The sequence below is a fragment of the Salmo trutta genome, chromosome 19, assembly GCF_901001165.1.
Source record: "Salmo trutta chromosome 19, fSalTru1.1, whole genome shotgun sequence".
In the NCBI taxonomy this organism is placed as follows: Eukaryota; Metazoa; Chordata; class Actinopteri; order Salmoniformes; family Salmonidae; genus Salmo; species Salmo trutta.
In genome coordinates this window covers 41,600,970-41,745,148 of record NC_042975.1, presented here as the reverse complement: position 1 = coordinate 41,745,148, position 144,179 = coordinate 41,600,970, and the positions used below count along the sequence as shown (strand labels likewise).

The window sequence follows — 144,179 nt, the reverse complement described above, 5'->3', positions numbered from 1 at the left end:
TGCAGTGGTCTGCTGGGCCGGACAGGGCTTTTGGTCACCTGCAGGCTCTGTTTACCTTGGCTCCTGTGCTGGCTCATCCGGATCCCTCTTTGGCGTTCATAGTGGAGGTGGATGCATCCGAGGCTGGGATAGGTGTTGTGCTGTCTCAGCGCTCGGGTAAGCCACCCAAACTCCGCCCCTGCGCTTTCTTTTCAAAGAAGTTCAGCTCGGCGGAGTGTAACTATGACGTGGGGGACCGGGAGTTACTGGCTGTCGTAAAGGCTCTGAAAGTGTGGAGGCATTGGCTTGAGGGGGCTAAACACTCTTTCCTCATCTGGACCTACCACCGAAATCTGGAATATATATGGGCAGCGAGGAGATAGAACCCTAGCCAGGCAAGGTGGGCCATGTTTTTCACCCGTTTTGTTTTCACCCTATGCTACAGACCAGGTTCCCAGAACGCGAAGGCAGATGCACTGTCCCTGCTGTATGACACAGAGGAGCGGTCCACGGATCCCACTCCCATACTTCCGGCTTCTTGTATGGTGGCACCGGTGGTATTGGAGGTGGACGCGGACATCGTGCGGGTGTTACGTACAGAGCCCACTTCCACCCAGTGTCCAGTTGGGCGTCCGTACGTTCCATCTGATATCCACGATCGTTTGATCTGTTGGGCTCACACGTCACCCTCCTCTGGTCATCCTGGCATCGGTCGGACAGTGCGCTGTCTTAGTGGGAAGTACATGTGGCCCACTTTAGCTAAGGACGTGAGGGTTTATGTCTCCTCCTGCTCGGTGTGCGCCCAGTTCAAGGCACCTAGACACCTGCCCAGAGGGAAATTACAACCCCTACCCATTCCACAGCAGCCGTGGTCACACCTATCGGTGGATTTCGTGTTGGATCTTCCTCCGTCACAGGGAAACACCACGATCCTGGTCGTTGGGGATCGGTTTTCTAAGTCCTGCAGTCTCCTTCCTTTGCCCGGTCTCCCTACGGCCCTACAGACTGCGGAGGCCCTGTTCACCCACGTCTTCCGGCACTACGGGGTGCCTGAGGATATAGTTTCTGATCGGGGTCCCCAGTTCACGTCTAGGGAACGCCTGGGGGTCTCGGTCAGCCTTACCTCAGGTTTTCACCCCGAGAGTAACAGGCAGGTGGAGAGAGTTAACCAGGATGTGGGTAGGTTTCTGCGGTCCTATTGCCAGGACCGGCCGGGGGAGTGGGCGGCTTTCATCCCCTGGGTGGAGATGGCCCAAAACTCCCTCCGCCACTCCTCCACTAACCTATCTCCTTTTCCGTGTGTACTAGGTTATCAGCCGGTCCTGGCAACGTGGCATCAGAGCCAGATCGAGGCACCTGCGGTGGATGAATGGTTTCGGCGCTCGGAGGAGAAATGGGACGTTGCCCATGTGCGCCTGCAACGGCCCTCAGGTGGCAGAAGGCGAGCGCCGACCGCCACCGCAGGGAGGCATACACCGGGGGACCGGGTCTGGCTCTCGACCTGAAACCTACCCCTTCGCCTGTCCTGCCGGAAGCTGGGTCCGCGGTTTGTGGGGCCATTTAAAGTCCTGAGGAGACTGAACGAGGTTTGTTATAGGTTACAGCTCCCCCCTGATTACCGTATTAATCCCTCGTTCCATGTGTCTCTCCTCAGGCCGGTGATGGCTGGTCCGCTCCAGCATTCTGAGGTGCGGGAGGTTCCTCCGCCCCCTCTGGACATCGAGGGGGCCCCGGCGTATACTGTGCGAGCCATCATGGACTCAAGGCGTCGGGAGAGGGGCCTTCAGTACCTCGTGGAGTGGGAGGGGTACGGTCCGGAGGAGAGATGCTGGGTGCCGGTGGAGGACATCCTGGACCCGTCGTTACTGCAGGAATTTCCCCGTCTTCACCCGGGTCGTCCTGCGCCTCGTCCTCCGGGTCGTCCCCGAGGCCGGTGTCGGCGCACTGCTGGAGCCGCGCGTCAAGTGGGGGGTACTGTCACGACTTCCGCCGAAGTCGGTCCCTCTCCTTGCTCGGACGGCATTCAGCGGTCAACGTCACCGGCCTTCTAGCCATTGCCGATCCACTTTTCATTTTCCTTTTGTTTTGTTTTTGTTTTACACACCTGGTTTCAATTCCCCAATTACATTTTCATATTTAACCCTCTGTTTTTCCCCATGGTTTTTGTGTGTGTTTGCTTGTTAAGTGGTCAGTATTTCTGTGAGCTGGTGTTTTTCCCAGCGTGGAATATATTGTTGGTTTATTTTCGAGTAAAGTTACGTTTTTACTCAGTTCTGTGTCCTGCGCCTGACTTCGTCCGACCCTTTACACACTGACACTTGACAATTCCATGTGTAACTCTGTGTTGTTGTATGTGTCGAACTGCTTTGCTTTATCTTGGCCAGGTCGCAGTTGCAAATGAGAACTTGTTCTCAACTAGCCTACCTGGTTAAATAAAGGTGAAATAAAATAAAAAATAAAACACTATGTTTAGTAACTGGAGAAGAACATTTCATTTACAGGACAACTCAAACTTGATCTATGAGGAAGCGCACAGTGTTAATATTGGACACTAGCCTGGTCTTAGATGTATATGTACTTAAGCCAAGTCCTCTGGCTAATGCCAAAGAGGATAGTTGGCTAGTCATTGTCAGAAGAGTTGGCTAAAGCACTTACAGGTCTAAAACAAGGCTGATTTGACAGACGCAGACTCCTCTCAGTGTTGTCTATTCTATTCTACTAGTAAATATCAACTATTTTCTCCATAATTTATCTGCTTTTATGCTCTTACAATTGTCTTGGATATTGTGGCCAGATAACAGGACTGGGATAAATTAACACTAATGCTGGCTTCTTCACTCTGTTTTGTTCAGGCTTGTTTCAATTCATCAAAAGGCCAATAAGAAGCCAACTATATTAACAGCAACAGTAACCATAATTTCAATTGCACAATGCTATTCTGCGACATTTGAAAAATAATTTAGCTGTTGAGAATACAGAACTGTGCAACAAAGGAAAAGGTAATTGGATGCACAGCAACCCTTCCATAGCTTTAATGCTCTTAGTACACCAACATCAATGAAGACCTGGATTTCTGAGAGAAATACTGCTAATATCCCCTTGCTGCAGAGGCGAGAGCTGAGCTGCAGTTGGCCAGGCAGTGGCTTACTTGGGCTCCACCCAGAAAGTCACAGGAAGATAAAGGCTCAGTGTTCTGCCTGAGTGGAATCATCTCCTCTAGGCCTCCACATCTGCCCCCCAGGCTCACAGTTTCTCATTAAAGGCAGACATAGAGGAAATGTTTTTCAGTGTTTGATGGGTGCCAGACGGCCAACATGAGAGCGGAAACAGACTCTCATTCCATCAGCAGCCAGCACACAAAGGACAATGTGGCTGAACATAAAATCAGAGAGAGAGGCAATATAAAAACATAAATAATCTGGGGTTTATCACTGATGCTCTGAATGTAAAGACTGAAATCAGGCCGTAATAGGTAATAATAGACATAGGCTACGGAACACACATACAAATTCCCACAGACACACACACACACGATGCCAATTTATCAAAGGGGTACCCGTCTGACATGGATTTGTGATTTACAGTGTCCTTCACACCTTTGTTGTGAAAAACAGCAAGATTTCATGTGTTCCTGTTGTTTTCTCACATTTTCAATTATTTTTTCATAGTGTTGCTTCAGAGTCACACAGAGAGAGACTGAAGCAACATGAGGGAGCGCTGCTCCATTGGAGTTTATGGACCATGACATAGAACATTAGCCTTTTATCTTTCCTACCAACACAACTGTGCTGTGCTGGCTCAGATATTTTATTTCCACATTGTCCTTTTTAGCACGGATCCAGTGACTATGGTGGATTCGTAACCAGTTCAACACCGTTTAGCACAGTTTGGCTTGGGTCAGTGGTGGGAACAGGGTATATGTATGTCCATCTTCAAATGAAAATGAATAGATTGGAATGTTTCACAAATATACACAGACAGGAAGTGACCCTAATCTGTATGTGTATTGCCTCTGTCTTCTTCAGCCCCACTGACTACAGAACCACTGTCAGACACTGTGTTTGTTCTTGTCTGGAATGAGTTTGGCCTCGGGCTAAACTAGAGCTAAAATCAGTTACATACTTCTTTAGTCTTTGAAAGGTTTAGAATGTGTGGTTTCCACTTCTTTGGGCACGGGGTACTTCAGGATTTGTATTCTGATTATACTGTGATCAAAAGTCTTTAAGATGAATGAAAGACACGAAAAAGAAAAAAGGAAGCATTTAGAGCGCTTGAGCCAATGACTTCTCCATATTATCAATACATTATAATTACATCATGGGTCCCTATCTGGGTCTACTGTTGAAAAGAGGGAAGATACCCATGTATCTAACTAACACCTGACTGTAGTTATAATGTAAAACACCTAGGTATAATACCCATCTATCTATTCTAGGTAGTCTCCATCATAGGGATATAAACAAATGTGGAAGCATGCTTGACACACAATGGGCCTTGATCTCAGTTCCCTCTCATCTGGAGCCAGTCAGGATAGCGTCAGGTGGTTATCAAGGCCAAGAAGTCCCAGACTAATGGCACATTTCCATAGAGGATTTTCCCTGGTGTTTTACCCAAAAGGCTCAGGCTTTTCGGTTTCCATCTAAGGTGGCCGGCACCTGTGTCTCACTGGGCCGCGGCTCCGGCGGACCTGCTCTCACTTGGGGCCAACTAAATGTGAACTTTAACACCTTCTCACAAAGAAACTGTTTTGATTATGCAGAGGTTGTTGATTCTGCTCTTCACAAGTCCTCGCTGTCAGCCCTAGCTATGGAAACACAATTTCCATAGTATATTTCCCTAGTGTAACACTGGTGTTCGAGTCGAAAAGCAGCATAACAGAACAAGCAAAACCCGCCTGTGAGCCAAGTCTAATTAAAAATGGGAGGCCAGATGTTTTGCCTCTACTGTGTCTTTTCCCAAATGCTTCCCCTTGGCAGCTAAAGCTTCCCTGCCAACCTGAGACATATTTTGAAGTTCATTAAAGCAATATTACATGCTTTTACTCTTGGGCAAGCAGAGATGCGGATGCTTCCAATTTTGTTGAGGACATAGTGTTCATGTTTCAAATAGAGCAGTTGATAAAACAGGTCTAGACTTAATCCCTTGATAAGATAATTCTGAAAGTTATTCACCATGGGAAAAGATGTGTTTCGTCCTCTTGGAATGTGTAGTGTCTGACAACAGGTGTGTTGTTCACCTGCTGACAAAAGTGGGAGAAAAGCCTAATATTATTCAACATAGTTCCGTTACCTTTACCTTTACTTGACGTCATAACCATGTCATAATATGTCATAACAGCTGATATATCTTGTCATAATATGGTCATAACCATGTCATAAAAGCTGATATATCTTGTCATAACCTGTCATAACATGGTCATAACACTGTCATGACCCATATATTTACACCTGTTGTGACATATATTGTGTTATTCTATGGCTGGTTATGACACCTACATAAGAGTGTCAAAACCCACATTTATTCAAATAATTTATTTCCCTGCCATTAAGTTCCCTTTCATTTGAAAGTTTGTTTCTTAAATCTTTGTTGTTGTAATTAATCATTTACAATCATGTTTTTTCATAATTTTAAATAACTTGTAGAAAATACACTTTATGACACTGTCAAGAAGTGTCATGACCATCATAATCAGACCTATCACATACAGTCCCTTATACCAGTCAAAGAAGGTGTCTTGTCCTGCTCCTGGGACCTGCTTCTGCATTCATCCCAGTCATCAGCAGCAGAGCATTGGGGTAGGTGCATGTCTGACATCCATGTGTGCACAATTACAATGCTAATTTAATATGACCAATATATTTTTTTATTATACTATGGTGTTTTATTAAGGCTATGGTGTAATGGAATGTTTTGCCTTGTGTGGTAGGTTTTGTGGGTTTTGACACTTTGATGTAGGTGTCATAACCAGCCATAAAATAACGCAATATACACTATATATACAAAAGTATGTGGACACTCCTTCAAATTAGTGGATTCGGCAATTTCAGCCACACCCGTTGCTGACAGGTGTATAAAATTGAGCACACCGCCATGCAATCTCCATAGACAAACATTGGCAATACAATGGCCTTACTGAAGAGCTCAGTGACTTTCAACGTGACACCGTCATAGGATGCCACCTTTAAAGCAAGTCAGTGTCTGTCTTGCTAGAGCTTCCCCGGTCAAAAGTAAGTGTGGTTATTGTGAAGTGGAAACGTCTAGGAGCAACAACGGCTCAGACATGAAGTGGTAGGCCACACGAGCTCACAGAATGGGACTGCCAAGTGCTGAAGCGTGTAGCAACACTCACTACCGAGTTCCAAACTGCCTCTGGAAGCAACGTCAGCACAAGAACTTAGCTTCATAAAATGGGTTCCCATGGCCAAGCAGCGGCACACAAGCCTAATATCACCATGCGCAATTCCAAGCGTCGGCTGGAGTGGTGTAAAGCTCGCCGCCATTGGACTCTTGAGCAGTGAAAACACGTCATCGGGAGTGATGAATTACACTTCACCATCTGGCAGTCTGACAGACTAATCTGGGTTTGGCGGATGCTAGGAGAACGCTACCTGCCTCAATACATAGTGTCAGCTGTAAAGTTTGGTGGAAGGGGAAAAATGGTCTGGGGCTGTTTTTCATGTTTCTGGCGAGGCCCCTTAGTTCCAGTGAAGGGAATCCTTAACCCTGCAACAATCAATGACATTCTAGATGATTCTGTGCTTCCAACTTTGTGGCAACAGTTTGGGGAAGGTCCTTTCCTGTTTCAGCATGACAATGCCCCACATGCACAAAGCGAGGTCCATACAGAAATGGTTTGTCCAGATTGGTGTGGTAGAACTTGACTGACCTGCACAGAGCCCTTACCTCAACACCATTGAACATCTTTGGGATGAATTTGAACGCTGACTGCGAACCAGGCCTAATCGGCCAACATCAGTGCCCGACCTCACTAATGCTCTTGTGGCTGAATGGAAGCAAGTCCCCGCAGCAATGTTCCAAGGAAAGCCTTCCCAAGAGAGTGGAGGATGTTATAGCAGCAAAAGGGGACAAACTCCATATTTATGGCCAGGATTTTGGAATGAGATTTTCGACGAGCAGGTGTCCACATACTTTTGGTCATGTAGTGTATATCACAACAGTTCTAAATATATGTGTCATGACAGTGTTATGACCATATTATAACAGATTATGACAAGTCCTTTCAGCTGTTGTGACGTATTAGGACATGGTTATGACCATGTCATAACGTGTTACGACGCTGGGTGTCAAGTAAAGTGTTACCCATGATTCTGTGTTAGATATCAATGTCACACATTTACCTTCATTCAGGCAACGAATACAGTAGCGTAGTGGGAGAGTTATGATTGGATATTGCAAGTGACGGTTGGACACATTGTCAGAAATCCACCTCTTGAACTGTGTTCCAAAACATTTCAGAATTTCAGAACATTACAAACACTAATACTAGGATAAAAGTGAAGAAGCATTATCCCGTTTCTTCTGCCCAATATGACAAATGAGCATGTTTGTGGTGGTGTGCTGTAAGTAACCCATGCCATCTGCCATCCCCACAGTCTCCTGTGGAGAGATCATTAATTACCCCCTCCTCTCAGTAGGGAGGTGGGAGGTAAACACTTACTTAAATAGTTTAAATGCTCGCCAAGATATCAAGAGTTATTTAATTAATTTACTCGTTAATCCATTAATTATTATCAAAAGTATTATTACAGTACTGAATTAAGTCCACATCCAAAGTAAGGCTATGCCCCATACTTAAACGTGTCATTTACATACTGAATGAGCCATTTACAATGTCTTGTCTTCTTTCATAATGCATTACAACTATTTGCATTACAAGGTACTGTCTGTCTCGCCCAAAAGGTAAAACTGCCATGACATTCTGTCTGGTGGATCCTCTGTGACCCTGTTCTCCTCAGTAATACAGTAGGCTATGCATACCATTAACTGGTTCATGTTGAACTGTGGAGACACAGTCCCAGTCAATGACAGCTACCAGTCTGTGGTTGAGTTCTACTCTGATCTGTTCCATGAGGATATTGAAATCTTAGTGCCTGGAACCCTGGCTGAGGCTGATGGGAGTGTAATACATCACATACCTCTGCACTCTGCAGTTCATTGTCTTAATTAGAGGCAGAGTTAATGTCTCTATAACACATCTCATCTTTCTTTCCAGCACTCTTTTTTTCTTCATCTTTCTCTCTTTTTCTCCCAGAGAGGGGGGCCAGGCTGTGATGTCAGAGCAGGGCTGTTTCCGTGGCAATGAGTTGTCAGGGATATGAAGCAGGGCGCTCTTTTTCCCCTCCACATATCCCTGCTTCCTAAATAAGGGCTGGAGACCAAGAGAGCTTCTCTGGCAGTAGTGTCTGTGGAGACAGTGCCCTGGGGACTCCGGTGTCACAGATCCAGTGTAAAACCCAGCGAGTGGAGAGGCTCTCCCTCACTGCAGGCTGGGGGACTGGCGTAATTAGCCCTTTAGATGTCGTCTGTTGAATAAGAATGGGGCTCCGATGCGCTCAGAAGGCACTGGTCTGAAGGGTTTATTTAATTTGCCAGGCACTAACGAGAAAAATAAATGCTCAACTCTCTGCTGTTTTGGGTGTGCCGATTTGTTTCCCTCTGATTGCTGTGTGCCGTTAATACCCTCTTTCATCATGCATTTCAGCAGGCCACAAAGCGGCTCTCTCTTTCTCCAGTAATGTGCAACGCTATTGAGCTTCTCCTACCACGATCTCCCAGTTGTTTTCCCTCTAATCAAATACATTTTCTAAAAACAAGAGTAGATATAAGTCATAATTTGCCTTCAGATGCTTTTATCTCTCTCTCTCTCTCTCTCTCTCTCTCTCTCTCTCTCTCTCTCTCTCCCTCTCTCTCTCACACACACACACATTCTTTCTGTCAGGCGTACACACCTCTTTGCTGCCCATGCTTTATGAACTGTATGAAGGTTTGTCTGCTGTTCTTTGTGCTGAATTGAAGAGTAGTTCAAAGTAGCTCTCCATGGTGCTGAACTAACTTCTTGTATTGACCAAGGAGCTCTTTTTAGTGTTCATTAAGTTATGGTTGCTACTTGTATGTAACAGAAACATCGCAATGCATCCATTGTGCATCAACAAAACATCCATAATCTAACTATGGTGAAAGAGACTTCTACTTCTGTATTTTTGCCTGAATTACAGTAATACCAATTAAATTAATTTAAATAGCTAATGTTATCTATTGTCCCTGAATTTGCACAAAGCACAAAGCTGAGATATTTGTCATTTTGTTCCCCTGCTGTTAATTATGAACTGAAAATGTCACATTTTCTTTCTATTGATTTACGAAGAGTTTAATTGGTTTCTGTTCTAATTATCTGGTTCCATGTTGTGTTATTTCAGAAGCTAATTTACAGATAAGCCTGGGTTTGGGTGGGGAAAGGAGAATGTACCTGACTTAAGGAAAGAGAAGCTAATTACCAGTATTGTGTTAAGACTCTAACCCTTCTCCCACACATAAGTCTTCCTAGCAGCCCTATCAGCCTGTCTCACAGCCCTTTCTCATTACCCCCAACCCCCCCCCTTTCCCCCACCCCTTACCTCCACCCCATCTCACCGCATTGTTTTCCCATTTAGACACCGAATCCGACTCATCAGACAGGTTTTTACTACCACAGTGCTGTGGTCCAGAGTCAGGACCCCAAATCAGCTTTTCACAAAGGAACCCAACACATTCCATTTCAGTTCTCTATCACTCTCAGCTAAAGAAAATAAAACGGCAATAGAATTATTTGGGGGGGCAGCTATATTGGTTTTACTCTTCACTGTTGACTGCATGATTTCCCCTTTGGAGCTCTGGAGATGCACCACTTGCCATTTCCTACATAATGGCTTTTTTTTATCCAAATGCAGCTTAAACAACGGATTCTGTCATTGTGTCATGATTTCATGCCTCCTCTGACAGGAGAAATGGCTCTTTGATGGTGTCTGTGCTCTCATGTGAGCATAATTGTTGGGATTATAGAGGCCTGTATATGTCACATGCAAAGTACACTCTACAGCCTGGGAGACGTGCAGCCTTTTTTCAGCTGGCAAGCAATATTGATTGTGCCAGATATCTGGGTAAAGAAAATTATATTCAACCCACCTATGAATTATATAAGAAATGTGGCTAATAAACGTGCATGTATGTTGACAGGCCTCATTTTGACATTCATGTGGAATGAAAACCAAAAGCTGAAAACCTTCATCCACAGACTCCGGAATACTATCAAAGACTTTAACATGTACACAACACAGGAATGAACTCGTACTTTTCTGTCTGTCTCCCTGTTAACACACACACACACACACACACACACACACACACACACACACACACACACACACACACACACACACACACCCACACACACACACACACACACACACACACACACACACACACACACACACACACACACACACACACACGATACAACAGCCCACTCACCCACAAATTGTCATGAATCTCCATAGACACCCACGTTTGCAGATATTATACATTTAATTAAATGGCTCTTTTGCAGCGGAGATTAATTTAATGATCTGTTCATGTTTATTATAGGCGACTAATGGACCCTCATCCCACACACTTTAAATTAGATTCAACTGTTGGTTATACTTTCAAATGAATTCTGTGGTCAGTGTGGCTCTAATGATGTGTTTTTACAGCTCTCCATAGTGCCACAGTGTTTTGACAAAACTGCACTAGATAAAGGCTGCATACTCTGTAAGTGGGACTGTTCATCCCTATGGATACAGTTAATCTTTCCCGTATTGGTTAACAGTGAGTGCTGACAAACAACCCCGAATTGGCAGTCCTACATCAAACCTTACGCAGGCAGCACAAACAGACAGATAAGGGAAGGTGTACCGTTTCATCCCAGAAATTGGCCAGTCCTGGCATTGCGATCATGAATATTGACAGAAAATACAGAAAATGTTCCTGCTGCTTATTTTACGATGTCCGGCTGCATTGGAAATCTAATTCATTCCTCCACGCTGGACGACCATCACCAGCCTGACCATCACCAGCCTGACAAGAGTGATGGATTGCGCTTGATATTAATTTTCCCTCATGTTATGCAATTTTCTATTCCTTTGAAAATATATTCTGCTTTGTTTTGGGCACATTCTGTCTACCTTATAGTGGCACCACAAGGGCAGAAACATATACTGAACAAAAATATAAATGCAACATCCAACCATTTCAACAGTTTTACTGAGTTACAATTCATACTGTATAAGGAAATCAGTCAATTGAAAAAAATTAATGAGGCTCTAATCTATGAATTTTACATGACTGGGCAGTGATGCAGGGTACATCCAACCGGCCTCACAACCACAGACCATGTGTAACCATGCCAGCCCAGGACCTCCACATCTGGCTTCTTTGCCTGGGGGATCAGAGCTGTTGCCAGAGAATTGTGTTCATTTCTCTACCACAAGACGCCTTCAACGTCGTTTAGAGAATGGGGAATGGGGAAAAACTAATTATGAATGGCTGGGCCTATGCCCTCCCAAGCCCACCCACTTGGGAGCCAGGCCCACCCACTGGGCCTGGCTAATTAGTTTTTCCCCAAAAATGGGCTTTATTACAAACAGAAATACCAGTCAGATTCATCAGCTGTCCGGGTGGCTGGTCTCAGACGATCCCCCAGGTGAAGAAGCCAGATATGGAGGTCCTGGGCTGGTATGGTTACACATGGTCTGCATTTGTGAGGCCGGTTGGATGTACTGCCAAATTCTCTAAACGACGTTGGAGGCATCTTATGGTAGAGAAAAGAACACTCAATTATCTGGCAACAGCTCTGGTGGACATTCCTGCTGTCAGCATGCCAATTGCACCCTCCCTCAAAACTTGAGACATCTGTTGTCATTGTGTTGTGTTACACAACTGCACATTTTAGAGTGGCCTTTTATTGTCCCCATTACAAGATGCACCTGTGTAACAATCATGCTCTTTAATCAGCTTCTTGATATGTCACACCTGTCAGGTGGATAGATTATCTTGGCAAAGGAGAAATGTTCACTAACAGGGATGTAAACAAATGTGTGCACAAAATTTGAGATAAACAAACGTTTTGTACATATGGAAAAATAATTGGATATTTTATTTCAGCTCATGAAACATGGGACCAACGCTTTACATGTTGCGTTTATATATTTTTTCAGTATAGTTATCATTATAGTCAGTATAACCATTCGCATTTACACGGAGACTGGATGTAGTACGTCATTCTTTATATTTTATTATTGTAATTTTTTTACCCTTTTTCTCTCCAATTTTGTGATATCCAATTGGTAGTTACAGTCTTGTCCCATCACTGCAACTCCCATACAGACTCGGGAGAGGCGAATGTCGAGAGCCATGCGTCGTCCGAAACACGACCCTGTCACGCCCTGATCTGTTTTACCTGTCCTTGTGCTTCTCTCCACCCCCTCCAGGTGTCGCCCATCTTCCCCACTCTGGGTATTTATACCTGTGTTTTCTGTCTGTCTGTTGCCAGTTCGTCTTGTTTGTCAAGCTTACCAGCGTTCGTCCTGTCAGCTCCTGTCTTTCACTGCCTCTCTTTTTCTCGTCCTCCTGGTTTTTGACCCTTGCCTGTCCTGACCCTGTATCCGCCCGCCTGACCACTCTGCCTGTCCCTGCCCCTGAGCCTGCCTGCCGTCTTGTACCTTTGCTCCTACTCTGGATTATCGACCCCTGCCTGCCTTGACCTGTCATTTGCCTGCCTCTGGTGTTACAATATACATTGTTACTTCATACAGTCTGCACTTGGGTCTTACCTTGATTCCTGATAGACCCTGCTCCTTGACACTCTGCTCGCTTAACCCGGAAGCCAGCCGCACCAATGTTTCGGAGGAAACAGCGTCCAACTGGCGACCGTGTCAGCGTGCATGAGCCTGGCCCACCACAGGAGTCACTAGAGCACGCTGGGACAAGGACATCCCGGCCGGCCAAACCCTCCTCTAACTCAGACGACGCTGGGCCAATTGCACGCCGCCTCATTGGTCTCCCGGTCGCGGCCAGCTGCGACACAGCCCAGGATCAATCCCCGGATCTGTAGTGATGCCTCTAGCACTGCGATGCAGTGCCACACTCGGGAGGCCCTAACATTTTTTAATGACTGGGAACCAAACTCATATATTTTATGTGGTCAGGTGAGTGATGATAAATGTCTCTACATATTTAATTGACATTGATTTTAGTTGGAAGGAGAGAGAGCGAGCACGAGAGAGGCAGACAGACAAAGAGACAGGCAGACAGACAGACAGGTAGACAGACCCACACACTCCTAGGTGGAGACGGGGTGTATTTTCTGCAGGTGGAGTTTAGCAGGGTCAGGGCTACATTAAGCTAGCTAATATACAGGCTGGCTGTTGGTGAATGCTGTGTTTATGCTGACCAAACAAATTTCACCCCAGCCTGGAGAGAGGCAATCAGCAGTGAGGTCGACAGCACTAATCGATTACTAGACCTGAGTGGTTTTGGGTGATTATATATAATTTGTATGTATTGTGTTTACTTACTTAAGTGTATGAGACTCTAATCAAAGCCATTCTACTGATACACATTGCAGATGCTGCTGAGCTGAATACTATGCCTTTTTTCCCGAGTCACTGATTTTATGATCACAGATAACACTTCATCATTATTCTGACAAAACACTGACAGAACCGAAATGACTGGAGTGGAAACTTGATTCAATCTTGATATCATTTAGGCTAGTTGTCATATCAATCAAATGAAAGGGGTAATTTCATTCACTGTGCTCAGCTAACCGTCAGAAACATTATGAGTTCTAAAGGAAACAAAAGCAAATTCATTTCAGTTTAACTCAAAGCAGAATCCAATTTCAAACCCTGCAACTTTTTATTGATTTATAAACAATGTGATATACAAAAACATATTTTCCTATTTCCCATTCTCAGAGAGCATGAAAGACACGCCCACGTGTCCAGACAACAGTCTCACTCTGTAGGAGCTTTGGAAAGAGCAGACTGTGTGTGGATGTTGGGGTCTGAGGTGTATCTGTATGTGGGTAAGATTGTTTGGATGTTGGGGTCTGAGGTGTATCTGTATGTGGGTAAGGGTGTGTGGATGTTGGGGTCTGAGGTGTATCTGTATGTGGGTAAGGGTGTGTGGATGTTGGGGTCTGAGGTGTATCTGTATGTGGGTAAGGGTGTGTGGATGTTGGGGTCTGAGGTGAGTCTGTATGTGGGTAAGATTGTTTGGATGTTGGGGTCTGAGGTGAGTCTGTATGTGGGTAAGATTGTTTGGATGTTGGGGTCTGAGGTGTATCTGTATGTGGGTAAGGGTGTGTGGATGTTGGGGTCTGAGGTGAGTCTGTATGTGGGTAAGGGTGTGTGGATGTTGGGGTCTGAGGTGTACCTGTAGTGGGTAAGATTGTTTGGATGTTGGGGTCTGAGGTGTATCTGTATGTGGGTAAGATTGTTTGGATGTTGGGGTCTGAGGTGTATCTGTATGTGGGTAAGATTGTTTGGATGTTGGGGTCTGAGGTGTATCTGTATGTGGGTAAGGGTGTGTGGATGTTGGGGTCTGAGGTGAGTGTGTATGTGGGTAAGGGTGTGTGGATGTTGGGGTCTGAGGTGAGTCTGTATGTGGGTAAGGGTGTGTGGATGTTGGGGTCTGAGGTGAGTGTGTATGTGGGTAAGATTGTTTGGATGTTGGGGTCTGAGGTGTATCTGTATGTGGGTAAGGGTGTGTGGATGTTGGGGTCTGAGGTGAGTGTGTATGTGGGTAAGATTGTTTGGATGTTGGGGTCTGAGGTGTATCTGTATGTGGGTAAGGGTGTGTGGATGTTGGGGTCTGAGGTGAGTGTGTATGTGGGTAAGGGTGTGTGGATGTTGGGGTCTGAGGTGAGTCTGTATGTGGGTAAGGGTGTGTGGATGTTGGGGTCTGAGGTGAGTCTGTATGTGGGTAAGATTGTTTGGATGTTGGGGTCTGAGGTGTATCTGTATGTGGGTAAGATTGTTTGGATGTTGGGGTCTGAGTTGTATCTGTATGTGGGTAAGGGTGTGTGGATGTTGGGGTCTGAGGTGAGTGTGTATGTGGGTAAGATTGTTTGGATGTTGGGGTCTGAGGTGTATCTGTATGTGGGTAAGGGTGTGTGGATGTTGGGGTCTGAGGTGTATCTGTATGTGGGTAAGGGTGTGTGGATGTTGGGGTCTGAGGTGTATCTGTATGTGGGTAAGGGTGTGTGGATGTTGGGGTCTGAGGTGAGTGTGTATGTGGGTAAGGGTGTGTGAGGGCATGGTGAAAAGATATGTTGTGATGGTGGTATATATACACTGAGTGCATAAAACATTAAGAACACCTGCTCTTTCCGTGACTGACCAGGTGAATCCAGGTGACATCTATGATCCCTTATTGATGTCACTTGTTAAATCCACTTCAATCAGTGTAGATGAAGGGGAGGAGACAGGTTAAAGTTTTTAAGCCTGGAGACAATTGAGACATGGATTGTGTATGTGTGCCCTTCAGAGGGTGAATGGGCAAGACAAAATATTTCAGTGCCTTTGAACGGGGTATGGTAGTAGGTGCCAGGCTCACTGGTTTGTGTCAAGAAATGCAACGCTGTTGGGTTTTTCACGCTCAACATTTTCCCGTGTGTATCAAGAATGGTCCACCACCCAAAGGACATCCAGACAACTTGACACAACTGTGGGAAGCATTGGAGTCAACATGTGGAACATGTTGTGGAACACTTTTGACACTTTGTAGAGTTCATGTCCTGACGAATTGAGGCTGTTCTGAGGGCTAAAAGTGTGGGGGTTGGGGGGGAGGGGGGGGGTCTTCCTAATGTTTGGTATCCTCAGTGTATATAGACATTCACACTTGTCTAACACTGTTTGAGGGTGTGAAGGATTAGTGCTACCCATGTACCAACTCCATTCTGGTGGTTTTTAGTTAAAGGATTGAACATTTATTTACTTGTCTTGCTCAGCTAGATGAGTGCCATCCATTGATTCAACCATTAAGTCTTGGGATATTCAAAGGCATATATGGCTAGCATGAGTTGATGCATAGTATAGGCTTATGTAGAGAAATGAGGTACTCTGAGTGTCAGTAGTGTTAAGGATGTTAACGGAAACTCCTTTCTGTGAATTCTATGTCTCTCTGTCGCTCATTGTTCCTGTGCCTTCATGCAGATTGATGTTAGGGTGAAATCAAAGTAAAAAAGACAGGAAGAAGTGCGCTGCAGGCAGGTACTTGACTGTTCAACACTTGAGTCCTTTTCCTCTAAAGTGGGGTTCCTGTTCATGGAGAGTCGCAGGGGGAATGGAGATGGTCTTGTTTAGGATTATGGCAAAACGTGTGAATGAATTAAACAGCTGCCTAATGCATCTCTCATCTCTCTCCCTAATGGAGATGTCTGGCATCTCAGCGGAGAGAATATCAGTGGGGCCAGGGCTCGGCGGTAGGAGACTGGGGTGTTTGGGCTGGTGTTGCTGTAAGGCATGTGGCTGTGAAGTGGGCAAGCAGAGCTGTCAGGTCAGCGGAGTTGGAATGTATGTACTGGGTGGAGGAAATGTCAGGGAAGTGGCATCTAATGGGTGTTTCAACCTTAAGGTTGTGAAGTTTTCTCATGACGTGTTGGTGTGGAGGTGTTATAGAGGTTTTGGATGATGTCCGTGTGTGAAGTGTTGCTGAAGGTCCATTAAGGGGTAAGAGATTGTGGCTGGTTGAGGCTACTGAAATGATTGGTATTCTTCACAGGGAAGATTAACTCAGAAATCCTGCAAATAACAACGACAGCACCACAGAAAAGGACACTGTGTGTTGACTTCAGGAATTAGGCTGTCATGGACACAAATATGTAGCAAAACTATGGTCGAAGGCACAATATATCATCACCCTATTGTGGTAATTGAATGCAGTGTTGGTATCATATGTTGGTATCCCCCTTTTTTTTTTGGTCCACTGCAAATGTAGTCCATGCACTCATAAATAAATCTATGCATAATGTGGAAAAATAGCCTTGCTTTTCAGCCAATTCCTTTCTTAATTAGCTGTATTACACTACTGTTTCTCAGCTTGAGGGTGTCCTGTTGTTATCAAAGCATGGAATTATTTCTTCACACATAACTAACACCTCTGTTTATTTTTAAGCTCCTCACTGAGAGACGCTAATTATCAAAGGATAAACTCTCCTTTCCCAGAATGCCTCAAAAATGGGGATAAATAGTGGACCTATTATTTTGTGATGTATGGAATTAATTATTTTCTGGTAAGGTCAGAATCAGCTTTGAGGTAAAACACTTCATAAAAAAAGGCTATATTCTGTGGTAAAAGGTAATGCAGTTACAAATTCGTTGGTTATAAAGGTTCAATGAGTTTCCTACATTTTGTTATTATAAGCTCCCCTGATATTCTGTGAGTTTTCCCATACAAAATGTTGAATTCCTCTGTCTTTTAATAATTCCTGAAGATCTGATCATATTTTGTAAAAGATCCCAGCTCCAGCATGAACTGTCTGCTGGCTGTGACACTGTTTGATGGGATATACATTATTACACGTTATAAAAGATTTTTAGTGACAAAGACAGCTCACTTCACTTCTATGTGATAGGTCATTTTGTGGCTGCTTTACATTATCTGAGATGGAGATAGATATCACGTCAATGAATATAGGAATGATAAATGCTGTGTTATACTTCATAGGTATGGCGTAGAGGAGAGGAAGTCATGGAGAGACTGAAGCAGAGGATGATTGATACATCTTTGAGCGAGTGAGGGACACACTGGCAGAGAAAGACAGTGATTAAGATAGTCTTTGAGTGTTAGAGCACGTAGTGGAAAGTGACACGGAGTGATTTAAATTGAGTTAGAGTGTTGTTCCTAAAGACGGCAAGACAAGTCAAGTGAGAGAGAGTGTACCAAAGAGATAGTATAGCTGCACCCCTAAACTAATCCTAACACTGGCCCTATCACCAGACTTAGTTCAGGTAGCACCCTACCTCTTGTTGACGCTCTGACTGTAAGCCACGGGTAGGTAATCCTGAAAGGAGAGATACAGTATAATTAATGCTGTTTAATTATGCATGCAAAACATTTTATTGGATGGATTCAAGGACCTGGGCACATTTGAAAGCTGTTTGCACTTTACATTACTGCATGCTTCATAAAAGTGCATTTGAGAGTAAAATAACTGCTGTTGAATTTCTTAAATTATTCTCGTACAGTACTAAATCAAACATGGAAATATATGTATTGTATGACGATCATGTAAATAGCACTGCACTGTGCACTAATCTGTCTCAAATAGGTTTACAACTTACTATGTGCAAGGAGGTTCCATTTGACAGAGGTTAATGGTCTGTAATGACAAGACGCTGGAATACTGTAGGTATGTCAGATCATTTGACAGAGGTTAATGGTCTGTAATGACAAGACGCTGGAATACTGTAGGTATGTCAGATCATTTGCGAATCCATCTGTCTTTACCTCTTGTGCGTCACAAGCAGAATGTTCAGTCATTAAGTCAGACAACTCTAATCAACGATGTGCTTGACAATAAACAGGGAGCCAAAGTGGAAAACATTCATGTGGTTGTTGATGCGATACAGCCCGTTGATTAAGATGGAAACACACATCTCAGCAGTCAGACCGCTCAGTGTAGAACTTTCTTCTCACCTCCCTCGCATCTCCCCAAAGGCGCCCTCTCAGCACCAAGAGTAAGCCATCAACACACAGTTCACTACAGACCTAGAGACTCTCTGTACCCTTAGTGAACACTAGACAGCCACATAACGACACATATTCGCTCTACAGTGCCATAACATCGAAATGCTTATAAACTCAATCTTTCATTTCCCATGTTCTTCAATTCCAAGTAACAGATGTATACCCTGTGTGATGCAATGAAAGCAGCTCTGTTCGCAGCCTGTGTCTCTACAGGCTGCTGCTTATTGTGGAGTCTGAGAGATCAATAGCATGGAGAGGATGAATGGGCCTATATGTTGACATAGCTTATGCAGAGGCATTGTCTTTTTCCCCAAGTAGAGTGTATCAGAATATCTGTTGGCTGAAAATGAAAGCAGGTTGTGTTGCTTTATTGTGCATCCAAATACATCTCTAACTGACTGAGAAGCTGAACGCTGCCAAGGGGAGGCATTTGGGAAAAGACACAGAGAAGGCAAAACATCTGGCCTCCACATTTTAATTAGAGCTGGCTCACCTTTGGGATCTCTTGTCCTTGAGGACCACCTGACAACAATGTGTTAAAATAACTGCTAATGTGTGCGTGTGTGTTTGAATATTTTGTGTAAAGCTGCTTGACTCCTTTGCAAGAGTTTCATTCCGAAAGGTCAATTTGTGTTAAGTCATAAAAAATGCAAATCCCAGCCAGCAACAAGCCTATCGACATTTTCCTCACTGACAATGCTTTGCTGATCAATTTAAACATTCTTTGAAATTTCAACCAACCAGTATGGTGTGAATTGTCATTTCCGAGCTCCTGAGATCCAACAAATGTCTCAAGAACGCTGCATAGGGCTCAAGTGATGATAGGATCACAACAGCAAGCTGGTTTGGTAGAAGACAGGAATGGGAAATGCCAACACATATCCCAGGCAGGGAGAGCAAGTACTGTAGTTGGCAAAGATGCACAATATATATTTTTTCACTTAGCCCTGTCTGGTAAAGAGGAGGCCTGAGATGTTTGTATCAGCACTGACATCAGCTGGACCCAAGTCAAGCCAACTTGCAACTTCCAGAAGACAAATCAAATCCAAGTGCTAGGCTATACTGCCAAGTGCCATGCTACAGTGTTCTCCCTCAGTGTGCCGAACTGGTTCAACACTTCTATATGCTTCACAAGTTAGAGAAAAGTGGAATTAGAGAGGCTTTGTTGAGATTGGATGAGGATGATGGCACTTCAACGTTTGACTGAAAGTGAATAATTGTGGATTTCAGAGCTGTCCTCAGCAAACCCTTGGGCTATAAACCAGCACTCCTTTGGCTGCCAGTCTTTTGTAATCCACTGCTGGAGTCCCAGACCACCTATTGGGATATTTTGTTGGTGGATGTTGTACAGTTAGAGTTTAAAATGGTTGCTCCCAATCTAACGTTGCCTTGGTTATACTGACAATGGGAGTCACGCTGTTAGGTAGTTATAGCTAAATAAGTTTTTGATCAATTCACATCTCCATGTAGTCTTTGAGGCATGATAACATGCTTTGTTTGAGGGTGAGTTTCAACGGTGCTCCAGAGAGAGCTGTCACTCAGTGCCGTTCTGAAGCAGACACAGACATAGAGGGGGGAATGAGGAACTTTTCATGTTTAATTAATAATGCTAATGAAACTTAATTAGCACAGCTTATGAAAAATGCATTCAAATGAGAGATGTGCTTTATCCTTAAATAACAAGCCTCCTGTGCTGGATTTGGTGTCCTATTTCATGCTAATTAGACTGCACTAGGGACCGTTAATTTAACGAGCGAAGATCATTTTAATCTCTGGCACGGTGGAGGGGCCTAAGACCTGTGATTGTGCATGTGTATGCATGCCTCTGTGCATGTGTGTCAATGTCTCTGTGCATGTGTATGCATGTCTCTGTGCATGTGTGTATATGTATGTCTCTGTGCATGTGTGTGTATGCATGTCTCTGTGCATGTGTGTCAATGTATCTGTGCATGTGTGTGTATGTCTCTGTGCATGTGTGTGTATGTCTCTGTGAATGTGTGTGTATGCATGTCTCTGTGCATGTGTGTGTATGTCAATTTGCATGTGTGTGTATGCATGTCTCTGTGCATGTGTGTCAATGTCTCTGTGCATGTGTGTGTATGCATGTGTGTGTATGTCTCTGTGCATGTGTGTGTATGTCTCTGTGCATGTGTGTGTATGTCTCTGTGCATGTGTGTGTATGTCTCTGTGCATGTCTGTGTATGTCTCTGTGCATGTGTGTGAAGGTATGGGTAAGTGGTCGTGTTTATGTATTATGTGTGAGTAGTTTGGCAGGGAGCTGTATTTGCGGATATCATGATTCACACTGCTGTTCACAATTCTGACACTAACTTGGCACAATACAGGCTATTTCTAGAAGGTCTAGAATATTTTCAATGACAGCCAATGTCTTTTACTTCAGTTGATTATGCACTATTTATGAAGTCAACAAAACAACAAAAGAAGCATATATCAGAATCATTACAAAACAATCGTATATGTGTGCATAAATGTCTAGCATTTGCTTTACTCTACTAAGCATGTACAAGTGGAATCATCTGCTAAAATATTTTTTTAAAGTTGGTTTTGTTTCATACTCCAATTAGTATTTTCATTAGTGAGCTAGGTCATCGGAGAGCTCTTTCAATGTGTGAATGAGACAAAAGCTGTCTTGAGCTCAAGTGAATTGGAAAACTGCTAAAATGGACCCGGAAGGCATTATATGCCCTAATGCTGCATAAATACTGTGGTTGTATTCAATTGTTCCTCTTTTTTTTCTTTCTAGATGCAACTGCTACTACTGCCATCATCAGTCTAATTATGGCAAATTACTGTCACACATGAGAAACTTTCTTTTGCGACTTAATCTACCCAGAAATGATAATTGATAGTCAGCGACATGTTCACTTTCTAAGCATCCGTTATGCAGAATCTTTATGCAGGGGGCATTTGAACATCTCCTAAGAAGTGGTTGGCAGGCAGGATGGCAGTTCACAATTTGTAGACCTACTGCAGAAGGTGGTAGACTGTCACATTGAGTGTGTCGTTGTCTCAAGTTTCCTAAAAGCGCAGCGACAGCCCAGCTCATCCGTGGAAAATGCCGTTACGCCCCGCGGGGAAGGGCTTGTGATCGGCTTCCTCTCTGTGTGATCCTGCCCCCAAGGCCTGATTCTATCTCAACATAAAGCCATTAGCCAGATCTGCATCGCAAGATGTGCATTGCCTACGGCCATTTACGTCTCTAGAATTATTGCAAATTAGCCCTGGTTTAAGAATATAGCAAATACTGGCTTTATTACAAATATATGACAAATCCCAAAGCTGATGTGCTATCAGTAAAAGGACTTCACATAAAACTGCACAATTAAAGATATCAACTATCGACTACATGACGATATGAGGGTGTGAGTGCATGTGTGGGTGTGTGCATGGTGCGCGCAAGTGTGTGCGTGTGTACTTCTGTGTGTGTGGGTGGATGGGTTGGTGGGTGAATTGGTGTATGTGTGCGCTCTCTGTTACATGGACTGTCAGTTTGGCAGACGCCTGCAGGGGTTGGTGTGTTGCCATGGTGACATGAGGAAGGCATGAAAGAGCAGCAAGGTTTGCCCAACAGGACCAATTTCTATTGGACTGAAGAAATTAGAGGCTTTTCATTTACATCTCCTCAACTTCTTTGTTAATAATAATCCTTAGCTTTAGAGAAACTCTGCAGGATTTAAAAACAAGAGGTCGGCACGATACAGTACAATGGAATGTAGCCTACCTTTGCTGAAAGAAGAAATTAAAATGGCTTTACGGACCAGGATAACACATTATTCTGTTGCTGAATTATTCAATAGCATCTTTATGTTACTGATGGACTTGCCCCTACCATGTTGCATAACATTGAGTAGATTCTCACTCACGGGTGTAACAAATTGCCTCTTGCAAGGCACACCTCAAAATATGTTAATGAGCAAGGAACAGCAATACCATGCACCCACTAGTGGTCAAAGGTTTTTGGCGCTCCAAAGATACGGTACGACACGGTATTCTGTGGGGTGGAATTACTCTGTCCAGTGTCTGTGTTCTTTTGCCCATCTTAATCTTTTTTTATTTTTATCGGCCAGTCTGAGATATGGCTTTTTCTTTGCAACTCTGCCTAGAAGGCCAGCATCCCGGAGTCGCCTCTTCACAGTTGACATTGAGACTGGTGTTTTGCAGGTACTATTTAATGAAGCTGCCAGTTGAGGACTTGTGAGGCATCTGTTTGTCAAACTAGACACTCTAATGTACTTGTCCTCTTGCTCAGTTGTGCACCGGGGCCTCCCATTCTTCTTTCTATTCTGGTTAGAGCCAGTTTGCGCTGTTCTGTGAAGGGAGTAGTACACAGCGTTGTATGAGATCTTCAGTTTCTTGGCAATTTATCACATGGAATAGCCTTCATTTGTCAGAACAAGAATAGACTGACGAGTTTCAGAAGAAAGCTCTTTGTTTCTGGCCATTTTGAGCCTGTAATCGAACTCACAAATGCTGATGCTCCAGATACTCAACTAGGCTAAAGAAGGCCAGTTTTATTGCTTCTTTAATCAGAACAACAGTTTTCAGCTGTGCTAACATGATTGCAAAAGGGTTTTCTAATGATCAATTAGCCTTTTAAAATGATAAACTTGGATTAGCTAACACAACGTGCCATTGGAACACATTGGAACACATTAGTGATGTTTGCTGATAATGGGCCTCTGGCCTCCGTTTCCAGCTACAATAGTCATTTACAACACTAACAATGTCTACACTGTATTTCTGATCAATTTCATGTTATTTTAATGGAACAAAAATTGTTTTTCTTTCAAAAACAAGGACATTTCTAAGTGACCCCAAACTTTTGAATGGTAGTGTAAGTTTACTGCTGATAATATCTAAAATTACCATATACATTACAGTTTTCCGTTACAGTGTATGTAAAAAATGTACATTTGACTTTTATTGTCATTTAGCAGATGCTCTTACGCGGAATGACTTACAGTAAATGCATTCATCTTAAGATAGCAAGGTGAGACAACCACATATCACAGTCAAATATACCGGATACAAACATTCCAGTCCAGCTAAACAATGGATATATATCATTTTGCAAAAAAAAACATGCTTTCATACACATCTAAAACCTATAAATAAAAAATATGAAGGTTCCCCACCCGCCCACTTAAGTAATAATTTCAGATGAAAAAAATAGTCGATATATTGTTTTAGAAAAAAAACTCTTCATTTACAGGGAGAAGCTATCATGTATGACAAATTCAATAATTGGTTTGCCATTTGAATTTCTTGGGTAGGTGTCTGAAAGTGAGATTCATAATCAGGATTAATTAGGATGACAGGGAAAAAAGCAACACTTTTCTACCCTGTGCTGTTTTTTTTCTGACAGGTCTCAGCTCTCTTTTCACAGCACCGCTGCACTTTTCTTTCTCTACCTAACACTTACCCAGCAGGGCACTGTAAATGGGTACCATGGCCCTCGGTCTGGGGGCCGCAATTCCACATGCTTTTTAATAGGTGTTCTAATCTAAACTATGGAGAAAGTACAGTACCACAATGAGGCTTCAGGGAAGTCCTACCATGCCATTATTTGGTCACCTTATTTAACTTGTTTTGTTACGCAAGGATGGCGATGACAACGTTTTAGATTTACATTACATTTGACATTTTAGTCATTTAGCAGACGCTCTTATCCAGAGCCACTTACAATTAGTGCATTTATGGGAGCGTCGTGAGAGTTATTTAAGATACTCCTATTTTCTAGAGGATATCTTTAAACTTGGCTTTTCAGGACTTGATAAGGATGCCCATTGTCTACAGGGCTTGGGTAAGGAGCAGGCACAGAGGCAGAAGAACAGTCAGGGTTATTTATAGTCTTCCAAAGACGAAACATGAATAAAGGCTGCATGGTCTGATATAAATAAGACATAAATACTTCCAAAACCGTTGTGGCTGTCTTGGGACTTTCTCTTAGTGGATGTGGATGTGATGTCTGTGACAAGTAAGCATTCATACTTTATAATGCTTTTATTGACATATGCATTTAGTCACAGTGTGGTTGGCGGCTAAAATTCATTTTTAGTAAGCCTGTAGCCAGGTGCAGGTCTGTGGATGGTGCTTCGGCACAGATCCTTGTGCAATTGCATCATTTCCTTGTTGCGGACCCTTGCGGCTATGCAGACACACACACAGCACCCCTCCTCTCCCCACCTCTATCCCCCCCACTCCATTGCTATAGGGCAGCCATGTGTGTCTGTATAGGGGGTAGCGAGGGCCCAGCACATCTGGACATCTTCTCCATCAGCTGCCATGTTTACGGAAAGGTGAGAATAAGGACATTATCTCACATGACGTGACTACATTTATCAGAATTACTGGAGTGGAATTTGATAGCTTTGACCCTTTTCTCATTTTACAGTGGAAATAAAGGCCTAAAACACAATTTTGGGTGTGTTTGTGTACTCATTGACCTGTACGTGTAAGGATGACTTTATTTAGTCTGACAGGGAATTTCTTTAGGTAAATAACAGTTTTAAAATAGGAGTGGTCTTGTTCAGATTGATACTCTCTCTGTTAGTGTGTATGAGGTACATCCCTAAGCAGTAGATAATACACTGACAGCCCGCTCCAGACTGTTCGCATTATGAGATCAAAGCGGTATTGCGCAGAGCACACAACATCAAAGCAGTAGCTTCCATGTACTTTACCCCCATTATCGCCAAGCATGCATTACCCTTCTGTGTTCACACCTCTTTATTTCACACACAAATAGCTGGGTCTGCCGTACCAATCTTTCCAATGACACATTGTAAGTGAAGGGTTATCGGTCTGAAATTAGACATGGCAACATATTGGTATTCTCATAGGCAAAATCAACACACATAGAGGGGTATACGTTATGAACATGAACCAGGCATGCTATTGTGTACCCCAAAAATGGGTTATTGTGATCTTGTTATTGTTGATGTGCCACAAAGACCACTTGAAGGCCAGAAAAGTTTACAGTTGAACAAAGTTCTCCGTCCTGAGTCACTACATTCAGGAGATTAACAGCGAAGCATAGCAATTCATAGATGTATGTGGTAGCTGTAAAGCTTTCTGCAAGCTTAGGAGTGATAATGTAGAAGCAGACTGACATTATGCTATTTTGGAATCTGTCAGTGATAAGGTGTGGGATATGTCAGAGACAGGGATGTGTGGGAAAATGATAGACCCCTGCTGATGTGGAAATACACATAGGTGAGATATTAATTGTTAGAGTTTCATCTGTGCCTAGCTTATGGTTGTTTTTTGCCAAGTTTATACTGCATGGAGTTTAGTTCACGTGTTAAACACAACAAGAGGACATTACCCAGTATTCAATACAGAGACCTATTTGTTTCTCTGCAGTTAGCCATCTACAGTATTTATCAATATATAATTACCAGCACCCAAGGATGATACATACTGCATAAATTAATAGGGTTTCCAAGGGGCAGTATTAATCCAACGCAAAAAATAGGCTTAATAAGACTAATGATATCCAGAACTACAAGAATGTTATGAAAGACACTGTATTTACTAATCCATTCAAATCTGTGCTATTGATTTAAGGCTTCTGCTGGCAAACCATTTTAAAAGGAGGACCAAAACGTTAAGCGGCTTAATTTGCTGTTTCTTTTTTCTGGATTTGCTCAATGTTTGGTATATGAGAGTAAATGAGTGCAGGAAACAAAAGAGCCCCACTGGTTCACTATCAGTCATGTTTCTCTTTCCGCTGTGCATCAGTTGCTGTGGGGATCATGGAGATTTAATCCTACTAAACAGCCCGGTGGCAGATAGCCCGGCAGCTAAAAAACAAACGTCTGTGAGACGAGTAAACACATAGCTAAAAAAGGAAGGGGAGAATTAGCTTGCAGCATGTTCACACACTTACAATACATTATTGCACAACACTAACCCGAAAAGAGAGTTATGTATGCATTATATATAGTATGCAACACAGAGGCTACCTTTATTACTAAGATCTACAGACAAAATTAAAGTTGGTGAGAGCAGAGAAGAATACGAGACGAGAGAGGAGAGGGGAGGCATCACACAAAGGTTTCAGGGGCTGTAAAGTGCGGCCTTAACATCTCCCATTTCTCCTGGTTTAAGTAGAATTTTTCCCATCACTGAAGGACATACCTGATGGAAATGTGTCTTCTGCATTAATCCAATACACACACACACGCGCACGCACACACACACATAAACATTAGGCTGGAGAGGCTGGAGCGGGGCAGCCACACTGCAGTGCCCAATGAGCATTAGATTAAAAGTTTAAACATTTTAAAATGCATGTTTCTCCTCTTTTGGTGTTCTGTTTAGCATGGGGTCTCTGAAAAACCCACTGATCACAATGTGGCTGCTGCTTTGTGTCTCTCAAAGATGCCTTGTGTTATGTCATATGTACATATTTCTTTTTTGTGCTCCCGAGTGACGCAGTCTAAGACACTGCGTCTCAGTGCAAGAGGCGTCACTGCAGTACCTGGTTAAAATCCAGGCTGCATCACATCCGGCCGTGATTGGGAGTCCCATAGGGCGGCGCACAATTGGCCCAGCGTCGTCCGGGTTTGGCCGGGGTAGGTCGTCATTGTAAGTAAGAATTTGTTCTTAACTGACTTGCCTGGTTAAACAAATGTTAAATAAATAAAAAATTCTAAAAATGTTCAGATCCATTCCTTTCCATAAGTCTCAGGACTTCATTCTCTGTGCCCCCCCCCCACCCCCTCTCCAGTTTCTTAGTAATATGTGGTCTTAGTGGTCTAATGCCTCTCTCACACCCTTTTAATGAGCCACATATCTGACTACCCAAAGTGGCATTCAACCGAGTCTTTATAGGTGTCTTCCATTGGTCTAAGATCTCCCCCTATTCTCCACCAACATAGTGCTATTAAACCCCTCCTCTTACTGTTCAAACTCCATCCAACACCAAGTCCACATTAACTAGGCTATTTTTCATCCATTCTGATCTTCTTCCCAGATTCTCCAGATTCTCTCCTGTTCCTGGCAGAGGCAATGCCCAGTGCTCATTAAAGCTTAATACAATTTTAAATACTCAATCAGAGGTGGGGTGGAGGAGCAGCACAGTGTTTTATCCATTCCAGTGTCCTAGTGCCTATGTTAGTACCACAGCATCACACTCCTGATTAAAGTCCTGTAGATCACTGCATTATTCCCTCTTTGTTTACAAAGCTCTACAACACAAGGTTCCAACTTACCTAACTGTTAACCCACTAGAGTCGACGCCCGCGCCTTCCGAACTCTAATCAGCATAATGATACAAATCCCTATAAACATCTGTCAGTTTAAGCAAGAGATATCTGCATTGGATGTGTTTCAATCTACCGCATCCACCGATGTCGCACTTCCGCATCTGCAGTGAAAGGTGACAGAGCAAGAGTGGTGTTTGGCAGACCATGAAACATCCAGAAAATCGGTCTTCTCACAAAATCGCCTGTATAAAAACATGAAATACCAAACCGTTCACGAGGTTGGTTAACTCTTGAGGTTCCTCGGGTCTCCACCAAACTAGGTCAATCCGCTTTAAGTTTTAAAGTACCTCATTGCTGGAACCAATTACAAAAAACATTACAATTGGATGTTATGGTGTCGCTCAGGCAATTAAAACTATTGATCGGGGACCTACTTATTGAGGAAGGTAACTGTTTTTCTTGAATATTTGTGTTGGGCTGTATTTTACTGGTTTTATTGTAAGGGGTGCAAACTGGCGGCAGAGAAGTCAGACGCAGGAGACAAATAACTGTGTTTCCAACGGCGCAGTTTAGTAACAAATCCCACCGGAAAACAGAATAATAAAATAAATGGGTACATAACCCAACGCACACCAGGACAGACGTGCACAAGCACTTACAAAAAACAATCACAGACAGAGGGTTAAATACACAACATGTAATTGATGGGATTGGAAGCAGGTGTGATGGAAGACAAGACAAAACCAAAGGAAAATGAAAAGAGGATCAGCGATGGCTAGAAGGTCGGTGACATTTATATTGTATTACATTTTTAATGTTGTATATGCAAGGCTCCCTTGTGAAAGAGATCCCTGGTCTCATGGGTAACTCCCTGCTTAAATAAAGGTAAAATACAAATAAATAAACCGGCCCCACCACGACAAGGCCAAACCTGCCCCCCTGCTTTGATCAAGTTTATATTCTGGCCCATAAAGGAAAGCAGACGGAAGCAGAAGCCGTAAATAAAATAAATGGCTATAGGATGCCATAACACGAGGCCATTTGAAATAGAGGGGGACGTGACAGTCATTTAAAACCTCATCTGGCTGCCCTGACATGACGTTTCTCAGCAAGAGTAATGGTCAGGGGATGCTGCCTGCTGGTAAAGGTATCACCCCTGTCTAGGGAAACCTGTTTCAGATATTAGAGGAAAAATCCCATACACATCTATCTCCCTGCTATAGACTAACACACACTCATTGAGTCTGTTGGTGCCTCCTCCTTATTGTTTTCCACCCCTGTCTTCTTCCATCCTTCCTCCATTCTTCATCCCATTGTCTTTTATTCACTACCAAGCTTCTCTCACCAAGGCTCTGTGCTTTTCTCTGGAAAAAGGGAGGCACGTGTGTGAGTGGGCAAGCGTATGTGAGGAAAGGTGATTACTGATCGACAGCTACTGAACAGATTAGAGGGTAGCCTAAATCATTCACCCCTTGAAGCTGCCAATCAGGGATTTCCCTGCCAAGTCCCCGTCTGTAGCTCTGCCTAAGCCTGATCTGGCCAAAGAATCTCTGGATCTAATCAGATAATAAGGTGTCATATGAGGAAATAAATCTATAGAACATTCACACATTCCATTTGTTTCTTCACGACATCATAGGGCGTGTGATTACTAGTAGTAACTCCTACATTGATAATAAACCTGGTATTGTCTTGTTTGATCCATAAGGAGGATTGGCATGCAAGACATTTAATCAGTGTGCTGAGTGCTGACAGCCCGCTCATGTAATGATGCTATTGATTTTTACAGACTCTCCATGGTTGGCTGCTTGTAAATCATCTCTTGTAAATCATCTTGTACATTTGCACAAAAAATGAAAGCAATATAATCATCATTCTAAGAAACATCTGCTGTTTCTGTTTCCTATTGTTATTATGCCGGATGACAATGATGGGTTCGTTTTCTAATTGATCAGACTATAAACAATACAGCTTGTAGTCATCCAAACACAATATAGTTGGTGTCTGATGTCTCTCCCTGCCAAAACCAATGAGCATTATAGACTGGCATGTGTACTGGGTATAATAAAGAGTGCCATTTTCCGTGAGAATCAACGGATGCCCTCTCTCCTCTTCCTCTCCTGTTTCAACAACAACCTTGTTGTTTTTTTACCCAGGGTGTTCGACACTACTTGGAGCACAACTACATGCCTGTTCGGACATGAGGCACAACACAACCTTATGCCAGTAGTCCTGAGGTAAACAGGAACACCAACAACAACACCCAGCTCTACTGGCTCCTACCATACATAACTTGACATAAGACAACCCATGCATGCCATGTCCAGAGCCTGTACAGATTCTCTCCCTCTAACCATTTAGCAAGAGTCAAGGATAGTCTTTCTTTGCATTTAAACTACACAGGTATATAAGCACACAGATTTGTGAAGGCCATTCGTTGGCTTACATACAGTGCTTTCGGAAAGTATCCTGGCCCCTTGACCTTTTCCACATTTTGTTACGTTACAGCCTTGTTCTAAAATTGATTAAAGAAAACATGTTCCTCATCAATCTACACACAATACCCCATAATGACAAAGCGAAAACAGATTTTTAGAAATGTTTCCAAAAAACGAAATACCTTGTTTACATAAGTATTCAGACCCTTTGAAATGAGACTCGAAATGGAGCTCAGGTGTATCCTGTTTCCATTGATCATCCTTGAGTTATTACTACAACTTGATTGGAGTCCAGCTGTGGTAAATTCAATTGATTGGACATGATTTGGAAAGGCACACACCTGTCTATATAAGGTCCCACAATTGACAGTGCATGTCAGAGCAAAAACCAAGCCATAAGGTCGAAGGAATTGTCCGCAGAGCTCAGAGACAGGATTGTGTCGAGGCACCGATCTGGGGAAGGGTACCAAAACATTTCTGCAGCATTGAAGGTCCCCAAGAACACAGTGGCCTCCATCACTCTTAAATGTAACAACTAAGACCAAGACTCGTCTGCCTAGAGCTGGGGAGAAGGGCCTTGGTCAGGGAGGAGGGGAGAAGGGCCTTGGTCAGGGAGGAGACCAAGAAACCGATGGTCACTCTGACAGAGCTCCAGAGTTCCTCTGTGGAGATGGGAGAACCTTCCAGAAGGACAACCATCTCTGCAGCACTCCACCAATCAGGCCTTTATGGTAGAGTGTTCAGACAGAAGCCACTGCTCAGTAAAAGGCATATAACAGCCCGCTTGGAGTTTTCCAAAAGGCACCTAAAGGACTCTCAGACCATGAGAAACACGATTCTCTGGTCTGATGAAACCAAGATTGAACTCTTTGGCCTGAATGCCAAACACCATGTCTGGAGGAAACCTGGCACCATCCCTACGGTGAAGCATGGTGGTGGCAGCATCATGCTGTTTTTTAGTGGCAGGGACTGGGAGACTAGTCAGGATTGAGGCAAAGATGAACGGTAAAGTACAGCCAGTTCCTCGATGAAAACCTGCTCCAGAGCGTTCAGGACCTCAGACTGGGGTGAAGCTTCACCTTCCAACAGGACAACGACCCTAAGCACACAGCCAAGACAGTGCAGGAGTGGCTTCAGGACAAGACCCTGAATGTCATTGAGTGGCCCAGTCAGAGCCCGGATTGAACCCAATCGAACATCTCTGGAGAGGCCTGAAAATAGCTGCAGCGATGCTCCCCATCGAACCTGGCAGAGCTTGAGAGGATCTGCAGAGAAGAATGAGAAAAACTCCCCAAATACAGGTGTGCCAAGCTTGTATCGTCATACCCAAGAAGACTCGAGGCTGTAACCGCTGCCAAAGGTGCGTCAACAAAGTACTGACTAAAGTGTCTGAATACTTATGTAAATGTGATATTTCCGTTTTTTATATTTAATACATTTGCAAAATATTATAAAAACCCGGTTTTGCTATGTAATTAGGGGTTTTGTGTTGTGTGTAGATTGATGAGGGGAAAATAACTATTTATCTGTTTGAGAATAAGTCTGTAACGTAAGAAAATGTAGAAAAAGTCAAGGGGTCTGAATAATTTCTGAATGCATTGTAGCTCTGGTGAGTGTATGCTGGTTGAATGCTGAGGGCAAACTCATCTGGAAAATCACAATTTCTGTTTTAATGTGTTGCCCTCTTCCTTTCCTTTGGGCCTTCTCTTATAATATGCAGATACTGTATGGGCCGTCAGGAGAGCTGTGTGGAGAATCAAACAGCACTGTAGTCTTTCAGCTGGCTAATCAAGAGATCAAACCAGCCACTGTGTCATCCCACGTCCTGTCAGACCCAATTCTGCCTGGACCGTCGGCTTTGGTTTCCATTTCTGCACTCATCTCTCTCCACCTCCTTTTGTCAATCCAAAACAATATCTTCATTTCAGCTGTGATCACTAATGCCAAGAGGGATTGCACAAATTGATGTTGAAGGACTAGAATCAGCATAAAGTGCACTTTCAAATAAAATCAAATTTTATTTGTCACATACATGTGTTAAACAGATTTGATTGCAGGCGTAGCGTAATGCTTGTGTTTCTAGCTCTAGTAAAGGAATGGAATTAAGAATATATACATATTTGGGCGAGCAATGTTGGAGCGGCATAGACTAAAATACAGTAGAATAGTATAGAATACAGTATAGACATATGAGATGAGTAATGCAAATATATAAACATTATTAAAGTGACTAGTGTTCCATTATTAAAGTGGCCAGTGATTTCAAGTCTATGTATATATGCAGCAGCCTCTAATGTGCTAGTGATGGCTATTTAATAGTCTGTTGGCCTTGAGATAGAAGCTGTTTTTCAGTCTCTCGGTCCCGGCTTTGATGCATCTGTACTGACCTCGCCTTCTGGATGATAGCGGGGTGAACAGGCAGTGGCTCGGGTGGTTGTTGTCCTTGATTATCTTTTTGGCTTTCCTGTGACATCGGGTGATGTAGGTGTCCTAGAGGGAAGGTAGTTTGCCCCGTGATGCGTTGGGCAGACTGCACCACGCTCTGGAGAGCCCTGCGTTTGCGTGCGGTGGTAGTTGCCGTACCAGCCAGTGGTACAGCCCGACAAGATGCTCTCAATTGTGCATCTGTAAAGGTTTGTGAGGGTTTTAGGTGAGGTTGAAGAGGCGCTGTTGCGCCTTCTTCACCATACTGTCTGTGTGGGTGGACCATTTCAGTTTGTCAGTGATGTGTACGCCGAGGAACTTGAAGCTTTCTACCTTCTCCACTGCGGTCCCGTCGATATGGATAGGGGGATGCTTCCTCTGCTGTTTCCTGAAGTCCACGATCAGCTCCTTTATTTTGTTGATGTTGGGTGAGAGGTTATTTCCCTGGCACCACTCTCCCAGGGCCCTCACCTCCTCCGTGAAGGCTGTCTCGTTATTGTTGGTAATCAGGCCTACTGCTATTGTCGTCTGCAAACTTGATGATTGAGTTGGAGGCTTGTGTGACCACCCAGTCATGGGTGAACAGGGAGTACAAGAGGGGACTGAGCACGCATCCTTGCGTGATCCCATTGTTGAGAATCAGCGAAGTGGAGGTGTTTTTTATTTCCTTCACCACCTGGGGGCGGCACATCAGGAAGTCCAGACCCAGTTGCAAAGGGCGGGGTTCAGATCCAGGGCCTATAGCTTAATGACTATGGTGTTAAAAGCTGAACTATAGTCAATGAACAGCATTCTTACATAGGTATTGCTCGTGTCCAGATGGGATAGGGCAGTGTGCAGTACAATGGCGATTGCATCGTCTGTGGATTTATTGGGGTGGAAAGCAAATTGAAGTGGGTCTAGGGTGTCAGGTAAGGTAGAGGGGATATGATTCTCGACTAGTCTCTCAAAGCACTTCATGATGACAGAAGTGAGTGCTACGGGGCGATAGTCATTTAGTTCAGTTACCTTTGCTTTCTTGGGTACAGGAACAATGGTGGACATCTTGAAGCATGTGGGGACAGTGGACTGGTATAGAGAGAGATTGAATATGTACGTAAACGCACCAGCCAGCTGGTCTGCGTATGCTCTGAGGACGCGGCTAGGGATTTCATCTGGGCCGGCAGCCTTGCGAGGGTTAACACGCTTAAATGTCTTACTCACATCGGCCACGGAGAAGGACAGCCTACAGTCCTTGGTAGTGGGCCGTGTCGGTGGCACTGTGTTATCCTCAAAGAAGGTGTTTAGCTTGTCTGGAAGCAAGACATCGGTGTCCGCGACGTGGCTGGTTTTCCCTTTGTAGTCCGTGATTGTCTGTAGACCCTGCCACATCTCGTGTCTGAGCCATTAAATTGCGACTCCACTTTGTCTCTGTACTGATGTTTTGCCTGTTTGATTGCCTTACGGAGGGAATAACTTGTTTGTATTCGGCTATATTCACATTCACATTGCCATGGTTAAACGCGATGGTTCGTGCTTTCAATGGTACGCTGTCCCACACACTAGGTTTGAGAGAGAGGAAACAAATAAACATATTAGTCATTATTAGGTAACTTTGATGTAGTTAACATTTTACAATGTAATCATCTCTATCAGTATCAGAAAGGTGTAGCAAACTGTAAAATGAAGCATACACACAAACTCTTGAATTCCCTTCAAATTGTTGAATTGTACATTTTAAACAAATCATGAAATAGCCCTTTGTGATAAAGACACATTGCAAGAGACCATCAGACATTTTGTCATGCAGAAAATCCATCCTCCTTTTCTATAGTACAAAGTTAGATTGTGTGCTGAAATGGTAAACTCATGTCCTCTCTCTGAACAAAGGGATAATCAAACACCTTTGTTTGTGATTCACAGAATACTATTGTACAATGTTTCCCCTCCTCTCTTCCCCTTTACACGTATCTTGTGCGCCACCCCCCCCCCCATACACACACACACATGCGTGCACACACACACACACACACACAGACACACACACACACATGCGCAGACACACAGACAAACACACACACACACTTTACAGTACATCATTATAAAGTATATTTAAGCAATAAGGCCCGAGGGGGTGTGGTATTTGACCACGGCTAAGGGTTATTCTTATGCACAACGTGGTATATTGGCCATATACCACGAATCCCTGAGGTGCCTTATTGCTATTATAAACTGGTTACTAACGTAATTAGAGCAGTAAAAATAAATGTTTTGTCATGCCCGTGGTATACGGTCTGATATGCCACTGCTTTAAGCCAATCAGTATTCAAGGCTTGAACCACCCATTTTATAATTACATTTAAAGGCTTAACTACAGGTGATTGACAGCGGGGTTGGCTGCCATTACCACACATTGTACTGAGAATGAGTCACCAGTGATGCACAATCAGGAAACAAAAACTTCCTGATTCTGAGAAAGTGTCACGCGGTGGAGTAATTTGTGTTCAGACATTATCACAACCATTAATTCATCTGTTAAGTGGCTGCTCTAAACCAAAGAGACGTCCACTACAATACATCTTGAAAAATCAACACCTGGCCAAAGAGTGGGATTGTATATTTTACATACGTAGGAGCTGAAAATCTTGGAACGTCTTGAGGCTGTAATCAGTGAGCATTGTCACCAAATGATTGTACATACTGTGCCTTCAGAAGGTATTCATACCGCTTGACTTATTCCACATTTTGTTGTGTTACAGACTGAATTCAAAATGTATTACTACTATTTTTCTTTCACCAACACACAATACGCTATACGGGCAAAGTGAAAACAGGTTTTTAGAAATCTTTTTTGAAAATGAAATACAGAAATATCAGATTTACACAAGAATTCACACCCTTGAGTCAATGCATGTTAGCAGCTATTACAGCTTTGCTTCTTTCTGGGTAAGTCTCTAAGAGCTTTGCTCACCTGGATTGTACAATATTTGCCCATTATCTTTTTAAAAATTCTTCAAGCTCTGTCAAATTGGTTGTTGATCGTTGCTAGATGATCAAGCAGATTTAAGTCAAAACTGTAACTCAGCCACTCAAGAACATTCAGTGTCTTCTTGGTTATTTAGGTTATGGTCCTGCTGAAAGGTGAATTCATCTCCTAGTGTCTGGTTGAATGCAGACTGAACCAGGTTTTCCTCTAGGATTGTGCCTGTGCCATTCCATTTATTTTTTATCCTGAAAAACTCCCCAGTCCTTAATGATTATAAGCATACCCATAGCATGATGTCGCCATCACTATGCTTGAAAATATGGAGAGTGGTACTCAGTAATGTGTTCTATTGGATTTGCCCCAAATATAACACTTTGTATTGAGGACAAAAAGTTTTGCTTTCCAAAATGTTTTTGCAGTACTACTTTAGTGCCTTGTTGCAAACATGATGGATGTTTTGGAATAGTTTTATTCTGTACAGGCTTCCTTCTTTTGACTATTTAAATTAGGTTAGTATTGTGGAGTAACTACAATGTTGTTGATCCATCCTCAGTTTTCTCCTATCACAGCCATTAAACGTTATAATGGTTTTAAAGTCACCATTGGCCTCGTGAAATCCCTGAGAAGTTTCCTTACTCTCTGGCAACCAAGTTAGGAAGGACACCTGCATCTTTGTAGTGACTGGGTGTATTGATACACCATCCAAAGTATAATTAATAACTGCACCTTGCTCACAGGGATATTTTATTTAATCTTTATTTAACTAGGCAAGTCAGTTAAGAACAAATTGTTATTTACAATGACGGCCTACCCCAGACAACGCTGGGCCAATTGCGCACCACCCTATGGGACTCCCAATCACAGCCGGATGTATTGCAGCCTGGATTCAAACCAGGGACTGTAGCGACGACTCTTGCACTGAGATGCAGTGCCTTAGACTGCTACACTACCTGGGAGCCCAATGTTTTCTTTGTTTTTACCCATATACCAATAGGTGCCCTTCTTTGCGAGACAAGGTGGTTGAATCTGTGTTTGAAATTCACTGCTTGACTGAGGGACCTTTATAGATAATTGCATGTGTGGGGTACAGAGATGAGGTTGTCATTCAAAATCTAATTAAACAATATTATTGCACACAGAGATAATCCAATTCAACTTATTATGTGACATGTTAAGCACATTTTTACTCCTGAATTTAATTAGGCTTGCCATGGCTTTTCATATTTTCATATTTTATTAAACAAACATTTTGAAAAACATAATTCCACTTTGACATTATGGGGTATTGTGTGTAGGCCAGTGGCTGTAAAATAAAAAAAATGGAAACAAAGTAGCAGGGTGTGAATACTTTCTGAAGGCACTGTAAATGTCCACCTAACCATAAAACTTCCATTAATAGGCGTTTATTTGCTTTAACACTGAACACAACCGGCGCAGAACCAGTTGTCTATTTCCTTAATATGGATGGAAACTATTGTGAAGTACTTGGGAAAGTGAGAGATCGCCAGGCAGGACCTACTGTATCATGTCCACACACAGGTCTTCCTGCTCATCAACGCAGTCTACATTGCTTTCAGAAAGTATTCAGACACCTTGACTTTTGCCACATTGTTTCTATACAGCCTTATTCAAAATGTATTGAATAGCTGTTGTTTTTTCCAGCAATCTACACACAATACCCCATAATAACAAAGCAAAAACAGTTTTTTAGAAATGTTTGCTAAGTTATATATATATATACACAGTGGGGGAAAAAAGTATTTGATCCCCTGCTGATTTTGTACGTTTGCCCACTGATAAAGAAAGGATCAGTCTATAATTTTAATGGTAGGTTTATTTGAACAGTGAGAGACAGAATAACAACAAAAATATCCAGAAAAACACATGTCAAAAATGTTATAAATTGATTTGCATTTTAATGAGGGAAATAAGTATTTGACCCCCTCTCAATCAGAAAGATTTCTGGCTCCCAGGTGTCTTTTATACAGGTAACGAGCTGAGATTAGGAGCACACTCTTAAGAGTGCTCCTAACCGCAGCTTGTTACCTGTAAAAAAGACACCTGTTCACAGAAGCATTCAATCAATCAGATTCCAAACTCTCCACCATGGCCAAGACCAAAGAGCTCTCCAAGGATGTCAGGGACAAGATTGTAGACCTACACAAGGCTGGAATGGGCTACAAGACCATCGCCAAGCAGCTTGGTGAGAAGGTGACAACATTTGGTGCGATTGTTCGCAAATGGAAGAAACACAAAAGAACTGTCAATATCCCTCGGCCTGGGGCTCCATGCAAGATCTCACCTCGTGGGGTTGCAATGATCATGAGAACGGTGAGGAATCAGCCCAGAACTACACGGGAGGATCTTGTCAATGATCTCAAGGCAGCTGGGACCATAGTCACCTAGAAAGTAATTGGTAACACACTACGCCGTGAAGGACTGAAATCCTGCAGCGCCCGCAAGGTCCCCCTGCTCAAGAATACATGCCCGTCTGAAGTTTGCCAATGAACATCTGAATGATTCAGAGGACAACTGGTGAAAGTGTTGTGGTCAGATGAGACCAAAAGGGAGTTCTTTGGCATCAACTCAACTCGCTGTGTTTGGAGGAGGAGGAATGCTGCCTATGACCCCAAGAACACCATCTCCACCGTCAAACATGGAGGTGGAAACATTATGCTTTGGGGGTGTTTTTCTGCTAAGGGGACAGGACAACTTCACCGCATCAAAGGGACGATGGACGGGGCCATGTACCGTCAAATCTTGGGTGAGAACCTCCTTCACTCAGCCAGGGCATTGAAAATGGGTCGTGGATGGGTATTCCAGCATGACAATGACCCAAAACACAAGGTCAAGGCAACAAAGGAGTGGCTCAAGAAGAATCACATTAAGGTCCTGGAGTGGCCTAGCCAGTCTCCAGACCTTAATCCCATAGAAAATCTGTGGAGGGAGCTGAAGGTTCGAGTTGCCAAACGTCAGCCTCGAAACCTTAATGACTTGGAGAAGATCTGCAAAGAGGAGTGGGACAAAATCCCTCCTGAGATGTGTGCAAACCTGGTGGCCAACTGCAAGAAACGTCTGACCTCTGTGGTTGCCAGCAAGGGTTTTGCCACCACGTACTAAGTCATGTTTTGCAGAGGGGTCAAATACTTATTTCCCTCATTAAAATGCAAATCAATTTATAACATTTTTGTCATGCGTTTTTCTGGATTTTTTTGTTGTTATTCTGTCTCTCACTGTTCAAATAAACCTACCATTAAAATTATAGACTGATCATTTCTTTGTAAGTGGGCAAACGTACAAAATCAACAGGGGATCAAATACTTTTCCCCCCTCTGTATATATATACATATATGTATATATACATTCAGTTGAAGTCGGAAGTTTTCATACACCTTAGCCAAATACATTTAAACTCAGTTTTTCACAATTCCTGACATTTAATCCTAGTAGAAATTCCCTGTTTTAGGTCAGTTAGGATCACCACTTCATTTTAAGAATGTGAAATGTCAGAATAATAGTAGAGAGAATGATTTATTTCAGCTTTTATTTCATTCATCACATTCCCAGTGGGTCAGAAGTTAACATACACTCAATTAGTATTTGGTAGCATTGCCTTTAAATTGTTTAACTTGCGTCAAACTTTTCGGGTAGGCCTCCACAAGCTTCCCACAATAAATTGGGCGAATTTTGGCCCATTCCTCCTGACAGAGCTGGTGTAACTGAGTCAGGTTTGTAGGCCTCCTTGCTCGCACACACTTTTTCAGTTCTGCCCACAAATTTTCTATAGGATTGAGGTCAGGGCTTTGTGATGGCCACTCCAATACCTTGACTTTGTTGTCTTTAAGCCATTTTGCCTTTAACTGCCTGACTGATGTCTTGAGATGTTGCTTCAATCTGTCCACATCATTTTCCTACCTCATGATGCCATCTATTTTGTGAAGTGCACCAGTCCCTTCTGCAGCAAAGCACCCCCACAACATGATGCTGCCACCTCCGTGCTTCACGGTTGGGATGGTGTTCTTCAGCTTGCAAGCATCCCCCTTTTCCCTCCAAACATAACGATGGTCATTATGGCCATACAATTCTATTTTTGTTTCATCTGACCAGAAGACATTTCTCCAAAAAGTACGATCTTTGTCCCCATGTGCAATTCCAATCCATACTCTGGCTTTTTTATGGCGTTTTAGAGCAGTGGCTTCTTCCTTGCTGAGCGGCCTTTCAGGATATGTCGATATATGACTCGTTTTACTGTGGACATACAAACCTTTGTACCTGTTTCCTCCAGCATCTTCACAAGGTCCTTTGCTGTTGTTCTGGGATGATTTGAACTTTTCACACCAAAGTATGTTCATCTCTAGGAGACAGAACACGTGTCCTTCCTGAGCGTTATGATGGCTGCGTGGTCCCATGGTGTTTATACTTGCATACTATTGTTTGTACAGATGAATGTGGTACCTTCAGGCATTTGGAAATTGCTCCCAAGGATGAACCAGACTTGTGGAGGTCTACAATTTTTATTCTGAGGTCTTGGCTGATTTCTTTTAGTTTTCTGTGATGTCAAGCAAAGAGGTGTTTGAGTTTGAAGGTAGGCCTTGAAATACATCCACAGGTACACCTCCAATTGACTCAAATTATGTCAATTAGCCTGTCAAAAGCTTCTAAAGCCATGACATCATTTTCTGGAATTTTCCAAGCTGTTTAAAGGCACAGTCAACTTACTGTATGTAAACTTCTGACCCAGTGGAATTGTGATACAGTGAATATTACGTAAACTAATCTGTCTGTAAACAATTGTTGGAGAAATGACTTGTGTCATGCACAAAGTAGATGTCCTAACCGACTTGCCAAAACTGTGGTTTGTTAACAATAAATCTGTGGAGTGTTTGAAAAACAAGTTTTAATGACTCCGACTTCAACTGTATATATATAAATATATATATTTAAAATGAAATATCACATTTACATAAATATTCAGACCCTTTACTCAGTACTTTGTTGAAGACCATTTGGCAGCGGTTACAGCCTATAGTCTTCTTGGGTATGACGCTAAAAGCTTGGTACACCTGTATTTGGGGAGTTTCTCCCATTCTTCTCTGCAGATTCTCTCAAGCGCTGTCAGGTTGAATGGGGAGCATTGCTGCACAGCTATTTTCAGGTGTTTCCAGAGATGTTCGATCTGGTTCAAGTCCGGGCTCTGGCTGGGCCACTCAAGGATATTCAGAGCCTTGTCCCGAAGCTACTCCTGCATGGTCTTGGCTGAGTGTTTAGGGTCATTGCCCTGTTGCAAGGTAAACCTTTGCCTCAATCTGAGGTCCAGAGCACTCTGGAGCAGGTTTTCATCAAGGATTTCTCTATACCTTACCATCTTTGCCTCGATCCTGACTAGTCTCATAGTCCCTGCCGCTGAAAAATATCCCCACACCATGATGCTGCCACCATCATGCTTCACCGTAGGGATGGTGCCAGTTTCCTGCAGATGTGATGCTTGGCATTCAGACCAAAGAGTTCAACCTTGATTTGATCAGAACAGAAATTCTTGTTTCTCATGGTCTGAGAGTCTTTAGTTGGCTTTTGGCAAAATCCAAGAGGGCTGTCTTTTACTGAGCAGTGGCTTCCGTCTGGCCACTCTACCATAAAGGCCTGATTGGTGGAGTGCTGCAGAGATGGTTGTCCTTCTGGAAGGTCCTCCCATCTCCACAGAGGAACTCTAGAGCTCTGTCAGAGTGACCATCAGGTTCTTGGTCACCTCCCTGACCAAGGTCCTTCTCCCCCGATTGCTCAGTATGTCCAGGCTGCCAGCTCTAGGAAAAGTCTTGGTGGTTCCAAACTTCTTCCATTTAAGATTGATGCAGGCCACTGTGTTCTTGGGGACCTTCAATGCTGCAGAAATGTGTTGGTACCCTGCCCCAGATCTGTGCCTCGACACAATTCTGTCTCGGAGCTCTACGAACAATTTCTTCCAGCTCATGGCTTTTGCTCTGACATTCACTGTCAACTGTGGAACCTTATGTAGACAGGCGTGAACCTTTCCAAATCATGTTCAATCAATTGAATTTACCACAGGTGGACTCCAGTCAAGTTGTAGAAACATCTGAAGGATGATCAATGGAAACATGATGCATCTGAGCTCAATTTCGAGTCTCATAGCAAAGGGTCTGAATTCTTAGGTAAACAAGGTATTTCTGTTTTTAAATTTTAATACATTTGCAAATATTTCTAAAAACCTGTTTTCATTTTGTCATTATGGGGTTTTGTGTGTAGATTGCTGCGGAAATTATTTAATTTAATCTATTTTAGAATAATGCTGTAACGTAACAAAATGTGGAAAAAGTCAAAGGGTCTGAATACTTTCTGAAGGCACTGTATGTGTCTCTCCTTCTCGAGATGTCTTCACCACCAGCCAATCATTAGATGCTTGGAGTAACACATGCAAATGTTTAAAGAAGAATAGTGTGAGAGCCACAGGCATTGTTGAAGACCTGCATCTTGGCGACGTGTCACTTTTGACCCCTCAGGTGTGTGTGGGCGGGAGCTCCGCCGTGATTGGCTACGGGCCGCTGTGTGTTTGAGTGGCAGCCCCTAATGAGAACCCTGGAGAGGTAACCCGACAGCTGTTTGTTTGCAGCTAATGAGAGACTGGAGGAGGAGTGTGGATCAGAGATGGGAACTCTCTGATAAAGGCTACCTTTACCAGGGCTGGAAAGAGGGGAAATAATGTTTCCTCTAGAGGAAGATGTTCGGGGCTCTCCTTTGTGTCATAGCAGTATGTTTGAGTCATTGCTCCTGGGCCATTGCTTATGCTCAGCAGCTGCTGTTGGGGGTGGGGGGTGGGACACAGAGGCTGGTTCCTGGAGAGGGACATGGTGTTCCCAGTTGAGTAATGATGATTTATAGCCCAAAGCTATGCCATGTTATATAACTAAACCCACCTGCATTTTCTAATTGATGACACACATTATTAGGTGTTTGTGAGGTGCAGCACTGCAATACCTTGGTCAATAAGCTGTTGCTAGATGCCTGTTCACAGAGGCCACTGATGTCCACCCCCTTAATCAAATGGTTAATAGGATACACATGAGTAGGCAACTATAGATATACTTCGCCAACAAATCATCACATCAAATAAAGATTTCACGTTTACAGTAGCCTACAGTACAGTAGCCTAGCCTATTATTTCAGACGAGACGTCAGACTGGTATATTAAGTCTTTACGGTGACAGAGACGTTTCCCCCGGTAAACTAGTCGCCTGAGGGTGGCGCCAAAAGAGCAAATAGTGCCCCTTGTGCTTTCCTCTGTTGAGTTGGATTCCATTACAATCAAACTAATGCCAAAAAATGATACATTGAATATATCAACAACTAAATAATCACATATGTGAGTAGATGGTTTTAGAAGTTTGTGAGAAACAAAATATCATGAGGTTAGTGTACTGACACATAACATCAAACCTGAAACGTATCCATAGAAACTCCCATCGGGAGATCGACTAACACATTTGTGTATGAGCTCAAGTAGCCTAAAATCAATATTAATTTCAGTCACCCTCTGTTTTAACATAAATTGTTGAAGTCCCACCATTATGATTGAGGTAGTAAATCCGTGTTTACGTCTCAAGTGTTCAGCCTGTGGCATCCAGTGATGTGGACGTGAAGTTGCTGAGGCTGAGACAGAGAGCGGAGTTCGGTGGAGCCCCACCTCCTACCACGCTCTTATGCGCGGTCTGGAGAGCAGAGCAAGTGCTGAAAAATTATTCTCACTTGATTTCTCATAACAAATACGTGCTTCGTTTACTGTACGCGGTGACATATTCCGTTTTGTGATTAAGACACGTGTGATATTTTAAATACTTTTAAAAATATCGTTAAATCTGTATTTCGTGGTGTGTGGGTTTTACGCACGACATTCGCAACGCTTGAGAAACTTGGACTAAAGGGATAGATAGGTTGAAGATGAGTGCATATCTTCGCTAAGGTGCAGTTGCAACATGATTTTAGAGTAGAGAAAAGCAATTGAACGTCGTGGCCAGAAGCATAGAGTTCATGACTATTGGTTAGTATCTGTAAAAACGAAATAAATTAATTCTAGCTTGATTTGTGTTATTTTTCGCGGTCAGAAAAAATAGCGTTTTTTTTTTTACAGCGGTAGAATGGAAGGCTGCACAATGACATGGGAATGGATTCATCGAATTTGAGGGTAAAGTTATCAATGGTACTAATGGATTTGCTCTAAACCTGTGATTTTTTTCGTCGTCGTGATACAGTATTTGGATTGATTCATTGATACTGAGGTTTGAGGGTTATATACCTGCCTCTGGGACGACAGAAGGAAAAACCACGAGACAATCGCACCCTAAGAAGTCTTTGGCAAAGGTAAATTAAATATATTGACATACAACCAGAATAATACTTTCCAAGATAAAAGCATGTACAGTATGTCATGTTTAAAAGTCAGACGTTTCTTAGTAAAGGTTAATTGCCTCTTTCTAAATAGGAAAGTATGTCTGATGATAAGATAATTTGTTGCTGTAGGTATAATTTCTAATACAATATACAGTCATTCATTAAATAGCCTAGTGTACATTTAAACACATTTAAAAGATGGGTCATTCAAACCACTCCCCAATAGTTCGTTTTCCTGCGAATCTGATTAACCAGGTGCAATAGCTTGAATCGGACACTTGTTTGACTAAAGCCCTTAAACGTCTGGAGTCGTCACTCTCTCTTTCTCTATCTCGCTCTCTCCCTCCCCGCAGTGAAAGCAAGAGATGCTCTTATCGACCAACTATGCATACTGACCAGCCATACAGGCTATATTCATTTAACATCGTCTATCAATATTGCGTTCCCACTTCCCACATATTAAACGTCATTTTGACAGTCTACATGACTCCAGACGCAGCTCTTCAGTGCGTATTTACATTTTTCAGAGACTGAACGCATTTCTTTAGTGATACACGCCTATGCTTTGTCCATACCCTCCCAATTATTGACAAGCAGTACACATGGGCAGAGTATGGATAAATATTGCTCCTCGTGGTGATTAGTATTATTGTTGTCTTGTCATAAAAAGTAACTATGCATCTAACTTCATATAGATTATTAGAGATTACTGAGAGGCAAGGGAGCAGTCTGTTATGCAGTCTATTGGCTTGCTACTCAAATCAATATGAAGTGTATAGACTAGCTCTTCTGGAGATAGTTCAGTCTGAGAATCTATGACAGACACGTTGTTTGGTTCCCTTTTCAAGAACTGTGTTTTAATAATTATATTTGTGTGTTTATTGGTGAGCTGCTTCTTGTATATTTTAGAGTCAGCATAAAGAGATGTGTTTCTGCACATATTAGATGTTAAGCATGGGTATGGCTTGAAGCTAAAGCCAGTGCTAGGGAAGGGATTTTCATCTTGGGCCATTCACACACATTGATTCAATCAGACCGCCATGTCTCTGATGTGCAATCTTCAGACATTGATTTATCAAATTACGTTGAATTTCCATTGAAGGCCTACTGCATGTACACATGCTTATTCATGACTTAACTCAAGCTTTCAATGCATGATATACACAAGCCTTTGAGCTACACTCACATTCCTCAAATTCAGCTCTGTGTGTTTGTGACAAAGTGATTTCAACCCTTATACTTCTATGGTAACAGGGTGATTTAAAGAGACGTATTGTCATATGGCATGAACCCAAGGAATGAAACCATTAGTGGCATAGCAATATAGGCCTACTGTACTGTGTTTGAAATGGAATCACTGTGAGACAGAGGAATGATGAGTCAGTTAATGATGCATTGCTGCTGAGGCTTATCCCAGAACCTGTTGCAGTCTGATGACCATGATCTGTCAGTGACCAGGCTGTGGGGAAGAGAAAAGGTCACTGCCACACGGGAGGCTGATGTCACCAGGATGCCTCGTAAAAACTGTTGATAAAAGCTGCTTGTGCTGCAGCTGATAATGAAAATGGCGGACAAACATCAGGATTAGATCATTCTTATGTCTATAATTGTTCAATGCATGCAAACTACCCAGTAATGGCTAGTGCTAGGGTTCTTCATACATCTGGACTGGGTTCTTCATACATCTAGGAATTAGAATACCAGAATGGACATTAACCTTCTTATGATGGTTCAAAGGTCAGCCAAGTTGGTCTGGGAGTTGGTCAACCATGGGTTGCCAGTGCTGTAATAAGATATTGTGTCAAACAATGAATGTGAAGAATGCATCTGCAATGTACATGTATGTATGTTAGCTAGCCAGCCAGTTTTAGAGGAATGATTCCAGAATTAAAAAAATGAACTGCCAATATACCAACATTCCATTCAAATAATGCAGTCAATCCACAGCCATATACTGGCTAAAACCAGTTCATGTAAGGACAAGTTGTAAATGCAATAACAAGTACTGATATTGTATCATATAATAGCACTCACAGCTTTCCAAGAAAACACAATCTGAGACATTTATGGTCTGTTTGTATATATTTTAGAAGCTATTTATACTGAAAATGTGTATAAAACCCATATTAACTGTATTTATAGTTATATGACTATGTTAGGTGCACAATAATTCAATTAGACAATTTCTGATATATCACATGCCTTACTTTTATTTTCCTGCATATGTAAAGCAGGAAAGGCATCACCTATGCCTCTACTGCCATTCATTTCAATAAGACTGCTTTTGGACTTCTCACTGACCATGATGGCTGCTATTTCGCCCCATTGTGGAACTATGAGAGTTTATGACATATCCCCTCTAGTAATTTAATAGGATCTCTATGGAGTAGTTGATATTCTTCTTCATATATTTTGTCTCACTCAATATGATAGCAATCCAATGTTATGCATATTCTGAACTCTTGGATTATGTTTTATTAATGTTTACTTAGAAATATGCTGGAACTGCATGAGTAATTTAATATCACAATTACATCAGAATTATTATTATTATATTATTTTTGAGGGTGAATATAGCACAAGCCATTGCCCTCATTACTAGTTCTGGCTTTTCCAAAATTCCAGTGTTGGTGAACTCACCCTCTGTTGAGGAGATACACACAACTTGCAGTGCTGCAGCCCTCAAAAGCACACGTTATTACAGTCCAGGTTGAGTTGTAATTGTGTATCTGCTCTTATCCGTTACCTGAAAGTATATGGACTCTTATCTCAAATGGAAACTGGGCTTAGACTCTTCAGTGGAGTAGTCCACTCATAGGTATGAATAAGCTATGTTTGTTACTCTGTGTATTGCTACTGGAATTGAGGCTTTCATAGACTCTTATCTGACGAGGAATGTGTGACTATAATCTGAGTTGTGTGTGTGTGTACCTGATCTGGAGACTGTTGAAAGAATATTGTTGTAATTATCTCCTTGGAAGTGATTATGTGATCACCTTTAATGAGTGTTTGGAGTCTCTTATCTAGAGGAAAGTGTGGTTATGGCTTTATTAAGGAGACATTTTAAAGAACCTCTGAGAGACATTCATTCATTGTATGGAGACTCCTGAAGGGCCATATGACACTTATTGGGAGTGAGTTTTATATGATTAGCCTAACTGAGTGAGTGGTATCTTTTTTTCCCTTTAGTATTTAGGATCTCTTGGGATCTGTCTTAGATACTGTATGTCATCTGAGAAGCTTTTGAATTGTTTTCACGCAAGTCAATACAGTACTGCAGTTCAATGCTGCTTTCATCATGCTCCTTTGTAAAGCAACCATTTCAAAGGAGATATTATTGTTATGGATCATTGCTGTTGAACTTGATGACTGTCTTCCTCAGCAATGGTGGACATGGAGGATGAGGGTGATAATGTGCTCTGGGTTAACTAGCTGTCATTGTGTCATTAAGTTTATTTGCCTCCATATGTTTGTCACCACAAGCTGATCACATTATCAGGTCTATAGGGTGGAAGAGTAATGTATTCTCTGATCTCCTCCAATTTAGTTTATTTATAAAATCTTAATAGATGGCAACATGTTTAGTTTCTATGTAGCTGTAGTCTTAGGTTTATAAAAAACCGTGCTTTACAATGTACTCTTTAAACATGCTTTTACTTCACATGCTATCATTCAAGCCACATCGACTGGAGGCTGCCCTGCAAATGTAAAAAGGACACATCAATAACTAAGCAATTAGTGCATCAATAACGTGCACTTCCAATCTTAACGGATTCAAAGGAATTGGATTTCTAATTGGAATTCTAGACATGCTCATGTTTTGCTGTTTAGTTTCAACATGTATTTGCTTTGCTCTACTTTGGAACATTGTTGCATGCAAGGAGGGACAGAAAAATACTGGCTTACGGCCAAAAATATATGCAGCTATAGGATCGCAAAATTTGTTCACGCATGCTTTTTGACACACACACGCACACACTCACCCACATACTGTACACTTTTTCTATTCTTGTGGGGTCACAGAGTAACATTTATTTCCATTTAAAGTCCTATTTTCCCTAACCTTAACCCTAACCCTAACCTTGACCTCTAAACCTAACCCTAACCCCTAATTCTAGCTCTAACCCAACCGCTAAGCTTAAAGCCCTGTCCTTGTGGGGACGTGGGAAATGTCTCCATGAGGAAGAATTTTCCTTGTTTTACTATCCTTGTGGGGACTTGGCGATTTCAGGTCCAGACCACGCACACACACACACACACACACACACACACACACACACACACACACTCACAAGAAACGTCCTCTCACTGTCAACTGCGTTTATTTTCAACAAATTTAACATGTGTAAATATTTGTATGAATATAACAAGATTCAACAACTGAGACATAACTGAACAAGTTCCACAGACATGTGACTAACAGAATTGGAATAATGTGTCCCTGAACAAAGGGGGGGTCAAAATCAAAAGTAACAGTCAGTATCTGGTGTGGCCACCAGCTGCATTAAGTACGGCAGTGCATCTCCTCATGGACTGCACCAGATTTGCCAGTTCTTGCTGTGAGATGTTACCTCACTCTTCCAAGTCACCTGCAAGTTCCCGGGAATTTCTGGGGGGAATGGCCCTAGCCCTCACCCTCCGATCCAACAGGTCCCAGACGTGCTCAATGGGATTGAGATCCGGGCTCTTCGCTGGCCATGGCAAAACGCTGACATTCCTGTCTTGCAGGAAATCACTCACAGAACGAGCAGTATGGTTGGTGGCATTGTCATGCTGGAGGGTCATGTCAGGATGAGCCTGCAGGAAGGCTCATCCTTCCTGCAGGGAGGAGGATGTCTTCCCTGTAATGCACAGCTTTGAGATTGCCTGCAATGACAACAAGCTCAGTCCAATGATGCTGTGACACACCGCCCCAGACCATGATGGACCCTCCACCTCCAAATCGATCCCGCTCCAGAGTACACGCCTCAGTGTAACGCTCATTCCTTCGATGATAAATGTGAATCCAACCATCACCCCTGGTGAGACAAAACCGCGACTCATCAGTGAAGAGCACTTTTTGCCACTCCTGTCTGGTCCAGCGACGGTGGGTTTGTGCCCATAGGCGACATTGTTGCAGGCCTACAAGCCTACAAGCAGGCCTACAACAGGCCTACAAGCCCTCAGTCCAGCCTCTCTCAGCCTATTGCGGACAGTCTGAGCACTGATGGAGGGAGTGTGTGTTCCTGGTGTAACTCGCCAGTTGTTGTTGCCATCCTGTACCTGTCCCGCAGGTGTGAAGTTCAGATGTAGCGATCCTGTGCAGGTGTTGTTACACGTGGTCTGCCACTGCGAGGACGATCAGCTGTCCGTCCTGTCTCCCTATAGCGCTGTCTTAGGCATCTCACAGTACAGACATTGCAATTTATTGGCCACATCTGCAGTCCTCATGCCTCCTTGCAACATGCCTAAGGCACGCTCACGCAGATGAGCACAGACCCTGGGCATCTTTCTTTTGGTGTTTTTCAGAGTCAGTAGAAAGGTCTCTTTAGTATCCTAAGTTTTCATAACTGTGACCTTAATTGCCTACCGTCTTTAAGCTGTTAGTGTCTTAACGACCGTTCCACAGGTGCATGTTCGTTAATTGTTTATGGTTCATTGAACAAGCATGGGAAACAGTGTTTAAACCCTTTACAATGAAGATCTGCGAAGTTATTATGATTTTTACGAATTATCTTTGAAAGACAGGGTACTGAAAAAGGGACGTTTCTTTTTTTTCTGAGTTTACATACTACTCATTCAAGGGTTTTTCTTTGTTTTTACTATTTTCTACATTGTAGAATAATAGTGAAGACATCAAAACTATGAAATAACACATATGGAATCATGTAGTAATCCAAAAAATCAATTTTATATTTGAGATTCTTCAAAGTAGCCACCCTTTGCTTTGATGACAGCTTTGCACACTCTTCGCATTCTCTCAACCAGCTTCACCTGGAATTCTTTTCCAACAGTCTTGAAGGAGTTCTCACATATGCTGAGCACTTGTTGGCTGCTTTTCCTTCACCCTGCGGTCCAACTCATCCCAAACCATCTCAATTGGGTTGAGGTCGGGTGATTGTGGAGGCCAAGTCATCTGATGCAGCACTCCATCACTCTCATTCTTGGTCAAATAGCCCCTACACAGCCTGGAGGTGTGTTTAGGGTCATTGTCCTGTTGAAAAACAAATGATAGTCCCACGAAACACAAACCAGATGGGATGGCATATCGCTGCAGAATGCTGTGGTAGCCATGCTGGTTAAGTGTGCCTTGAATTCTAAATAAATCACAAATAATGTCACCAGCAAAGCACCCCCACACCCCCACACCATAACACCTCCTCCTCCATGCTTCACGGTGGGATCCACACAAACGGAGATAATCCGTTCACCTACTCTGCATCTCACAAAGTCACGGCAGTTGGAACCAAACATTTCAAATTTGGACTAATTTGACTGAAGGGCAGATTTCCACCAGTCGAATGTCCATTGCTTGTGTTTCTTGACCCAAACAAGTCTCTTCTTGTTGGTTTCCTTTAGTATTGGTTTCTTTGCAGCAATTCAACCATGAAGGCCTGATTCACGCAGTCTCCTCTGAACAGTTGATGTTGAGATGTGTCTGTTACTTGAACTCTGTGAAGCATTTATTTGGGCAGCAATCTGAGGTGCAGTTAACTTTAATGAACTTATCCTCTGCAGCAGAGGCAGCTCTGTCTTCCTTTCCTGTGTAGGTCCTCATGAGAGCCAGTTTCATCATAGCGCTTAATGTTTTTTTTGACTGCACTTGAAGAAACGTTCAAAGTTCTTTACCTTTCCCAGAATGACTGACTTTCATGTCTTACAGTAATGCTGGACTGTCGTTTCTCTTTGCTTATTTCAGCTGGTCTTTTACCAAATAGGGCTATCTTCTGTATACCACCCCTACCTTGTCACAACACAACTGATTGACTCAAACGCATTAATAAGGAAAGACATTCCACAAATTAACAAGGCACACCTTTTAATTGAAATGCATTCCATGTGACCACTTCATGAAGCTGGTTGAGAGAATGCCAAGAGTGTGCAAAGCTGTCATCAAGGCAAAGGGTGGCTACTTTGAAGAATCTCAAATCTAAAATATATTTTAATTTGTTTAATTTTGGTTACTACATGTATTATTTCATAGTTTTGATGTCTTCACCATTATTCTACAATGTAGAACATTTTAAAAATTAAGAAAAACCCTTGAATTAGTAAGTGTGTCCAAACTTTTGACTGGTGCTGTACATACATACATACATACATACATTACATACATACATACATACATACATACATACATACATACATACATACATACATACATACATACATACATACATACATACATACATACATACATACATACATACATACATACATACATACATACATACATCAGCATGCAAAGGCTATAAGGAAAAGTGCTGGAGCATTACAACTATATAAACCACTCCAATGAACTGTCTCATCCTCTTTCAAGTTACAGCGAGAACTCTTCTCACACATGAAATAATTAAAGTCTAAAATCATTTGCAGTCTGAAAAATAGTGAATTCTTTAGCTTGGGGAATATGGATCAAAGCAGAAGCTAAACTAGCGGGTAGTGATTAATGGGGTGGCATAGCAGGTTAGAAATCAAACATGAACATTACAGTGTGTAAATTAGCCCATAACAGCAGAGTAGGATGGAGATCTCATCTGCTCAAAAGTAAAGCTGTATTTTGTGATAAGGCGTAGGCCAGGTTACAGATCAGCAACATGTTCCACATGAAGCCAAACACTGGTGTGCTGCTGCCTCTGGGAGACTCTGGGTGCTGCAGCTGGAGCCTTAGGTGGGTCAGACCTCTCTAGTATTAGATCAGTCAGATTATGCATTTTCAGTCTTGTCTTTATATCATATCGTCAAGGTTTCGTAACATACTGTATGGTTTGTTCAACAGTGTTTTTTTTGTGGTGTTGCATCCACAAGCTGCTTCTATACACATTTAATGATGTCTAGGAGGCTCAACCTTGAACCATGGCACGGTACTAGGTCTTTGAGGCTCTGCATTGGATTATACAGCTGCCGTAATGCACACTGGGCCTCTCTCACTTTATCTTCTGTGTAAACTCTCTCTGGAAATCAATTCTTTGAAAAATATATATATTCATCGTAGCGCTTTAACAAGTTTTCAATACTGGCTGTTGCCGTTTTGAATATCCTCAGCACTGTGCTGAAGATCTGTTTTAGTGAATGAAAACAGTTGCAAACTGCTGCAAAAGCTCAATTTGGTTTTAATTAATGTGGCAAAAATAAGGAGGGGAAAATCACCCAACTTGCATTGTTACACGATTCCACATTTAGATGAATGACATTATCATCCCTATTTGTTAAATTGTTCCTTTCAAAATAGAAGATTGGGTGCTCATTGCTTTATACATTCCCTGTAAGTCACTAAGTCAGTTGAGAAAATCTCCAACATCTGAACCATTATTCTTCAAGCATGGCAAAACTGGTCCTTGGGAGACATGTTTCCTGGGTTTTGTCCTGTTGACAGGGAAAAGATAATCCTTGCTCTCTTAACAAGGATATTATCTATTCCACTGTGGAGAGCTTGTTTTTGGTAAATATGCCACATATGATGAATCGTTCCTTGCATTGTCATTGCAGAAGAAACATTATTTTCACATACCTGGGAGAATACATTTTTTTCACTAACATTAAAATCCCTAGAATTATAAAACATCTTAATTAAACCCCAACGAAGATACTATATATATAGTATCCACAGTTTCCCGTGTGTATCAAGAATAGTCCACCACCCAAAGGACACACAGCCAACTTGACACAACTGTTGGAATCATTGGAGTTTAAATGGGCCAGCATCACTGTGGAATGCTTTTGACACCTTGTAGAGTCCATGCCACGACGAATTGAGGCTGTTCTGAGGGCAAAAGTGCGGGGAGTGCAACTCAATATTACAAAAATGTTCTTAATATTTTGTTCGCTCAGTGTATATATACATACTGTATGTATAACTATGGCTGTTGATTAACTATGTTGTTTCAGAGCACATTCAACATAACCGATCAACTTTAAGCCCAAGTATAGTTTTTCATCTTTAATGTGTTATTTATTTATTTTTATTTTTTTTGCAGGCAGGTAATCTGGTGACGGACTTCATGGAACTGCACTTGGGAGCAGTTCTGTTGTGGGTCCTGGTGTTGGACTGCTGTGGTTGGGCTGAGGCTGGTATCCTCTACCGGGTCCAGGAGGAGCAGCCCCCCAGCACGCTGATAGGCAGCCTGGCATCAGACCAGGGCCTGCCAGACTCTGGTCACTTGTACAAGCTGGAGGTGGGCGCTCCGTACCTGCGTGTGGATGGGAAGACAGGGGACATCTTCACCACAGAGATCCCCATAGACAGGGAGACACTGAGGGACTGCCGCAGTATGGTCAGGGGCAAGCCCTGCTTCCTGGAGTTTGAAGTGTCCGTCACAGACCTAATCCACAACCAGAGCCCCAGGCTCATTGAGGGCCGCATCGAGGTCCAGGACATCAACGACAACACGCCGCAGTTTCCCTCCCCCGTGCTCACCATCTCTGTTCCAGAAAACACCCACTTGGGCGCTCTGTTCTCCATCCCCCTGGCTACAGACAGGGACTCGGAGAGGAACGGGGTGGCCGACTACGCCCTCACCGCTGGGCCAGACGCGGCGACGCTCTTCGGCCTGCAGGTGGCGGAAGACAGGGGGGAGAAGTTGCCCCAGCTCATCGTCCTGGGCAGTCTGGACCGGGAGCTCAAGGACTCGTACGACCTGACAATCAAAGCTGTGGACGGAGGTAACCCCCAGCGCTATAGCAGTGCCTTGCTGAGAGTGGTGGTTGCTGATGCTAACGACAATGCTCCGAAGTTTGAGAAGGCCACGTACGAGGCAGAGGTTTCAGAAAACAGCCCTGTGGGACACTCTGTTTTGCAGGTAAAACATTATATTAATATAGCAGAGTGATCAAAGTGTTGTGTAGATTGGATACAACTTTGACTGTGAGAAGACTAAGTGTTTTATATCCACAACTCATTAGGGTCCAACATGCAGTGCTGGGTTTCTAGGTTCTTACCATGATGAAATGCCTGAATGAAGTTACTGAATTTTCAATTTCACAGTGTAGTCTTATTGAACTGCTGCCAAAAGCAGCAAAGCTTAGCCAATTTATTGAAGGTTTTTTGAACAATTAGCCCACTCAATAAAGTTTCTTCCCGAGTGGGTATTTTGGTTGACAGTTTTTAAGTCAAATTAACCCTCAGTGTACATTTATTTTCATTACACATGTGTCTCTCTGAAGCTAGGATGGTGTGTTTTCATATTATGGCAAGATATTTTTATAATATGCACATTTAGACTCCCTTCCTTATCGCCCTCTTGCTGTAAACTAACTTCAATGACATCGGGCTGTAAACCTAAACCCCTTACCCATACCTAGATATGCTAACATAATCCCTGAATTCTTACCCTGATCTCAACCTCTAACCTAATCCCTTGTCTCTGATTGCAGGTGAAAGCCAATGACTCTGACATGGGCCCCAATGGAGAGATAGAATACACACTACACCAGGCATTAGACCCAGTGCCAAAACTCCTGCGAATTGATCGCTCCACTGGCATCATCTATGTCAAAGGGCCCTTGGATCGGGAAGAAATCAGCGATTTGACATTCTACGTAGTGGCTAGGGACAAAGGTCCCCAACCCAAAAGCTCCAAGACCTTTGTGACAATCCAGGTGACTGACCAGAACGACAATTCCCCTGCTGTGGAGATCCGTGGGATCGGCCTGGTGACCCACAGTGATGGGGTGGCCAACATATCAGAGGACATGCCAGTGGGCACGGCGGTGGCCCTCGTCCAGGTGTCTGACAGGGACGAGGGGGAGAATGCAGTGGTCACCTGTGTGGTGGCGGGGGACGTGCCCTTCCAGCTGCGCCCGGCTAGTGACTCGTCCACTAACAAGAGGAAGTACTTTCTGCAGACTACAACCCCCTTGGACTATGAGAGGGTCAGGGAATACCGTGTGGAGATTGTGGCTGTTGACTCTGGCAACCCAGCTCTTTCCAGTACTAACTCATTGAAGGTGCAGGTGACTGATGTTAACGACAACTCCCCAGTGTTTTCCCCAACCCTGTTTGAGGTTGCCTTTGCAGAGGAGAACCAGCCAGGGGACAAGGTTGTGGACGTGGTTGCCACGGACGCTGATAGCGGAACTAACGCCGAGCTGGTCTACAGCATCGTAGCAGACACATCTACCAGGGGCCTGTTTGAGATTGACCCCGATTCAGGGGAGGTGAGGGCACGGAGCTCACTGGACAGAGAGCATAAAGAACGCTATGAGTTCCGGGTCACTGCATCCGATAAAGGTTCTCCCAGTCACAGAGGAACAGCCACGGTCGTGGTCAAGGTGCTGGACCGCAATGACAACGACCCCAAGTTCATGCTAAGTGGCTACAGCTTCTCTGTTCTGGAGAACATGCCCCCACTCAGCGCCGTTGGCATGGTGACTGTGCTGGACATGGATCAGGGAGAGAACGCCAGAGTGCAGCTCTCTGTGGAGCCAGACGGAGGGAAGTTTGTGATTCAGAATGGAACAGGAACCATCCTGTCCAGCATCTCCTTTGACCGGGAGAAAGAGAGCAGCTACACCTTCCGTCTGAAGGCCGTAGACGGGGGAGAGCCTCCCAGGTCCTCATATGTAGGTGTTACCATCAATGTCCTGGATGAAAACGACAATGATCCTGTGGTCACCAAGCCCTCCAACTCCTCCTTCAGACTCCTGTCCCCTCTAGCTGCCCCAGAAAGCCGTGTGGAGCTAGTGGAGGCTGAAGACCTGGACACTGGGCCCAACGCAGAAATGGTCTTCAGCATCACTGGAGGAAACCCTTATGAACTCTTCAGCATCTCCTCCACTACTGGGGAAATCACCCTGGCCAAGGAGCTGACCCGGAAACATGGTGGGCTCCATCGCCTGGTGGTGAGGGTGAGTGATGCGGGTAAACCCGCACGCCACGCCACTGCCATGGTGCACATCTACGTCAATGAGACCATTGCTAATGTCAGCCTGGTGGAAGCACTTGTGGGACACAGTCTCTACACCCCTCTGGAGACAGACATTGCTGGTGACCCTGACTACGGCCTGGCGGCCCAGCGCAGTAACATTGTGTACGGAAGTCTGGCGGGAGTGGCGGGCGTTGTCATGGTGATCATAGTGGTGGTGTTTATCCGCCACCGCATTCAGCGGGAGACGAAGAGCGGCTACCAGGCTGGCAAGAAGGAGACCAAGGACCTTTACGCCCCCAAGCAGGGGCCAAAGAATGGAAAAGGCAAGAGGGGCAGGAAAGGAAAGCCCTCCAAGTCCCCCAAGCCCTTGGGAGAGGAGGAGGAGGTCAGTCTCCAGAAGAGTCTCAAGTTCAACCTGGATGGGGTCAACGACAGCCCCAGGATCCACCTGCCCCTGACATACCCCCCAGGCAGCCCTGACCTTGGCAGACACTACCGCTCCAACTCTCCCCTACCATCGATCCAGCTGCAGGCCCAGTCTCCCTCGGCCTCCCAGAAGCACCAGGCAGTCCAGGACCTCCCTGCTACCAACACCTTCGTAGGGACTGGAGGAGACGACAATTCAACAGGCTCAGACCAGTACTCGGATTATAGCTACAAGGCCAGCCAGCCAAAGTACAACAGCAAGCAGGTAAGAGCCAGAGCTTCGAAAGCAAAACAATTATTTCTTTAAATTGCCTGTGACAAAGGTAGGAGGTGGTGTGTTGTTAGTGGAGTGGCTGTGATATTTAAGGCTATAGATGGGGGCCATTAACGTTGGAAATTCCACCCCAAAAATAATCAAGCAGCTGTTTCAGAATGCTGTTGGCTACCTGCTTTTCATTGCTTGATTTACACACACAATCAGTAACTAAAAAAGGCTTTAGTAATTAGGAAAACGTCCATCCACTTGGAGGGAGAAAGGGCACATGGGAGTAATAAGAAATAGCTTTTGGTCTCCTCTTTTACCGGGGGTGGAGACGAGTCTGCCTCTCCTTCCCCTTCTCCCCCCCTCTTCTCCCTCTTCCCATGGGTTCATTAATCTAGCTGGTGAACGGAGGAGGTGAGGAAGAGGGTGAGGTTCATGTCTGAGTGACTTACTCTTACACTTCTGCTTGACCTCACGCCCTGTGGTCCATACAGGTCACATGCTCTTATCTTCTCACTACACTGCACTCCACTTCACTTGACTTGGCTCTGACACTTCTACCATTGCCATGGAAACAGAAATATTAATAGGCTCAGAGAGGATTAGAATGCAAAAATAAGTTAGGGAGAGTATGTCTGCATGTCTCTGTGCATATATGCGTGCTTGCTTGATTGACTGATTGTGTGCCCGTGTGTGTGTGTGTGTGGGTGTGTGTGTGTGTATCTACAAGTGTCTATTAGCTTAACCTGACCTGCGCAGTACAATATGTTCAAGAAATTATCCCATTCTTCAAGGGAAATGGGTGACTGGGCTCTGAATATGTGTGGGACACTTTGAGGATAAGGAAGCTTATCTCCAGAACCCAGTCAGTCACCACTGGTTGGCTAGTGGCTGGTGGGTAATTTCAGCAGATGTTGTCTGACAGCTTGGACAATTGCGAGCCCCTGTGGGTTAAGAGAGTCAGTAGTGTGTAAAGTCACCACTGTCTCAGTGATGGACAGCATATACGAGCAAAGTGACAATGAACTGTAGCCCTGCAGTGGGTTTGCATGTTTGGGTCTATGTGAGTAAGTCTGTGTTTCCAGGTGGGCTTTGTGTTTGGGTTGTATTTGAGGATATAAATGTCTAATCTAGTTATATGCTACTGCTAGTGTCTGTGTTGTGTGCCCCTGTGCATCAAGCTAGCCTCCTCACCTCTCCCTGTTTGTGTTTCTCTGCATGAGTGTGTAAAGTGTTTCAAAACATGTGTGAGTTGATGGAAAGGTGCCGCAAAAACACGGACAGATGTTAAAACTCATGTGACATACCTCAGCAGATGTTACCTCATGTATGGCATCCCCTCTCACATCAGGAAGAACAGATTGACCAAAATAAATAATAAAGTTGCTGCCTATTGGAGTGACAGATGTGGAGTGGAGAGCTTACTCTGGTCAACCATGCTGGTCTAAACAATGACTCACATTTTCAGTGGGGATGTGCTCAGGTGTCTGTGACTAGAACTGAGCTTCTCAAGGATTCTTGGCAGTGCTGAATGTAAACACACTGGTGCTACCATTCGCTGTCAGCACATATTCATTCTCTGGCAGTTTCACCTCTTCTCTTTTTAGACTTAGCTCCAATAACTGGATATAGGAGGGTGTTTCTCAAAATGCATACTACCATGCTCTGAGCATGAAAATTGGAGCACGGGAGTGTCATAGTATGCCCAAATCAAAGTACAGTATGCGAAACGGAGCACGCCTAGCACTTCTCTAATGCGTACTCCATTTCTACATATTTTGCTGCATGCATCAATTCAAGCTTCAACAGAAAGTATGCACAGAAAAATGACGCAACCAAGTAAAAAATGCCGGACATTATTTGAGCTGAAGTGAGAGACTTCGGAATGAAATGTTGCCTATTATCATCTCATATGATGCCTGACTACAATATTTTATCTTAATACATTATCTTGATACCTGCCTACAACAGCTATGGACTTGCGTAAATTGCAAGCCCATAGTAAGTCAATAGGGCTAACTGACTAGCTACTACTGTTAGCTAGCCAAATAGCCACAAAGAATTATTAGCTAGCTAGCTACCCACGAAGAATCTACCCATTCATTTTAGGTCCTGTTTTCCTGTTAAACTGTATGGTTAGCTACATTATTATGATTCACATATAGCTAGCTGATAGTTAAACATTTTCTTTGTGTATATCTTGTTTCGTCTCTATTGCGATTGTCCTGGCTGGAAGAAGGTTCATTGAATGGGTAAGTCCATAGTAAATCAATAGGGCTAACTGGCTAGCTAGCTAGCCACTAAGAATTGTCAGCTAGCTACCCACGAATAATGTACATCTAACTTGCATAACATAAGTTTTAGGTCATTTGTGACGGTTTAACTAGCTGGCTAGCTAGATTATTACGATTCACATAGAGCTAGCAGATAATTATGAAGTCAAATATTTGCTTTGTGATATGTTGTTTTGTCTCTATTGTTGCCATTGTCCTGGCTGGAAGAAGGTTCAGTGAATGGGAAGGTGCAGCGAGAGGTAATACAGTAGGGAGAGTGTGAGTGCTTTACAAATATAATGTTTTATGCATTCTCCACACTCTTATCCTCACAAGAACGTACTCAAGAGAACATCATTGGAGAATGCACTTACAGCATGAGAATGTGGAGTAGGGTAGTATGCATATTGAAAAACACACTTAGTGTACAAAACATTAGGAACATACACTGACCAGGTGAATCCAGGTGAAAGATATGATCCCTTATTAATGTCACTTGTTAAATCCATGTCAATCAATGTAGATGAAGGGGAGGAGACAGGTTAAAGAAGGATTTTGAAGCCTTAAGAGAATTGAGACAATTTCCCGTGTGTATGGAGAATGGTCAACCACCCAAAGGACATCCAGCCAACTTGACACACCTGTGGGAAGCACTGGAGTCAACATGGGCGAGCATCTCTGTGGAACGCTTCCAACACCTTATAGAGTCCATGCCCCGACAAATTGAGGCTGTTCTGAGGGCAAAAGGGGGTGCAACTCAATATTAGGAAGGTGTTCTTAATGTTTGTACAATCAGTGTATTAGGATCAAGTAAACAACCACTTAATTTCCCAGTGGCATGATCTGGTCTGGACAGAGCTGTGTGAAGCCTATGGCTATGTCCCAATCCAAAGGCAGCTGCCTGATGCCTACCTGCCTCACCTACCTTTGTAGGTAGAACCTTTCCAGTAGGCAACTGCTGATTGGGACGGGATTCTAAGGCAGCATCCCAATAACTGTATATAGGTTCCACCAAGCGCGAGACATTTAGTTACATTGTAGCCACTGTACCACCATGAGCAACTAGTGCTAGCAATTCAGTGAACAACTATCCCAAAATGGAAATATCTGACACAAATAAAAAGTAAACAAGTTACATAATTGATCTCCTCAGTACCTGTCCATGAATTAAGTTGACACCGACCAGAATACTTAGCCTACAGAATAGGGTCCTCCTCTAGCATATTGCTTGGTCTGCAGCTCCATCTTTGTGGAATGTGGACATGACAGGTAAGCTTGCATGCATGATACGAACTACAGTTTTTTGAGATAGCTAAGCTATTTTACTGTCTGTTTAAGAATGATAAATAGCCAGAATAGTAGTGTTTCACTGTGAAGCTAATATTACGTTAGAGCTGCTAATGTTTTATTCTAATGAGTAGGCTTGCATTGTGATTCCTAAACTATCACACCCGCACATATTATTAAATGACTCTGATCTCAAGATAACATGATTTTATATTTGTTGATAACTAATATTGAAAGGTGATATGACGCAATCTAACTAGATTGGAAGGCTACTTCATCCTAATGTTAGCTGAATGCATTGGATACCCCAAAAATATACTGGCATGTGATAAAGGATAACATGTCCAATATACTTATGTAAATGCATACCAAACAGGAATATACAGTGCATTTGGAAAATATTCAGACCCCTTGACTTTTTCCACGTTTTGTTACGTTACAGCCTTATTGGAAAATTGTTTTTCCCCCTCACCAATCTACAAAAAATACCCCATAATAACAAAGCAAAAAAAACGTTTTTTTTTTTAAATTCTTGCAAATTAAAAAAAACAAAAAACGGAAGTATTACATTTACATAAGTTTTCAGACCCTTTACTCAGTACTTTGTTGAAGCACCTTTGGCAGCGATTACAGCCTCGAGTCTTCTTGTGCAGCGACGGTCCCCATCCATCTTGACAGAGCTTTCGAGGATCTGCAGAGAAGAATGGAAGAAACTCCCCAAATACAGGTGTGCCAAGCTTGTGGTATCAAGCTTGGCACACCTGTATTTGGGGAGTTTCTTCCATTCTTCTCTGCAGATCCTCGCAAGCTCTGTCAAGTTGGATGGGGACCATCGCTGCACATTCGGAGACATGTCCCGAAGCCACTCCTACATTGTCATGGCTGTGTGCTTAGAGTCGTTGTCCTGTTGGAAGGTGAACCGTCACCCCAGTCTGAGGTCCTGAGCGCTCTGGTGCAGATTTTCATCAAGGATGTCTCTATACTTTGCTCCGTGCATCTTTCCCTCGAACTTGACTAGTCTCCCAGTCCTTGCCACTGAAAGACATCCCCACAGCATGATGCTGCCACCACCATGCTTCATTGTAGGGCTGGTGCCACGTTTCCTCCAGACGTGGCGCTTGGCATTCAGGCCAAAGAGTTCAATCTTGGTATCATCAGACCAGACAATGTTGTTTCTCATGGTCTGAGAGTCTTTAGGTGGCTTTTGGCAAACTCCAAGCAGGCTGTCATGTTCCTTTCACTTAGCAGTGGCTTCCATCTGGCCACTCTACCGTAAAGACCTGATTGGTGGAGTGCTGCAGAGATGGTTGTCCTCCTGGAAGGTTCTCCCATCTCCACAGAGGAACTCTGGAGCTCTGTCAGAGTGACCATCATGTTCTTGGTCACCTCCCTGACCAAGGCCCTTCTGCCCTGATTGCTCAGTTTTGCCGGGAGGCCAGCTCTAGGAAGAGTCTTGGCAGTTCCAAACGTTTTCTGTTTAAGAATGATGGAGTTCAATGTGATCTTGGGGACCTTCAATGCTGCAGAAATGTTTTGCTACTCTTCCCCAGATCTGTGCCTCCGACACGATCCTGTCTCAGAGCTCTACGCACAATTCCTTCGACCTCATGGCTTGGTTTTTGCTCTGACATGCACTGTGTCAACTGTGGGGACCTTATATAGACAGGTGTGTGCCTTTCCAAATCATGTCCAATCAATTGAATTTACCCCAGGTAAACTCCAATCAAGTTGTAGAAACATATCAAGGTAAATGTAAACAGCGTAATGTAAACAGGATGCCCCTGAGCTCAGTTTCGATTCTCATAGCAAAGAGTCTAAATAAATAAAGTGTTTCTGTTTATATGTTTAATACATTTGGAACGTTTCAAAAAACTTATTTTCACTTTGTCATTATTGGGTATTGTGTGTGGATTGATGAGGATTTTTTTATTTATTTAATCAGTTTTAGAATAAGTTTGTAATGTAAACAAAATATGGAAAAAGTCAAGGGGTCTGAATACTTTCCAAATGCACAGTATATTCATTTAAATTAATGCAGCATTGTAATATTATTGATGTCTTTCTCTTGCAGAGGATTAGTCAGATGAACTGCAGTCACCAGATGCCCAAGACTCAAAACATGTGGAGACATCAACACTTGTCATTTTGAATAAATGTTAACGTTTGTATTGGTTTTCCTGTATCTGTGCATGAGTCCTTAAAACACATGCCATTGTACAAAAGAAGCAATTCCCAAGTGAGGGACATCAATGAGATTAGCTTCCAACATACATAAGCTTGTTCAATACATGAGGGCACATTTTGTCATGATAGCCATAGGTTTTTGTTTTTATAGACAGGCCAGGAGTTTACAGGTTCTTGTTTTTAAAGAGAGACGAGGAGTTTTCAGGTTTTTGTTCCAGCCCTTCACTAACCTAGGTCAACTAATTGTGGTCTACATTGAAGACTTACACACTGTGCATTCCCCTGGGGCAGAAATCATGCCTATTTTAGAATGAGCTTCATAAGTTACAATTTCCTGACAAATCTGCATGATAAACCATAACATGGGTGAATCTATTTATCTCTAACATTGTGATGTTGCACACTCCTGAATAATATCCTTGGATATGGTGATTATCCTGGTTGCTGGGAGGTTCCCAACAAGTTATTTACATCTGTAGGGTGTCAGGGTGGCATGTCCTTCAACCTGGAACAAGCAGAGACAACAGGGGAGAAATTAACCTCACTGCTCAAATATCAGTGCTGGTTCAAGTTGCTGAAGCCACAACTACCTTTATTAATGTGCAATCATTTTGGTAACAGTTTTGCATATTTTTAAGCTTGATCAAGTTGTTTACACTAAGAGTAGAATAACTTAGCCTCTAATGTAAACTAGTAACACCAAACCCAATAGGTGCAACAAAATAGGGGAAGGGAAAGTGACAAGAGAAAGTTAGCTAAAGTTATGTAAACAGACACTGTTTTTCTAGCTTGCTAGCAAACTGCATATAGAGTCATCAACGGAATGCACAAATTATTTGGCTGGCTAACAAGCCTAGATTGAACAGAATACAGCTGGTTGCATGTCCTATAGTTTTCATCAGATGTTGTTAATAAAATGTCTTATCTCCAAACGAGTCGGCAGAGCTGTTTTCTCCTGCCAAGCCATTGCAATGTGGTGCCCACTTTAGTCCCTGAAAACAGATGGGAGAAAACTATTTGCTGCATGTCTTTAGCTGGCTAGCAAGTTCACCAATTCATTATTTAAAAACTGTCCGAGTCTTCATAATTGACGCAATGCTGAATCTATGATTAGGCCTAGTTAGTTTACATGTTCATCTCTAAACAACCGATAAACAGGATGAAATCGACTACTGGCTAGCTGTCGCGTCCGGCGTGTTGGCAATGGGCTAATAAACACCAGTTGATAAACATCATATGAAAGTGATCTGTTGGTCATTTTAACAAAATGTCGATGTTAAATAAACGTTATACTTATTCCTTATTCTTTTGAGAAATGTTTTCCCGAGTGGGGACAACATTTGGGGAATTTTGGGATGCTGCCTTCAAAATCGCCCCAATGAAGGCACCTTAGGATTGGTACATGCCAATTTTGATGTTCTGCCTATAAATGCTGCTTTTGTCGATTGGGACACAGCCTATACAGCTTACGTGTGTTTGTGTTTGTGTGAGTGATTGATTGAGCTTGACGTTAAGGCAAGGTGGGGTCACGAGGTTGGGTTCAGGGATGCATTTATAGTTTTTCCCAACGTGTTCTCCCTCACTCCGAATGTGTGAAATTACATGATGGTTGCCGGGGAGACCATTAGCTTACATTGAGCCCAGTGTTGATAATTAGCCCATTCAGGCCAAAGATTGGACACCTTTTTACATAGCATTTTAATGATGTGTCCCTCCTCCTTAGGAGAGAAAGAACCAGTGTGAGAGATATTAGCACACAGTGAAAGATCAAGGGAAAGGCCTTCCCAGTTCATTTTTAAGTGGGCGTGATGAGCGCTTGTGAAGCCGTAAATCTGTACTTAAATTAAATCCACACAATTAAAATGCCTTATTAGTCAGAGATAGCTGAGTGTTGTCCCCCTGTGGGGCTCCGCCTTCATCTCGGCACTGCAGTGGGCAGCTAGCTAACTCCATCTCCAGCCAACCTGAAGGATTCTCACAGAGGATTCAGGGCTAGCCTTAATTAACCCTACTTCATTGTTCAACTGGCCATACACTGGATGAACTCTAGGCATCCCTGTGAGCTGGGATTAACCCAATTTGGGTTCGCTATCTGAGAGGTGCAGAGATGCATTTCAGGGGGCGAGGCCACAAGCAGAATCTCCTCCTCATCTCCACAGATGGTTTACAACACGGTCATGTCTAATACTCCGTTTCTTGCTTTCTCCTAAGACCTCAGAAACCCTCAGATCAGAGAACATCCATGATGTATTTAACTGCAGTCGTTCTCTCGCTCTCTTCTGCTCCCTCGCTTATTCTCTCTCTGTTTTTCACCCCCCTCCTCTAACTATTTCTCTCTTGATCCATCCATCTGGAAGTCACCCTTATCAGACACATAGTCACACACCCACACTCAGACACATGGTGCAGATACATCTTCTACTATCTGATTCAAAACACTCTACCAGACACTTCCCACTCACATCCTCTGTAGCAGAACTTAGTCAGGGAACAACGTAGAATTAGGAGGAAGTATTTGGTAGCAGACCAAGACCCGCCTTCACCCTGAGGGGAACAACAGCAATTATCTGCAAATATTTTGTTCGTAGATACTGGAGAGACATGTCCCACTGAGGGAAATTCACCATGTAATGACTAATTCTAATACACCTGGAGCTACAGCAAGCCTCCCACTGGGGTGATAGAGCCAACACAGTGAGGACAAGGAAGACAGCCGAGAAGCAAACAACTTCAATTAGCACACTGGCTCTAATGAAAGTGGGGATCTTTGAACCAGGACAAAGGGATTGATTTCATTGGCATGGGATTTTTAGACCGAGTAGTCTAGGTTTGCCATCTGAGATTGCCTGGCCTGGCCTTGCATTAAGGGATTAGCAAGTGTGCAACCTCTCTGAGATGGACTTGTCTGGGCTGGGTGGACTCTGAGACGGTATGTTGGGTGTGAACGGTGAGAATGTAAAGTGAAATCACAGTGCACTCTGCACTGCCGCTGTGTTGAAGTGGGCAATTTAAAGCTAACTTTTCCTTGATTACCTGTTAAAAGAGATTACAGCTGGAGACCAAGTGAGACTCCCGGGGCACATTCAATCCAAACCAAACCCACAGGCTAGCTAGAGCAAACCTACAGATGGGTTGCCATATTAACGTATATATGGCACCTGTACACAGGAAAAAGGAAGACAATAATGATCTTCAAGCACAACATGCTCCCCTATAACATGATTCTGGCAATACCACTAATGTATTCATATCTGTGACACAATAGAATTCTATTCCCTTTTCCCCCAACCATAACCTCTGTTGATTTGATCAAATTACCTGAGTTGTTGATGCATTTGGAAAATAATTGGGAAATAATATTAGAAAGTGACACTCCCAGCATCTATCTGAACCCAATGGAAAGCTGAGCCTTTGGTTCCCTATGTTCTCTTCTCACTTCTCTGCAGACAGAGATGCTTTCTGCAGGCTGCCCATGGTCAGATTCCCACTTTTATGTAAACATTTAATGAGAAGCTCCTTTAGGTAAAGCTGTGTGGCGGCTCAGCTCCCTGATGGCATTGCCTTTAGCTCAGATATTTTATCACCACACATCCCAGCCTCCTTACCTTCTGCCAGGCAGATTAGTGCTTTTATCAATAAGCAGCTTACCGCCAAAGCGTCCCTCAATAATGTGCCATGGTATTTTCTCTCCTGCTGCTATAACTCTGAGACTCCTCTCTCTTCCCCATCTCCCTCTCTCTCTCCCTATGTCTTCCCCTCTCTCTCTTGCACTCTTTCTCCTCTCTCACTTTCCCACTTTCTCTAACTCTGACTATTGTTAACCATCCTCTCATCTGTAAGTGTGAGCAGTGTGAAATCTGCCTGTGTGTAGTTAAGCAGGGTTTGGCTAATTGTCAAAAGATTGTTGTTTTCTGAAGGCCAGATAACTATCATGATTATTTATAGGGCGGCACACAATTGGCCCAGCGTCATCCGGGTTTGGCCAGGGTAGGCCGTCATTGTAAATAAGAATTTGTTCTTAACTGACATGCCTAGTTGAATAAAGGTTAAATAATTGTTTTTTTTAAAATGTAGTCAGAGTAATCGCTCCCAGCTATCCAGTGTGGGAATTGATTAAGATAAAAACCCAGATTAGACTGTCTCTAACCAAGCATTGGGATGGTCAAACCAATGGAAATGTACAGAACTTCCAGAATGTTTAACATTGCAGAGGTGTTTAGTCCCAGAGAGAGAGAGAGACAGAGAGAGAGAGAGTGAGAAAGAGAAAGAGAGAGACAGAGACAGAGAGTATATTATCTACTTCACTTGCTCTGGAAATGTTAACATATGTTTCCCATGCCAATAAAGCCCCTTGAATTGAAATGAATTGAGAAAGTCTACAGGTCAGATAAGGAACCCAGACAGAGCTTGGGAGAGTCAGTAGGAGAACAACAAGAGACTCATCAACAGACAACAGACCCATAACCCCATTAGAGGTCCTGTATAGAGCACCAAAAAATCCATTAGGAAAGTATACACCTTTAATGCTACTTAGCCACAGAGGTGCCCAGTTACACAGATTCAATCAAGTTTATTTATTTCATTGTAGATTAAAATGTCATGTTTTGCATAATACCCAAGTCAGCCAAAGGCCACATTTCATTGGAAATCTTTAGACCCAATAGATTTTTATCCGCTCAGCTGTGGTTACACGAGGCTCATTTCAATACATCATTATTAGTATGATAATTCCAATTTACACAATGTTTCAGTAAGTTAACAGAGACATGGATGTCAGCAAAACTGAAGTTGATTTTATCGGTAACCTTTATTCACTGATTAATTTTTGCATGTGTTTACGGTGTTTCTATCTCTGAATGTGTAAGATGGCGCCGGAGCAGACGGCAGACGTTTTAGGTGCCCCCAACCGATAGTTTTTTTTTGTTTGTTTATCTGCGCTGTTTGTAACTTGACTTCTGGTTGGGGTATGTACGTAATCGATGACAGCATCGATGCACTTATTGATGAAGAACAGCTGGTAGAACAGCAGGGTCTGGTAAGACAAGGGGCGGCAGTCTATGTATTTTTGTAAACAACAGCTGGTGCACGATATCTAAGGAAGTCTCGAGCTATTGCTCGCCTGAGGTAGAGTTTCTCATGATAAGCTGCAGACCACACTACCGACCAAGAAAATGTTCATCTATATTCTTTGTAGCTGTTTACATACCACCACAGTCAGAGGCTGGCACTAAGTTAGCATTGAATGAGCTGTATTCCGCCATGAGCAAACAAGAAACCGCTCACCAAGAGGCGGCGCTCCTAGTAGCCGGGGACTTTAATGCAGGGAAACTTAAATCAGTTTTACCAAATTTCGATCAGCATGTCAAATGTGCAACCAGAGGGAAAATAACTCTGGATCACCTATACTCCACACAGAGAGACGCATACCAAGCTCTCCCTCGCCCTCCATTTTGCAAATCTGACCATAATTCCATCCTCCTGATACCTGCTTACAAGCAAAAATTATAGCAGGAAAGACAAGGGACTAGATCAATAGAAAAGTGGTCAAAGGATGCAGATGCTAAGCTACAGGACTGTTTTGCTAGCACAGACTGGAATATGTTCCAGGATTCCTCCAATGGCATTGAGGAGTACACCACATCTGTCATTGGCTTCATCAATAAGTGCATCATTGATGTCGTCGATTACGTACATACATACTGACTGCAAGGCACTACAGAGGGTAGTGCGAATGGCCCAGTACATAATTGGGGCCAAGCTTCCTGCCATCCAGGACCTCTATACCAGGCGGTGACAGAGGAAGGCCCTAAAAATTGTCAAAGACTCCAGCCACTCTAGTCATAGACTGTTCTCTCTGCTACCACATGGCAAGTGGTACTGGAGCGCCAAGTCTAGGTCCAAGAAGTTTCTGAACAGCTTCTCCTGAACAACTAGTCAAATGGCTAACCAGACTATTTGCATTGCCCCCTCCCCTCCCCTCTCCACACCCTGCCACTCTCTGTTGTCATCTATGCGTAGTCACTTCAATTAATGCCACCTACATGTACATACTACCTCAACTAACCGGTGCCCCCACACATTGACTCTGTTCTGGAACCCCCCTGTATATATAGTTGAAGTCGGAAGTTTACATACACCTATTTGGTAGCATTGCCTTTAAATTGTTTAACTTGGGTCAAACGTTTCGGGTAGCCTTCCACAAGCTTCCCACAATAAGTTGGGTGAATTTTGGCCCATTCCTCCTGACAGAGCTGCTGTAACTGAGTCAGGTTTGTAGGCCTTCTTGCTCACACACGCTTTTTCAGTTCTGCCCACATATTTTCTATAGGATTGAGGTCAGGACGTTGTGATGGCCACTCCAATACCTTGACTTTGTTGTCCTCAAGCCATTTTGCCACAACTTTGGAAGCATACTTGGGGGTCATTGTCCATTTGGAAGACCCATTTGTAACCAAGCTTTAACTGCCTGACTGATGTCTTGAGATGTTGCTTCAATATATCCACATAATTTTCCTCCCTCATGATGCCATCTATTTTGTGAAGTGTACCAGTCCCTCCTGCAGCAAAGCACTCCCACAACATGATGCTGCCACCCCCGTGCTTCACAGTTGGCACGGTGTTCTTCGGCTTGCAAGCCTCCCCCTTTTTCCTCCAAACATAACGATGGTCATTATGGCCAAACATCAGACCAGAGGACATTTCTCCAAAAAGTACAATCTTTGTCCCCATGTGCAGTTGCAAACCGTAGTCTGGCTTTTTTTATGGCGATTTGGGAGCAGTGGCTTCTTCTTGCTGAGCGCCCTTTCAGGTTATTTCGATATAGGACTCGTTTTACTGTGGATATACATACTTTTGTACCTGTTTCTTCCAGCATCTTCACAAGGTCCTTTGCTGTTGTTCTGGGATTGTTGTGCCCTTTTCGCACCAAAGTACGTTCATCTCTAGGAGACAGAACGCGTCTCCTTCCTGAGCGGTATGGCTGCTGCATGGTCCCATGGTGTTTATACTTGCGTACTATTGTTTGTACAGATGAACGTGGTACCTTCATGCATTTGGAAATTGCTCCTAAGGATGAACCAGACTTGTGGAGGACTACAATTGTTTTTCTGAGGTCTTGGCTGATTTCTTTAGATTTTCCCATGATGTCAAGCAAAGACGCACTGAGTTTGAAGGTAGGCCTTGAAATAAATCCACAGGTACACCTCCAATTGACTCAAATTATGTCAATTAGCCTGTCAGAAGCTTCTGAAACCATGACATCATTTTCTGGAATTTTCCAAGCTGTTTAAAGGCACAGTCAATTTAGTCTATGTACACTTCTGACCCACTGGAATTGTGATACAGTGAATTATAAGTGAAATAATCTGTCTGTAAACAATTGCTGGAGAAATTACTTGTGTCATGCACAAAGTAGATGTCCTAACCGACTTACCAAAACTAAAGTTTGTTAACAAGGAATTTGTGGAGTTGTTGAAAAACAAGTTTTAATGACTTCTACCTAAGTGTATGTAAACTTCCGGCTTCAACTGTATGGTTATTTGTGACTGTTGCTCTTTAATTACTTGTTACTTTTATCTCTTATTCTTATCCATGTTTTTTGAAACTGCACTGTTGGTTAGGGGCTCGTAAGTAAGCATTTCAGTGTAAGGTCTACACCTGTTGTATTCGGCGCATGTGACTAATACCATTTGGTTTGATTTGATTTGAAGTTGATGACATGCTCTTCATTAAAGCTGATTGGCTTACCTGAGGTCAAGGCTTGGCAGCAAGTGCTGTTTTATAAGGTTACTGTAGTAAACCATCATGTAACCAAGAATAAGGCACAAACAATTCCCAACATAAAAATTTCATGACATGAATTATGTAGTATATTCTGACTTAAAAACAGAAAAGAATGGAGCAGAAATAGTGTATTGTTTGCCTGTCCTGTAGTTTATCCCACTAAACTGCACTCCAACACACAGCACCTCCTCTAGCACCTCCTCTGTAGCATCATTTCTCGGGAACACTGAATGAAGGTGTGAAGGTTCTGCATACTGTCTCCCAAAAAAGGTGCTATCTAGAACCTAAAAGGGTTCTTCGGCTGTCCCCATAGCAGAACCCTTTGAAGAACCCTTTCCACAGAGGGTTCTACATGGAACTAAAAAGTGTTCTACCTGGAACCAAAAAGGGTTCTCGTATTGGGACATTCGAAGAACCCTTCTGTGATTAGTGCAATGCTGATTACATTTTTATGTGTTTGACCCAAATCTTTAATAAGAGGCCGACGTGTTTAAGGCAGAGAGTGGGAATTTCTAAATCCAAAATAAAGTCACAGCTGATTCCCCTGACTTGGCCGTAAATTATTGTTTCCTAGTGTATTGCTGTGGATAATAATCCACTTTTCAAAATCCCCTAAAAGCCCTGGAAAAAACACTCTGAAATAAGTTATTGCATAATTCCATTTCCCCTGCTGACCAACGCTAGCTGACATGAGAAGTGATCATTACTCTCTGTGTCTTCACCACACTAGAGACCAAGGATATTAGAATATTTCATGAATATTGAACCCTGCTGGCTCTTGGGTTGCTCCAAAAAGATGTTCACTGCTGTTTCATGTTGGCACTGAAGAAGAACATGGCTTAATTGCATAAATCTCTGAAAATGGGATGAGGGGAGAACTCAGCATCTATGACAATGGGAATTGTTCTGATGGCTCGGCCTGCCAGTATCAGAGTCATACACAGCTTTGTTGAACTCAATATGTTCCAGCATAACAGATGAAAAGAAGCCTTGAAATAGATGAAGACAAAACCTTGCATTCTCAGCTTTAATGGCCTATGTGACCAGGCTTTTAATTGTGTTTTTAGTCAAAAGGAGAGTTTATTGTGCATACTGAATAGTTCTCTGAGCCATGTTAATGTCCTGCGATCTCTTTCGGTTTACGATGCATGACTCTGGATCTGAATGTACTGGTTTAGCCTATGGCAAAAAATAATGATCAGCTCATGATTTAGGTGTAGGCCTGTAGGGCATGCAGGTGTCATTGGGGTGTTTCAACTCTTTCCTTATTAACCTTCTGAAGATAACTGTCTGTTGATTAATTGGTATGCAGCAGAATTATGATTATATTGGCGAATACTGATTTACTGTAGGTGTGACAGATAGCTAGTACCTGAAGTCTTATGTTAAAGATTTTCCTCAATGTTATAGTTTCATCTCAATATCATGTTTGGAAATATTTTTTTATACAATATAAAGTACTTTTGTGTTATTAATACATTCCTTCTGTCCACCAAATGGAGCGCTTTCCACTGTATTGACCTTCCAAACGACTGCCTGCTCAGAGGTTTGTGCTTTTCCTATTTCTCAGAAGAGATTTGTGCGTCAGTGAACCAAAGCCTACGGAGAGATTATTATTTTCATAGTGGTTCTACAAGATTATCTCCAACATTAAGGGTGTTTAAACACATAGGGCAAATGGAGAGGGGTAAAAACAGAGATGGAGTGGGTTTGTGTGTGAGAGAGGTGGACGAAGCACCAGTGATAATTATCTGTCTAAAAGCACTTGTCTGGATGATGAATTCCAATTAAAGTGCTTTAAAACAAGTGAGACATTTTTATAAATTGTATGTGAGACGATAAGGAGATTTAGTGAGTGAATGGGAGAGAGAGGCATGAGAGGGGTAATTTGCCGTAGTGTCTGTGTGTTGGTGGTGAAATACTCCTCCTCTCCCACTGTAGGACTAGCTCTAGACTGCAAGAGGCTGACCACTATGGAAGACCCAACCATGAGACATCACAGACATCACAGACCTCTGATAATACTCATACTATAAATCATAATAAAAACACTACCGTAGTTGTTTACTTTCTCAGCGGATGTCTTTATCCAGAGAGGCTGGATAACATATCTCTGGGTTTTTCATATTACACAGTTGAGTGCATTCCGCCAGGGCCGAATCCAGGCATAAGCGACATAAGCAGTCGCTTAGGGCCCCCGGCCACTAGGGGCCCCCTGACCCCAAAAAAGTATCAATTAAGATATACTGTATAGATTTTTAGGTACTCATTCAGGGTCTCAACTTACTATTTTGAGTAAGAATAGTAGAATAGCCCAGGGGCCCTGACCTCCAGTGGGCACCCTTTGCTTTTGTTTGTCATTCTCACTCATATATCATATTAACATGGCGTAAGTCATTGCAAAATGGGAGAATTGCAGGGAATTAGCCGTAAAACTTTTTTTTTTATCTCTGCCCCATGGCAAAATGAGTAGAATGGCAGGCATTTTTCTCTCCACAGTCAAGAAGGGGGCCACAAAAATGATTTGCCGCAAGGTGGGGGACCCCCAACCAAATCTCGCTTAGGGCCCCCAAAAGGCTAGATCCGGCCCTGCACTCCACAGACAATTAAGGTTAATTACCCTCGCTGAAGAATACACAGCAGTGTCCCCAACTGGGGATTAAACCTGCAGTCTCCAGGTCATAAGTCTGGTTGCCACTACGCAATGCTTCCTGAGCCAAATAGGTTTTTTTCTGCTTTGAAAGAGAGGTTTTAACTGAGGAGGCAGACTGCACCATTCATTACATGGAGGTGGTCGCAGTGGACACACAGCCAATAAATGAGTTTGTCCAATTCTGCCTGCGATGCATCCAGGAGTGCTACATCAGCGTCCACTCTGCTCCCGGACAAGGGATACATACAGGGAGGAGGGAAGAGGGGTCCAGGGGTGCAATGGGCAAGCACAAGCGCTGTGTTTTTCCAGCATATTAGCTACCGCTTCACCAAATCAAAATGTCCACTCATCCTCTCCAACCGCAGTTGTAAGAATTAATATGATTATATGAATGTACTTTATTACCTAGCACATAACACACTCCATTATGATAATTCTGCAAATGATCTCTTTACATTTGTATTCTAAATAAGATTTCAATAGCATTAACATCCTTTCATCTATTAGCTGTAGTGTATTTTATACAGACTATACAGACTTTATACATGGAACGAGGCTAAACAGACTAGGGCTTCATTCATGGAACGAGGCTAAACTGACTAGGGCTTTATACATGGAACGAGGCTAAACAGACTAGGGCTTTATACATGGAACGAGGCTTAACAGACTAGGGCTTTAGACATGGAACGACGCTAAACAGACTATGGCTTTATACATGGAACGACGCTAAACAGACTAGGGCTTTATACATGGAACGACGCTAAACAGACTAGGGCTTTATACATGGAACGACGCTAAACAGACTAGGGCTTTATACATAGAACGAGTTGGCAGAAGGATGAGTGGGGGAGGTGGGTGGTGGGGGGATGGGTGAATGAAGTGGGGGCGGAGGGTGGATGGAGGGGGGGTTCATGGGGAAGGGCCTGTCCTCGCTCTTATGAAGGAGAAGAAAACCGATCTGACAGTGACAAATGAACCATCTCCTCTCCCCCCAGCCTCATCCCTCTCAAACTCCCCCATATCACCCTTATACTCTTTCTTTCTTTCTTTCTTTCTTTCTTTCTTTCTTTCTTTCTTTTCCTCTCCCTCCCTCAGTCCCCTCCTGCCTTACTTTCACCTCTCCACCTTTTTCTCTGCCTTCCATCCACCTGTCCTACATTTTCTCCCTTCCTTCCACTTTTCTCTTGCTTTTATTCTCTTGCTCTTGCTTCTGCTCTTACCCTCCATCTCTCTTTCTTTTAGCTTCTCTCTATCCTCTGGCTTGCTCACATTCTCCCTTGTCCTTCCTTGCTGTCTAAGCACAGGAAGCTATTACCATAGAAAAGGTCTCTGTGCATAATAATATTTTGTTGATGTTAATTTCTGCACACAAAAAAGCTTATGATTCAAGCTTGCCTAATATCAGAGCCACTAATACGACATTTAAATACCATAGACTGCCTAGGGATGTATCAACATTTTATTGCTTTTGAACAGTATGGTCACAGTCTAGTGTTATTTAACTGAAGTGATGATGAAGCGATACACTGAGTGTACAAAACATTAGGAACACCTGCTCTTGTCATGATGTAGACTGACGAGGTAAATCCAGGTGAAAGCTAGGATCCCTTATTGATGTCACCTGTTAAATCCACTTCAATCCGTGTAGATGAAGGGGAGAAGACAGGTTAAACAATCATTTTAAGCCTTGAGACAAATGTGTGCCTTTCAGAGGGTGAGTGGGCAAGACAAAATATTTGTGCCGTTGAAAGTGGTATGGTAGTAGGTGCCAGGCGCACCGGTTTGAGTATGTCAAGAACTGGAACGCGGCTAGATTTTTCACGCTCAACAGTTTCCCTTGTGAATCAAGAATGGTTAACCACCCAAAGGACATCCAGCCAACTTGACACAATTGTGGGAAACATTGGAGTCAACATGGGCCAGCATCCTTGTGGAACGCTTCCAACACCTTGTAGAGTCCATGCCCCGTCTGTTCTGAGGGCAAACGGGATGAAATTCAATATTAGGAAGGTGTTCCTAATGTTTTGTACACTCAGTGGTTTGTTGAGCTTTAATGATCATCCTGCTTCTCTAATATACTTTCTTTGCATGATTGTTTAAATGGGATGCCAGGGAAATATAATTCATTGCTTGGCTTCCTTTGTTGTTGTTTTTTTCCCAGTCCTGTTTCGAGGTCGACAGATTTATCGACATGGCCGATTTAATTAGGGACGATTTCAAGTTTTCATAACAATCGGTAATTGGCCTTTTTGGACGCCGATTATGGCCAACTACATTGAAATCCACGAGGAGACTGAGTGGCAGGCTGACCACCTGTTACGCGAGCGCAGCATCAAAAGGACCTTGTGGCTGCAAGGAGCCAAGGTAAGTTGCTAGCTAGCATTAAACTTATCTTATAAAAAACAATCAATCTTCACATAAATCACTAGTTAACTACACATGGTTGATGATATTACTAGTTTATCTAGCTTGTCCTGCGTTGCATATAGTCAATGTGGTGCCTGTTAATTTATCATCGAATCACAGCCTACTTCAACTTTGCCAAATGGGTGATGATTTAATAAAAGCACATCAGCGAAAAAAACACAATTGTTGCAGTAATGTACCTAACCATAAACATCAATGCCTTTCTTAAAATCAATACACAAGTATTAAACCTGCATATGTAGTTAAAATAAATTCACGTATAGCAGGCAATATTAGCTAGGGAAATTGTGTCACTTCTCTTGCTTTCAGTGCAAGCAGTCAGGGTATATGCAGCAGTTTGGGCCGCTTGGCTCGTTGCGAACTGTTGAAAGGCCATTTATTCCTAACAAAGACCGTAATTAATTTGCCATAATTTTACATAATTATGACATAACACTAAAGGTTATGCAATGTAACAGTAATATTTAGACTTAGGGTTGCCACCTGTTAGATAAAACATGGAACGGTTCCGTATTTCACTGAAAGAATAAACGTTTTGTTTTCAAAATGATCGTTTCCGAATTTGACCATTTTAATGACCAAAGGCTTGTATTTCTGTGTGTTTATTATATTATAATTAAGTATATGATTTGATATTTGATAGAGCAGTCTGACTGAGCGGTGTTAGGCAGCAGCAGGCTCATAAGCATTCATTCAAACAGCTGCTCTTAGTAATGCTTAAAGCACAGCCTGTTTATGACTTCAAGCCTATAAACTCCCGAGTTTAGGCTGGCAATACTAAAGTGCCTATAAGAACATCCAATAGTCAAAGGTATATGCAATTCAAGTGGTATAGAGAGAAATAGTCCTATAATTCCTATAATAACTACAACCTAAAACTTCTTAAAACTGGGAATATTGAAGACTCATGTTAAAAGGAACCACCAGCTTTCATATCTTCTCATGTTCTGAGCAAGGAACTTAAATGTTAGCTTTTTTACATGGCACATATCGCACTTTTACTTTCTTCTCCAACATTGTGTTTTTGCATTATTTAAACCAAATTGAACATGTTTCATTATTTATTTGAGTCTAAATTTGAGATTTTATTGATCAATTATATTAAGTTAAAATAAGTGTTAATTGTTCATTCAGTATTGTTGTAATTGTCATATATTACAAATATATATATATAAAAAAATCAGCTGATTAATTGGTATCAGGTTTTTTTGGTCCTCCAATAATCGGTATCGGCGTTGAAAAATCATAATCGGTCGACCTCTAGTCCTGTTATTCTATGTATTGGCCTGAAGCCTGATAAGAGAGAGAGAGGAGCAGAGCCACCATGATACCCTTCCCAGACCCATCATATCCATACTAATACAGTAGCCCCACTCTGTTGAAGACTACCCAGTGTTATGCAATAGTAAGAGGACTATAAAAGGCAATACTCAATATTAACAACACAGTAGAGCAGTTACGGTACAGCCTGCACAAAGCCTACACATTCTTGTTAATAAATGGAATACAGCACACAGGAAACTGACAGTATATTATATTGCAAATTGTAGGGCCCATACAGCAGTAGTATACAGTGCAGTGCATACAAGATGAATGCAAATCTATCAGAATCACCAGAGAATATATTGAATATCTAATGAAATTGGAATAACAAATTGTGTATATAAATCAACATATGATCAAGAACACATCGATTATACAGATGGATTCAGACAAATATGTAGCTTTATCGGCCCATTTCCTCTCTGCTAGGCACACTACGGAGTGTCATTAAGAGAATGGTCCGCTGTGAGTAATGGGAGGCATGATAAATAACAAAAATATCACACAAATATTGTTAATCAATTCTGGGGCAATTTAGCATTGCACAAATGTCTTATTGCAGGGCTGGTAAATTATTTTGTTCATACCTAAGAAATAGAAAATAAACCATATTTGCTTCCTACTATCTACATTGCACAGTCAATATTGCACAGCGCTAAATTGATTTATTTCTTGGACTGTGTTTTTAGTATTTGCAATTTGCAACCATTTCCATATAAACCAACATTATATTGACATGCCTACCGATTTAGAAAATCTGATTGTATCTCTCGCCTATCCTTTTTTGATAAATGTCAATGTAAACAAAGCACTCCCGTGGGATTTTTTCTCTCTCAACAAAATTATTATCAGAACTGCAGGAGCTCTCCCCGGGACAGATTTCCTCTGATTTACAGCCATATGAAATGGCACCTGGGATTTGACAAGTATTATATGAAGCAGCCAATCCCCTTTGGAGATTTCCACTGAGCCGCAACATTTGTCTGCTATTGTTCTACTGATAGAATTATGCCCTTCCGGGTGACCCGTGTCATTGTGTGATAAAGCTAATTATTATCCACGGAGATGATTGTCGCCCTCTGTTGATACATGACTGGAGGCCTCATTATGCTGTTTAGCTGTTGGCACAAAAACTGTGTTACAAGTCAACAGGGTTCATATCTCTCATTCATACAGATCACAGGACGGTTCAATTGTCGTTTTTCACCTTGGCAGAGTTTCACCCTGGGTTTAGTCACACTGTTCGCTTACCCCTCCCTCCGGATTTGACTAGGGGAAAGTTAAATTGCCATGTTGTGTGAATGGAGTAATCAGTGAAGCTAGTTTCCACAGCTGCATAAAGTACGGGATATCAAAACTATTGTCATCAAAATGTACCTACTGTGTTGGACAGCCAAATAGGCACACGTTCATACTGTAGCTATTCCACATGAGTTTAGAAAGTTAAGAGTGTGCTATTGAATTTTACAACACATGGTTAGGTCACGGTAGATCTTCGAAGCGTTCCATCTGTACGTCGATATTGGTATCAACAGGGAATCCCAGCTGGGGCTGAAGGCGGAATGCACTTCTAGTTCCTTAATTCCGCCATTGTCTTGGCAGCACAGCCAGGGGGTTCAAATGCATGTGTACTTCCCATGTCCTGCATTCTGCCATTGCCATGGTAGCACAGCTGGAGATCAAATGGGTCTGCTGGGCTCCTGTCCTGGATTCCAGCTGCTCCGAGGTTTACTAACACAGTTGGAGTGTGGACTGTATCTACTGTAAGGCCTGCGGTCCTGCACCCTGGCATCTCTATGGCTGCACAGCAGGAGCACTAAGGCATCTTATGCTAGGATGCACTGCTTCCATTATTCTACTATTATCACAGTCTTCTGTGCTCATACAACGGCATCATTGTCAAGTAAGAGACATTTGAAAAACCATCTCAGAAATGTACTGTGTGCCCATATAGTCAGTCTTGGTTCTGTTCCCAATCAATGTGTATCTGAGGCTATAACTAGAAACACTGACCATACACCTTACCTACTGACCTAGAATCAGTGGCGATTTTAGCATGTCAATATTGGTAACGGAAAACTCCCCAACATTTTTTTAGATGCATGCCAGCCAAGCCACTACACAACACAATACTAAACAATACATTAATTGCACTATAACTGTGACGAGCAGTTAAGACATTATGAGCCGTTCTTACAGTATTCTCCCTGTACACAAAGTCAGAACCGAAGGATAAATAAAGGGGGCATATAAGCAGACAATGAAAGCTCTTAAAATATTTGATGATTACAGTAATGAACACAATGGGAGACAGAGAGCTGGTTTCAAGCACCGGGCGCAGCAGGTGTTTATTGCAAAGGACCACAGGAGGAGGCAGGTAGCTAGGTCCAGGCAGAAGGTCATACACAGGGGGTTCAAAAGGGCAACAGTACAGGCAGGGAAAAGGCTAGTAACATAGTCAGGGAGATCAGGCAATAGGTAGAAAACAGGAAATCCTGTTAAAGTACAGGCATTGAATAGCCAAAAGGTGTCATTAGTGAGGCAGACAAAAACTATCACACAAGGAATGAGTAAATCACAGGAAAATCCAGCGCTCTGAAAGCCGTGTGTCACAAAACAAACAATACCTCACAGTGATGGGGTGCAAAGAACTGAACTAAATAGTGTGTGATAATGACATACAGGTGTGTGAACAGGTGATTAGAATTCAGGTGATTGGGATCTGGAGAGTGAGCTGCGTTCAGGGGATCTAGGCGTTTGAGAGTGTGAGCTGGAAAGTGGGCTGGAAAGTGAGCTGCGTTCAGGGGATCTACGTGTTTGAGGGTGTGAGTTGGAAGCAGACGTTACAATTACATTTCTTTCAAACCGTCTATAGGCTACATGTGCACCACCAAGTCAAAACAGTAGGCTAAGTTATGAGGGGGAAAGGGACAAAATGATTAGGGTGAGGCACATGGGCTACTAACTGCTTGCTACACAACATACACTTAGTATTACTTTCCTTAGTACAGTATACATTCAGTTGAAGTCGGAAGTTTACATACACCTTAGCTAAATACATTTAAACTCAGTTTTCACAATTCCTGAAATATAATCCTAGTAAAAATTCCCTGTCTTAGGTCAGTTAGGATCACCACTTTATTATAAGAATGTTAAATGTCAGAATAATAATAGAGAAAATGATTTATTTCAGCTTTTATTTATTTCATCACATTCCCAGTGGGTCAGAAGTTTACATACACTCAATTAGTATTTGGTAGCATTGCCTTTAAATTGCTTAACTTGGGACAAACGTTTTGGGTAGCCTTCCACAAGCTTCCCACTATAAGTTGGGTGATTTTTGCCCCATTCCTCCTGACAGAGCTGCTGTAACTGAGTCAGGTTTGAAGGCCTCCTTGCTCGCACACACTTTTTCAGTTCTGCCCACATATTTTCTATAGGATTGAAGTCAGGGCTTTGTGAAGGACAATCCAATACCTTGACTTTGTTGTCCTTAAGTCATTTTGCCACAATTTGGGAAGCATGCTTGTGGTCGTTGTCCATTTGGAAGACCCATTTGTGACCAAGCTTCAACTTCCTGACTGATGTCTTGAGATGTTGCTTCAATATATCGACATCATTTTCCTTCCTCATGCAGCCATCTATTTTGTGAAGTGCACCAATCCCCCCTGCACAAAGCACCCCCACAGCATGATGCTGCCACCCCCGTGCTTCACGGTTGGGATGGTGTTCTTCGGCTTGCAAGCCTCCCCCTTTTTCCTTCAAACATAATGATGGTCATTATGGCCAAACAGTTCTATTTTTGTTTCATCAGACCAGAGGACATTTCTGCAAAAAGTACAATCTTTGTCCCCATGTGCAGTTGCAAACCGTAGTCTGGCTTTTTTATGGCGGTTTGGGAGCAGTGGCTTCTTCCTTGCTGAGCGCCCTTTCAGGTTATGTCGATATAGGACTCGTTTTACTGTGGATATACATACTTTTGTACCTGTTTCCTCCAGCATCTTCACAAGGTCCTTTGCTGTTGTTCTGGGATTGATTTGCATTTTTCGCACCAAAGTACGTTAATCTCTAGGAGACAGAACGCGTCTCCTTCCTGAGCGGGATGACGGCTGCGTGGTCTCATGGTGTTTCTACTTGCGTGCTATTGTTTGTACAGATGAACGTGGTACCTTCAGGCGTTTTGAAATTGCTCCCAAGGATGAACCAGACTTGTGGAGGTCTACAATTGTTTTTCTGAGGATTTGGCTGATTTCTTTTGATTTTCCCATGATGTCAAGCAAAGAGGCACTGAGTTTGAAGGTAGGCCTTGAAATAAATCCACAGGTACACCTCCAATTGACTCAAATTATGTCAATTAGCCTGTCAGAAGCTTCTGAAACCATGACATCATTTTCTGGAATTTTCCAAGCTCTTTAAAGGCACAGTCAATTTAGTGTATGTAAACTTCTGACCCACTGGAATTGTGATACAGTGAATTATAAGTGAAATAATCTGTCTGTAAACAATTGTTGGAGAAATTACTTGTGTCATGCACAAAGTAGATGTCCTAAATGACTTGCCAAAACTATAGTTTAACAAGAAATATGTGGAGTGGTTGAAAAAACTGTTTTAATGACTCCAACCTATGTGTATGTGAACTTCTGACTTCAACTGTATCTCCCTGGCATATTACATAATTTTTGCAGCAGCATACAATACATTTTTGGACTTACCTTGTTGTGCTGTACTCACTTGAACAGGAAGGTGACGCGGTGCTCCTTCTTGTGGGCAAAACATGTCATCAAACTTTGCCAAGTCTGACATTCTCTGGATTTATGGTGCTTTCAAGACAACTAGAAACTCTGAAAAAAACAAGTTTGAATCATAACGTCAGTGATCTTCAGGTTGGAGCTCTAGAAAGAATTCCCGACTTGGAATTCTGAGTTGAATGACCTTTCAAATGGTATTTTCCCAGTCGAAGCTCGTTTTTTTCCAGAGTTCCCAGTTGTGTCTAACTCATTGAAGTCTGAGATTTCCCTTTTCCGAGTTTCCAGTTGATCTGAATGCGGCAAAGGTCATGCTGGATTGACAGCATGGCCAATGTTCTTAACCTTTTCTGGCCTATGGCATGTGAATGTTTATCCTTTTAAACTTGGAGAAGAAACCCTTAATCCCAGACTTGGACCACACACCCACTCCACTGAATAGCAGGCTAGTGATTGCTTTGCAATGCTTGCAGTTAGCCACTGATTCCTTCCAAACCATTCATTGTTGTATTTGCGATTTCCAACTTGTTGTGCAATGTTTATGTCCAATTGCCGATGAGCACTGATACGTTTTATCTATAATTTATGACAAGGGTTGAAAAAGATTTGCCAGAAGATTGACGGCATGATTCATGATAATGACTGCTTGTCTAGCTCGCTAACTAAGATTTTGAAAGTATGATGTTGACATGATCAGTCCAATCAAAGCTATGGTAGATATAACGTGATTTGATGTAATTTTATCTGTGGCCAATGACCTTGATCCTTATTGGTTGGGCACTTTGAATGTAAATCTATGACAGCACCCACGGGGCTTGAATTTTTTAGCTCTCCCCATAGATTTTGCGGTGACGTAGTGTCCACATGAGTGATAGAACACTGAGCCAATCACAGCGCAACTAGATAACATTACCAACCCCTACGCTATGTATTTTCCGCTGGCCCCTCCACCACCACAGAAAGCACTGAGCTAGGCTGAAACACCTGCATTTTGGAGCTGCATGTTTGTATGCGGTTTTATTAACTCAATTATTTTTTTAAATACAGTGTTTGCAAACTGGTATGTGACACGTATTAATGCCAAAGCAAAATGCAGAACAGGCAATAACAACAAAATATATACAGTACCAGTCAAAAGTTTGGACACACCTACTCATTCCAGGGTTTTTCTTCATTTTACTATTTTCTTCATTGTAGAGTAATAGTGCAGACATCAAAACTATGAAATAACACATATGGAATCATGTAGTAACCCAAAAAGTTTTAAACAAATCAAAATATATTTTATATTTGAGATTCTTCAAAGTAGCCATGCTTTGCCTTCATGACAGCTTTGCACACTCCTCGCATTCAATATGCATTTCAATTTAACAGGTGTGCCTTGATAAAAGTTAATTTGTGGAATTTCTTTCCTTCTTAATGTGTTTGAGCCAATCAGTTGTTTTGTGACAAGGTAGCCCTAGTGTGTAAAATACCATTCCATATTATAGCAAGAACAGCTCAAATAAGCAAAGAGAAATTACAGTACATCATTACTTTAAAACATGAAGGTCAGTCAATCCGGAAAATGTCAAGAACTTTGAAAGTTTCTTCAAGTGCAGTCGCAAAAACCATCAAGAGGTATGATGAATTTGGCTCTCATGAGGACCGCCACAGAAAAGGAAGATCCAGAGTTTCCTCTGCTGCAGAGGATAAATTCATTAGAGTTAACTGCACCTCAGAAATTGCAGCCCAAATAAATGTAACAGACACATCTCAACATCAACTACTCAGAGGAGACTGCGTGAATCAGGCCTTCATGGTCGAATTGCTGCCAAGAAACCAATACTAAAGGACACCAATAAGAAGAAGAGACTTGCTTGGGCCAAGAATCATGAGCAATGGTCAATAGACCGATGGAAATCTGTCCTTTGGTCTAATGAGTCCAAATTTGAGATTTGTGGTTCCATGTGCTGTGTCTTTATGAGATGTAGAGTAGGTGAACGAATGATCTCTGCGTGTGTGGTTCCCACCGTGAAGCATGGAGAAGGAGGTGTGATTGTATGGGGGTGCTTTTCTGGTGACATTGTCTGTGGTTTATTTAGATTTCAAGACATACTTAACCAGCATGGCTACCACAGCATATGCCATTCCATCTGGTTTGTGCTTAGTGGAACTATCATTTGTTTTTCAACAGGACAATGACCCAATACACACCTCCAGGCTGTGTAAGGGCTATTTTATGAAGATGGAGATTGATGGAGTAGTGCAGATGACTTGGCTTCCATAATCAACAAACCTCAACGCAATTGAGATGGTTTGGGATGAGTTGGACCGCAGAGTGAAGGAAAAGCAGCCAACAAGTGCTCAGCATATGTGAGAACTCCTTCAAAACTGTTGGAAAAGCAAACCTCATGAAGCTGGTTGAGAAAATGCCAAGAGAGTGCAAAGCTGTCATCAAGGCAAAGGGTGGCTACTTTTAAGAATCTCAAATCTAATATATATTTTGATTTGTTTAACACTTCTTTGGTTACTACATGATTCCATATGTGTTATTTCATTGTTTTGATGTCTTCACTATTATTCTACAATGTAGAAAATAGTAAAAATGAAGAAAACCCTTAAATGCGTAGATGTGTTCAAACTTTTGACTGGTATATATTTATTTGAGCTAAACAGGTGGGTTCTGCCCTGCCTGCCCTGAATGACGGGTCGCCACTGCCTAGAGCTTTTCAGGAAGAATGTGTGAACTGCCCATAAAAGCAACTTATTTCCAGAAAAGGAGCAGCATTATCAGAAAACGTCTCCGACTTAACACCAGATAATGGATACGGCTTCAATTAGCTTCAATATATCAGTGTTGTCCCACATTCAGTCAATTCTGTCAACAAGCCCAACAGCTACTCCCAACAGGTTATCTGTGTGTTTTCAGGCTGTCTTGAAACCATGTCCCCCTGATATCGATCAATCAGCTTAATCAAATGTTGTTTTTGTAGAGATCTTTAACACACTAATTTGTCACAGAGAAGAAGTCTTAATAGAAAGATTCAGAGCCATGATCCCCCACATGCCTGCCTGTGGTTTCTTTGACTACTTCTGAAGCATCTTATTCATCACAGTCAATCTTATTGTTTGCTGTCACTTCTCCCGGTGGCAAAAACGACTGTGCTAACAATGACTGTTAACTTAAGTGATTTAATATTGATGTTGGCCTTTATCCATGAAGGCAAATAGGAGATACACTACCATTCAAAAGTTTGGGGTCACTTAGAAATGTCCTTGTTTTTGAAAGAAAGCACATTTTTTGTCCATTAAAATAATATCAAATTGATCAGAAATACAGTGTAGATGTTGTAAATGACTGTTGTAGCTGGAAACAGCAGATATTTTATGGAATATCTACATAGGCGTACAGAAGCCCATTATCAACAACCATCACCGCTGTATTCCAATGGCACGTTGTGTTAGCTAATTCAAGTTTATAATTTTAAAAGGCTAATTGATCATTAGAAAACACTTATGCAATTATGTTAGCACAGCTGAAAACTGTTGTACTGATTAAAGAAGCAATAAAACCGGCCTTCTTTTGACTAGTTGAGTATCTGAAGCATCAGAATTTGTGGGTTCGATTAGAGGCTCAAAATGGCCAGAAACAAAGGACTTTCTTCTGAAACTCATCAGTCTATTCTTGTTCTGAGAAATTAAGGCTATTCCATGTGAGAAATTGCCAAGAAACTGAAGATCTCATACAACACTGTGTACTACTCCCTTCACAGAACAGCTCAAACTGGCTCTAACCAGAATAGAAAGAGGAGTGGGAGGCCCCGGTGCACAACTGAGGAAGAGGACAAGTACATTAGAGTGTCTAGTTTGAGAAACAGACGCCTCACAGGTCCTAAACTGACAGCTTAATTAAATAGTACCCGCAAAACACCCGTCTCAACGTCAACATTGAAGAGGTGACTCCGGGATGCTGGCCTTCTAGACCTCACTACACCTATGTAGATATTCCATAAAATAATCTGCAGTTTCCAGCTACGGTAGTCATTTACAACATTAACAATATCTACACTGTATTTCTGATCAATTTGATGTTATTTTAATGGACAAAAAATGTGCTTTTCTTTAAAAAACAAGGAAATTCTAAGTGACCCCAAACTTTTGAACGGTAGTGTATGTTGACCAGGGTTTACACACTAGCTCTGAATTATATATTGCTGTCATATCAGAACAATTCCAGAGTCAAATAATGAATTTTTTTCCCAGACAGTTTATTCTGTACTTATTACATAACATGAACTGTGTGTAGAAACCCAAATCTGACAGATTAGTATTGCACACACATATTTGTGTGTGTTTGAGGGAGCCTATGTATTTGACAGGGTGGGTCCCAGAGTGTGTTTGACAGAGTGTGTGTGTTTGATAAGGTTTCTGTGTGAGTTTGATAAGCCCGTGTTTTTAATCACAGCCCTGTGAGTGTGTGATAAGCCAGTGCTTTTGATTATTGCTCTTCATAAAGCCTGTGTCTTTGATCAAGGTTCTCTGTGAATTGGTTAAAACTGTATATTTGATCCTCACTCTGTTTAATTGTCTTAAAGCCTATGTACTGTATTAGGCCACCTCCCTGCCTATAGTGTATCTGTAATCATGGTATTGTGCGTGTGCGTGTGCGTGTGTGTGTTGGTTTAGCCTGTTCATTTAGTTCATGTTCTTTGTGCGTTTGTATTTGACAAAGCCACATTCCGACTGCCTGCGCGAGCACACATGACCCGTGAATCTGATAATGGCTTTTGGTTTTTGTCATAATTTTTTTTGTTGTTGATACAATCTGTGTATCTGATAACGTCTCAGTGTGTGTCTAGGACTCTGTGCTCATTCGATACAGCCTGCATATTTGATTATAGCTATTTATGCACTGCTTGATTACGGTTCTGTGACTATGTGCTATTTATTTTTCCAGCTGAGGGCTTGTTTGTGTCTCTCAGCCTGTGTGATCCGCTGTTGGCCACGGTCACTGACTCAGAAACAATTACCTATGGGGGACCCTGATGACTTGAACATAATTCAATTAATTCTCCTTGATTTCACTGGTAATAATGCTTACCAGACAGTAGGGGTTATGGCTGCTTGGAAAGCTACAGTGAGGGAAAAAGGTATTTGATCCCCTGCTGATTTTGTACGTTTGCCCACTGACAAAGAAATGATCAGTCTATCATTTTAATGGTAGGTTTATTTGAATAGTGAGAGACAGAATAACAACCAAAAAAATCCAGAAAAACGCATGTCAAAAATGTTATAAATTGATTTGCATTTTAATGAGGGAAATAAGTATTTAACCCCCTCTCAATCAGAAAGATTTCTGGCTCCCAGGTTTCTTTTATACAGGTAACTAGCTGAGATTAGGAGCACACTCTTAAAGGGAGTGCTCCTAATCTCAGCTTGTTACCTGTATAAAAGATACCTGTCCACAGAAGCAATCAATCAATCGGATTCCTAACACTCCACCATGGCCAAGACCAAAGAGCTCTCCAAGGATGTCAGGGACAATATTGTAGACCTACACAAGGCTGGAATGGGCTACAAGACCATCACCAATCAGCTTGTTGAGAAGATGACAACAGTCGTGCGATTATTCGCAAATGGAAGAAACACAAAAGAACTGTCAATCTCCCACGGCCTGGGGCTCCATGCAAGATCTCACCTCGTGGAGTTGCAATGATCATGAGAACGGTGAGGAATCAGCCCAGAACTACATGGGAGGACCTTGTCAATGATCTCAAGGCAGCTGGGACCATAGTCACCAAGAAAACAATTGGTAACACACTACGCCGTGAAGGACTGAAATCCTGCAGCGCCCGCAAGGTCCCCCTGCTCAAGAAAGCACATATACATGCCCGTCTGAAGTTTGCCAATGAACATCTGAATGATTCAGAGGACAACTGGCTGAAAGTGTTGTGGTCAGATGAGACCAAAATGGAGCTCTTTGGCATAAACTCAACTCTCCGTGTTTGGAGGAGGAGGAATGCAGCCTATGACCCCAAGAACACCATCCCCTCCGTCAAACATGGAGGTGGAAACATTATGCTTTGGGAGTGTTTTTCTGCTAAGGGGACAGGACAACTTCACCGCATCAAAGGGACGATGGACGGGGCCATGTACCATCAAATCTTGAGTGAGAACCTCCTTCCCTCAGCCAGGGCATTGAAAATGGGTTGTGTATGGGTATTCCAGCATGACAATGACCCAAAACACACAGCCAAGGCAACAAAGGAGTGGCTCAAGAAGAAGCACATTAAGGTCCTGGAGTGGCCTAGCCAGTCTCCAGACCTTAATCCCATAGAACATCTGTGGAGGGAGCTGAAGGTTCGAGTTGCCAAACGTCAGCCTCGAAACCTTAATGACTTGGAGAAGATCTGCAAAGAGGAGGAGTGGGACAAAATCCCTCAAGAGATGTGTGCAAACCTGGTGGCCAACTACAAGAAACGTCTGACCTCTGTGATTGCCAACAAGGGTTTTGCCACCAAGTACTAAGTCATGTTTTGCAGAGGGGTCAAATACTTATTTCCCTCATTAAAATGCAAATCAATTTATAACATTTTTGACATACGTTTTTCTGAATTTTTTGTTGTTGTTATTCTGTCTCTCACTGTTCAAATAAACCTACCATTAAAATTATAGACTGATCATTTCTTTGTCAGTGGGCAAACGTACAAAATCAGCAGGGGATCAAATACCTTTTTCCCTCACTGTACCTCTAGAGAGCCCCAGTGAATGCTACAACTTTTCCCTTTAAAGGGCAACTTCACCTCTAGCTCACCTGTGGCAGAGCATTCCGAGAGAGACCGAGAGGTGAATGTGCGGTATTGCTTGATCGATAGAGATGGGCATGTACAGTATTTTGAAAATGAGACTTTATATTTTTTTAAGGGTATTCATGGTTCTAGACTTTTTCAACTAGAAGGCACTGGTGCTACCAGAAATGTTTCAGTTGATAGCACCAGCACATTTTTTGGTCTCACCAATTCTTTACAGCAGCACGGTGAGAATGACCTGCCTGTGTTCCATAATGTGCCTGCATTCCATACAGAACCAGGCTAATAATGACTAGCCATCTTTTACATTAGCATGCCCTTGTGTTCTAACATTGATTTGGATAGATTTACTCAGGGTTCAATGTTAACTTTTTATCTCACTGGCAGTTTATAAATTGGGGTGTATACTTTCTCTCTATATTCAGCTAGTAATAGGCTACATTTGATTATTAATGAATTATGTATTAAAAAGCGATTTGATATTTATTTTTTAAATGTAACCATTATTTATCTAGGCAAGTCAGTTAACAACAAAGTCTTATTTACAATGGCGGCCTCTCCTGGCCAAACCCAGACGACACTGGGACAATTATGCGCCACCCTATGTGATTCCCAATCACAGGCAGATGTGATACAGCCTGGATTTGAACCAGGGACTGTAGTGATGCCTCTTGCACTGAGATGCAGTGCCTTAGACCGCTGCGTCACTCTGGAGCCCAATTTGATTCAGCAATGTAAGACATTACTCTATTCTGTAGAATTGCATTGCATTAATTGGATATATTTTTGTTTCTAAAGTAGGCCTGTCAATTAAAGAGGTTTTTTACATTTCAGAATTGGACGTTGCCCCTTTAAGACAGACTGCTTTTCAAAAGAGATATTGAAATCCCAGATTTTCTAAAACCAGAGTTGCAACATCACCAGACTTCCCGTGAACGCTTGCAAAGCAGACCAAGCAGACCTGACCGGGGTTTGAGAGAAGTGCAAAATTCTTCCTCACACGGAACCCAAACCGGCTGCGCATGTGCGCCATCGTGCATACATTTGTTTTGTCCCCCTACACCAAACGCGATCATGACACGCAGGTTAAAATATCAAAACAATTTGGGGACAGGTCGAAAAGCATTAAACATGTATGGCAATTTAGCTAGTTAGCTTGCACTTGCTAGCTAATTTGTCCTATTTAGCTAGCTTGCTGTTGCTAGCTAATTTGTCCTGGGATATAAACATTGAGTTGTTATTTTACCTGAAATGCACAAGGTCCTCTACCCCGACAATTAATCCACACATAAAACGGCACATGAAACGGCAAACCGAATCTCCGAAACTCTTATCCAGAGCGACTTACAAATTGGTGCATTCACCTTATGATATCCAGTGGAACAACCACTTTACAATAGTGCATCTAAATCTTTTAGGGGGGGGGGGTTAGAAGGATTACTTTATCCTATCCCAGGTATTCCTTAAAGAGGTGGGGTTTCAGGTGTCTCCAGAAGGTGGTGATTGACTCCGCTGTCCTGGCGTCGTGAGGGAGCTTGTTCCACCATTGGGGTGCCAGAGCAGCAAACAGTTTTGACTGGGCTGAGCGGGAACTGTGCTTCCTCAGAGGTAGGGAGGCGAGCAGGCCAGAGGTGGATGAACGCAGTGCCCTTGTTTGGGTGTAGGGCCTGATCAGACCCTGAAGGTACGGAGGTGCCGTTCCCCTCACAGCTCCGTAGGCAAGCACCATGGTCTTGTAGCGGATGCTAGCTTCAACTGGAAGCCAGTGGAGAGAGCGGAGGAGCGGGGTGACGTGAGAGAACTTGGGAAGGTTGAACACCAGACGGGCTGCGGCGTTCTGGATGAGTTGTAGGGGTTTAATGGCACAGGCAGGGAGCCCAGCCAACAGCGAGTTGCAGTAATCCAGACGGGAGGTGACAAGTGCCTGGATTAGGACTTGTGCCGCTTCCTGTGTGAGGCAGGGTCGTACTCTGCGAATGTTGTAGAGCATGAACCTACAAGATCGGGTCACCGCCTTGATGTTAGTGGAGAACGACAGGGTGTTGTCCAGGGTCACGCCGAGGCTCTTAGCACTCTGGGAGGAGGACACAAGGGAGTTGTCAACCGTGATGGCGAGATCATGGAACGGGCAGTCCTTCCCCGGGAGGAAGAGCAGCTCCGTCTTGCCGAGGTTCAGCTTGAGGTGGTGATCCGTCATCCACACTGATATATCTGCCAGACATGCAGAGATGCGATTCGCCACCTGGTTGTCAGAAGGGGGAAAGGAGAAGATTAATTGTGTGTCGTCTGCATAGCAATGATAGGAGAGACCATGTGAGGATATGACAGAGCCAAGTGACTTGGTGTATAGCGAGAATAGGAGAGGGCCTAGAACAGAGCCCTGGGGACACCAGTGGTGAGAGCACGTGGTGCGGAGACAGATTCTCGCCACGCCACCTGGTAGGAGTGACCTGTCAGGTAGGACGCAATCCAAGCGTGGGCCGCGCCGGAGATGCCCAGCTCGGAGAGGGTGGAGAGGAGGATCTGATGGTTCACAGTATCAAAGGCAGCAGATAGGTCTAGAAGGATGAGAGCAGAGGAGAGAGAGTTAGCTTTAGCAGTGCGGAGAGCCTCCGTGACACAGAGAAGAGCAGTCTCAGTTGAATGCCCAGTCTTGAAACCTGACTGATTAGGATCAAGAAGGTCATTATGAGAGAGATAGCAGGAGAGCTGGCCAAGGACGGCACGTTTTGGAGAGAAAAGAAAGAAGGGATACTGGTCTGTAGTTGTTGACATCGGAGGGATCGAGTGTAGGTTTTTTCAGAAGGGGTGCAACTCTCGCTCTCTTGAAGACGGAAGGGACGTAGCCAGCGGTCAAGGATGAGTTGATGAGCGAGGTGAGGTAGGGGAGAAGGTCTCCGGAAATGGTCTGGAGAAGAGAGGAGGGGATAGGGTCAAGTGGGCAGGTTGTTGGGCGGCCGGCCATCACGAGACGCGAGATTTCATCTGGAGAGAGAGGGGAGAAAGAGGTCAAAGCACAGGGTAGGGCAGTGTGAGCAGGACCAGTGGTGTCGTTTGACTTAGCAAATGTCGTCAACCTTCTTTTTAAAATGGTTGACGAAGTCATCCGCAGAGAGGGAGGAGGGGGGGGGAGGAGGATTCAGGAGGGAGGAGAAGGTGGCAAAGAGCATCCTAGGGTTAGAGGCAGATGCTTGGAATTTAGAGTGGTAGAAAGTGGCTTTAGCAGCAGAGACAGAAGAGGAAAATGTAGAGAGGAGGGTTGAGGATAGGGGACAGAGAAAATCAAAGGATGCAGAAAGGGAGGAGAGGAGGGTTGAGGAGGCAGAATCAGGAGATAGGTTGGAGAAGGTTTGAGCAGAGGGAAGAGATGATAGGATGGAAGAGGAGAGAGTAGCGGGAGAGAGAGAGTGAAGGTTGGGACGGCGCAATACCATCCGAGTAGGGGCAGAGTGAGAAGTGTTGGATGAGAGCGAGAGGGAAAAGGATACAAGGTAGTGGTCAGAGACTTGGAGGGGAGTTGCAATGAGATTAGTGGAAGAACAGCATCTAGTAAAGATGAGGTCAAGTGTATTGCCTGCCTTGTGAGTAGGGGGGGAAGGTGAGAGGGTGAGGTCAAAAGAGGAGAGGAGTGGAAAGAAGGAGGCAGAGAGGAATGAGTCAAAGGTAGACGTGGGGAGGAACCTCTATGGGACCGGCGGGACGATTTCGTCCCACCTACGTAACAGCCAGTGTAATCCTGTGGCGCGATTTTTAAAACGTTTGAAATGCTATTACTTCAATTTCTCAAACATATGACTATTTTACAGCTATTTAAAGACAAGACTCTCGTTAATCTAACCACACTGTCCGATTTCAAAAAGGCTTTACAACGAAAGCAAAACATTAGATTATGTCAGCAGAGTACCCAGCCAGAAATAATCAGACACCCATTTTTCAAGCAAGCATATAATGTCACAAAAACCTAAACCACAGCTAAATGCAGCACTAACCTTTTATGATCTTCATCAGATGACACACCTAGGACATTATGTTATACAATACATGCATGTCTGTTCAATCAAGTTCATATTTATATCAAAAACCAGCTTTTTACATTAGCATGTGACGTTCAGAAAAAGCATACCCCCCGCAAACTTCCGGGGAATTTACTAACAATTTGCTAAATTACTCACGATAAACGTTCACAAAAAGCATAACAATTATTTTAAGAATTATAGATACATTACTCCTCTATGCACTCGATATGTCCCATTTTAAAATAGCTTTTCGGATGAAGCACATTTTGCAATATTCTAAGTACATAGCCCAGCCATCACGGGCTAGCTATTTAGACACCCGGCAAGTTTAGCCTTCACCAAAATCACATTTCCTATAAGAAAAATGGTCTTCCCTTTCCTGTTCTTCGTCAGAATGCACTCCCGGGACTTCTACTTCAATAACAAATGTAGGTTTGGTCCCAAATAATCCATTGTTATATCCAAACAGCGGCGTTTTGTTCGTGCGTTCTAGACACTATCAGAATGCTAAATCACGGTCGTGCGCATGACAAACGTGACAAAAAAATTCTAAATATTCCATTACCGTACTTCGAAGCATGTCAACCTCTGTTTAAAATCAATTTTTATGCAATTTATCTCGTAGAAAAGCGATAATATTCCGACCTGGAATCTGCAATTAGCTAAACAGCCGAAGGAAAATACTCCACGGGGGCCAATCGCGCACGCGCCTAATTCTATTGTCCTCTAATGGGACACTTGGAAAAGGAGATAATGTGTTTCAGCCTGAGGCTGCCTCATCATCGTTCAGGTTTTTCCCGGGTTCTGAGAGCCTATTGGAGCCCTAGAAATTGTCACGTTACAGCTAAGATCCTGACTCTTCAATAAACAGAAGCAAGAACAACAACACCTTGTCAGACAGGGTACTTCCTGCATGAAACCTTCTCAGGTTTTTGCCTGCCATAGGAGTTCTGTTATACTCACAGACACCATTCAAACAGTTTTAGAAACTTTAGGGTGTTTTCTATCCAAACCTGAACAATAATATGCATATTCTAGCTTCTGAGTTGGTGTAGGAGGCAGTTAAAAATGGCCACATATTTTTTCCAAAATTCTCAATGCTGCCCCCTAGCCCGTAGAGGTTAAAGTCACCCAGAACTGTGAGAGGTGAGCCATCCTCAGGAAAGGAACTTATCAAGGCGTCAAGCTCATTGATGAACTCTCCAAGGGAACCTGGAGGGCGATACATGATAAGGATGTTAAGCTTGAAAGGGCTGGTAACTGTGACAGCATGGAATTCAAATGAGGAGATAGACAGATGGGTCAGGGGAGAAAGAGAGAATGTCCACTTGGGAGAGATGAGGATTCCAGTGCCACCACCCCGCTGGCTCGATGCTCTAGGGGTATGCGAGAACACGTGGGCAGACGAGGAGAGAGCAGTAGGAGTAGCAGTGTTATCTGTGGTAATCCATGTTTCCGTCAGCGCCAGGAAGTCTAGGGACTGGAGAGTAGCATAGGCTGAGATGAACTCAGCCTTGTTGGCCGCAGACCGGCAGTTCCAGAGGCTGCCGGAGACCTGGAACTCCACGTGGGTCGTGCGCACTGGGACCACCAGGTTAGAGTGGCAGCGGCCACGCGGTGTGGAGCGTTTGTATGGCCTGTGCAGAGGGGAGAGAACAGGGATAGACAGACACATAGTTGACAAGCTACAGAAGAGGCTACGCTAATGCAAAGGAGATTGGAATGACAAGTGGACTACACGTCTCGAATGTTCAGAAAGTTAAGCTTACGTTGCGAAAATCTTATTGACTAAAATGACGAAAATGATACAGTACTGCTGGCTGGTGGAGTAGGCTAGCTAGCAGTGGCTGCGTTGTTGACTTTGTTTGAACGTGTAGCTGGCTAGGTAACCTCGATAGTTTCAGTACTACACCTTGTCATGATACAAAAGCAACTTTGTAGCTAGCTAATATAACACTAATCAAGACGTTCCTTTGTAATGTATTTAGTTTCTACAATGCTGCTCGTCGGTAATAGTTGGCTAGGTTTGGAAAAATGGCGTCGTTGGCGACGGAAATAGCTGGCTAGCTAACCTCGATAATTACTAAACTACACAATTATCAAGCTATGACAAAGACAACTATGTAGCTAGCTAGCTAACACTGCAGTAGTCAAATCGTTCCGTTGTAATGTATTAGTATCTACAGCACTGCTAGTCGGTAACGGTTGGCTAGCTAGCAGTGGGTTTAATGATGACTAGGTGTGTTGACTAAGTCTGGACAACGGCGTCGCGTCACGACTGGCTAGCTAACCTCGATAATTACTCTAAACTACACAATTATCTTAGATACAAAGACAGCAAAGACAACTATGTAGCTAGCTAACTAACACTAACACTACACTAATCAAGCCGTTCCGTTGTAATGTAATAGTTTCTACAGTGCTGCTAGTCGGTAGAAGTTGGCTGGTTGGCTAGCTAGCAGTGTTGACTAGCTAGCTAGCAGTGTTGACTACGTTAGGAGGACGAAGATAGCTAACCTCGATAATTACTCTAAACTACACAATTATCTTTGATACAAAGACGGCTATGTAGCTAGCTAAGAAAAATTGCTCAGATCAAACAAATCAAACCGTTGTAATGTAATGAAGTGTAATATTACCTGTGGAGCGAAGCGAAGTGCGACTGCTCGCTCCAAACCGGAAGTAATTTTTTCTTCAGCGAATGGACTTGTTTTGGTGGAAGACTCATTCGAGCAAGCAAGGAATGGCCTTAACTACGCATTTGAGCATGCAAGGGATTCTGCTCGACATTACTTGTAAGTAGCAACATAGCAATCTCATAGCATAACTAAGCAATCACACTCCACACTGCCCTTTCCCACCTGGACAAAAGTAACAACGATGTGAGAATGCTGTTCATTGACTACAGCTCAGCGTTCAACACCATAGTACCCATGAAGCTCATCACTAAGCTATGGACCCTGGGACTAAACACCTCCCTCTGCAACTGGATACTGAATTTTCTGATGGGCAGCCTCCAGGTGGTAAGGGTAGGCAACTACACGTCTGCCACGCTGATCCTCAACACTGGGGCCCCTCGGGTGGGTACTTAGTCCCCTCCTGTACTCCCTGTTCACGTACGATTGCGTGGTCAATACGACTCCAACACCGTCATTAAGTTTGCTGACGACACAACAGTGGTAGGCCTGATCACCGACAACGATGAGACAGCCTATAGGGAGGAGGTCAGAGACCTGGCAGTGTCAATGTGAGCAACACAAAGGAGTTGATCGTGGACTACATAAAAAGGCGGGCCGAACAGGCCCCCATAAACATCGACGGGGATGTAGTAGAGCGGGTCAAGAGTTTCAAGTTACTTGGTGTCCACATCACCAACAAACTATTATGGTCCACACACACCAAGGCAGTCGTGAAGAGGGCACACCAAAACCTTTTCCCCTCAGGAGACTGAAAATATTTGGCATGGGTCCTCAGATCCTCAAAAAGTTCTACAGCTGCACCATCGAGAGCATCCTGACCGGTTGCATCACCGCCTGGTATGGCAAGTGCTCAGCATCTGACCGTAAGGTGCTACAGACTCTAGTCACTCAAGTCATGGACTGTTTTCGCTGCTACCGCACGGCAAGCAGTACTGGAGTGCAAAATCTAGGACCAAAAGGCTCCTTAACAGCTTCTACTCCCAAGCCATAAGACTGCTGAACAATTAATCTATTTACATTGACACCCCCCCTCCATTTGTTTTGTACACTGCTGCTACTCACTGTTTATTATCTATGCATAGTCACTTCACCCATACCTACATGTACAAATTACCTCAACTAACCTGTTCCCCCGCACACCTGGTCCTGGTCAGTCCCTGGATGGGAGACCAGATGCTGCTGATACTGCTGGAAGTGGTGTTGGAGGGCCAGTAGGAGGCACTCTTTCCTCTGGTCTAAAAAATATCCCAATGCCCCACACAGGGCACCCTACACTGCCCTGTGTAGGGTGCCGTCTTTCGGATGGGACGTTAAACGGGTGTCCTGACTCTCTGAGGTCATTAAAGATCCCATTGCACTTATCGTAAGAGTAGGGGTGTTAACCCCGGTGTCCTGGCTAAATTCCCAATCTGGCCCTCATACCATCACGGCCATCTAATCATCCCCAGTTTACAATTGGCTCATTCATCCCCCTCCTCTCCCCTGTAACTATTCCCCAGGACGTTGCTGTAAATGAGAATGTGTTCTCAGTCAACTTACCTGGTAAAATAACGGTAAAATAAAAAAATAAACACTGACTGTGTATAGCCTCGTTATTGTTATTTTGTTTTAATTTTTATCATTTTTTACTTTAGTTTATTTAGTAAATATTTTCTTAACTCTTCTTGAACTGCACTGTTGGTTAAGGGCTTGTAAGTAAGCATTTCACGGTAAGGTCTACACTTGTACTCGGCGCATGTGATAAATAAAGTCTGATTTGATTAGGGCTAACTAACACTACCACACATTAATGAATGGGTTTATGGCTATTTTTGGATATTTTGAATATTATTACTTTTTTTCTATTTTACTTCAGGAATGATGTTGAGCCCTGCTCTGATGTAACATTTCTCCTGTATGAAACAATTGATCAGTCACTCTCCCCCATCCTCACCTACAGGTACTTCTGGCTGTCTGAATTAGTGTAGCCTGTAGTTGTATTGCCTATTTGAGCCAATGCAAATATAGCACTATTTAGGATATCTAGTTTATTCAAATGATATACTGACTCGATGTTGAACGAAATCCTGACATGCTGCACAGGAAGCCTGTTTATAGTGTCTGTATGCCATCTAGGCTTTAAAAAAATACATTCTGAATGCACATTGTGAGTGAATAAAAGTTCACATTTTGGAGTATCCCCAGTCAGGCTCGATTCCAATAGGAATTAGACATCACTTTGCAAGCCAGCATAATGTGACTTGATGCTGGTTTAGTGGGTGACCAGCATATGTATCCAAAACACAGCGAAGGCTGGGTCACTAGGGCTGTTGCAGTAACTGCATTACCGCCATACCGGCAGGCATGAGTCATGACCGCAGTAAAATTCTACGTGACCGCTGAGTCACAGTAATCTCCTTTTATACACTCAGGACTTGCGTTGGTAGTATCCAACTCGCTAATGGCCTGGTACTCAGGGCTCTATTGTCCTTCTAACCACTCTGACATCAATGCAATCGAAAATCACATCAAACACTCAAACACAGTATTGTGTTTTTAAAACTCACCTCACTGTGATGATCAATTTGAAGAAAGAAGTTCAACAACAGGTTGAAACTGAGTGGAAAACATGGTCATTGTTGATGTTGTTTCAAAGCCTAACAACGAAATGGACCGTACTTTATAAGGTGCCGATTAACACATATTAGAGCTTATGCGTAGGCCTATTTATGAGCCCAAGCCCCCCCAAAAAACGACATTAGAGTAATGATTGTGCCATTCGTTATACAATACATATCCTACGGCATTTTACACCACAGAAAAAACATGAAAAAAAAGATTTAAGATGTCTTTAATTGGTCTAGCCTATATTCCAAAATTAAACAAATTCTAGTAATCACCTTTTGAATTTGAACTGTATTATTATGTATACTGGATGGACTGGTTTTTCTGGATTTTTTGGTTGTTATTCTGTCTCTCACTGTTCAAATAAATCTACCATTAAAATTATAGACTGATCCTTTCTTTATCAGTGGGCAAACTTACAAAATCAGCAGGGGATCTGTCACTTGCGTCGTAGAGAATAGACCAAGGCGCAGCGTATATAGTGCTCATCTTCCTTTTATTTTGAGAGAACACTCAAACAAAATAAACAAACGACAAACAGTTCCGTAAGGTACAACGACTATACGAAAAACAACCTCCCACAAAATCCAAAGGAAAACAGGCTGCCTAAGTATGGCTTCCAATCAGAGACATCGAAAGACACCTGCCTCTGACTGGAAACCATACTCGGCCAAACCTGGAAAACGAAACATAGAAAATGAAAACTAGAACACATTCCCCTATAAACCAACAAACCCCAAAACACACAAAACAACCCCCCTGCCACGCCCTGACCATTCTACTATGGCAAATGACCCTTTTACCTGGTCAGGACGTGACTTACCCCCCCCCCCCCCCCCGAAGGTGCAGACCCCGACTGCACCTCAAACAAAAACCCCACAAAAACACCCCCAAACCTAAAAGGAGGGAAGGGAGGGTGGCCACCGTCTACGACGGTTCCTGTGCTACACCCAACCCTTCCGCCAATCCTCCAGCTACAGAGGTGGCTCTGGCTCCGGGCGTAGCCCCTGTTCTGCGCTGCCGACCGCCGCTGGAGGCTCTGGGCTGCAGACCGTTACTGAAGACACTGGGCTGCAGACCGTCGCTGATGACTCTGGGCTGCAGACCGCCATGGATCATCACTGGAGGCTTTGTGCCATGGATCATCACTGGAGGCTCCGGGCCATGGGTTATCACTGGAGGCTTCGTGCCATGGATCATCCCTACAGGCTCCGGGCCATGGATCATCACTGGAGGCTCATGCCCTGGATTATTGCTGGAGGCTTCGGACCGTTGATCATTGCTGGAGGCTTCCTATGGGGAGCTGGAACCGGTCTCACCAGACTGGGGAGACGCACAGGAGACTGGGTGCGCAGAGCAGGCACAGGGCACACTGGGCCGTGGAGGCGCACCGGAGGTCTGGAGCTCAGGGCTGGCACACTCCGTCCTGGCTGGATGGTCACTGTAGCCTGGCACAGGCGGAGCGCTGGCACAGGGCGAACTGGGCTGTGCTGGGGAATGAGGGCTGCCGTGCGTAGAGCAGGCGCAGGATAAACTGGGCCGAGGAGACGCACTGGCGGCCAGATGCACTTAGCAGGCACACTCCTTCCTGGCTGAGTGCCAACTCTAGCACGGCAACGCTGCGGAGCCCGTACTGACCGCACCGGACTGTACGTGTGGATGGGCGAGAGTGCGCACTACCCCGTAATGCATTTCTCGCCCCTCTGCACGCCTGCTCCGCAGTGCCATTTCCGCCAGCACCATTTCCCGGAATCTCGCGTCGAACTCGGCGCTTGACTCCTTTCTTGGCTCCGGCTCCCCCCTGACCTAGCCAAACTAGCCATATGCACCCCCCCCAAAAAAAATTATGTTTTTGGGGCTGCCTCTCAGCCTCCTCATGCCGCTCCAGCCGTTCCTCCCAGTATCGCTGTTCCGCCTTCGCTACCTCTATCTCCTCCGGCGGGCGGCGATACTCTCCCGGCCTTGTCCACGGTCCTGCCCCATCCAGGATTTCCTCCCAGGTCCATGATTCCACGTACCTCCTCCCACGCTGCTTGGTCTTCTTTTGGTGGGGGGATCTGTCACATGCGTCGTAGAGAATAGACCAAGGCGCAGCGTATATAATGCTCATCTTCCTTTTATTTTGAGAGAACACTTAAACAAAATAAACAAACGACAAACAACAGTTCCGTAAGGTACAACGACTATACGAAAAACAACCACCTACAAAACCCAAAGGAAAACAGGCTGCCTAAGTATGGCTTCCAATCAGAGACATCGAAAGACACCTGCCTCTGATTGGAAACCATACTCGGCCAAACCTGGAAAACGAAACATAGAAAATGAAAACTAGAACACATTCCCCTAGAAACCAACAAACCCCAAAACACACAAAATAACCCCCCTGCCACGCCCTGACCATTCTACTATGGCAAATGACCCTTTACCTGGTCAGGACGTGACAGGATCAAATACTTTTTTCCCTCACTGTAGGTGATGCTGTTGGTTCATTGATTGTGCAGGGCGGCTTACAGAGTTAGCCTACAATAGAGAATTTGTATTTTGAATAGCCTAGTCTTAGAGAATTTGTTTATAATTTCCTAATTAACAGGGAGACCCATTAGGCTACCTTTAGCTACAGAATATCTCACCACCGTGCGTTTCCATCTCCTCCCCTCTCTCTATTACCTTCTCAAGCACACAGAGAGTGGAGCTGTCAACAGTTTAATTACATAGGTTTCATTGTGAAAACATGTTTCTTTCGATGTTCCCAAACAGATTTCACTTGGTTTCCAAAATCAAGCAGTTGGTAGCTTCATGAACAGGGTTGGGGAGTCCATGGCATACAGAGTTTGGACAGAATATCACCTGTTGCGCAGTGAGAGGCGGAATGCTTCTCAAACACTGGTTGGTGTGTGGAGTGAAACAACCAGAGTAGCCTTCCGTTCACTATTCAAATGCATATACCCTGTATTTTTTCCCCTGCCCCTGTTCCTGCCCATTTGATATTGGCCCGTTCTAAATCTAAACTAATTTAACATATTAGTAAAGAAAATATTAAATTGAGAATAGTCTGATGTATGATCACTTGATGAGAGAACAGTGTGAGGCTTTGTTTGCAACTTTCACAAATCATCAATAGCCTGTAGTTGGATCACGCAGCCCATGTATGTTTTGATTTCTAAGACATTCTAAGGTTTGTATCAAGGTTGCAAGATCGAATCCCCAAGCTGACAAGGTAAAAATCTGTCGTTCTGCCCCTGAACAAGGCAGTTAAATCACTGTTCCTAGGCTGTCATTGAAAATAAGAACTTGTTCTTAACTGACTTGCCTAGTTAAATAAAGGTAAACATTTTTTTAATTAACGGTCAATTAAAGTGTGACCGGCACTATTTTGCATAAAAACAACCAGCTGACAAAATGTAATGACCGCCACAGCCTTAATGGTCACCTGCAAAAACACAATGAAAGATGGTCACCAGCAAAAACACAATGAAGGATGGTCACCAGCGAAAACACAATGAAAGATGGTCACCAGCGAAAACACAATGAAGGATGGTCACCAGCGAAAACACAATGAAAGATGGTCACCAGCGAAAACACAATGAAGGATGGTCACCAGCGAAAACAGCGAAGGCTGGTCGCCAGTGAAAACACAACGAAGGCTGGTCACCAGTGAAACCACAAAAAAGACGGGTCACCAGTGTCCAAAACTAAGGCTGGTCACCAGCCTATTCTGGTCTATGTTGTTTTTTTCAGCAGGGATATCAAGGGAATACATGTCAAAATATATTCCGAATTATCCAGACATTTTTGTGCATAGGCTATATTATTTACCACCTGAGGACAGTGGGAACTCAAAACACTTAGCTAGATTGCTAACTCTAAATATGATCATGATGCTAGATAGACATGCAGACTTAATTGATTAATCTATCAGTAAATGTAAAGCCCTACAAAAACTTTCCAGCTATAGGCCTTTAAAGGCTACTTGATGCAGGCCTATTCACTCAAAATGGTGCACTCCGCTTGGCTCCGCTCTGCTGGCGCATCAAAACCATACTACATAGCCTACTCTGGTTGTAAAGTGGTGCTTTGAACTCAATATTGAGATGTAAGAAGTAGATTATATGGTATATACACAGAAAGCTGTAACTATTCTCTCTGTAACTAGAGCAACAGTAATTTAATAACTATTTTTCACGCAATTGCATTTTGAGCAACGATCATGTTGTTGTGTTTATTAGAATGCACCTCTCTCTCCTCCGTGGGCACAGTAGGGAGAGGGAGTGGCTCGCTCACACAGCAGCCGACAGCGAAACAGGGACAGGCAGATACTTTCATGTGGTTTATTTTTGGTCAATTGCACATTACTGTTTGAATAAATCATGATAATAAAAAAATAAGCAAATTGTGAACCAAAAACTAATGTGACCAGCTACATATACTTTCCACTGGCACACTTGCGGCCAATAAAACATTGGTGTCGCACTGCCCAGTCCAAGTGTTGTAAATACAAGTGTTTTGGTTGCAGTTTTGAGGCCTGGATTGTATGAAAGGATTGAGAAGAACCACCATGTAGAGTCGGAGGAAGATGGAGACAGACATGGCCATGTGGAGCAGTGGACCTACTATAGTTTTTCACCTGAGGGTTGAGGTCAGTTAAAGGTAGAAGGATGGAAGTCAGAGGACAGCAAGAGGAGGCGAGAAGCATCGTGACTGGGAAGGTGCAGAAGTGCATCCCTTGTGTCTGAAATGGAGGGGTTGCTAGGATACAGGGGAACAAGAGAGGGGGGTGCTTTCTCAGAGCATACAGAGAGACTGTGTGAATTTTATGTTAGGCAGACTAGGCCAAATGATTGCAGATTACTTTAGCCTAGGATTGTATCAGTGGAAACTCCTCGGAGGAGGAAGGGGAGGACCATCCTCCTCAGTGTATTTCATAAAAATATAAATAGTGAAACGTTAAAAAGTTATAATTTTTATATAATACTATGCTACATATATTCACATCACCAAATAATTGTTAAAAACACACTGTTTTGCAATAAAGGTCTACAGTAGCCTCAGCAGCACTCTGTAGGCACCATGGTGTAGCCGGAGGACAGCTAGCTTCTGTCCTCGGGGTATATTGACTTCAATACAAAACCTAGGAGGCTCATGATTCTCACCTCCTTCCATAGACTTTCACAGTAATTATGACAACTTCCGGAGGACGTCCTCTAACCTATCAGAGCTCTTGCAGCATGAACTGACATGTTGTCCGGCCAAAATCAAAGAATCAGAGAATTAATCTAGTACTGAAAGCATAAGATACAGCTAGCTAGCACTGCAGTGCATACAATTATGTGTGTAGTTGACTCAGAGAGTGAAAGACAATAGTTTAACAGTTTTGAACATTAAGCAGAAGCAAGAGAGAGAGAGAGAGAGAGAGCTAGCTAGCTATATTTGGTTGTATTTTTTTAAACTTCCACTTTCACTTAGCAAATGCAGCTAGCTAGTTTAGCCTACTCAAACCCCCAACTCAAACAGAGATGGATGCTATGTTAGCTAGCTGGCTATGGCTATCTAACACTGGAACTCTTCCAAGTCAAAGTAAGCTTTTGGTTTTATTAATTTATTGCCAGCGGTGCCCGCAGGTGTAACTGCTAAGCTGCTTTCTGACTGTACACTGTACTGCATGATTGTAGCGTGTTTACTAAAGCATTAGTTCAAGTTTTTTTGCCTGGTCACAGGCAGCTGATGTGTTGTGCACTAAAGTCCGCAAGTGAAGGGGAAAGGTGACAGGAGGAGAATTCGTAGATAGTTGTGAGAAGGAATGATATATACAACGAGCAAAGGGATCATGCTGTTTTTATGTATCTGCTTTGAAAGTGAACAGGGGTGTATTCAGGGGTGTATTCATTCCGCCGATTCTGTTGAAAAACATTTGTTAAACGGAAGAAAACAGAACGAAACGGGGATAAACGTACCAGAATTTGGAACTGTTATATCAGCTAGATGCAGGCAAGGCACTGTCTATTACCTTGTTTACTAAAACTTATCTCGACCTGTGCATCTACGTTGTAAACTTTAACTCATAGGCTCGGATGTATCAACCTCATGATGGGTACATGGAGAATTAGAGTATCATGTAGTAGCCTAAACTTACTGATGTTACATTAAACTGGGTGAATGGAATATGAATGACAGTCATCCAATATGCTGTAATAGAAATAAGGCCATGCTCATTAAAAAAATATGCCTAGAGTAACACACAGGGTTTTGGGCTATATAGTACTGGTGCATCATGGGAGCTGAAACAGACATCAGATATCCATGAGCCTTTCCCTATCTCACGGGCGAATTGAACCCGACACACTAGAACACACTAGGATGGTATCAAAAGGAGAAAATCATTACACACCACCTTAGCAGCTCTGTGTATGCATAATTTAAAGGGAAGATGTATCAGTAATTGGCAGGGCTTAAACATCTTGAGCTGAGGTAATTGAACAGTCTCCCCTCTAATGGAAGCATGTCGGACATGGTCTTCCACCCATCAGACAGTGAGTGACAGAGAGCCAAGGAGAGGGGGGGGGGGGTTGAGAGAGGGAAAGGAGAATAAATACAATTCCCTCTTATTATTCACTGGTCCTTGTAGCTGTGTAGATGAAAATGTCATGATGAGCAGGAGCTGGGTCATGTTGCTCGGCTGTCTAGCTACTGTGGCTTATTCCACTCCTTTTCTTCAGTATTCATCTTAATGATAAACCCGCTGTTAAAAGCTCCCGAGCAGTATTATTGGGTTTTCTGCTATGATCTTAACCCCCTTGACTATTACAGCAGCACCGTTAGTTTTAGTTTTTCATGCATCCTCCCATCTTCTTTTCTGCCCTAACAGTGTAACCGTGCCTGCCTGCCTCAGCCGAGCAGTCATTACACTAGATGGGTGCTGTGCATTTCCAGTGAGGATTAATAAACAAAAAATTGTCTTTCAAGATACACCAAAGTGGGGTAGTGTCTCGAAGACAATCTTATGGCGTAGCTACCCTTTTCAACCACTCAGAAACACTGTTGATTGGAGTCACATGGAGAGTTAAAGGGGAATAGGAGAGAGTCCTTGTTGCTCCCTTATTAATACTAATTTGGTGGGTGCTTATATTTGTCCTATTTGTGTATTGACAATGTTTATTTTGCATATCCCAACACTCCAGTGGGGTCACGGCCAGGGTCTGCCATTTTTTATGAAGATACTAGAACTATTAGGGGTAAGTGCCTTGCTAAAGTGAACATAAACATATGTTTCATCCTTGTCAGCTCAGGGATTGGGAACTAGCGACCTTTTGGTTATTGGCCCAACGGTTTGACTACTAGGCTACCTGCTACCCTTGTTGAGGATGGTCCCATTGCACCTCTACTCTAATGCATGCCGGGGCTGTCCAGTCCATTCATGAATCACTGGGGCAGGGAGGGAAGCGCAGGAGAAAACCACCAGCTCTCATAAATAAAGCAGGAAGCTGCTAGCGCCTGCCACTGAGTCACCCAGCCCAGCACTGCTCCGTCTCCCTTACATAACCGGGGGAAAAATAAAGCCTGCAAACCTACCGCAGAGACCAGAGAAAACCTGCCACCACTGCATTCAGTCCAAAAATGAGCCACTCTCCCACTGTTTCTCTCCACCTGGGAGTTACCCGCTCTATATCCGCCAAATGCTCCACAATGAGGAGAAATGCTCACTTTATTCATGAAAGGATGGGGGAGTTAGTATAATGAAATGTTAAAGTACATTTCATTTCTTCCTATTGATTTAAGATGGTCATCTGGATTTGGGTTTAGCTATTGATTTGAGATGTTAGGGATGGGATGGTTATCTAGTGCAGGGAAATCGTTATATGTAATGTCTATATTGGATTTCAGCACACCCTCCTGGGGACACTCCAGACACCCTCACATCAAAATGCCACTAAAATGCCAGCAGGGAAATGGAGGCATTTTTCACAGACTCTACACTCTTAGAAAAAATGGTTCCTAAAGGGTTCTTAGGCTGCCCCCATAAGAGAACCCTTTAGGAAAAAAAAGGGTTGTTCAAATGGTTATCCTATGGGAACAGCTGAAGAACCCTTTTAGGTTCTAGATATCACCTTTTGTGAGTGTACCAACGTTTAAAAAAAAATAATTGGCAGGATTCCTCGAGTGGTTCTTCATTATTGCCAGCAAATATCACCGTTCTCCGCTGAGTCACACCAGTAGATCTGCTTACACTCTTAGAATGTCAGCTAGCACTACAATGGCAAGAAATCAAATGTAGATTACAATGAAATTATTTAAAACAAGCCGATTGTTTGTGCAGTTTTTTTCCCCAGTATTGTCACACGTAGTGGAGTTGGAGCAGAAACTTTATTTCAATAGTGGGAACAACATCCTCTATATTTGATAGTGTATCAAAGGACTGCCACACTAGCTGACTTGGGATGTGTTCCTCTCTTTCATTTCATTATTTATTTCCATCCTGACAAGTTAATGTGGGGCCCTTTGATATGAACTCTTGCAGCGTGTTAGGAGTCTTCTCGTATGTCTGCCTTATGTGTTTATGGTGAAGGCAGATGTCAGGCTGATACGCAGAAAACACTTCTAGAAATGTCACACTGACTGGTTTCATCCTTAAGTAGGATTCTTCTGGAAGAGAAGATTGTGGTCTATGAAAAAGTTCTGTAGTTTTAATGAAAACAGAAGAATCTTGTCAGTAAACCCAACCGACCTTCCTCCAGTGAAACCTCAGTTGCACTCTCTGTGTGTGTGTGTGTGTGTGTGTGTGTGTGTGTGTGTGTGTGTGTGTGTGTGCGTGTGTGTGTGTGCACGCACACACGCGTGTGTGGATGTCTTCGCCCACACAGTTATTGTGGGTGGTGAGGCACACCCTGCTGTGTAACAATGTCCAATTTGTTTCTTTGTGTTTCTGCCAATAAAAGTGGAGCTATGTCACTTTTAATACCACTGATGTGCATTTTTCACATTATACTGGTATTGTACTGTACATCCACATCCTACTTCCCTATGTCCTCACTGTGTAGCCTAACATAGCTGTAACAGACAATATAATGCTTTATGATATGGCAACAATCCATAAAATTAATACAGAACTGAAATGATAAAAGGAGTCTTGAAAACACACACACACACACACACACACACACACACACACACACACACACACACACACACACACACACACACACACACACACACACACACACACACACACACACACACACACACACACACACACACTATCCCTTCCAGAAATCCATATCATCCTCACATTTTGAGGCACTTTTGTGTCAGTTGGGTGGATTCCAAAGAGTCCCAGAGTGATATCCAAGCTTCTATTTCCATCTCCATAAAAATGCAATGGCAGCCTAAATGACTGAGGAGATTTATGAAGAATCCAAGCAGCCGTAGTTCAGTTAAATTGGCCCTTGTTGTTCTACGGGTATCAAAACTGGTGCTGTTATTGAGAGTGAGTGCAGCGCAGGCCCGTGAATCAGGCCCTGTTAGTTTGCACTGACACCCACCCTGTAGTCTGTGACTGACTGACATAGGAAACACATCAATCTATACTGAACAAAAATATAAATGCAACATGAAACAATTTCAAAGATTTTACTGAGTTACAGTTCATAGAAGGAAATGAGTAATTTGAAATAAATGTATTATGCCCTAATTTATGGATTGCACATGACTAGGCATGGGTGCAGCCATGGATGGGCCTGGGAGCCAGGCCCATCGACCGGCGAGCCAGGCCCAGCCAATCAGAATACATTTTTCCCCACAAAAGGGCTTTATTACAGACATACATCCTGGGCTCTTTTATTTCAGCTCATGAAACACCGGACCAACACTTTACATGTTACGTTGATATTTTTGTTCAGTGTACATGGCTGCAGTGGACAGTTAAGAAATCAGGTCCTGTCAATGTGCTGATGGACAGGGTCTAACACCATGGTCTTTATTTACGTGACTCCTCTGCTCTGCCGTGGTTGGCTGGCTGCATGATGCTCCTGGAAATGTGATTTTAAAGCCTCTTCTATCCGCTTTTTAGGATTTGCAGTATAGCGGATCACATCCATTTGAGTCTCGCCACGCTTAAGCTATCAGCAGCCCAATGGGATGCCCCTAACACAGACAGCCCTCCCCTTTTCACTCTGACATCATTTAGACTGGCGTAATACTCCCCGGATACCTTTCAAACACCTAAATCCATCTGCTAAGTGTCTTACGTCGAAACGTCTGAACTGCTGGTTTAAGTTAATGAAATGTCCTAGTGTAAAAAAGATGAGACAGACGTTGCATCTCTGTCCTTGCAGCCTAACAGGCTATTTCACGGATTACCTGCTCACTCTGAAAATGATCAGGTAATTGGAGATAACACCACTCCAGTCTCCAGATAGTAGCATGTCAATGCTAATATTAAGTTGGCATAATAATTGGGCTTCAGATTGTCAAGGCACATTTAGGACTTCATAGCGTCCAAGTTGTATTTTCTAATGCACATGAGAAAATGTAACCAAATGGAGACTTGGGAGAATAGGATTTTTTTATAAATCCATTTGATGTGAAAAACAGCTCATAGACATTGATGATGTTTGAACGGTGTGAGGCAGGAACAAGATTATAGTTCCTGTGTGGTTGATAGGCATCAAAGTGAAGGCTAAAGACAGCGTCTTTTTGTTGCTTAATTCATGCGGCCACAGCAAGCATACAACACCCTGTTTAAAATCCAATAGTTAAATCCAATAATTAAATCCAATAGCATAATAAAAGCATTGTAAATGTGAAGGGGGAAGGTGGCACTTAAACCCAGTATTTATAGGGTAACAGGCCATGGAGTTGCCATGGTAATTATAAAGCATTTCAATGCTGTTGATATACTAATGAGTGTCCATTTCATTAGGGTTGGATCCAATAGGCCACCTGCTCTCTCCATTCACTGGCCTGTTTTCAGAAGAGGCCTTGTTCACTGCTGCTTTACAAATGGTTAAAAGAAAAGCAGCCTAATTGCACAGGGCACACTGTAATTTAACTCATTCAGTGTATGTTGATTTGAATGTTTTGATGGATGGTGAAATTACCTATCCAAGAACTGATTCCAGATATACCACTAGTGCAGGGTATTCATAAAGGACATAATTCTTAATAACCACTATACCAATAGGATGTAGCATTCCTACAGTAAGGAGGTGTTGATCAATGCATGTGTTTATTGATTGTTATGTCTCTGGAGTCTACATAAAGCCCTTCGCCACTGTCATCCTGTTGTATGGTTTGCTTTCTAACTTGACATTATACAAGCTTACAAAAGAGAAGGTAATACGTAAGTGAATCTAGTTTGGCAGCATGTTCTGTAACCACCCAAATACAGTAGACTTCATAGGGAGTAAAGAAGCTGGTGAAGCTGGAGGGGGAGGCAGCAGCGACTGAGGAATCATGGGCTGTCAGAACCGTGTGTGTCTAAGCTTTAGGAATCCAGGAAGCTAATGCTGTTTGATGTATTAACCATGAGGGAGGGGGCAGTGTGAGTGTGTGTATGTGTCCATGTTCATACTTGTGTGTATGTGGGTGCTGCGTGTGTGTGCGTGCGTGTGTGTGTTTGTCTTTGTTCATACTTGTGTGTGTGTGTGCTTGTGCGCGCGTGCGTGCGTGTGTGTGTGTGTGTGCGTGTGTGTGTGTGCGTGTACAAGTAAAGGGAGGGGAGCTGATACTGTTTGATGTATTAATCATGCATTTGTGTGATTGAGAAGCTCTGTGTTGGGTTGGTTGGGCACTGAATACATCTTCAATCAATGTCTTATTTGGGTCCCTTTGCGTAAACACTTAGCATTATTCAGTGTGAAATAAACATGGCTTATTTGTGAGCAGCATAGAATGAGACAGGTGTGGGTGTGCGTGGGTGGGTACACACGTGCGTATGTGTGGGGGGGTGTGTGTGTCCATCACTTGTCAGCTTGTCAGTTCTGTATTCATTTTATGGACAACAGCCTCATTGACAGACGTACAGTTGTGTTTTCTGATGCAGCCATGTTTTGATGTGTAATTTATGGGCTAGTTATTGGGAGACACATATAGAATGAAAATACAAATTAGTTTTAACTCTAGAGCTCTGATCAATTATTTAAAAGAATGGAGGGGCAACAGCCATTCATCCTATCCTGCCTATCACTTTCCACTATCTCTTACAGTATATCTCCCCCGGATCATATTCGTTATCTCATGCTATATAATCCTGTGTGATGACAAAAACGGTAACCCTGCAGGCCTAGGTGCACAATAGGTAGCAATTACAGCCAGCTACTGAAAGCCAATTATTTGTGTTGCTGCGTTGCTTTGCCACCTACAACAGCAAAGGCAATATTGCTTTGCTCCCATTATAATAAGCATGCAGAGAATAGAGGATGCTCTTTTTTGAAGTCTCTGCCCATCTTAGCTAATAGTTTAAAGGTTTCAGTCTAAGGAATTTCTACTGTTTAACAGTAAATCAATGTTGTAGCCTGTGGGTTACAGGGACTTGTTTATAGTTTGCCACTTTAATTCACTGTAAAGGAATTGGATTTATGAGCGCTGTGATAACTTGTACCTCTAGAGACCCTAATGCATCCAACGTTGTTCATTAAAAGTTAAAGTAAAACTTGACATGCTGGTTATATCAACTTCAACGTGATATCGAATCAAATCAAATTGTATTTGTCACATGCACCGAATACAACAGGTGTAGACCTTACTGTGAAATGCTGACTTACGAGCCCTTAACCAATAATGCAGTTTAAAGAAAATAGAGTTAAGAAAATATTGACTAAATAAACTAAAGTAAAAAAAGTAACACAATAAAATAACATTTACGAGGCTAAATACAGGGGGTACCGTTACCGAGTCAATGTGCGGAGGTACAGGTTAGTCGAGGTCATTTATACATGTAGGTGGGGGTGAAGAGACTATGCGTAGATAATAAGCAGCGAGTAGCAGCAGTGCGTGGGGTTGTTCATATGCAGTGAACTTGGATAACAAGTTCAGTATGTTTTTGACATCTCTACATTGGCTTTGTCTTATGATTACTCCTGTAAACTACAACCCTTATACACCATAGACAGTACAGCATGTTTTAACCTCTCATGACTACAGTCCACACCCTGTCCTACTTGACCCTACTAACCGCTCACTAAATCCACAGTGATGAAATTAGCTTCTCACGCATGCAGTAGTCTGAACATCAGACACTCAAGTTGTTCCTGAAGCATCAGCAGTGTTTTTCTAACAGGAGATGACAGAATGGCCCTCAGTAATTATAGGGTTCATCGTTCTTGTCCTCTGATGACCAGAATTTGACACGATGAGCCATGAATATGTCACATAGGACTCAAATGAGCTGTGAAGGGACATTGGGATACAATCTTTTTGCCACATATTGTGCTTAGGGACTTCCACCATGGTCCAGTGTTATTAGTTCAGGCATCATTTAATCAGATCTGTCATCAATCTCATGCTGGATCTATTTCAACAATAACACATTATCCGACGGCCTAGCCTGGGCACTGTTATTAGTTATTGTATCCAACTCAATACTACTCTCTTTAAGACATACTGTGTTTCATTTTTAAAACCATAGCAATGCTCTCAGCAATCTTTTTTAAAAGACAGTATTACTGCATGTCTCTCCAGTTAGGTTGCTTGTGGCTTTGTGGCCAGATGATAAACAGTTGGCATGTTGGTGTGAGTTTATTTAACATACTCTGGGCACATCGCTAGGGAAAAAAAAGCTTACGTGATTTATGTTTTAGAGAGAGATGTTCAAAATCCTGTCTTAATTACCAAGCCCTCATCAGAGCTTTACTGCATCCTGCAAACACGAGCGTGAGTGAGCACTTCTCCAAACTTTTCACCCCGACATCCATTCCCACTTAATTGGAAATGCTGGATCAATGCATTCTGATTACAAGGCTTCATTGGATAGTTTGTTTATTGTTTACGACAGTGCTTTTCAACCGTTGACCTGTGTTTTTCCTCACAAAACCTCTTCTTCTATGATGGGGCCTAGCACCCCTTCCCCCAACAGCCAGCCCTGTCCCTATCGATCACTAATCAGCTTTTAATTCATTAAGTGGAGAAAGTTGCAGATTCATCAGCCTGGCATCTATCTGAGCCTGGCCTCTTTACAGCGTGCTGGATAAACACTAGTGATGCGCGGGTTGACTCATAACCCACAGTCCCCGCGGTTATATCCACAGGGCGGGCGGGTTTAGTGTCATGAAATATTGTGTTGATGAAAGAAGGGTGGGTGGCGGCGGATTGAATAAAGAGAAAACAATACCTTAAAAAATACATATATGTATAATTCTTGTGCAATTAATATCTATAGGCTACATTAAGGTTTTTCTTTCATTATCTTAGGCTATCTGGCATTCGTGTGTCAGCCTGAGATTCAGGGCCTAACTGTTCGTGCTCCAAATATCCTACACAGCCAATCACCAAATGCTTTTGGGAACAGGCAGAAAAAGTTAACGTCGATCCAAAAAGGACAATGTCAGAATTTAATTGAATAAAAGAAAAGCTGTGAAATGGAGAGTTAAAAATAAAGAGAAGGGAGGGACAGAAAAGTAATGTTTGGGAAAGATTTGGTGAAGTTGTAAAAGAGGATGATGGCAGTGCCGGCTTTGTTATGTGTGATGATTGTGAGGCGCTATACAAATTCAACAGTCACAAGACGGGACTTGAAATAGGCCTATGGCACGTCAAGGGAACTGCAGCATACTGTTCAGATGGGTTCAACGGAAACTGAAATCTGGATAATGACAATAGGTCTATATTCTCTCACATAGCCTTAATATGAACTCCTGCAGAATTAAGCATTTCTTGCTTAATTTCTTGCTTAATATGCTGAACTGAAATCTTATCAAAACATGTCGTTTTTAGAGCTTTCTATTTCCTTACAACCAGTCAAACTAATGTCATACGTATTTTTCTCCCCAGCCACTAAACATTTTTGCGCCACGAAAGATGACAGAGAACTTTACTGATGTCAACTAGATTGAAGCATTTATTTTATCGATTTATGACATTATTCTGCTGAGCAAGGGTTTATGTAGTCTTCTAGGGCAACATATAATGACAGAAGAGAAGCTGCATGTATCTAATTATAGACAAGTTGACTAACAAATAGCCTACCAAAATGTCAGAAATTATAAGCAGAAACATATCTAAATCAGGCAAAAGAAAATCATGCACCCCCTGTCAAATAAATCATTACGTGGTCTGTGACTGTAGCCAACAGCTCATTTTATATTAGCGGGTTAGGGTCGGGTGCGGGCCTCATATTTTCACTTTATCACATATAGTTGGGGGTTGTGGATGGGTTGGGATGTTTGCAATTGTGGTCGGATGTGGGTGAACAAACAGCTAAGCTAACAGCTAATAAACACTGCTACAGTATGTATGTACCACTGGATCATCTGGACTGCTTGTTTCCTAGGCTTTGATGCTTCTCAGCCTTTGATACCTTTAGATTTTTTCCGACTACATTCTATCTAGCCTGCCAAGCAATGTGATTGAGAGGCAATAGAGGACACACAGCACATCTCGCTAGCTCAGATAGAATAATCTCTTGATCTGATGATTTTTGGTATGTCGGGGTTTTTTTGCCTCGTTTCACAGTGTTAGGGCCCTGCTGAATCCCCTGGTCTGCTGAGATAGATCAATGGAGGGAACATGTCCCACTGCTTTGGCAGTGGCAGGGTGCTTGTAGCCAGAGATGAAAAAGGCAGCTCCGGATCTAATTAAGAATGATTTTTTAATGTCATCAGTTCCTTGATTTGATAAGATGAAGGGACACATGGAATGCCCGTCAAGTTGTTTCCAACGGATTACTTAGAGCGCAGGAATGAGATGGAGATGCATTTCCAAGATCCCCTTCCTCATAAAATGACTTGTCAATCAGAACTTCCATCTCCTATGTAGGCTAACAAATGAAGACGATCACCAAGGATATGAGAAGCTATTAATAGACATTCCGGAAAAAAGACTAAGGAGAAAAAAAGGAAGAGGAAGCCCAGAAAAAAGTTTTAAGCATGCTTGAAGGCTTTGTCATCTCACTTCACAACCCCATTATGTTCTACTTCTTTTAAGCAATTGGAGCTCCATGCATGCCTCCCAGCCCGATAACGCAGGAATAGAGATATTCACCCTGAAAGAGAGAACTTTGAGGGGGACTAAGGTACCCACTAGGGAGTGGATATTGCGGATTAATTTCTCTGGTGTCTGGCTTTCTCCATCTCTCCTCTCCTCCACACCCTCTTTCTGGCCTGATTGACAAAGCCTTGTGTGACTATATTTCATATTCTACAGGGAGGTTTTTTAACATTTCTCGTTACTTGGAATGGGTGAGGTATTGTAAATGATGACAATTACTGTCATTTTCTTATTATGTTAATGTAGGCAGCATTTTCTCATCTTCTGTAAAAGCCTACCTTGTTTGTCAATTCAGCACTACTTAAAACAAAAGGAGTGGAGATTGAATGAGACCCACTACCTCTTTATTTGTACACAGTACAGTTTAATATTTTTTTTAAAACACAGAAAACCTCATATGCCCAAGGGAGAGGCAGAGACAACAGGAGTGGGAGAGAGAGAGTGAGGTTAGGAATAAGACACTCCGCTCCACTAAGGTTTGAATGAAGTGCTCCAAATGGGTTGTGAAGGCAAACATATACAATTCATAGTACTGGTATGCTTTTACCTTTTCAAGTTGCTGAGATCTATGCTGCCCTTTGTTATCATTCAGTGTTGAGGAATACATACACTGCTGTTGGAAGTATAACTTTTCCCCATTGAATCACAGTCTGTGCCTTTCGGATGTTATGAAATGGGTTTTCTGCCCATCTAAAAGGAAATGGCAGATGTCTCCATGGCCTTGTGATATGAAAAATTCAATTTAAAAGGATGAGAGAAAGAATTGTGCACGGCCTATTTTCATTCTCCCACACCGAGAGATATGAGAATGATGTTTTATTGTGAGGGGGGAAATTATGCCAATCGTACTGCAGAGAAATTCCTTCATAATTCAATTCAATTTCCTCTAAATCCCAATGGCAAGCTACTCTGCCAAAGAGAGGGAGAGTGACAGAGAGACAGAAAGGGATGGATAGAGGAAGATGGAGGGAGAGAGAGCAGTGCGGAGAGAGATTGAGACTGAGACAACGGGGAGAGTATGGTGGGAGAGTAGGATTTTTCCAGGGAGGTAGAGAGAATTGCAGGGAGCATTGAACAGACAGCAGAGAAAGAGAGAGAAAAGGGGATAGAAAGGGGTAATGGTCTAGCTAGGACAATCAGAGCCAAGGTAGAGATTTTAGAAGGAAGTGGGGGTAAATGGGCTTGTAACAACTACCAATTCCAGTAAGAGGAGTTTTTTATAGAGACCGGGTGTTTAGCAATTTACCTCTTTTCTAACTGATCAAAGTCAGATGCTTTACTGCAAGGCTAGTTCAAGTATGGGAGATGCCTCTTGTGATCTATTTTGGTTCACAGTATGTATACGGGAGTCAAGGATTTTTCTTGAAAGTTAATATGGAGATTCACTACATAATCATTTGACATAGTTTTGCCAAGATCAATTAAATCCTAGCATAACAAAATGCAATGCATGTGTGTCTGTAACTCTCTATCCAATACTGTCGTATAGGTTTATAGCAGTATAAACAGTGCCTTGTTCAACTCAAACTCTGGCATTAGTTAGAGAGTCCCTGTGTGTTTTGTAAACTCTTGACAGTTTGTTAGCCGCCCTGCATGTAAATCCTAGCAGCATTCCCAGTTAGTTACAGTGTGTTGTGAGTACGCTGTGGCTCTGGTAGTCTGGGCGTGTACGCGGGGATCAATGAGCCGCGTTCTCTGAAGGCGTGGAGGAGAGCACAGAAAATATGAGCTGCACGAACAAATATGACAATGAAGGAGTGTACCTCTGAAGAGATGCAGCAAGCATAAAATCATACAACGTGAAGCAGAAGTGAAAGAATTGCATTCAGATCTGTTTTTATTTTTTCAATTTCACTCCCGTCTCCTCTGTTACTGACCGAACCCCCTTTTGTTTTCTCTCTTGCTCTCTCTCTCTCTCTTTCTCTATCATATAGTTGTTTTTGTATTGTAGGTGCAATAGCTTGGAGGCAAGTAGTGTGGAACTGGAGTCTTCAAAACTGCAGGCTTATCAAAGAGACACAGCTACCAGAAAACTAGAGGACAAGAGACAGAGGGGGAGGGAGGGGGACAGGGGCAAGAGGCAGGAACAAGAGGGAGACACTATACGGGGGTCAACATGAATTAGGGTAGAGGGAGATGAGACTAGATAGGATGGAGAACAGAGGATAAGGATGAAGGAGGAAAAAACATAATTTTTTATAAAGATGGGGATAGGGAGAGAGAGGAGAGAGGGAGCACATAGATGGCTAGATTACCAAACCCTTATATATTGCCCTTTGGTGAGTTATATTCATGTGTATTAATGCTCTTCACTGTCTCTGAGACTACCTTTCCCTCCATGGGAAAACCTTTCTATACCCAGGAAATCATGCACTTAACAATGAGTGCAATGGCCTTGAAATGCCATAATGTTGTCACTATGAAGCCCTGCATTATTGTAGCCAGCATCAGCCAGTGTGAATGTAGCTGCCACTAATGACAAATCTCACTGTTCACACCGTTTCAAATGACAGGATGCAGGAGTAATGGTGTGAATGAATCACTCACAGACAACAACAAAAACGCTCTCCCACCGGCCTCAACAGGCCCATGCTGAACTGAGAATGTCTCTCCTTCCATTAGAGCAACACTTCTCACCAGACCACACCTACTGTGAGAAGAACAGCCAGCTCCATCAGCCAGCTACAGGGCATAATTTACGCTCTACTGTGCCAGGCCAGACGAATCCTCAGTCTGGGCCTTAAACTCTCTGATTCAGACAAATCCCATCTGTATATTCTTTTGCACTCATATCATGATCAAACCATGTGACATTGAGCAAGGAAGGATAATTCTATGTGACACTGATCAGATTGATTAAATATTCACATTTACATACAGTCCTCTCTGATTTTGCTTTAGCCCCACCCCCAGCTCTAAATCTTTCCGAGTTTCCAGCCTCCAGTCCTCTAGAATCTCCTGCAAGTCGCCTCTAGCCCCAAGCGTTGATCCCGACAACCAGCCTGATGCCCCCTCTACTGCTCCACCCCCCTCTCTGTCTCCTCTTTGTACCCCCTCCAGGCCTGGTGGAGTAGTTGTGTTCAGACTAAAAGGGGGAATCTTATTTCCCATCTACGTAGCCCCAGCCTCTCGGCCTCCCAGCCTACCAAAATGCTGACTCTGTAGCTATGCCTGGAGGAGCAGTTTAAGCAAGAATCCATATTTAAACAACTAAATGCCCCCTTACATTTAAATAGTAATGTGTCTGCCTTGGAGACCTTTAATCACAGTCTGAGAGTTCTCCTTGAGAATACCATTACCTCGGTTCGTCCTAGTAAAGCAAACCAGCAAAGAGGGGATGTCCTCAGGACATTAGACGACATTCCGATTAGGTCCCATTATGTCTTGGCCAGACGTTATCCCACTGACGTTCTGAGAACGTTCTAGGAATATTAAAACATGATGATATCCTCAGGACCATAAGAGGACGTTTAGTACAGGTCTTGGTTTGGTCACAGTATAACTTTATAATAAGGTATTTTGATGTCAATTAGACAACGTTACGAAAAGGTTCCTATTTGGTACCTACAGGACGTTATCTGTGGGACATTCGATGACCACAAGGGGACGTTTCATGATGGTCAAGGGGACGTTGCATGATGGTCCCAAGGGAACATTCTCTGGTGAACCTTTGTCTAGTTACCTGTAAGTTTCCAGGTTGTCACTGAGGACCATGTCATTACCTTTTTAGGTCGTTCTCAGGACTTTAATTTTACTCGTCTTCAGGACATTGCGTTTATGTCCCAAAGGAACGTCCCTGCGAACAAAATTTGCTGTTAAGATGTCCCTAGAATGTCACAACATGGTCACCTAAAGTAGTCAGGAGGTAGCCTAGTGGTTAGAGAGTTGGGCCAGTAACCAAAGGGTTGCTAGATTGAACCCCCAAGCTGACAAGGTAAAAATATGTCGTTCTGCCCTTGAACAACCCACTGTTCCTAGGCCGTCATTGTACATAAGAATTTGTGCTTAACTGACTTGCCTGGTTAAATAAATCAAAATAAATGCTCCCCTGGAGCTTTTGTCTAGTTCCGGGATCATTTTTAGGATGCCAGGGGACCATGACACAACATTCCGAGAATGTCCTAAAAATGTCCTTTGGACATCCCTGGAACAAAACTGGGAACTAGACAAAACCTCCAGGGGACCATGACACAACATCCCAAGAACATCCTAAAAACATTATTGGGGACATCCCCGGGACAAACTGGGAACTAGACAAAACCTGCAGGGGACCATGGCACAACATCCTGACCACTTTAGGCAACAATTTCGTGACGCTCCAGGGACGTCCTAACGACACACATTTGTTTGCAGGGTAGGACATCACATAATTGTCCAAATGGAATGTTCTCTGGTGGACCTTTGTGTAGTTCCCTGTCAGTTACCAGGACGTCGTTAAAAAGCATGTTAGGATGTTTGTAACAGGTTCTCAAGACATTTGTTTTACCAGTCATCAAGACGTCACATTATGGTCCTTATTTCAAATCAAATAATGTAATTAAGGGAGGAAACACATAAAAGATTATGCCCTAAGACACACTCACAAACACGTACATTACACACACACAAACACAGTGAAAGAGCGATTTTAGAAGTAGTAAACATCTCGTTCAGTAAGGCTTAAATTGATGGATAAAGCTCACTAACTTTTCCTGTGCAAATGTTAACGATGGGCTTTTTGTATGGCCATGACCATTTGCACTGGGGCATGTGGGAGGAGGAAGTTTACACGCAGCATATGTTGGCCAGCACTACAGAACACAGATAGGAAGTACTGATTGTGAGTGAAATAAAGAAAGAAAGAAAGAAAGACAGAATGAATGAAACTGAGGAGAGAGAGTAAATTAAGAGTTGCTTTATTATAAATGATTGATAATAACAAAACCATCGTGGCAGCATTAGTGATCTGGTAGACCTGATTAACAACCCAGTGTTGATGGTAATGTATGCTCTAAAAGCTGGATCCTGTACAGTATACGTGCTAAAATGACTGTCCAAATGCTTCCAATCCCTGCTAAAATGGATCTGTTTAGTTTGCCTGTAAGAAGAGGGGAGGATGGAGAAGGGGAGAGTGGCGTACAGACCTGGGTTATTGATCTCCACCACAGACTCTTAGCAGCACAGAATAGGCAATAAGGCATTTTATGCTGTATCAGTGGTTTCCTCCGTTTTACGAGGGGTGTGCATGGGTGAGGGAGTGTGCTTGTGTGTGTGCCATGAGAAGTCATCTTTCCATTGTTGAAGATGGCAACTGGACATTTAGTAAACTTATCTCTGTAAGAGGGAGATTCCCACCGGAGTCAACTCCATTACAGCTAATAGAGTTGAGTCTATGCTTTATATAGGACATGGTCTTCTGTCGTTTATCATTATGCTCCTCTATTAAGAAGGTTTCTGTTAGACTTTTATGTTGATGGAGCTCTATTCTGGTTTCAGCTCCCCCATCGCAGAGTAACATTCTCCACAGCCAATCCGGTGCAGGATCTGCAGGATGCATCTCAGCACAGTTACTATGACAGTGGCCTGGAGGAATCCGAGACGCCCAGCAGTAAGTCATCCTCAGGCCCCCGCATCGGGCCACTGACCCTGCCTGAGGACCACTACGAGAGGACCACCCCGGATGGCAGCATTGGGGAAATGGAGCACCCTGAAAACGGTACGATCCTGAATTCTCTGTGAGTTGCAGTGTGTGTGTTGTATCTAATAGTAGTTTGTAGTCTGGTATTTTGTGTTTGTAAAGTGTTTTGTGTTTGTAAAATGAGCGATTCAGGGTTGTGACCTAAGGCGGGGATTTGTTTGGGCTGTTTGTGTGTTTTTTATAGGGTAGACAGTGTTAGTGACAAATCAAATCAAAATCGAATTGTATTAGTCACATGCGCCGAATAGAACAGGTGTAGGTCTTACCGTAAAATGCTTACTTACGAGCCCCTAACCAACAATGCAGTTTAAAAATAAATAGCAAAAGTGAGACTATATACAGGGGGGTACTGGTACAGAGTCAATGTGCAGGGGCACCGGTTAGTCGAGGTAATTGGGGTAGTATGTACATGTAGGTAGAGTTATTAAAGTGACTATGCATAGATGATAACAACAGAGAGTAGCAGCGGTGTAAAAGAGAGGGGGGGGGGGTGCAATGCAAATAGTCTGGGTAGCCATTTGATTAGATGTTCAGGAGTCTTATGGCTTGGGGTAGAAGCTGTTTATAAACCTCTTGGACCTAGACTTGGTGCTCCAGTACCGCTTGCTGTGCAGTAGCAGAGAGAACAGTCTATGGTGGCTGGAGTCTTTGACAATTTTTAGGGCCTTCCTCTGACACCGCCTGGTATAGAGGTCCTGGATGGCAGGAAGCTTGGCCTCAGTGATGTACTGGGCCGTACGCACTACCTTCTGTAGTGCATTGCGGTCAGAGGCAGAGCAGTTGCCATACCAGGCAGTGATGCAACTAGTCAGGATGCTCTCAATGGTGCAGCTGTAGAACCTTTTGAGGATCTGAGGACCCATGCCAAATCTTTTCAGTCTCCTGAGGGGGAATAGGTTTTGTCATGCCCTTTTCACGACTGTCTTGGTTTGCTTGGATGATGTTAGTTTGTTGGTGATGTGGACACCAAGGAACTTGAAGCTCTCAACCTGCTCCACTACAGCCCCGTCGATGAGAATGGGGGTGTGCTCAGTCCTCCTTTTCCTGTAGTCCACAATCATCTCCTTTGTCTTGATCACGTTGAGGGAGAGGTTGTTCTCCTTGCACCACACGGTCAGGTCTCTGTCCTCCTCCCTATAGGCTGTCTTGTCGTTGTCGGTGATCAGGCCTACCACTGTCGTGTCATCGGCAAACTTAATAATGGTGTTGGAGTCGTGCCTGGCAATGCAGTCATGAGTGAACAGGGAGCACAGGAGGGGACTGAGCACGCACCCCTGAGGGTTCCCTGTTTCGAGGATCAGCGTGGCGGATGTGTTGTTACCTACCCTTACCACCTGGGGGCGGACCGTCAGGAAGTCCAGGATCCAGTTGCAGAGTGAGGTGTTTAGTCCCACCTTATTGATTGATTGATGAGCTTTTAGGGCACTATGGTGTTGAACGCTGAGCTGTAGTCAATGAATAGCATTCTCACATAGGTGTTACTTCTGTCCATGTGAGAAAGGGCAGTGTGAAGTGCAATAGAGATTGCATCATCTGTGGATCTGTTAGGGCGGTATGCAAATTGGAGTGGACTTCTGGGAATGGTGTAGATGTGAGCCATGACCAGCCTTTCATAGCACTTCATGGCTTCAGACGTGAGTGCTACGGGTCAGTAGTAATTTAGGCAGGTTACCTTAGTGTTCTTGGGCACAGAGACTATGTTGGTCTGCCATAAACATGTTGGTATTACAGACTCAGACAGGGAGAGTTGAAAATGTCAGTGAAGACACTTGCCAGTTGGTCAACGCATTCTAGCAGTACACATCCTGGTAATCCGTCTGGCCCTGCGGCCTTGTGAATGTTGACCTGTTTAGTGTCCCGCTAGCGGGTCAACTTCCGTTGAAACTGGAGGGCGCGTAATTCAAATAAATTCTCATAGTTATTATAGCGGTTAAACATTTAGGTACATATAAGTGTCTTATATTGGCTGAAAGCTTAAATTCTTGTTAATCTAAGTGCACTGTCCAATTTACAGTAGCTATTACAGCGAAAACATGCCATGTGATTGTTTGAGGACGGCGCCCCACATCCAAATATTTTCCCACCTGCACAGGTTTCATACATTCACATATAAAGATTAAATATTCACTTACTTTTTGAAATTCTTCCTCTGATTTGTCATCCAAAGGGTCCCAGAGATGACATGTAGTGTCATTTTGTTAGATAAAATCTTTTTTTATATCTGAAAAAGTCCGTATATCGATTTGAGTAATCCACTCGTTCAACTTGCAGAGAAAGGAATCCGAAAATCTACCCCTAAACTTTCTTTCAACAAGTCAAAATACATTTGTATTTACTCCTCAGACACCCTAAAATGTAATCACACTATAATATATCTTTCTGAAAGAAGTATGTTCAATAGGAAAACGATTTTAGCAGGAGCGCAACTACATCATGGCGTGCGAAGAGACAGATTTTCAAGACTGTGTCCTCATACAAAAACTATTTTTTCATATTCGTTTTTAACAAGCCTGAAACTTTGAACATAGACTGCTGACTCCCAGGGAGCTATTTTACAATATGAGCTTTCTCTTGCATTTTTCTAAGAGGATGGTCTATCTCAAAAAAAGAATCCGGTTGGTATTTCTTTGGATTTTCTCCAACCATATGTATTGTGTTATATTCTCCTACATTATTTTAACATTTCTACAAACTTCAAAGTGTTTTCTTTCCAATGGTACCAATAATATGCATAACCTGGCTTCAGGGCCTGAGCGACAGGCAGTTTGCTTTGGGCACGTCATTCAGGCGGAAATGGAGAAAAAGGGGCCTGATCCCTAAGAAGTTTTAAAGGTCTTACTCACATCTGCTGCGTCTGAGAGCGTGATCACACAGTCTTCCCGAACAGCTGGTGTTATCATGCATGTTTCAGTGTTATTTGCCTCGAAGCGAGCATAGAAGTAGTTTAGTTCGTCTGGTAGTCTTGTGTCACTGGGCAGCTCTCGGCTGTACTTCCCTTTGTAGTCTGTAATGGTTTGCAAGCCCTGCCACATCCGACGATCGTCAGAGCCGGTGTAGTACGATTCGATCGTAGTCCTGTATTAACGCTTTGCCTGTTTGATGGTTCATTGGAGGGCATAGCGAGTTTTCTTATAAGCTTCCAGGTTGGAGTCCTGCTCCTTGAAAGCGGCAGCTCTAGCCTTTAGCTCAGTGCGGATGTTGCCTATAATCCATGGCTTCTGGTTGGGGTATGTACGTACGGTCACTGTGGGGACGACGTCATCGATGCACTTATTGATGAAGCCAATGACTTATGTGGTGTACTCCTCAATGCCATCAGAGAAATCCCGGAACATATTCCAGTCTGTGCTAGCAAAACAGTCAAAATAGTAGTTTTGCATCTGCTTCATCTGACCACTTTTTTTATTGATCGTGCTTCCTGCTTTAATTTTTGCTTGTAAGCAGGAATCAGGAGGATAGAATTATGGTCAGATTTGCCAAATGGAGGGCGAGGTAGAGCTTTGTATGTGTCTCTGTGTGTAGAGTAAAGGTGGTCCAGAGTTTTTCCCTCTGTTTGCACATTTAACATGCTGATAGAGATTTGGTAAAACAGATTTAAGTTTCCCTGCATTAAAGTCCCCGGCCACTAGGCGCGCCACCTCTGGGTGAGCATTTTCCTGTTTGCTTATGGCGGAATACAGCTCATTAAGTGCGGTCTTAGTGCCAGCTTCAGTCTGTGGTGGAATGTAGACAGCTACGAAAAAAACTGATGAAAACTCTCTAGGTAGATAGTGTGGTCTACAGCTTATCATGAGATACTCTACCTCAGGTGAGCAAAACCTTGAGGCTTCCTTAGATATCGTGCACCAGCTGTTGTTTACAAAAGTACATAGTCTGCCACCCCTTGTCTTACCAGACGCCACTGTTCTATCCTGCCGATACAGCATATAACCTGCCAGCTGGATGTTGATAATGTCGTCGTTCAGCCACGACTCCGTGAAGCATAAGATAATACAGTTTTTAATGTCCCGTTGGTAGTTTAATCTTCCGTGTAGGTCACTTATTTTATTTTCCAAAGATTGCACGTTTGCTAGCAGAATGGAAGGAAGTGGGGGATTATTCGATCGCCTTAAAATTCTCAGAAGGCAGCCCGCCCTCCGGCCCCTTTTTCTCCACCTTCTCTTCACACAAATGACCGGTATCTGGGCCTGTTCCCGGGAAAGCAGTACGTCGTTCACGTCGGGCTCGTCAGAGTTGTTAAAGGAAAAAAAGGATTCTGCCAGTTCGTGGTGAGTAAACACAGTTCTGATGTCCACAAGTTATTTTCAGACATAAGAGACGGTAGCGGCAACGTTATGTACAAAATAAGTAAAAAAACACAATCGATTAGGGACACGTAAACCATTAGCCTTCTTCTCCGGTGCCATCTTATGTGTGTTGTGTTTCCAGAGCGTTGTATTGACATTTTTGCTGTTGTTTTGGCTGGTGGCACAGATGGATGGATGGATGGATAGGCAGATACCCACTGGGCACACACTGGTTGAATCAACATTGTTTCAAGGTCATTTCAATGAAATTACATTGAACCAACGTGGAATAGACGTTGAATTGATGTCTGTGACCAGTGGGTAGATAGATCTATGTGTTGTGGTGTCAGAGGTGGAGTCAGCAGTGTTTCTGTCTTTTCCCTTAGCAGGCCCTCTCATCCCTCTCTCAGAGCTGTAAGTCATTCCTAATGACCCTCTCTCACAAGTGTGCTAATTAAAAACCCCAACTAATGGAGCGTTTGGCCTCCAAATAAATCTGCTCTGTGATATCTGTGTAGACAACAGTGTGTTTGCCGTAAACATTTTCCCCTCTTTACGCCAAGCTTTCTCTCTGCAGCCAAGTGTACTTAGGTGTGCCAGATATAGAGATATGCTTTCCCTTTGCTATGTATAGAGTGCTCAAACCACAATACCACATCCATATATGCTGTGCACCAGTAGAGGCTGTTGAGAGGAGGACGGCTCATAATAATGGCTAGAACGGCGCAAATGGAAAGGCATCAAACACATGGAAACCTTGTGTTTGATGTGTTTGATACCATTCCACCTATTCTGCTCCAGCCATTACCACGAGCCCATCCTCCCCAATTAAGGTGCCATCAACCTCCTGTGCTGTGCACTATGCCTAATACACACAGACATCTAGGTCCATGGAAAAGCCTTTACCCATAGCAAAGAGCAATAACCCTATTAAGATTATCCATGCATGCACTGACAATAAGAACCACGGGTCCTTAAGGCTCAGCGTAGTGCATTGTTAGTCCTGTACCACAATGCACTAAATCATACACTGGATGCAAGCACCAGCCAGAAGGGCAATGCTTCAACTATGTTTGCTTGCCAATAGTTTACTGTTCCACAACATGTCCTCATTGGTTTCGTCTCCAATATTAAGCCTTTTTACCTATTCCACTGCTTTTACTCCAAAGCATGGCTTTGTCTTTGTTTCCTTTTTTCTGGTTAAAACATGGCTTCCTGTGGCTTTCTCCCAGAGCCTCAGTCGCCCCATGTGGGGAGTGGCTGTCAGCCGCCCAGCAGCAGACAGGGAAGAGAAAGGAAACGTTAGGGAGAGAAATGTCAGCTCCACCCGGGAACGATGTGTGTTGGGGGAGAGGATGAGTGACACGCTAACAGGTGGGGCCAGTCTCCTGCTCTGTGCGTTCACAGCCACTTCCCTCACATATGATATATTATGCATGCTTTATTTTCTGGCTCTGTTGTTGTGTTGTATTCTTTCCAAGGAAGCATATTGGCTGAGAAAAAGTAGAAAAAAACTCCATTTAAAGAACAGAGGACTTTGTTGTCTGGTTTGTTGTTGGTGGCAGGAGGACAAGATTGTGATCGGAGCTGGAGCGGTTAAAGAATGAAAAGACAGAGAGATGAGGGAGATGTTGGATGCTGACAGGGAGCCGGGACTGTGTCGTCTTTGACAGAGATGCAAAGCCAACAGGGTGAGCACGTAGCAGCATGTAGGGACTGGGAGCTGGGAGATGAACCGCTAACAATGGATAGACCTAATTAAAATGTGATACTCACTTCAGGGAGATTACAGAGAAGGCCCACAGAAAATGATGGATGTGAAAGGAACGGAGCGAGACAGAGGGATTCCTCCCTCCCCAGCTCCACCTGGTCTTTTTCCTGCTCTGTTAGAACGAAGTTGAGCGACAGGGTGACCGGCTGTACCAATGCCGAGCTTTATTCACGGCTCCTGAGATGATTGACAGGTGGAAAGCAGGGAGGTGTCACTGCATTTAAGGTGGATGAAAAGCAATATGTGAACTCGAAACATTCAGCGTGTGTGTCGTTGGCCCGTAGATGGAATGACGTGTATGTGGTTTACAATGCAGGCTGGCCTTTTGTTATGGGAAATCTACATTTTAAAAGTGTGTCTATGGCCCACAGCAGGAGGAACTGTGATTTATGATTCACTCTGGCCTTCTGTTCTATGAACTCTGGATTTTCTGGATCTGTCTGTATCAGTGCTGCTGCCTGCTGTAATGGTTGATGTCCAGCTCTGTCCTTTGCTGTGTGAACTGGTAGTCCGTCTGTATTAGCAGATTGAAGTTAGGATGACTCAGTGATGTTATGATTCACAGTTGTCTTTTGTTACACTTCCTCCTTTGTTCATGTTGTTCAGGATGCCTTGAAGGTCGCATGAAGTTAGTCTTTCTGAAAAGAAACTGAAACTAGACCTTCAATTAACTTTGCTAACCCACACTACAACAATCCCACATTTATTTGAGTGCCAACGTGAATTCCAAACTACTCTGGTAGATTTCTCAACACCCTTCGTTATCATCAAGCTATCTTATACAGAAATATCTCTCCTGCTCACCATATGTGAGAAAATGTAATGCAAAAAAATGAATTTCCTAGGTTTCCCGGTCTAGTCTGATTGACCTAAGAAACTATGTGTGGTAGTTTCTTGTGGCTTTTTAATTAACCACTATATTAAGGCTAGTTTTGTGAAAGCAATTGGGGTTGATACTGTGTAATGGAATGTGTTCTCTTGCTCGGGTGGTATAAGCCTGTGTGGTGTGGGTGGGAGTGTGTGGTCTTTGACTCAGGCTCTGGATCACTGATAGAGACGGAAGCATGCACTTCCCTGGCGCTAAGCCTCTTGTCTTCAGAGAGCAGGTTCAGACAGCGTTCGGAAGATCTGTGATATTTGATTTGTATGCTACATGATCTGCAGCTATTGATTTCTCCAGTTCCTTTCTTTGTAGGCCTCCTCTGTATTTCCATTCTTGACTCCAGGCTGTGTTGGAGTGCTCTACATTAGGTTTCTTTCTCCCATGTGCATTCTCCACTGTGGTGTATACATGTGCATGAATTCTGCTTTATTCAAATGCCTTTTTCACCCTTTTACACTTTAGCACATCTGCAACAAGCGTCTAAAGCAGTGGGAGTGAGTGTTTGAGTGTGCATGTGCACACACGTGTGTGTGTGTGTGTTAGGTGTGCGTGTGTGTGGTGGGGGTGTTCACAAGCTACGTCTTTGCAGATGTAAAATAGTACTTCCTTCAACGCTTAATTGAGTTGTTTTGATTCTGCTTCATATGAGTTCTGAAATGCCGCCAGTCTTTCTGTCATGACTATGAGAAGCTATGCTCATTGCAGCTTCTATTAGCTCATTTCCATCATATCTAAACCAATGAGGCAGTAACCCAGACCAGTAACGAGCCCCAGCGCAGCCATTGCCTCACATTATCAATGACCTCAAGTGTTTGACACTCCACTGTCCCCATTACATCCCCTCTGTCCGGGTCACTGGGGACCCTGAATGGGCCCACAGCCCCCACTCATGGATGATACACTCTAGGTCAGTGACTGCTGCAGCATACTCTGGGTCAGTGGTGACCAGCAGTATAATTAGGATTCTCATAAACTCTGGGTCAGTGAAAACATTACTCCCAGTGTTCTAGTCATGTCCTCTTTCCCCCGGGTTGGTGATGATTCCCACTAGGATCAGTGCTCAGCCCCCTGGCTGTGGTGGCGTGTGCACTGGCACAGATGGGACCCCTTGTGTATTGGAGACAGGTACCAGGGCATGCTCACACTCACACACACATACACTGAGACACACAGTCTCTCTGGGCACCCCAGATGGAGGTATTTCCATGTGGCTAGGTGCTCAGCATGGGGCCTCACTCTGTCTGCCTCGGTGCGGACTCACTACACATATGGGCCAGTGAAAGAAAGGGATAAAATTGAATAAAATGGCATTTGCATAATAATGAGGACCATTAGCGATGCTGTGTGATTTTTCTCCCTCAGATGTCTCCGATGATGCATGTAGCCTTATATTTCTGTTCTTTTGAACTCCTATCAGAGATTGTTTTGTTCTGTGGTTGTTTCAAAAGCTCTGCACCCACCTTCTACCCAACAGACTACATGTAACTAATTAATGTCACACTAGGGTGCCATACGTGGATGCCACTGAGCACCTGTATGTGTGTCTGTGCATGGGTGGGTGGGTTTGTGCATGTTCATACTTGTGTGTATGTGAGTGCAGTGTGTGTGTGTGTGTGTGTGTGGTGTGTGTGTGTGTGTGTGTGTGTGTGTGTGTGTGTGTGTGTGTGTGTACTGCACTGATTTTTGTTGTGTTTGAGGGAGAAAGAAGGAGAAAGAGGGAGAGAGAGGGGGACATGGAGAAAGAGAATGAGACAGACTGAGAGTCAGTGTGAGTCTGAGGGGGCTTGTTTGTCTTGCGGGTGCCAGTTTGGGCTGCTGCCCGGGTGCCAGTGTGGCGTGGCGATGCGGGGGCATGGTTTTGCCCAGACAGATGGTGCTGGGCCTTGTCAGAGTCCCTGCCTGTTAGTAGAATTGATTGCAGAGGCCTGTGCCAGCCTCTCCCAGGACAGTGGCCTATGCAGGCATATCATGGGACTGCCACCACCTTAGAGGCGATAGGTCATGTGACTCACAGCTTATTTTGGGCCTGGTTGAAAATGTGTGAACAATGCAGTCCCATGCAAAGGGTCCCCCTGAGGCAAGTTGTCATGAGCAATCTGGCCTTAATACAGAGCACATTCTGGCACAGCTATTGTGCTCAGTTCCAATCAGCTGCTGCTGTTTGTTGCCCCCGATTCTTTTAGTTGTTGTTGGTATCTTTACTGCAGAGCAAGCAGGTCAGTGGTAGAGAAGTTTCTTACTGTAGCAGAATTACATTCTCTAACCTGCCACGAGTTTTGACACTATGGACAATGTTTCACAATATCCCTTTTGGTGATGTGTTTATGGGGCAATGGAGCTGAACACAAAAGGCTAGTGTAGTGATGATGTTTTAGGGTGTCATAGATGTCTCTAGAGGCCCCTCGGCTCCCGAGTGGCGCAGTGCTCCAAGGCACTGCATGTCAGTGCAAGAGGTGTCACTATAGTCCCCGGTTCGAATCCAGGCTGTATCACATCCGGCCGTGATTGGGAGTCCCATAGGGCGGCGCACAATTGGCCCAGCGTCGTCCGGGTTTTGCCGGAGTAGGCCATCATTGTAAATAAGAATTTGTTCTTAACTGACTTGCCTAGTTAAATGAATGTTAAATAATTAAATTAAATATCAGTCTGGAAAACTCCTATCTATCTGTCTGTAATCACTGGCAATGCATCGACCCACTCATTGCAATGACTGTAAAATGATACCCCTAAAGAGAAGAGAGACCATTGGGATGGACTAAGTGAGGACAGGGTATCAAGGACCAAACCATTGACCGTATCATATAGGAGATAGGCTCATTGTCCTTCCTAGAGGATTGGCATGGAAGCTTATAAAACAGATTGCAGCCACAACATGCAGTAGAAACCACATTACGATGCTGTCCTTATTATTCTACTACCCAAATTCTACCCATTGCCGGCAATTTCACAATTTTTTTCTTCCACTTAAAAAGATTTCCCAAAAGTTTCATCATTCAGTGAGGCCAGTCCAGTTCGCTGTAAGGCTTTGATAATACTTTTGATAACAGCGCTGCTTTGACAGGAACTTAAATTAATTTTGGCTATATTCCATGTCGCATTTGAAATAGATGTCAGGGAGATTGTTCTGTATTTCCATTTCTTCACTGTTGTGTTCATCAAAGTCACTTTTGGGGTTTCAGCCACAGTATTATGAGAAGAGCGTAAATCACGAGGGACGTGATTGAATCAAACAGTGCTTATTAACATTCTCATATTATTCACATTTTTGACATTCTTTCTGTTTCTATTGACAAAATCCCGAAATCCTTTTCACTTGAAATTAAAACTGGGTGAATGAATAAGCCTCTTTAAAGCCATGCCAGTGCTGTGAAACATAGATGATCACTATGAATTACTGTAGCTATTTGTCAGAGTCAGAGCACACGGATATGAATACACATTAGGTCCCTTAAATAATCTTTCTAACTACACTCTCCAAGTATTAAATGACTGCTCTTAATACCACGCACTCACTGTAAATGTACGGTTTTACGGCTAAGCTTGTAAAGTGGACGAGTGTGCCAGTATCTCAAAGCTCTATTTACAATGTGTGTGCATGTATTACTTTAATAGAAATATATCATTCTCTGTACATAGAAAAATCTCGGATAGGATTGTGCCTGCTAGCACCTTATCAGCAGGAACCGGCGAGCTGAAGCTGCAGATTTAGAAGTGATGATATCTGTGAGAGCTGGGACTTGAGAGTATGTGGTTATAAAGAGAAAGGCAGAACAATGTCTCCATTAGCCTATCTCTTCTCCCAGCCACTGGAGAGGGCCCATTCGGCTGGGGGTCCCACCGCAGCAACAGGGGGTCCAGGGCAGGCAGGGGGCGGCATGGAAGGGGGTCATTAGAGGATCAGATATAGAAAGTGGTGATGGAGTTCTGTGGGTCTTAGTGGCGTTGGTTTGCTAAGCCCAGTCTCACCATCCCTGGGTTCATAGAGCAGGTAACACGCAGTAATTTGGGGAGGGGAGCTGGCTTGGGGCCACATCGTTTTCCGCCCCAGTTGGGCTGCTCAGACTGGCATTAGAGAGAAGCCCTGGGGGTCATCTCTCCATCACAGTGCGACGGGGACCGAAAGCCGCTCAACAGCTCTCGAACTAGTGCACTGCCCTTCCATGATGGATAGCACTTGAGGGACTGGAACTGTGTGGGTCTGACATGTACTTCCTTATTTCCAGCGAGTCACTGTGGAATGGAGCCGCTGTGGCCTTTAAGGCTTTCTCACAGCCAGTGGAGTGTGTCCCACAATTCACTGGGGTTCATGGCCACTGCCTCCTCAACAAGAAACAGTGCAGCATTGCAGTCACACAGAAGATCTCCCCACCTGCTCTCCAAACACGCTCAAACAAAGCTCTCACCAAACTGACAAATATTACTGAAGCATCATAAAACCAAAACATAGGCTACTATCATAGCCAAATGTAAGTAGCATTGATCTCAAAGATCCCAAGATATCATAGTAGGCAAATATCAGTATGATAAGCCTCAAATTAGAGCCAGTATCCTTACTCAGCCAAAGCACATAAAAATGTATTAGGACAAAACAAACCATTCCAAATATCCTGGTAGTGTAATAAGGCCAATGTCATGCCAATACAAATGCTGCATTGAATGTAGACCTATATTAAACTACACTCTATAGTGCATGATTTCTTGCAGCAGTAGACAGCTGATCCCACAAAACCATCAGTGAAGGGCAGTTGGGAGCTCTGTTATGCACTTTAAAGGTCATTTAACCAAAACATTTGGCCTCACAGAAACACCTGAGCCTTTGTGTCTCTCCTCTCTTGCCCATTCTGCCACATCTGAGCCACTCTTAGATCTGCCGTGGTTTTTTACTTTGGTTATTTCTATCTAAGGATTCCAAGACTTTCTTCAAAGGACCTTTGCGCTGACCTCTCTTCCTCGTAGCTAAAAGTTGGTCAGAAACACAGGAAGCTGAATGAAAGGGGTTAGTCCACAGACAGGAACAACTGGGAGGGTGGGATGGGTAGGCAGGGGCCGAGTGGCCTTCAGAGAAGCTCTACTGACGCTTTCTCTCTTCAAGGAGATCGTTATCGGTGAGAAAGTAAACCAGACACAGGTTCAATAATTAATCAAATATTCTCTTGAAATGTATCCACTTCTCATTTTTTTTGTGTAAAAAATTCACAAGCTGAGATTTGCTTCCTTAGCCTGAGGAAAGGCTCCACAGAGCAGCTAAAGACTGGAGGGTGGGCAGGGATGATCACTGGGAGGATATGCTGTTTGCCTCTCCTCTCACTCGAGTGTCAGCCTCTCAAAGAGAATCCCCACAATTCCCATGACAATTTGACTGTTATATAATGAGTGCGTATGCAGAATGTATATGCTAAATGATCCCAAACACGTCAAAACAATATTTCTAGAAAACAAGGAAAAGTCCCAATTTCATTCGTGAAAATTGTGTATTCCTTGTGTACATGTGATATTTTTAGTGTTTTGTTGTGTTTCTGTTTAGCCACATATTTTATTTGCCTCTTTGTTTTCTCACTCCCTCTTTTTGAGGGAGACAAAGTGTCAGGTATCACTGCTTACCGAAGGGAACTGTTGTGAATGCTTTAGTAAACACGCTCAGTATGTCACTGGAAAACAAACACGACCCTGGAATTGTATTTATCCTACTATGCATGAACAGATCACTATCTAATCACAGCCTGTTTTGATAGCACGCTCCATCTCTATTGAGAACGCCTAGAGTATGTAAAGATATATGAATACATTGGGTGTTGTTTCCACTGTCCGTGGGGTGCCTTGAATAAATGTTTCATTCATAAATGAACATTTTAGCATTAACCACAATGATATAATTATAAGACCACACAGTCAATTTCCAGCTATAATGACTTTATTTTGTTCTCCTCCATCTTTCTATGAACTGCGGGTCTCTAATGTCTGTTCCCCATCGATCACAAGCGCTGTGGCACACACTGGAAAGCAGCCGGTGGGGAGAGGGAGGATTTGCAATCAAACAGAGAGGAGCAGTGTGAAATCTCAGGAAGAGCAGCTTCCCCCCCATGCCCATGGGCAGGGGATCAGACGGAGAGGAAGCCTGGCTCAGACAGCCAACACCTCCCACTGGCACCCTGATGCAAGCAGCATGCAAACCCACCCCTCACGTGTATCAGCTGGGGGGTTAAGTTCTGCATGTACTCCCCTTCTCCTCTCCTCTGTGGCTGTGCATGGCAGAGTGTGTATTACAAAAGTGTGAAGGAAGTGCATTTGAAATCAATGATGAAGTTCACTGGGAATCAAAAAGCGAGAGGTGGATGGGATATTGAATGTTGCTCGGCAGGGTTTCCTGTTGTTCATGGCTAAGTGTGTCTGATGTAATGAATGGAATATATGAAATAGATATGCTTAAAAATGAAACAGACTGTAACTGAATGAGCGATAGCTACATGGGCTGCACTGGGCTGTCTCCAGATCTGGAGAGTTCAGGACTTGCTGTGTAGGGAGAAAAATGGCATTGAGTCTCCTTTCTTCAAAACCCAATCACCTGCTCTCTAAATCCAATCACCTCCCTGTTAAAGCCAGTGCCCTGCCAGTGCTGCGGCTCACCCATCCACTCTCTGGGCTGCCCGCTCTCTTCCTGCTCCCGGCCTTTTGGAGCTGCACTCTCCATCCGTGACACATGAGACTGTGAACTCTTAAAGGGTTTGTTTCAGGCCTAGAGCTTGATTTATTCCAGGCTCCACTCCAGGAGAAAAAATTCTCCTTTTCCCTCACCTTTCTTTGGCTGCTCCTTTAACCTACTGTGCAACTTCTTTGATGTATCTTCCATGTCCACTGTGTGTTTGGGGTCTGTTTATTTCACCAGTGTGAGCTGTGCTGAACTGAATGTGCACAGTAGGTAAAAGGGTCAATACTGTGGCTTTGTGTTGTGCAGGTGGAACAGCCCAGAAGTCCTACATAATGGCTGCATTAGCGCTAGCTGTGTGTACAGACACAGAGAGACCAGTGGGGAACAGGTCCCCTGGGCTGCTAAGAAGGCCTACAGGCTGCCGCCTGCAATTTCCAGGCAAACACATGTAAGGGTTCCTCTGCATGCTTGTTTCCCTGTGAACTGCACAGAAAGCTGAACTGACAGGATATCTCTGTTGTTTGTGTTTTGAGGTTCATAGGTGCTATCAAGTTACTGTACATATTGACTGAGAGGGTGTTCCCTGTGACCCAGTCAACATACCTTGTATTTTCTGTGACTGCCCAAAAAGGGTGTAGGTATGCAGTACAGCTATTGATTTGGATCTGTGCTGTTTGGAATGAGGTCAGTAGGTCGTGGACCTATTTAATTAATTAGGAACGGTAGAATGGAAAATGTATAACAATCAAGGACATGGACTCATTTCAGACCTGCCAGTCAATAACAACCATACCACAATGGGTTTACCCTGGGGCCCTGCAGGGATCCCTGTGGAGCCACATGCAGCAGTGTGTGTGTGTGGGTGTGTTGTCTGATCATGCATGCGTGTTTGTGTGTTAAACTTTTTTTTCTCCCTGGAAACACATTGGGGGCGCCATTTACACCCACTGCATACTAGATGGTAACCTACATACAACACAATACAGCCACAGGGCAGCACAGAACATAGCAACAACAGGGAAATGATGGCAACTATCAATCACCACTAGACACACGGTCGTGACCCTTGCTCAATGCTTAGCGATGATTGCCCAAATCAGTGAAAGGACTTCATAGAACACACCACCGGACTGCAACTACTGTAGCATCCATGGCACAGTGCATAGCAACAGCAATATAGCAACAGCTGTACTGTGCATAGCAACAACTACAAGGGAAATAGCAGACAGAGCAGGAAGGTTTTCACAGACTGGGCGTTGTTATATCAGCAGTGAAACTCTCTCTATTGTCTTTCTTGTCTGTTAACATTTGAACCTCTCTGAACATGGGTGTTCTTCTCTCCTTGCAGATATGCGATCCATTCCTGATGTGGCCATGACGGGGAACTGTACTCAAGAGTGCAGCGAGCTGGGCCACTCAGACGCCTGCTGGATGCCTGGGCAGCCCTCCCCAGTGCGCAAGACCAGAAACCCCCCCAAACTCTCCACCTTCGTGCCTTACCAGGAGAGAGGCAGCCTGGGCCGCTTGGCCAATGGGAGCGCCAGGCTGGGTGGAGAGGAGCACCGAGCCCACCTTCCACCCTCCCGGAGTGCCTATTCCAACAGCGGCCACGCCCCAAGTCAGGACTTTCCCCTGGAGGAGGTGCCCCTGAGCGTGGCCACCGAGTTCCCTTCCACCTCCCCTCCTAGCCACACCCCCAAACGAGAGATCTACCTGTGAGAAAGCTCCATCTCCCATGTCTGATTGGTGCACAGATAGAGGAGCCACAGAGACACACCCACTTTATAAAAAGAAACATGCTCTTATGCTGCATTCATAACCAAGTGGGAAGGTGGTAATTACCTCATAAGATTGGTAAAAATTGGCTTCAACGCCCCTCCAGCTGGTAATTACTAGTGGGAAACACATCTATCATCCCTAAACTCCGACTTCTCCCACATGCTCACCTCTGTCACTTACTAAGGAAATTACCTTGATAACAGCATTTTCGGCAGTTAAATGCAACGACAAGATAGTATTTATAAAAAGTAATCTATTCATATGGTTTTTTAACACTATAGTTTGTTTACAAGCATGATAGCTGTACTTTTAGTTTATGGTTGAAGTAGCTTGTTGGCCTTTAGCCAATCTGCATTTTTTCAAAAGATTTAAAGCATGCGAATGCATCCAACTGGTATTTACGACTTCACAACTGGTAATTACTACCTTCCCACTTGGTTAAGAACTCAGCATGAGGATCTGAAATGTCCATTTATTTAAATAAATATCCGTTCTGTAGGAAATATGGCTGGTAATTCGTGGAACCATTGGTATGTGCAATAGGAGTTTTTCAGTTTATTTATTTTATTTATTTACATATTTATTGGTTCAATAATGTATTAATTAGTTAATGTATTCATTTATTGATGCAGTTTATTTGAAAGCATTGGTTGAACACTTGTGGTAATATCACACAAAAAAAATATACAATCAATCCCTCAAACGCTACTGATTTACTTAGCTTAGCCCCAGCCTATGGAATGTTCGCTGGAACTTTAATGTGTAATCGGTGCTTTAGTGCCATAACCAGATAACATTCAACTGACAGGCGATACATCCCTAGGGTAGACAATGCTTTTGATTACAAATCAAATTGAATGGTCTTTCTTAATGTACAGTGCTGTAAATACATTTGAATGGTGTACACTGTATCCTGTACATATTTCTGTCTGGCTCAAGCTGATAACAATAGCCTCAGAATTTTTGCAGTTGAGCTTTTCTTTCATTTGAGCTGCTGCTGTTTAAAACTTGATTGAAATGTTTTCCTAAAGCTTGGACGAACAGTGTGGAAAAGCTCTTGATTGAATTCCACACATACACACCCGTGACCCCCAATCATGATAGAACCATGGCCTTGTACCTCATGCTCTCTGGAGAGCTCTTCAGCCAGTGAGGAGAGCTGTGTGGCAGCATTTAATCAGACAATGTGTGTTTCACTGAGTCTCAGCACTGTGACCTGTCTCTTTTCCTGGAAACAGTACAGTTAGAGGCCACCGCCCCTGGTCGCACTGATCATTCCCAATCCTTTCCCAATCCTTTATCCAATCCTTTATAGTTTAGTTCCTTTAGAACCTGTGGTTCTCTACCTAGATGAGACTATATTCTCTGTCATGTGTGAAAAGCTCCTCTCCAATGCTAGTCCTCCCTATGCCTGAACAACACTAAGCTAATCAGTGGCTCTCCACGTAGAGGTCACCATTAACTTCAACCCTGTGTCTCCAGCCTCGTTAGGGTTTCTCTTCACGATCCGCAGGAATTTCAATGGTTCTGATGAATGCATGAGGAGTTATTCACACGAGTTTCAGCACAGAACTCTTCAGTCCTGAGAACCACTGAAGTGACTGAGAGTGCTGTGACTGAACTCCCCTGTCTCACAGAAACTAAGCTTTTTACATTCCCAGGCTGACTCCTGAAAGGTTTCAGTAATCTGGGACTAAGAGACATTTCAATTTGCAAAGAAGGGAAGCGGTTGTCAATGCCTTAGAAAACACTCTGGTCACCATTTTGTTTGAATAGACCTGTTGCATCCATTGGTGCATGTTATAAACAATGGTGAAATGGTGCCATTTCAAATAAAGTTAAGTATTGGTAGCAAGAGTGTATTTACTGTCCCATATTTCCAGTCCATTTCCAGTTGACTTTCATTGAGGCCAACAGGTTATGTTAGCTTGTTAGCTGTTGTTCCTCACTCTTCAATTGAGTATGATGTAGATAGAGGACATTCCTGTAGGCTGCAGCAGCTATCTTTTACAAATACATAATTTCAAAGTCATTTAAAATCAGACGTCTGGAGGACACAGTAATATTAGTATGTAATTGGATGATGATAATGCCACCAGCCCGCCTTGCAGCACAGTAGCATTACTCATAGCTTTTGATTTGTACACTGATTCGATTAGATTTGTACCTTAGTTTTGACCGCAGTGTATTTCTATAGCGAGAGAAACAGTGGGTATGGTCTGAGTAAGGGTGGAAGGGCCTAGAATTGATGCTCCGCTCCCCTAATTACTGTGAGTAATGAGTCCTGAGCCAGGGCATATGTGAGCACTGAGCACACACCCTGAGGACAACACAGCAGCCAGATAATCCAAATCCATCCGCAAAATCAGTTAAAAAGGGGTATTTTTATCTGCACTTACCTCATCGCACTGCCGTTGGCAGCACATGTAGAATAATTAAACATATGGAAATGACTGGACACGGCCATGACTAAATAAGGTGGGTGATTATCCTAGCCTTGAGGGAAAAATTCACATTATGCTGTTTTCAAAGCCATTTCCCTTACAACAACAAAAAAACTGAGAAAAAATCCCATGTGAAACAAACGTGGTTTCGGACACGTGTGAACACACGTGTGAATAAATCACATAAAAAATGTACATGCGAAACTGCAACTTGTACATGTTTTTATTTTTGCAAGGGTTTAGCCGCTGAAATAAAATACAGCGAGTCATGATACACTGTGATGAAGAACCATTCGCTGCCCCCCACCCCTTCTCAGTGTAGAACAGAGCAGCTTTACAGAGCTACAGCTGCGGGTGAGTTCACTGACCTGGAATTAATGAGAAGTGTGAAAGATAGCGATGAGTGATAAAGCCAACGTCACACAGACTCAATCACTGGCTTTGGCTCCTACGCTATGTCTGACTCCTTTCAGATTCACTGGCTTTGACTCGTCTGACTACTGTGATTCACCGACTCCTCTGACTCGAGCCTGAATCTCCTGAGTGATCTGGCATGAATCACCCGTTTTATCTCTTTACTAATGACAGTCTGAATCACTTCTCTCTGGCTTGACTGAATCACTGGTTTTGACTCAAGACCATATTAAAATCAAACCACTGAGTTTGAGTCCTTACCAACACCGGTCTTTGCATCCATTTTCTTGTTTTTTCGGCCAGAATAACTGTGTTATACTCTTTTTCTCCAGCCTATATCAATTGTTCTGATTCCTTGAATATACTGAATCACATGGTTTTACCTGTCTTTTGAACTCATGCTGAATTTATTATTTGTGTCGACTGCTCTCTAGAGAAAGCAGGGTTGTTGTTCTTTATCAAAGTAGAGGACAGCATGAAAATCTTTGATACACTCCACAGTATGTCCAGTCATGTTTAGTTTGTATTTTTGATATTTTATTTAATGTGAAGTTCACCTGAGTATCCTCTGCCTCTCTGTAGTGGTATTATATGGTGATTGTGGCTATAGATTGTTGGGACATTATGAAACACTGGAGAATGGGCAAAGGATTTTTCTTGCAGGTGTTACATAGTAAATCAAAGTGAGCTGTATGTGACAAATCTTTCCTGAAGGTGAACTGTACATATGTAGATCTACACGTCCCCGTGTGTGCTGTCAGGCAGGCTATGAGTTTAGCATGAATTCCAAAGATAATTGGTAGAAATTGTTTACTGTTTTTGCTGAGGTGTTAGTGCTGGTTTCTGTTCAAGACCCCTCTCCCCAAATGAGCTGACATTCACTTCACTGCACATTTCATCACTGTCACAGACAGTTCACACTAAAATAAAGACAGCTACCTTGAAAGTATGTCTTAGCAGGAGAGTACCAAGTTGTTATCCTAATTGTTGGTTATATTTATATAGGACAAAATGCTTGTGATGCCATGTTTTTGTACAGTTTTATGTACATGCAAGTGAAGCTTTTTAAAACGTATGACAAAAGCCGATGGCATATAAACATTGTAATGTGTTTCTTGAGATGTGCACATCTTGCCTTGGTTGGATTGATCTTTGCTGAGTCAGTGTGAATGTGGCCGTTCTATGCCTGCACCGTAGTCATTCACTGGCTCCCTGCTCCCGAGGGCTTTATCAGAACTTATGTTTATCGTGAACAGTGGATTGTCGGATCCTACCTGTTTGTTCAATTCCCATGTGTTCCGTTTCGTTCTGTTTTCGCATGTTAAGGAAAAATCCCTTGTAATAAGTCCTCAAGAACTTTGTAATAAAATGAGTCCAGTAAAAACAATGGTTTCAGTGACTTATTGAGTGTTGAGTGTGGTTATTGGTAGAATATTCGAGTAATTGTTTCTACTGGTACATTTATCCACTACTCTGTGTAAATACATAAAATATCCCATCACATGTAGCTTGGTAGTGTTTAGTATTCTTATAGCGTCGATAGGTGATGACTCATACCCTTTGCTCTTGCAGTTCGCCATATTTTGATTTTCCTTAAAATCTCCTCTGAAAAGCATGTTCTCTGACTTCTAGTGTCTATTGCTTTTTGGACATGGTAGGTATTGCATTTCAGCCTGTGGTGAAAGATTTATCTGACACCTCTAGGACCTATCGTGCTGCAATGTGGCTCATGTATGAGGGCAAGCCATCGCATTTCAGAACTACACTGTAGTGCTGACTGTCTATCAATCAATTATTAATGTGTCTGCACTCTGCAAATATGAAGGAGAGCCTCTCACTTGAGGGATGTGCTGGCTCAATGTCAAGGATATTACCTGATTTTAGGACTCATGGAAGTGTCTACATTGCTATTCAGAGAAGTCACTCACTGTTTTGTCAGCTAACCAGATAGAGGGACAGACCTAAGACCCCACAATAATCAACCATACAATAAAGCCACGACTATGAAGATGGCACTGTAAAACATTAGTTAATAAGTGAATCCATATTACATGTGCAGCATTTTAGGCAGTGGTTCCAATACTTTTTAGTACGGAAATTATTACCTAGTCTTAAGTTATTGTTTACACCAACTCATAAGTAGGAGAGTGTAAATTCAAACTGGTCAGAGATTTTAAACAGCAGTGGTCAGAAAAGCACAATGCAGCCTCACAGGAAACACTCTTTCACTGCACTTCGAGACCGAAGTGACTTTTTCATAACAGGTTATTACAGGTAACTTACGCGGCAGGTTTGCAGAATTACCGTTGCAGGTTAAGAGACTGAGGTTAAGGTTAGGAATATGGATAGGGTTAGCGAAAATGCTAAACCTGCTACAAAATCACTTGACACAATGCAGGTTGAGGCAGACCAAACTGACCCCTTCTGGATGCTGAAGAAACTGCACTGTGATTGTTGGACACAAATAATGAGGATATATATGGAGGAAAGATACAGTCCAATCTTGGGACTCCCAGGTTTTCCTGAGACATATTGCATTTATTTCTCTCTCTCTACTCATCCTTATCCATTAGGTTTCTGAGATTGAAGATAGAGTATGAATACCATTATTAGATGACTAGTTATGGGGATGCAATGACAAGTCTTTGATGCGTGCAGGGACAGTTAGTACTGTGTTTCAACAGCTCCGGCAGGGAAAACACTGTGCTCCTGTAGCCATTTCCTCAAGATGAAACTACGCCTTGGCTACTGCTGCTGTAGATCTGCCGTTGCCGTGGAAACCTGGCCGCTCTCTCTCTCTCTCTTTCACCCACGCACGCTCGCTTCGTTAAACGCTCTGCTGCTGGCAATTAGAAATAAAACCAGCGGCAGGGCTGGCTGCCTTGAAACGCACTCTCCAATTAAACACTGTCAAATAGAAATGTTTCTTAGAGCTACATCCACTCTCTATATAATAAACCATGTGCCCCACAGCAATGTTTCTAAAAGCCTGAACTGTGTGCTGCTTGCTTTGGAAGATGAATATGTCCAAAAGCCATCTTTCTTACAAATATGCTAAGTACATTTACAAAATGGATCAGGTTCCATTTTAAGATGTTATTGTTCCAAATGCTATGTTTTCAGAAGCATTATCCATGCTCCTTTAGGCAGGAACATGTTCCCAACAACATTTAACACCATCTAAACATGATTTGGAAAAAACTTGATGGTTGATTGATACACATCCTCATGTGTTCCCTGGTAATGCACACGTGAACACATGTTTTTCTTTTTTTCCTTTAGCATTCATACAGGAGTTACAGTTCATTCCACACCCAGATACATATCCATTCAAACGTGCCTTCAATTACCATATATTTTATTATGCATGACTGTCCTCGATACTAACAGAGCATATATTTCAGTGAAGTAAGGTTTGTGGTTCATAAGCCCTTAACTCACATAGAAAATCACTGGTGTATAATCATAGCCAGCCATTTGTATTACTGTCTTATGTATTGACTTTCATACACTAAAGATGTAATTGCTGGGTTAAAATCAATGGACCAATTTAAAGTGCGTCATAATTACAGAAGTTTTTTGGTGTAAAGTCGATAACTACACTTGAGAAGACTCCGCACTGCATGTCCTACATAAACCAACTTCATTATTTAAAACGCACAAACCCCCATACTACACAAACACACACACACACACACACACACACACACACACACACACACACACACACACACACACACACAAAGGTTCTGTGAGGAATAAAAACACACACTTATCAGCCCATTTCTAAAAGCAACCTCTCTCTACTGTGTTGAAAGCGCTATCATACTCATGTGACAGTCTATTACCGCCCACCTCAATCTCCCAATCGTCTCTGATTCCTGAAATACCTGTGAGCCTTCCATTAGCTGTGACACAGCTCCCGCGTTACATACACAGGCCACTCGGAGAGAGACCCCCAGCTCACATCCAACACTGTACCCTGCCTTATACACAACCATCACCACTAGACCCAGACACATCAGGAATCAATCACATAATCATCCACATATCCATGTGACTCTGACCATCCAATGGGATCACCCAGAGTCAGGATCAGTCTGAGGCACACAGCCAGGCCCACACATTCAGAGTTGTTATTAAATATTCACCAATGAAAATGCACACGGTGATAAATCCCTCATAAATCCCTTAGACCATTGGATTGTTAGATTGATGGGGGACTACATTGAAATTTAGTTAGGTGTCCCCAATATGTAGACGTATTGCTTTTTCATGATAATTTTAAACTGTAGTCTATCCTATTCCCACTGTGTGCTGTCTCCCATCTGTTCCACTCCATTCCCCCACAGTTTAACGCTGTCTGTATTGCTTAATCGTTATAGGTTCTGGATACATGGTGTATGAAGGAGGGCTGGCTGCAATCCCCAATTTACTTGCAAACAGCTAATGTTAGCATATTGGCCATTGGAATTCTATGCCTTGCTGCACTAATCAAAATATATGAAAATCACCATACAAAAACCACAAAACATTTTTTTAGCAATATGATCCTCTTTCCTCTCAAAAGCTGCTGCTGAAACATTTTCAATTTGTACAGTACTTGCCGATTCAGCAATATTCCATTCAAATTTGGCATTACACAGCTGATTAAGTATAACAAATGACTGTTACCCTCAATTTCCACTCCTACAGCCTCCAATAGGATATTGTCACACACAAAAAAAACATTGACCCATCTGTAAAAACGATTCTGTCCTGCATTTCATTAGCATATCAGGGCCAATGGCAGCTAAAGGCAACATTTGCTGTTTGTATAGTAAAGTAACCCAAAATCGTGTTTTGCAGCCAGTCCTCCTCCATTGTAACATTACTGTTTTTAAAGAACAGAGTGAAACAGTACAGCTTTAACATATATACGGACAGACTATGGCGTTAATGAAAACCATCAATATCCTGTAATTCAGACAGTTAGAGTTAGAAAAATGTATTTAAAACCGTCCAGTTGTGTTCGTTTCATGTTTGCTAATTGTAATGTTTACTAAATGACCGCCCCATTAGAGCTGATTATAAATCCATAATAATACATATATTATTAACTAATGTTGTGTTAGATCTTTTTATTCAACTTAAGTTCTTGTGAACATTACAAGTTTTGAACTTCTATTTGCTATTTATGGCCTGTAGGCCTCATTGACCTGAGCTCATACAACTTGTTTTTGAGTAAAAAAAAACATAATGTATGGATTATTTTGACTATAACAAATGCTCAGATGAAACATATTGTGCTATGTATCACAGACTCCTTTGTGTCAAAGTTTAACAAGGACATTTGTTTTGAAACCATTTCACATTTTTCAATAGTGGCAGCATTTTATGTAATCAACCCGGGATATGGCGTATCTCGTTGGCCCTGGGGTCATCGTGATAACATTGTCAGCCGACAGCCAATCTCTCCTCTCAGGTGGGGATGAAGACCAGGACAAATTCCCATTCTTTGACCGGAATGTAACAACAACCTCAGCAGGGCCCTCTTCCTCATCACTGGATTGTTCCACATTGGTTGTCTCTTGGTCTGGATCATATTCTGTGTTGTCTTCAACGTCTGACACTTCCTCCTCTAATACATCTTCACTGTCAGTTTCCTGGCCTCTCTCTTCCTCACCAGTGTCATGATCAAAGATATGATCAAGAGCCTCACATACAGTATATCTTTGGTCATTGTGCTGCCACAGAATGAATTGTGAACAAGGCCTCAAAAAAGCTTTATATACCAGAGCTGCGAGAAAAGTTATATATATTATTGAAACAATGTTGCGATTGTGAGAATGCCAACAGGTGTGGTTCCCGTGGGGGAAAGATTATATTGGGGAAAGGTTCCCGTGGGGGTTGCCATGGAAGCCAAGAAGGGAAGTGAGGTGTGTGTGTGTGTGTGTGTGTGTGTGTGTGTGTGTGTGTGTGTGTGTGTGTGTGTGTGTGTGTGTGTGTGTGTGTGTGTGTGTGTGTGTGTGTGTGCTCAAACACACATACATGTGGGGGTCTGGGAGAGGAAGTGTGTCCATCTGATGAATGGGCATGTGCCTGAACTCAATTTTATACACTAATTGTAGTCTCACCCATTCATTTCTAATGACCGAGAACACCACAGGTGTACAAAAGTTAAATAAAACACACAAAATGTAATGAAAATCATCAAAATGTATGTTGTGTGTTCAAATGCCCTGTGTGGACAAAGTCATGTAACTTTATGGCAATCATATTAAATTAACTACATTTTTCCGAGAGAAAACTTGTAAATTGGTCCAATTCGACCGGAACAC

The 144,179-nt window shown here is 43.1% G+C and overlaps 1 protein-coding gene across 2 annotated transcripts; it reads left to right on the top strand.

Annotated features, from left to right (window-relative positions):
* The first annotated feature begins 43,461 nt into the window (after nucleotides 1-43,461).
* Nucleotides 43,462-139,246, top strand: LOC115154595 (protocadherin-1). 2 transcript variants are annotated; one of them, XM_029700999.1, is made up of 5 exons: nucleotides 43,462-44,198; nucleotides 53,405-54,226; nucleotides 54,801-56,984; nucleotides 119,435-119,673; nucleotides 134,571-134,691. In XM_029700999.1, exons 2-5 carry the CDS (start codon nucleotides 53,429-53,431, stop codon nucleotides 134,587-134,589), a joined length of 3,240 nt encoding a protein of 1,079 aa, XP_029556859.1. In that variant the 5' UTR covers nucleotides 43,462-44,198; nucleotides 53,405-53,428; the 3' UTR covers nucleotides 134,590-134,691. The 2 variants fall into 2 exon arrangements, with proteins under 2 accessions (XP_029556859.1, XP_029556858.1); XM_029700998.1 differs by having other exon boundaries at nucleotides 43,463-44,198; nucleotides 119,435-119,654; nucleotides 134,571-139,246.
* Nucleotides 139,247-144,179: the final 4,933 nt, after the last annotated feature.

What these genes read in the sequence shown, in the direction of transcription:
- LOC115154595 (XM_029700998.1), top strand. Translation starts at nt 53,429, where the DNA reads ATGGAACTGCACTTGGGAGCAGTTCTGTTGTGGGTCCTGGTGTTGGAC. An exon ending in CAAAGTACAACAGCAAGCAG is followed by an intron (nt 56,985 to 119,434) that starts GTAAGAGCCAGA and finishes TTCTGGTTTCAG; the next exon opens with CTCCCCCATCGCAGAGTAAC. An exon ending in AATGGAGCACCCTGAAAACG is followed by an intron (nt 119,655 to 134,570) that starts GTACGATCCTGA and finishes CTCTCCTTGCAG; the next exon opens with ATATGCGATCCATTCCTGAT.